Source organism: Vipera ursinii (assembly GCF_947247035.1).
Source record: "Vipera ursinii genome assembly, chromosome: 5".
Classification (NCBI taxonomy): Eukaryota; Metazoa; Chordata; class Lepidosauria; order Squamata; family Viperidae; genus Vipera; species Vipera ursinii.
This window is the reverse complement of record NC_139518.1, coordinates 8,008,192-8,152,370: the sequence shown is the minus strand read 5'-3', so window position 1 is coordinate 8,152,370 and position 144,179 is coordinate 8,008,192.

The window sequence follows — 144,179 nt, the reverse complement described above, 5'->3', positions numbered from 1 at the left end:
ACACCTAATACCAGGACGGGGTGGCGGTACAGGGTTGGCCTTTGCCACCGGCAAGCCGGGCCGCTCCTCCACCTTCACTCTTTCGGCCGGCCGCCGGGTCCCGGTCACCCCCTCAGACCTTCCTCGAGTATCCTGCAAGCCAATGTCCAGCTCAATAGCCACCCGGAACCAGTCCTGCAAACGGGCCGGCACCCCTCTTACCACGCAAGCTCGCCGCAAGGCACTATCCAGTCCAGCCTTGAAGTGGTGCACAAGAAGGCGTTCAGGCCATGACCGTAGCCTCCCGGCCACCTTCCGGAACTCCCCAACGTAACGCACTGCCGGTTTTCCTTGCTGTCGCAGATCCAACACTTCAGCCTCGGCCCGGAGCACCCGTGAGATATCTTCAAAACGGGCCCGTAACGCCTCCAGGAAAAGACCAAGGTCCCCGAGCTCACGGGCATGATCGCCGTACAGGTCGGCTGCCCAGGCCGCGGCCTCTCCTTGTAGACAAGCTGTTACAGCCACTACCATCGCCCACTGGGACGTATAGGCCGGGCCGTATTGGTCCATGTGATTAATCACCTGCCCCAAAAACATTGCCAGGCGGTCTGGATGACCATCATAGACCGCGGTCAGGGGCGGAGGACCCCATGCCAACCCTTGACCCCAAGGACCCAGCGGCACCCCCTGGGCTGGAACCCCCCCAGCTGGTCGTGACAGCTGCTGTCTTGGTCTTCCGGTAACACTGTCCCAAGGAGTCGTGCCGCTTAGCACCGCCGTAGCGGGAGCCGAAACCCCGGAACCTCTGTGAACCTCAGGCGGCCGGGCTGATCCCTGGTGCCTCGGGCTGTCCATACGGAAGCGGGGTGGGCTAGATCGCCGAGCAGGGCCACCTGGGAGGGACCACTGCCCCTGGTCAGACTCATCCGGAACAGACCAAGACCCAGGCTCCCGACCCCTCACTTCCCCGAACCGCTCTCTGAGAATCTCCATAGTACGGTTGCCCGGAACGGTGGAGTAGCTCCAATCTTCACCGCTGTCCTCCATGAAACACCGCTCCCTCCACTCAGAAGACGCACCTTTGGGCCGGTCCAGCAGGCCTTGGCCGAGCCCTCGATGATCCCCTTCAGAACGCGTCCACCGATCACTGCTGCGACTCCGCACTGCAGCCTCCTGAAGCCCTGGACCTGGGCCTTCGAGTGGGGGAGGTTTCTCCTTCCGCCGCACCGAGGGCAACGCCTCCTCCCCCACCTCTACCAACTCCAAGAGCCCAGCCGCAGCTCCAGCCTCCTCCTGCCCCTCAGCCAGTGGTGCAGATTCCTCCGTGCCTTCTGCCATAGCAAACTGCCAGGAAAAGAGCTCCCCACAAAGAATAAAGGAACGCTGACTTACTATCAGACCCCGTCCGACGAGTCACCGAAAGAATGAAACCGGAACGGGAGCTGGTTCTTCTAGCCGTGTTTATTTTCCGCATAAACAGTTGCTTAAAGACAAATGAAGTCAGCGTTGACTTCACAGCACAGTCAACGCTGTTAAATATCCGGCAGAGCCGACTCCCACCACCACACCCTCAATCACACCACCACGCCCCCACCCTACTTAACCACCGCCTCCCAAGACCCCCTCCTTTTGGCTCCCATCCCACCACCATTGCAGCCGGTAAGTTACCCCCCAGCTTAAACCTCCCTCCGTCCCCCTAGAACCCTGCCTAGGCTCCTTTGTCCCCTCGCCACCCCAGACCGCTGCAATCTGCGCTCTAAACCCCTCCCCGGCCCACCGGTCGTCTCCGTCACCCCCTGACCCACTCGGGCACCCATTCTTGTCCTGCAGCTCAGGCGCAGGGCAGCCATCGCCCAGCCCATCGCACAGCTCCTTCCCGGCCTGTAAGCAGCTTCTGGGAGCCGGCTGGCTGGCTCGCGGCCTCCCCAGCTGACAGGCGGCCCGCCGCTGCGCCATTCGCTCAAATGTCCCATTTCCCGGCCCGTCGGGGTGGTGGGGGCGTGGCCAGCCGTTTCTGGAGCCCGGCAGCATGGCAAGGAGACGAGGATGCCGGCGAACGTCCCTGCGGCCCGGTACGTTGCCTCGGGCGGTCACGGGGATGTTGGGAGGGGCCGTATGCCGAGCCAGTCCTCCGGGAGTCGATGAGCGCCGGCAGGAGGCTTCGGGCGGCTGGGGAGGGCCGTACGCTGTCCTGGCCCTCTGGAAGGCGATGGGCGCTGGCGAGAGGCTTCGGGGCCTGACGGGGCGCTCGGCAGGAGCCTGACGGTCGGGTGAGTCTCCCCGCGGCCCGTCTGAATGTCGGGCATGCCCGGCCCGACATGCCGCCCCCCCTACCAAGGGTCCTCCTGCAGACGTAGAAAACAAGGGTTTAGCATCATTCACTATGCGCACACCCCCATGTCCCCCACCCCCCGGCCTGCCAGGGTGGGCTTGGTGGAACGCCCGGATCAAACGTGGGGCATGGACATCTTCCCGTGACACCCACGTCGCCTCCTCCACCGGGTACCCTTTCCACCGAAGGAGATACTGTAGAGCACCCCTCCGCACCCTGGAGTCTAAGACCTCCTGCACCTCATACTGGTCAGCGTGAACCGGTCCGGGACCCCCCTCCCCTGCTGCCGCGGTAGCCGCTGGAGCAGGTTTCAGCAAGCTACTATGGAACACCGGGTGGACTTTACCCAAAAACTTAGGCAACCGCAGCCGTACCGTCACCGGGTTTATCACCTGCACCACCCGGAACGGCCCGAGGTATTTGGGTCCTAGCTTACGGCACGGAACCTGTAACCGTAAATACTTGGTGGACAAGTAAACCAGGTCCCCCACCCGCGGTGTAGCAAAGGGTTTTCGTTTCTTGTCCGCCTGTGCTTTGGATGCTACGGCAGACCGATCCAACGCTTCTTTCGCTGCCCCCCAAGCAGCCGTGATCTGATGCATCCAGTCAGGCGGTGAGCTCGGAGATCCGTCGTCCTGGGGACACTCACTGAAGGGAACGAACTCGTGACCGGTGACCACCCGAAATGGAGAGAAGCCAGTACTACTGTGAACTGCGTTATTGTATGCAACCTCAGCAAGCGCTAACAGGTCTACCCAGTCTGTCTGCCGAAAAGAAACATAGCTTCGTAAATAGCGTTCAACAGCAGCGTTGGCTCGTTCTGCGGCCCCGTTGGTGCTGGGGTGATAAGCGGTACTCAATCCCTGGGACGAGCCAATATGTCGCAAGAACTCTCTCCAAAACCGGGCCGTGAACTGCACCCCTCTATCCGAAATCACACGCCGCGGTACTCCATGCAGTCGGTAAACTTGCGTGAGGAACAACCAAGCTAGGCGACGGGCTGATGGCAACCCCTTACACGGGACAAAATGTGCCTGTTTAGAAAACAGGTCAACTACTGTCCAGATAACGGTGTGACCCTTACTCTCTGGGAGGTCCACAACGAAGTCCATGGCAATGTCCTGCCAAGGCCGAGTTGGGTCAGCTACCTGTTGCAATAACCCCAAAGGCTTCCCAACCTGGGGTTTTGTAGTGGCACAAATATGGCAACGCCGTACGTACTGCTCGATGTCATTCTTCATGCGGGGCCACCAGAATTGACGACGTGCCAGATGTAAAGTCTTCACAAACCCGAAATGTCCCGCCTGTTTAGCATCGTGGCACCCATGTAAAACACGTGGCCGCACGGTTTCAGGCACATATAGCCGTGTTCCATGCCACGCTAAACCGTCCCGCATAGTTAACAGTCCCGGATTACTCAGCAACCAGGCATCCTCCTGCAATGTTCTTTTGATGGCCTGGGTCAAATTCTCCTCCGACACCTGTCTTGCACTTTCTGAACCAATCCCCTCGTTTGCCAGTGTCGGGATGAGAGCCTGCACCACCTCCTCCCTCTTGCTGTCAAACTGAGGCATGCGTGACAAGGCATCCGCCAGAAAGTTCCGTCCCCCCGGTACATACTTCAGCACAAAACGGAAGCGACGAAAGTATAAGGCCCATCGGACATGTTTAGGCGACAGACGACGAGGGGTTTGCAGGGCTTCCAGGTTTTTATGGTCTGTCCACAGTTCGAACGGACGGGAAGCCCCTTCCAAAAGATGTCGCCAGGTTTCCAAAGCCCAACGGACCGCAAAAGCCTCCTTCTCCCACACCGCCCAGGCCCGTTCGGTGGGAGTCAGTTTCTTAGAGGCAAAAGCACACGGCTGCAAGACCCCAGCACTGTTCCGTTGAAGGAGGACGGCCCCAAGAGCAACATCGCTCGCATCTGCCTGCACGACATAAGCCAGTTCGGGGTCGGGATGTTTCAAAACGGGCTCTTTAGCAAAGAGAGACTTCAGTTCCTCGAATGCCCGCTGACACGCGGTGGACCACTCCAATTTCAGCCCCGGACGCGGGCGTGTCTTCAACTGTCGTGTGCGCAGAAGATCAGTTAACGGCAGGGCGATAGCCGCGAAACGTGGGATGAATTGTCTGTAAAAGTTGGCAAAGCCAAGGAAACTTTGCAACTGTCGCCGAGTCTGCGGAGCCTGCCACTGTTGAATAGCTCGTACCTTTCTAGGGTCCATCTCCACCCCCGCCGCCGATATACGATACCCGAGGTAGTCCAGCTGGGCCTTGTGGAACTCACACTTGGACAGTTTAACAAAGAGCTGTGCATCCAGCAGTCTTGACAACACCTGCCGCACAAGCAGCACATGCTCCTCCAATGTGTTCGAGTAAATCAGGATGTCGTCCAAGTATACCAAAACACCCCGATACAGGAACTCATGCAGGACCTGATTGATCAATTGCATGAACACAGCGGGAGCTCCCTGTAGGCCAAATGGCATCACTCGGAACTGGAAACTGCCAAGGGGACAGTTAAACGCGGTCTTCCATTCGTCCCCGGCTTTAACCCTCACCCGGTAATAGGCTTCCCTGAGGTCCAACTTGGTGAATACTCGGCCTGTCGCCAAATGGGCCAGCATGTCCTTCATCAAAGGAAGGGGATAGAGGTGCTCCACGCACACCGCATTGACCCCCCGGTAGTCTACACACAAGCGCAAGCCCCCATCCTTCTTTTCCCGGAAAAGAACTGGCGCCGCCACCCGGGATCGTGCAGGTTGTATAAATCCTCTTTTCAGATTCTTATCTATGTACCGCCGTAACTCCTGCATCTCTCTTGGGGACATGGCGTACATACGGGGCTTAGGCAGTTTGGCTCCAGGTTCGAACTCAATAGCACAGTCCGTCGACCGGTGGGGTGGTAACGAATCGCACTCTCGCTCATCGAAGACGTCCATTAAATCAGAGTAAACCCGGGGTACATGCTCCTTCGAGTCATCTGTGACCCCGCAAACCTTCTCCCGCGTTCCCGTGTCCCCCGGCCCCAAGAAGGAATGGTGGAGAGGGGGCTCGGGCCCCAGACCCATCCGAAGATGACGACTACCCCCCTCCCACCAAATCGTGGGGCCCCATTTATCAAGCCACGTAAGGCCCAGAATAAGAGCTTCAGTCATAGAGGGCACCACAACAAAACGCAGAATTTCCCAGTGGGCCCCCAATTCCAGCCGAACTGGCTCGGTGACGTGGGTGATAGGAGCCCCCCCCAGGAGCGACCCATCCACTTGTTGGAAACGAAGAGGGGTCACCAGACGTTGCAACCGGATTCCCACCGCAGCTGCTGTTTTCCGGTTGATTAGACACCGGGTGCTCCCTGAATCGACCAAAGCCCTAACCGCCCGCCTCTGTCCAGACACGGGGCTCACCAACACCACCGGGAATGCAAAAGGACATACCGGAGCGCTTACCATCGGATCCTCCTCCAGCTCCAGGTCCTCAAGGTCTTCCGTCGGCACGGTCTGAGTAGTTACAGGCCCGGTTGCCAAAGGAGATGTCGTCACCCGTTGGCTGTCGTCAGCTGCCAGGTAAGCAGTTCGGGACCGCTCCGAGGTCTTCCTTGCAGGCAAAACCCGTGTTGTGGTTGCTGGGGGAACCATCCGGGCTGGCGGGAGCGGGCATTCGGCCGCCCGGTGACCCGGCTGGTCACATCGGAAACACCTAATACCAGGACGGGGTGGCGGTACAGGGTTGGCCTTTGCCACCGGCAAGCCGGGCCGCTCCTCCACCTTCACTCTTTCGGCCGGCCGCCGGGTCCCGGTCACCCCCTCAGACCTTCCTCGAGTATCCTGCAAGCCAATGTCCAGCTCAATAGCCACCCGGAACCAGTCCTGCAAACGGGCCGGCACCCCTCTTACCACGCAAGCTCGCCGCAAGGCACTATCCAGTCCAGCCTTGAAGTGGTGCACAAGAAGGCGTTCAGGCCATGACCGTAGCCTCCCGGCCACCTTCCGGAACTCCCCAACGTAACGCACTGCCGGTTTTCCTTGCTGTCGCAGATCCAACACTTCAGCCTCGGCCCGGAGCACCCGTGAGATATCTTCAAAACGGGCCCGTAACGCCTCCAGGAAAAGACCAAGGTCCCCGAGCTCACGGGCATGATCGCCGTACAGGTCGGCTGCCCAGGCCGCGGCCTCTCCTTGTAGACAAGCTGTTACAGCCACTACCATCGCCCACTGGGACGTATAGGCCGGGCCGTATTGGTCCATGTGATTAATCACCTGCCCCAAAAACATTGCCAGGCGGTCTGGATGACCATCATAGACCGCGGTCAGGGGCGGAGGACCCCATGCCAACCCTTGACCCCAAGGACCCAGCGGCACCCCCTGGGCTGGAACCCCCCCAGCTGGTCGTGACAGCTGCTGTCTTGGTCTTCCGGTAACACTGTCCCAAGGAGTCGTGCCGCTTAGCACCGCCGTAGCGGGAGCCGAAACCCCGGAACCTCTGTGAACCTCAGGCGGCCGGGCTGATCCCTGGTGCCTCGGGCTGTCCATACGGAAGCGGGGTGGGCTAGATCGCCGAGCAGGGCCACCTGGGAGGGACCACTGCCCCTGGTCAGACTCATCCGGAACAGACCAAGACCCAGGCTCCCGACCCCTCACTTCCCCGAACCGCTCTCTGAGAATCTCCATAGTACGGTTGCCCGGAACGGTGGAGTAGCTCCAATCTTCACCGCTGTCCTCCATGAAACACCGCTCCCTCCACTCAGAAGACGCACCTTTGGGCCGGTCCAGCAGGCCTTGGCCGAGCCCTCGATGATCCCCTTCAGAACGCGTCCACCGATCACTGCTGCGACTCCGCACTGCAGCCTCCTGAAGCCCTGGACCTGGGCCTTCGAGTGGGGGAGGTTTCTCCTTCCGCCGCACCGAGGGCAACGCCTCCTCCCCCACCTCTACCAACTCCAAGAGCCCAGCCGCAGCTCCAGCCTCCTCCTGCCCCTCAGCCAGTGGTGCAGATTCCTCCGTGCCTTCTGCCATAGCAAACTGCCAGGAAAAGAGCTCCCCACAAAGAATAAAGGAACGCTGACTTACTATCAGACCCCGTCCGACGAGTCACCGAAAGAATGAAACCGGAACGGGAGCTGGTTCTTCTAGCCGTGTTTATTTTCCGCATAAACAGTTGCTTAAAGACAAATGAAGTCAGCGTTGACTTCACAGCACAGTCAACGCTGTTAAATATCCGGCAGAGCCGACTCCCACCACCACACCCTCAATCACACCACCACGCCCCCACCCTACTTAACCACCGCCTCCCAAGACCCCCTCCTTTTGGCTCCCATCCCACCACCATTGCAGCCGGTAAGTTACCCCCCAGCTTAAACCTCCCTCCGTCCCCCTAGAACCCTGCCTAGGCTCCTTTGTCCCCTCGCCACCCCAGACCGCTGCAATCTGCGCTCTAAACCCCTCCCCGGCCCACCGGTCGTCTCCGTCACCCCCTGACCCACTCGGGCACCCATTCTTGTCCTGCAGCTCAGGCGCAGGGCAGCCATCGCCCAGCCCATCGCACAGCTCCTTCCCGGCCTGTAAGCAGCTTCTGGGAGCCGGCTGGCTGGCTCGCGGCCTCCCCAGCTGACAGGCGGCCCGCCGCTGCGCCGTTCGCTCAAATGTCCCATTTCCCGGCCCGTCGGGGTGGTGGGGGCGTGGCCAGCCGTTTCTGGAGCCCGGCAGCATGGCAAGGAGACGAGGATGCCGGCGAACGTCCCTGCGGCCCGGTACGTTGCCTCGGGCGGTCACGGGGATGTTGGGAGGGGCCGTATGCCGAGCCAGTCCTCCGGGAGTCGATGAGCGCCGGCAGGAGGCTTCGGGCGGCTGGGGAGGGCCGTATGCTGTCCTGGCCCTCTGGAAGGCGATGGGCGCTGGCGAGAGGCTTCGGGGCCTGACGGGGCGCTCGGCAGGAGCCTGACGGTCGGGTGAGTCTCCCCGCGGCCCGTCTGAATGTCGGGCATGCCCGGCCCGACAGTTACACCATGTGAGCTAATTGCACAACACATCGGCCTCGCAAGTCAATCATGCATAAAGTTATTTCCCATTCAAGAGCCTGACAGCCCATGGATAGAAGCTGTTCTTCAGCCTGTTGGTGCGGCTGGCTGGCTGTACTCCTGTATCTCCTACTGGATGGTAGGAGAGTAAAGAGGTACCGACCAGGGTGTGACAGGTACTGACAGGAAGAATAGGAAAGTGGTGGACTTGCTTCGCTTATTGGCTTCGGGCAACTAATTTTAGCATCTTTCACATGGTGGGGTTCAGGCATTTAAAAACTAAGCAGGAATACAGTAAGCCAGATTTAAACTAGCTTGCTTCTCTACCCAGAGATGGGTATCTCTGTGCACACACTATTGTGATATATCAATTTCAGGCAGCAAATGTTTTCCAGTGTGTGCTCAAGTTGACCTTTTTACAAGTAGTCCTCAACTTATGATGATGATGATGATGATGATGATGATGATGATGATGATGATGATGATGATGATGGTGGTGGTGGTGGTGGTGGTGGTGGAAAGTACCCTGGAGGTTATCTAGTCCAACCCGCTGCTCAGGCAGGAAACCCTATACCATTTCAGACAAATGGCTGTCCAGCCTCTTCTTAAAAGCTTCCAGTGTTGGAGCATTCACTGCTTCTTGAGGCAGGTTGTTCCACTGATTGATTGTTCTAACTGTCAGGAAATTTCTCCTTTGTTGTAGGTTGCTTCTCTCTTTGGTTAGTTTCCATCCGTTGCTTCTTGTCCTGCCTTCAGGCACTTTGGAGAATAGCTTGACTCCCTCTTCTTTGTGGCAGCCCCTGAGATATTGTAATGCTACTATCATGTCATCCCTCATCCTTCTCTTCATTAAACTAGGCATACCCAATTCCAGCAGCCGTTCCTTATATGTTTTAGCCTCCAGTCCCCTGATCATCTTTGTTGCTCTTCTCTGTACTCTTTCTAGAGTCTCAACATCTTTTTTACATCGTGGTGACCAAAACCAAATCTTCACAATCCCCGCTTCATTTTTGCAACCTAGCACAGGAATTCCCTTCTGCACACAGAGGGGAGGGCAACTTCTGCAATAGGCTGGAGAAATGAAGATCTGAGCTTAATTTTTCTGCAGCCCAATAAAGGATTTCCTCCTCCACCACCACCCCCATGATGGAGCCGAAGGAAAATCCTCCAGCAGGTGGCAGTAGCTTGCAACCTTTCCTGCTGGCTTCCCCACTGACTTTCTGGGAAAGCTGGTAGAAAAGATTGCAGGGCACTCGGCAACCGGTCATAAGTGCAAACAAGTTACCAAGCAGCCAGAACACAATCACATGACTGGAAGGAGAGGCAATGTTTTAAGCACCTTTTCTAAGCCATCGTAACTTTGAATGGTCATTAAATGACCAGCCATAAATTGAGGACTACCTATATTTGATATTTCAGCTCTACCATAGTTACACATTTTGGCTGTAGTTGCTCATCCTGCTTTATCCAGCAACTAAAAGATTTGGCTAATCCACATAGGTTAATTTCCTTGGTTTTCTTTGCTTGTGCTTGTGTGTGTGTGTTAGCAGCTTGTGCAAAGCCAATTTCTCTGTTTATGATTCAAGGTCTGGGTTAGAAGTGTCCATGGATGGGTCAAAAAAGTCAAGATGGCAGCTATAGCCATGCAATCAAAGCCCTTTTTATATACATCACAACTTTTCAAAACTTGTGAAAACAGAGAGGCTTTGATTGCAAGGATGTGCCCACAATCTAAACCCTCATCCAGACACCTGTAACTTATATCCATTTTTCACACTTCACAAGACTTTTGCAGCATCCCCATGGCCATGCGATCAAAATTTGGACACTTGGCAACTAACTCATATTTATGACAGCTGTATTGTCCTGTAGTCATGTGATTACCTTTTGCAAACTTCTGACAAACAAGCATTTAACTACCCATGTTACTAACCTATCCACTGCATTGATTCACTTAACAACTGTGGCAAGAAAGGTTGTAAAATGGTGCAAAATGCACTTAACAGCTTAGTCACAGAAATTTTGAGCTAAATTCTGCTTGTATGTTGAGCACCACCTGTACTAAATTAATGAAATTTATGGATTTCCATGGTTCTTCTTTTTAATTGTAAAATACTAACCTTGTAATCATTGCTTCCACGAGTTTCCCTTTTTGCGTTTGAAAATGTCTCTGCTATATAAGTGACGCTTCCCTTCCCTGAAGCCCTCCTTCTATTGTTCAAGTCTATAATTTTCCTAAATAGCAAATTATACAGGTATGAATCATACTGTGTTTAATATAAATACCTTTTCGCTTGGCACTGCGCTTATTACATAGATGATTCTGCAGCGCACTTAACCCAATCGAAATAGCAAGAGAAAGGAGATCAAGATTAAAGTTGTGATAGGAATGTCTAGTTTTGAGATATCTCGATTTATGTATGAAAGGGGAAAGGGACAGGCATGACCTGTAAGGAAATCTGAATCTTTTATATGCATTATCTCAACTTCTTGTTTCCATACTTAAATCATGAGGGGGGCTTTCCTCTTCTGGAAAATGTCTTATATTTATTTTTATTAACGGTTCTGTTTCTTCCTCTGAGCATCCTTAACCTTGAGTTAATTAAGTTTTTGGCTGGGCATATCCTTCATATTTTAATAAGACACATAAATTACATTAAGAGTATAAATTAGGTTCCTGAAGGTCTCTGGGCCCAGAGGGACTCAGTAAATGTTGGACTGGAATACAGAGAAAACCTTTCACAAAAGATTAGGCCTCTCCTTCAGTTCCAACTAATTTCCTAATCGTCTTCCAAGACATAATTATAATAAGGGATGCTTATCTCCAGGACTGGCCTGCTTTGTAAGTGGGGGGGATTGGGGACACCGGAGAAGGATTTGGGCCTATTATTTCAAATGAATATAGAGTGTACAGAAAGAGTGGCTGTGTCTTACAAAAGTCTTCTCTTCCACCGTGACAGAAATTAGAACAGATACTCCTCGAGTCTCTTTAAAGTTACAAACAGGACTGGGGGAAAAATGACTTAGGGCCGTTTTTCATACTTTGCAGCATCTGCCTGGTCACATGATCAGAATTCAGATGCTTGGCAACTGACTGGTATTTATGACGGCTGGAGTGTCCCCGGAGTCTTGCAATCCCCTTTTGTGACCTTCTGACAAGCAAAAGAGCCTTGGTGGAGCAGTGGGCTAATGCCTCCTTAAGTAACACCAGCTGCCTGCAATTAGTGCAGGTTCGCATCCCACCAGGCTCAGGGTTGACTCAGCCTTCCATCCTTCCGAGGTAGGTAAAATGAGGACCCAGATTGTTGGGGGCAATAAGCTGACTTTGTAATAATGCCGGTTGGTGTGTGTGTGAAAGCCCTAATAAGTAGGCATATACATAGAATGAAGGCTACTGCTAAACTTGTAAGCTGCCCTGAGTCTTCGGAGAAGGGCGGAATATAAATGGAATTAAAATAAAAATAAAAAATAAAAAATCAATGGGGAAGCCAGGTTCACTTAACAGCCCTGTTACTAATTTAACAACCACAGCGATTCACTTCGCTGTGGAAAGAAAGGTTGTAAAATGGGGCAAAATTCACTTAAACAACCGCCTCGCTTAGCAACAGAAATATTTGGCTCAGTTGTGGTAAGTTAAGGACTAGCTGTATATGCTTTTCAGAAATTTCTTGATACCTAAGGGAGAAATGGTGTTGTTCACAGCTGTATCATGGGTTACCCAGCATTTTTGATGATCAAAAGCATCCTGATGACGATCCAGGTTACCCAGGGTTAAGACCTGCTGCCATCATTTGCACAAAGTCCTCAATACCATCCTCTCTCACTGTCTGAAATGAAACGTCTGACACTGAGGTTACTTAGGGAAATATATGGCATCAAAGGTTCAAAGAAGGAGAAATGTGTATAGAAGGCATATAGGAGAATAACTCACAGAAAGAACTCTGTCAGAACAGGAAAGTCAAAAGGTTTTCTAAGAGGCTTCTTAGAGGTGAGACTAGCATTGATTCTGCAGCCATTTTTTTTTTGAAAGCCACTTCAGAACTTTTCTGTTTATCCAGGCATCTTAAATTAATCGATCCATCTTACTGTATGTGAAATGCCTTTTTATTGCTTCTTTTATGGTGGCATTTTATTATTTGTATTGTATTTTTTTTTACTGCACGGATCTTTTTTCTTCTTCTTATAATTTATGATTTGATTTCTTTTCACGGAGGCTGTTTTATAAATATCGTAAAACAGATAACTCAATGAGATGAACTTTTGGCGAGAGTGCTACCTGGCTATCGCTTGGAGAATTCGTTAACAGAAAGAAAGCCTCTATTCTGTGGCTCACTTTGGGCATGAATTGGATCAAAGTACGGGTTTTGGGATGGCATGCCTGGTACTAGCCCTTGTTGCTGAACAGAACGGAACATTCTAGAAGGTCCCAGTGTCACCCTGCATTGGTGACCATGGTCGTCATCTTTGTATTTCTCCTAAAAACTGGGAGAATAGAATTGTAGATGAGTAAGTTTAGCTATGTATGAGGTTGTTTAGTCTGAAAACAGATGAGGACCCACTGAGATATCGCCTTCCTTCAAAACTCCTCAGTGAAACCGCTGGATCAGCGTCAAAGTCCTGTTGATGCCTTCATTAGCTCTTCAAAGCAAATGGAGAGGAAGAAGAAAAAATTGTTTAGATGTTTGTCATTCCAAGAGTTGCTACTTTACATTTTGCTTCGAAATTCAAAGCTCACTTACCAACTGTCTTGCTTAACAATAAATCTGGGGTTCACTTGAGGTTGTACTGTAAGTTGAGCACTACCTGTAGATAATTCAGGGCATATGGAGGGAATATGTTCTCCTGAGTCCATAGCACTTTCTTATCAGGGCAATTGGTCTGAACAGCATTTTGATGGCTCTGCTCCCTTGATAAAGGAGGACGCATCTGAATAGGGATGAAACCTAAATCTGGACAGCTCATTGGCATAGACTAAAATGAAGTGGGATAGTAATTGAAGTTCCGGATATTGTAATAATGGGGCTGTAGTCTTAAGCATGTGTGAACAAGGCCATCACATTCACCCATGATATTATTACACAATAGCTGAAACTTAGTGATTCAAACCTGGGAATTCAAGTTTGTGAATCTAGCCTTCTAAGGCATATTCTCTTCTTTGCTACAAAACACTGTTTGGAAGTAGTCTACAAAAGATGGAAATGCTTAGTAGAATAATGGAATAATAGAATTAGAAGGGATCATGGAGGTCTTCTAGTCCAAGCCAGGCCGGCTTGTTCGAACAGGTATGTTTTCAGATCGCGGCGAAAGGAGCGAAGATCCAGACGGCGCCCGATCTTCGCTCCTTTCGCCGCGATCTGAAAACATACCTGTTCGAACAAGCCGGCCTGGCCTGAGGGGGGATTGGTGGGGTTTTACTATCATTTTATTGGGGTTTTATTAATGTATTTATTGTTGGGCATGTATTTAATTACTTTTTAATTTTTGTAGCTTTGTGTTTTATTCTTGCCCTGTACACCGCCCTGAGTCCTTCGGGAGAAGGGCGGTATAGAAATATAAATAAATAAATAAATAAATAAACCCCCTGCTCAAGCAGAAGACCCTATGCCATTTCAGACAAATGGTTGTTCAATCTCTTCTTAAAAGCCTCCAGTGATGGAGCACCCACAACTTCTGGAGGTGAGACATTCCACTGATTAATTGTTCCCCTGTCAGGAAATTTTTCCTTAGTGGTAGGTTGGTTCTCTCCTTGATTAATTTCCATCCATGGCTTCTTGCTTTGGAGAATAGGTTGACCCCCTCTTGTCTATGGAGATTCTCAGTTGTCCAGGTCATGACTAATTATCATATGACTGCAAGGAATATAAATCCTTCCATTCTCCATCATTCAGTCAGAACTGAAGAAGCTTCTTGGAGGAGAAGCAAAATGTCTTCAAACAAAACATGAACATCCAATTGCCTTTTGAAAGAAAGCACCTTTGGTGTTGCCCCCACCCTATTCTTTGTGGCAGCTCCTTAGATATTAAAAGACTACTATCATGTACACCAATATCCCTTCTTCCAACTATCCGTCTGAAGCTCCGATTCTTTGATCTTCCCAAGCAAAGGTCTTAGGAAACCAGCATCTCTGAACTTAACTGGGGCAGCAAGATTGGTGAAGGAGATTTCCATTTTGCTTCCACCTGAAAAGTCTTTCAGATTTCCAAATTCCGTACAAGCTGTGGTTCCTTTAACTAGCATTTTTTATTTATATCGGATCCTATTAAGCCCAAAGATTCTGGGTGATACAGTATAATCCCTTTGCATTATTTATTTTCTCTCCTTTTTATGTATGTTTCTATAACACCTTTCAGCTTAATGTCATAGGGACATTTCATTAATGATCTGTTTATTTTCTCTTCTGGATAATTAATTGGAAGTATGAGATAAAGCCAGACTCAGCTCTGAGCTTTTAGGTTCCTAAGTGATGACTTACTTAATCACAATAAATTGTTGCCTTTGTTTTAAGATCTTCCACTAATTTTCAGTCTCTATGACGAGGCTGCCAGCCAAGCCAATTTGGATCAGTTTTGCCCTCCAAAGCTATCAGAAGACAGAGAAGACATACATACCTGGAACAATTTTCCAAGGAAATCTGCTACAGTCAGAAGGCATTTTTACACCACTGTATTAATCCATTAATTCTGTTTTCCTACCTGCGCTTGATTTGTGCTACCTGTCACCAGCTCCATAGTTTGTTTGTTTGTTTTTTTAAAAAAATGGGTTTGTGGGAGTTGATCAGCAGCATTTTTTTTTAAAAAAATGGGTTTGGTGGAGATGAGCGACAGCTATCTTCAAGGAGGAAGAAGGAGGATGAAAATCACCTGAATCAGAATAAATTAGACCTCCTTGCAACCAGTGCTGAAACTGGTCTGTTCATAGGCATGAAAGCAGACTGGGTGATTTTGAGCCAATCACCAGGAGGCTGTGAGTTCTAGTTCTGCCTTAGGGATGAAAGCAGGCTGGGTGACTGCTTTCTCTCTCTCAGAAAAAAAAATCACCTGACAGGATTGTTGTTGTGAGGAAAAAGAGGAGGAAGAAGGTGCATTATGTATACACTCCTCCTTGAGTTACTTATAAAGCAACAAAGACAAAATAAAAATTGAATAACTGCACACAGGCTGTCTGGCTCTATAGATATGGTGTGAGAAAATATAAAACTGGGGCCGAGCTGAAGTCAATGAAGAATGTTAAGAAGCCTAAAATGGCGTCTCCAGAAATGCTCAGAATAAAAACTAGAGGAAGGTATCCCAGCTGCTCAATAAAGACAGCAATAGGGCAACAGAATTTTTCAAGCAGCAAAAAGCCACAATCTTTAGCTCGGTCCTTGTTAAAAATGTAACAAAATGAATACTTAGCAATTTTGCAATAAAACAAAATAAGGTGGGAACAATCCTAACATGCTGGAAGGAGGACAGCAAATTCAACATGATTGGTTAACTTACAGAATAGCTGAAAATAGCAGAATTTTAACAAAGGGAACTAACTCTTTTTCACTCAGGTAATAGAAAGCACATACACAGGAATGAAATGTAGGATACTCAGCTTTATAATGTGTGGGGAAAAAATCTTGGAATTATAGCTGATCGCAAACTGAACAAGGATCAGCCATTCGATGCGACTACTAAAAAAGGCAAATGCATTTTTAGGCTGCACCCGTGGAAGTGTAATTTCTTTTTCCACTTCATTTTTTCTCTTTTATATAAATGCATGTTCTGTTCTTTAAACATGTTAAACCAATTATTAGTAAAAAAAAAGGAGCTTAATTTCTAAAACATGGGAAGTAATCATCTGACATTATTGTAAGAGGAATGTAGACTTGCTTGTTTACATGCTGGCTGGGGAACTCTGGGAGTTAAAGTCCACATATCGCAAAAATTGCTAAGATTTTTTTTTTAAAAAAAAAATCATTGTAGGTGAAAATCACTGATTGAGGGACAATGGAGACATAGAGGAGAGAAGAATCCAGAAAGATGATCAGGCACTAGGAGCCCAGTCTTAGGAAGAGAGATTTGAGGTGCTGTATATATTTAACCTTAAAAAAATAAGTCTAAGGCAGCATTTCTCTGCCTTGGCAACTTGAAGATATATATGGACTTCAATTCCCAGAATTCCCTGCTCAGCATGCTGACCGGGGAATTCTGGGAGTTGAAGTCCACACGTCTTCAAAGATAGGATAGCCTTCTTCAAATATCTGAAATGCTGTCATACTCTAGTTACATGGAGTAACTATCTGAAAATATTGATAAGGAAATTCATTTGGAGGGGGGAGGGGGGAGAAATGGATAACTAACCCTACGAGAAGTTTGAAAATGAGATTAAATACCCAGAGACGTGGTGGAATCCCTTTCACTGGAGATGTTCAGATAGAGTTTGAATACAGGTACAGGTGTCCTCATCTTATGACTGATCACTTAGTGAATGTTTGAAGTCAGAACAGATCCCCCTGGGGCTACTTACAACCCAGATTCAAAGATTCAACAGCTGCCCACTTCATTGTCACATGACTGCATTATCAGATGCTCTGCAATTGGCTTGCATTTACATCCGTTTGCAGCGTTCATTGATTTTACATGTTTTACCACTGTTTTGTCGAAAAAACAGCATTTACATCTGGTTTTTTGGGGCAAAACTGGCCCATTGGTTTTACTTAAAGACTGCGGTGTTCTCTTAACAACCGTGGTGCAATATCCTCTTAATGACTGCCACAAAAAAGCTTGTAAAATCAGAGCGGTCACATGGTGATCCAATCTATGACCAGTGTGATGGACAGGTTCCATTATAGTCATAGGTTGAGAAGCACGTGTGGGGTGTTGGCTTGCTGGCTCAAATGGTCTTCCCAACGTATGTGATTCCAAGAAAAAATCTGTGCCTTTGCAAGTGGTGGACACCGTGAGGGCTATTTCTAAAGGTCAAAGGTCAAGGAATAGAAATTTCCATCCTTCCCGCTACCCTCCTCCTTGGATATTCTCAACTACTCTCTTCTCTTTCAATTAATTTAATTTAATTTTGTGTGATTTCTGTATTGCTGCCCAGAAAACCGCACGGATGGGTGCAGATGGACCTCAGTTCAAGAACATCTTTACTGTTTGATATCAAAATACAGAAATGGTTCAAAAGGTGCCACCAGGCCAATTTATCCACCTGTCTTCTGCTAAATGGAGGTTTTGTGACCAGTGAGTCCCATCTCCTCAGCATCCATTAGTCAAGTCATAATTCCAGGCATATGTAGGTTGTTTTTCTGATATTCTCTCTCTCTCTCTCTCTCTCTCTCTCTCTTTTCTTTTTTTTTTGGTTTCTACTGAGGTGTTTTTTTTAATTTAAAGATGGTTCCGCTGATTTTGTCTTGTAATGTATTTAGGTTGTGTTTTTTTTTTGCAATTTGTAACAAAAATGCAAATAACGAAATATAAGTAAATAAAATTTGCAAGAAAATAAATTTAAGCAAAAATGGTTTCCATGCATACAATGCAGCATGGCGAATACAGATAGTCCTCAACTTACAACAGTTCATTTAGCGACCGTTCAAAGTTACAACAACACTGAAAAAAGGACTCATGACCAGTTCTCACACTTACAACTGTTGCAGCATTTTTTTTTTCTTTCAAAAAAATATTTCAGCAAATTTTGGAATAAATTGAATGGATTCTGGGGGCAGGGGGAGGAATTCAGAGAAACACACACACCCCTCCAATAGCATAATCCCATTTCATATCACAACACCTGTCTCTGGAGCCGATTTCTTACCCTTGTCTTTTGTGATCCTTCAGCCTCACTCATTTGTTTCACTAGCAAAGAAAAGCACAATGTTGTTGTTTTTTCCCCATGGAATTTTGATGAAGAAGCAGTTAATTATAAAACTAATTTACCTGGATAATGCATCTGGGCTTAGACAAATGTCTTTCGAAGCAGACGTGCAGGGGATGAGGCAGTTAATTATTCAGCTAAATTAGCCGCAGCCTCCCACGGCATCTGCATACATGCTAAAAAGAGTGATTATTTTTTGAGGCATTCTGGTGACTTTGTGATGTACCTATTGTATTCACATGCCATATTCACCAGTTGTGCACATGTCTAATCACCTGGCAGGTAGTCCAGGTGGGAAGCACACCCAGGTGAACTAAATTTACTTTACTGTAAGGTTAAACGCACAGAATATCAACAACCTAAGATATGGAGATGATACCACTCTAATGGCAGAAAGTGAAGAAGAACTAAAGAGGCTCTCGTTGCGGGTAAAGAAGGAGAGTGCAAATGTTGGGTTGAAACTTAACATTAAGAAAACCAAGATCATGGCATCCGGCCCTCTCAATTCCTGGCAAATAGATGGGGAAGAAATGGAGGTAGTGACAGATTTTATTTTCCTGGACTCCAAGATCACTGCAGATGGGGACTATAGCCAAAAAATTAAAAGACGCTTGCTCCTAGGGAGGAAAGCCATGGCAAATCTAGACAGCACAATAAAAAGTAGAGACGTCACTCTGCCAACAAAAGTGCGTATAGTCAAGGCTATGGTCTTCCCAGTTGCAATGTATGGCAGTGAAAGCTGGACCATAAGAAAGGCTGAGCGCCAAAGAATTGAAGCCTTTGAACTATGGTGCTGGAGAAGACTCCTGCGAGTCCCTTGGACTGCAAGGCGATCAAACCGGTCAGTCCTAGAGGAGATCAACCCTGACTGCACTTTAGAAGGCCAGATCCTGAAGTTGAAATTCAAATACTTTGGCCACCTAATGAGAAGGAAGGACTCCCTGGGGAAGAGCCTAATGCTGGGAAAGATTGAGGGCAAGAGAAGAAGGGGACGACAGAGAATGAGGTGGCTGGATGGAGTCACTGAAGCAGTAGGCGTGAGCCTAAATGGACTCCAGGTGATGGTAGAGGACAGGAAGGCCTAGAGGAACATTGTCCATGGGGTCACGATGGGTCAGACATGACTTAGCAGCTAACAACAACAACAACAAATGCACAGAATCTTGCTACTCTGAAACTACATTTTCTTCCCTCCCCCACCCTTTACAGCTAAGGAGGGTCCCTTCTGACATGTTTGCCATGTCCACATTCCTGCTGCAGACTAAGCTGCCTCTTGTCTAACCATTTTCCTGGCTGCCTTAGTAAGGCCACACTTAGAATACTGCATCCAGTTTTGCTCACCATATTATAAAAAAGATGTAGAGACTCTGGAAAGAGTGCAGAGAAGAGCAACAATGATTATTTATTTATTTTATTTATTTAATTTAATTTTTATACCGCCCTTCTCCCGAAGGACTCAGGGTGGTGTACAGGGCAATACAATAAAATACAATATATAAAAATTAAAAGAAATATTAAATACAACAGCCCAATTCAATAGATTAATACAAAGCGTTAAAATACCCCTAAACCCATCAGACCAGGCCGGCTTGTTCAAATAAGTTTTTACGGCTTGCTCCCGTAAGTTTTTAGGTCACGTCGGAAGGAGCGAAGGTCGGGAGCCGTCCGGAGCTCCACCAGTAAACGGTTCCAAAGGTCTGGCGCACCCACAGAGAACGCCCTTCCCCTGGGGGCTGCCAGTTGACACTCTTTGATCGACGGCACCCTAAGGAGGCCCTCTCTGTGGGAGCGCACTGGATGAAGGGAAGTTGATGCCGGCAGCAGGTGCTCCCGTAAGTAACCCGGACCCATGCCATTTAGGGCTTTATAGGTCGTAACCAGCACCTTGAATCTTACCCAGAGGACAACCGGAAGCCAATGCAGCTCGCGGAGTAGAGGTGTTACATGGGAGTATCGGGAAGCCCCCACCACCACTCGCGTGTCTGCATTCTGCACCAGCTGGAGCCTCCGAGTAGTCCTCAAGGGCAGCCCCATGTAGAGAGCATTGCAGTAGTCCAAACAGGAAGTCACGAGTGATTAGGGGGCTGGAGGCTGAAATATATGAAGAAAAGTTGCAGGAATTGGGTTTGTCTAATCTAGTGAAAAAGAAGAACTAGGGCCGATATGATAGAATTCTTCCAATATTTGAGGAGCTGACACAAAGAAGAGGTCAACCTATTCTCCAAAGCACCAGAAGGCAAGACAAGAAACAAAGGATGGAAACTAGTCAAGGAGAGAAGCAACCTGGAACTAAGGAGAAATTTTCTGACAGAAAAATTAACCAGTGGAACAGCTTGCCCCCAGTCGTTGTGGATGGTCCATCACTGGAGGCTTTTAAGAAGAGAGCCACTTGTCTGGAATGGTATAGGGTCTTCTGCTTGAGCATGGGGTTGGACTAGAAGACCTCCAAGGTCCCTACCAAATCTGTTATTCCTTTCTTTCCAGATCATTCCCAAAGATCATTGCTTTTAAGTACCCCTTCAAAGTTTAGATCCTCACTCCAGAGCTCAAAGGGTTAAACTTTGCCCCCATTTGCCTTAAAAATGGCAGGTTGTGCCATGCCAATGCCAATATTATTATTATTTATCCTGCCTTTTTAAATGTATAATTCAAGATGGCAAACATACATTATCTAACACAGCGTTTCCCAAGCTTAGGAACTTGAAGATGCGTGGACTTCAACTCCCAGAATTCCCCATGCTGGCTATGCTGGCTGGGGAATTCTGGGAGTTGAAGTCCACGCATCTTCAAGTTCCTAAGGTTGGGAAACGCTGATCTAACAGTCCTGCCTCCCCATTTCCCCCCACAACATGGGCCCTGGGCGGTGTGTTGGATAAGACTGGCCCCAAACTACCCAGCTGATTTTCATGCCTAAGGTAGAACTAGAACTCACAGTCTCCTGGTGATTGGCCCAAAGTCACTCAATTGGCTTTAATGCCTAAGGCCAGACTAGAATTTACAATCTCCTGGTTTCTAATCCAGCACCTTTGCCATAACACCAAACTGGCTCTTCCTATCCAGCAGTTCTGACTTACCATATTTTGAAATAAGTGCAGTAACACAACTAACTAGAATTGGACCATAATTGGAGTGGAAGTAGACACAACTAAGAGTCATGTGTATCTTAGGGAATCCAGCCCTTGTGTGAATATGTTGTGTGAATCAGACTATCCCATTAAGTCACCGTGAGATTTTTGTACTTGGGCACAGCTTCTTGTGTGAACATAGTGATTATTTTTTTTTAAATCCCAGTTCATCTGATTTTGTGAATCCAGCCATAAGCAAACTCAATTAGACTGTTACATCAAAAATATACATTTCTGTGCATGTTTTCCTTCATTTCCCTTAACCCATTCACGCTGTACAATCCCTGCAGATGCCAAAGCATATTTATTACTCCAGAATATGAAGAACAGTAAGAAAGGGAACAATTGATGGTTGAAGGTAGCATTTATGTTATTTACATAGAAATAACTCTTCCTCTTTCCCATTTCCTAGGCACTCTTTAGAGAAGCCTCAAAGAATTTTAAATAGAGAAACAGAGATGCACATTCTTTTCAAAAGGCCAAAAAGCAAACTCAGAATTGACAAACAAATAGAAGGCCACAAAGCCTGCCTATCCCAGATTCATTGTTTGCTTCAGACAACAAAAAATACTAGTTATGTTCTGTTGTGGTCCGGAATGCCAGATCAGGGATAAAGAAAGTCCATCTCTGAATTCTTTCTTTGCTATAAAAGTTCCTGATAGGGGTGTCTGGGAGAAATGTTCAAAAAAGTCAAGATGGTGGCCACAACGATGTAATCACATACATAAACAACAGCAGAGCTTCAATTGCAATTTCGCAAATACCATCTTGACTTTTTTTGACCCTTTCCCAGTAGACACTCCTGATCCCTGGAGGCCTGGCCTGGATCCAGCCCTCCCTGTTTTTGCTTTCACACCTAAAAAAGAATTCCTTCATCTTTTTTTTATAAATATGGTCTGCCTTAAAGACTTTCCCTGCAAATACATCCCTCCCTCAGCTTGCAAAACATAAAGAGTAGAAATAATAAACCATTAATTCTTTTTAAAGGAAGCATAAAGGGGCATTCAAAGCAAGATCCTTTCATGGCGCGACACTAAACCACAGTCTGGAGAAAACAGTTTGCTAACACTCAAGAAGAGACTGAGCAAAGAAGGATAGTTTACTGAATTATTCCGGCAAGTCTTGAAGTAGAGAAAAGCTTTCCACGGAGAGATTTAAGACATCTTGTTTGCTCTTGGCCTGGGCCATGGAGGCTTTGCAGGTGGTTGGAGATCAGTGACTTTGGTCCCTCTTCCTTGTCTCTTTCAAGGGAGCTGTACATGTAGTCCTATGACAGTAATGGAGCCTGCCCATTACGGTCGCAAGTGGTGACAATCGTAAAGTGGGCTGATTATTTTATGACCTTTTTTCTGCAGAGGTCGCTAAGAAACCTCTGCAGTCTTTAAGTGAACCCATGGTTTGCTATAGGCTGGATTTGGCAAACCCACCCCCCAAGAAAATGCCTGTTTTCAGAAAAAGTGTTGTAATACATGATCATGTATTACATGGCAAATCTTGACAGCACACTAAAAAGCAGAGACATCACCCTGCCAATAAAAGTGCGTATAGTCAAGGCTACGGTCTTCCCAGTTGCAATGTATGGCTGTGAAATTTGGACCATAAGAAAGGCTGAGCGCCAAAGAATTGAGGCCTTTGAACTCTGGTGCTGGAGAAGACTCCTGCGAGTCCCTTGGACTGCAAGGCGATCAAACAGGTCAGTCCTAGAGGAGATCAACCCTGACTGCTCTTTAGAAGGCCAGATCCTGAAGTTGAAACTCAAATACTTGGTCACCTTATGAGAAGGAAGGACTCACTGGAGAAGAGCCTAATGCTGGGAAAGATCGAGGGCAATAGAAGAAGGGGACGACAGAGAATGAGGTGGCTGGATGGAGTCACTGAAGCAGTAGGCGTGAGGGCACTTTAAATTATTTTTCACATTTTCTCATGATTGTCAGTCCATTTAGTCAGGCACGTGTTAAAGTGGAGTACATAATAAATTGACTAATTTTTATGGTGCCGCATGACCGCTGTTTTTGCTGAAGTAAGAGTCATTCAGCTCTTGTTCCCCGAGGAAACATTCTCTGGTTACGATCGACACAAGAGGCTGTCCCTTTTATATGTCTCGCCTTTAATTGTGTAATGTTTCCATATTGATCTGGGCTATTTTTAATGTCCTATATGGAATTGCAAGATGGGAGTCAGATGGTCGTATAAACGGATTCAATAAATAAATAAATAAAAACAGTTTAATGGCTTGGATTCTAACAATGCATTAAAGCTACAAACAAACCGAAGTCAATACTAACTGAGTTGAGTGTGTGCTATAGAAATGTATCTGCTGAGTCTTCCCTTGAACAAAGACTTTTCAAAATGTGTTTAACTATTAAATATCCTACCTTTTTTCTATCCTGAAACAGAGGGGAACATATATTAAGTTGAATGGACGCAACGCTTTGAAAGATCTTGAAACTGCATTCACATAATTCTCCACATACAACTCATTCGTTTAGTAATTGTTCAAAGTTACAAGGGCCGGGGAAAAAGTGACTTACAACTGGTCTCACACTTACACTGTGGCAGCATCCCTAAGGTCACACAATCAAAACTTGGCTGCTTGGCAATCAGCATGTATTTATTAAGGTTGCATTGTCCAGGGCTTATGTGACAGCCATTTGTGACCTTCTGAGCTGGCTTCCGACAAGCAAAGAAACACGCCAAGGTCACATGGTTACATGTGTTGCATCAACATAGCCTGTGAGAGATTTTGTTTGACATAACATAAAGTCACAGTGTTGATAAGGGGTGCCCAAGGCCGTGAGATCCATAATCTTGCTCATGGAAAGAGTCAAACTTCAAAGCATCTTTGCATCTAAAAGTCCTCATGGGCACAACCAAGATAATCCACCACCTGTCTCAGTTATGGCTCCTATTATCCTACAGACCAGGGGGGGTCTTCAAACTTGGTCCTTTTATGACTTGTGGACTTCAACTCCCAGAATTCCTCAGCCAGCATGCCTGGCTGAGGAATTCTGGGAGTTGAAGTCCACAAATCATAAAAGGGCCAAGCTTGAAGACCCCTGCTATAGACCTTAATGTTGAGAAGTTTTTTTCTAATACAGGTAGTCCTCGACTTATGACCACAATTGAGCTCAAAATTTCCACTGATAAATGAGATAGATGTTAGGTGAGCCTGGTCCCATTTTACGACTTTTCTTGCCACATTTGTTAAGTGAACCACTGCAGTTGTTAAATCAGCAATATGGCCGTAAAATAAATCTCGCTTTCCTGTTGGACTTTGCTTGTCAGAAGGTCACAAAAGGAGATCACATGACCCAGGGCCATCATAAATACAAGCCAGTTGCCAAGAGTCTGAATTTTGATCATGTGATCAGTCATAAGAGTGAAAAACAGTCAAAAGTGTAAATTGTAAATTCATTGTAAATTCAGTCACTGAACGAGGACTACCTGTATTCAACTAGAATCTCTTTTCCTCTGACTTAAATCCTTTATTCCTGCATTCTGGAATGAGAGAAAAGAGCTTTTGATCTTCTAGCTTTGAAGTATTTGAAGAGGGCTATTATATTCTGGCTCACTTTCTTTTTTTTCATGGTTGAACATTTGTAGCTTTTCCCATCTAACTTCATAGCTCCTTGTTCCTAATTCTCTGATGACTCTCACCAACCTTCTTTGATTGGTTTTTAGGAATCTCTAAAGCGTGGTGCCTCAAATTAGATACTCAAGGTGGGGTTTGACTAAAGGAGAATAGGATGTGCATGATAGCAATCTTCCAATATCTAAGGGGCTGCCACAAAGAAGAAGGGGTCAACCTATTCTCCAAAGCACCTGAAGTCAGAGTAAGAAGCAATGGATGGAAACTAATCAAGGGGAATTCAAATTCTCAAAAATATTGAGAAATTTCCTGACCGTGAGAACAATCAATCACTGGAACGCCTTGCCTCCAGAAGTTGTGGGTATTCCATCACTGGAGGGGGTTTTTTTGGTTTTTTTTTTATTAAAGAGTTTTACAAAAACAAAATTTTACAATATAACCCCAAATCCCTCCCACCCCAAACCCATCCACTTCCCCCCACTTCCCAGAGCTAAATACAGGATTATAGTTACAATAATCATATTCTAAATAAAAATTATGCATAATATACAATTAACTAAATTCATAATGTGCTTTAACTCCCCTTTAACATAACTACAAACAAAGTACCAATAACAATAGCCCACTAAAATCTACTCATAAGCTAAATGGAACTTTTTAGTCCCATATTTGTTCTGAATATAATTTATCCATCTCCTCCAAACTGAAATATATCTTTCCTGTGAATGATCTTTCAAATAAGCAGAAATCTTAGACATTTCTGCAAGATTCGAAACTTTAAACACCCATTCTTCTATAGTGGGCAAACTATCCTTCTTCCAATATTGTCCCACCAGTAACCGTGCTGCTGTTATCATGTTCAACATCAAGTTAGTTTCTTTAACATCACAATCTACCACAATACCCAATAAAAACAATTGCGGAGAAAACTTTATCTTTCTCTTAAAAATCTTTTGAATGTTCCACCAAATTTTAATCCAAAAAGCTTTCATATTTCTACAAGTCCACCACATGTGAGGTTTTTAAGAAGAGATTGGACAACCATTGGTCTGAAATGGTAGACTCTCCTGCTTGAACAGGTGGTTGGACTAGAAGACCATCAAAGTCCCTTCCAACTCTGCTATTTTGTTATTTTGAATGGAGTGGAAGGTTTCCTTTTTGTGATTTGGAAATTATACTTTTGTTGATGTCGCCTAAAACTACATTTTCCGTTTTTGCACCCATGTCATGTTATTGACCCAAATTCAATGTGCAATCAATTTCTCTTTGAAGGTATTGTCAAAATAGTATCAAGCTAGGCATCTTTCTTTCTCTTCCTATGCATTTGGGGGTTTTTTCCCCCACAGGGGGAGAAATTGTGTATCTACTAAATGCTTATTTTTAATCTGTTAGTTTTAGCCCATTTCTGCCATCTATCAAGATCATTTTGAATTTTATTTCTTTTCTTCGAGACTTCTAGCTCACTCACCAAAATTTGTACATTTGTACTTTTAGTCAGCATTATTTCTATCTCTTCATCAAACTCTTTCTTTTTTTTTTTTTGACATATCCAGGTTGGGTGCTGGTAACTACTGCATGTTGTATTTTTTTTTCCATATCAACAATGTCTTGATGATCTGCTTTAAAATATTTCCAGGTGTCAATATCAGAATGACTGGCCAGTATTTGCTGGATCTTGCTGGCTTCTTGGAGGCAGGACAAATTTGCTTTTCTGCAGAACTTTGGGACATCCTAGTTCATCAAGATTTCTCAAAGTTAATACATAAGAGTTTGGACAGAGCATCAATTAATTTTTTCAGCATCCTGGATGCAATTCACCTGTTTCTGGAAGTTTAAACTCATCATAGTAAATAGATTAGCATGAATATCAGCAAAAAAATGTAAATGGTTTGAGTTTTAAAAGTAGATTTGTCACATCCTTGATCGTGATTGACAAGACACTTTGTGAATCAGCTGATACACCATTATTTCATTTCCTCAGAGAAGACTTCAACTCTTCGTCTTCTAATGGAAGATGTTTGCATTCAGACCAGCTTCAAGTATGCAATTTCTATTCTGCTGGAATCAATTTGAGCCTTTAAGCAAGAACGATCCTTGACCTCATTGGTTGAGAAAGGTATAGTTTACTAAAGGTCAAGTGGATTAGATAAGATACATAAGATAACCTTTATTGTCATTTTTTACTGTGGGCACAGCGACGCACATCAAAAATGAAATTTAGTTGCCCGCTCTCAAGGTGAACACATACATGACACACACCTAAACATGCTATATACAACATATGCATACTATATACTATATGTACATACTGGAAGTGGATTACAGTAAAGCAAAGCCAGAAATGAAGTGCTGAAGTTCAAGCGCCAAACGCCTAGGTGTAACTTTTTCCCTCCCAGGCACTTCTCGTTTGCTGGTTCCCCCATCGTCCAATCAATTTCAAAGAAAATGTTTTTGAAACTATCACTCTGAATATAGGCTCTCTTGCAACTTCATTCTTCTCCCAGGGAAACAGCCTTGAGGCGTAGTCTCTGGGAGGCACACTTATTTCTATCACTTTCACTTTCCCCCAATTCACCCTCCTTTCCACCTTCCTGCCAGGGTCCATGGCCGACTGGCACTGAACGATAGATAGCAGAGTGCAGGTATGAAGTGGCAGTTCTGACAGAGTATATCTAATAGTTATGCAGACAGTTGATAAGATTCTGTTTATAGGCGAACAACCATAAAGAACTGCTCATAAGTAACGCCATATGCCGTTCTTGGTTCTTTGGGCCTGGCAGATCTGCAATTTTAGAATGATTTTGAAGGAGGGGCAGTGTTGGCACCCCCTGTTCTGTACCAGCCTGCTACCGGCCCTGCAGAAAAGGCAGGGACAACCCCTTTTACAAGAAGGCAAGAGGCTGGAATTACGCCTGCCAAATTCATTGCTACAAAAACAAATAGAACAAGACACGAACCAAGAAACAGGAGCTTTTCAAGCGGTTGCCTTCAGCAAACCAGCCCTCCCACGCATTCCCCCTTAAATACAGTTCAGGGCGTGGCTTCTCTCTGCCTCCTTCTGAGGAGCCCCATTGCCTTCCTCTGTTTACTCCTGATTGACTGCCTCCTGCGTCGGGCGTCCTTGAACAGGGCCAGCTGTGGGTCATCTTCATCCACGCTGTCAGGCTCACACAGCTGGGTCTGCGTCGTGACCAGATGAGAGGGGCCTGGCTGAGGGCTCTCATCAAGCTGTCCAATCCCCTCAGCAAGCTCTTCAACACCCCCCCTCCTCCTCCTCTGAGTCGTCCGACCCAACTGCCGAACCCACAGGCTGACCCTGAATCACAACACCCCCTAAGCTTTGGCACCCTAGGCCACCGCCTACTACTCAGTCTTAAGCCAGTCATTAAACAAGCAAAGGTTGGTCAGTCCTTTGCCCAGAATGTGGGAGGATTCTTGCTCCTTCTAACCCTGGAAGAACTGAGGGGTCAGGAGAACAGTTTGTGCTATTCTTTTACGAGTCCTTAGAAATAACAAAATGATAGTTAAAAATGCAGCCAGTTGAAACCCCTTGTCAGCAGAAGCTTGAAAAAAACTGTAATGCCCCCAGAACTAGTAAGCATACAGCTGACAGAAGACGTTCTCTTTTCTCAAAAGAATGCTAAACTCTCATTTTAACCACAGACCTTGCTTACAACCTGCAAAACTGTTGGGAAAACACTGGCCAGCATTTTAAAGGCACTTGTCACTATACAAGCCAAGGGTCTGCTCCTTCTTGTCACTGGGACTCAAACTCTGCAGGTCTTAAAATTGCCAAGGCTGGACACCTTGTTTTTAAAGGAAGATCTGTAAGGTCTGAAATCATTTGCAAAGCAAATTTCCAGGTCTGCCCTTGACTTCTTGGGTTTTTCTCGTGCCTTTTTCTTCACCTTCGCTTCGGTCCAGGGTTGCCCAAGTGAAAATCGTGATTCAGCCTAGCTTAAAGGGAGACTTGCAAGAGAAGAATCCATTGGGGACGGAGACTTGAAGCTGCCTCTGCCATGTTCTTCTGACACTTTGGTTACACTTTGGACACCAGTGGGGTCTGGTTTGCATCACCACTTTTAAAAAAATGGTCCTTGGAGATCTGGTGAGTTATGGAAGGGAAATAAACCATTGAGCAGACTTGAGTGAAATCCACACCAGTTCGTTTTCCTGTTGAATCAGAACTTCACCTCTACTCGAGGATTTTTGCTTCTTTCCAAGAAAAACACCCAGATTCTTTCTCACAGATGAGTTCTCTTTTATTTCTATAGCAAAGCTGTTGAGTAGGGGGTCTTAAATATCCCCCACCCCCAAAAATAAAGCCATGTAACATATTTCTGGCTCTACAGTTGACCCTAAATCAGTAAGAATCTTTAAGTTTACAAATCATAGGATTTTCAACCTGTCTGGAAGATAGAACAGCTACAAAGAAACACAATAGCAATTCATTGTTATGAGATCTCTCCCTCTTGCCTCCTGCTTTAAAAGGCAGGAATCTCCGTGTAAATTCACTTTCTCTCCCTGAAACTTGAGAAAGAGAAAGAAATTTTATTTAAATAAAATTATGGGAATGAAGTAAGAATGAGGCGAGGGTCTCTGAACAGAAAGCTTAATTGAGGTTTGACAGACCTGGATCGAAACTATTATGGATTTAATGGACATGTCCAGACACCATATTAAGAATTATTCTAAGAATCCTGGTTTAATTTTGAAGAATCACTGAATTGGTCTGTGCTTCAATGCCAGTAGAAGTAAAAATAAAAACTTCGTTACTATGGCATACAAATAATATTCTTTGACTTTTCTCTCCCAAATAGAATAGAATAGAATAGAATAGAATAGAATAGAATAGAATAGAATAGAATAGAATAGAATAGAATAGAATAGAATAGAATAGAATAGAATAGAATAACCCTTGGAGTCTTCTAGTTCAAACTTATACCATTTCAGACAAAATGGCTGTCCACTCTCTACTTAAAAGTCTCCACTGTTGCAATATTGGAAGAAGGACTGTCTGCCTACTATAGAGGAGTGGATGCTTAAAGTGTCAAATTTAGCAGAAATGGCTAAGATTTCTGCTTACTTGAAGGATCATTCACAAGAAAGATACATTTCGGTTTGGAGAAGATGGATAGATTATATGGGGATGGGATAACATTGTAACCTTTATAAAACTTTTCAATATATATATATATATATATATATATATATATATATATATATATATATATATATATATATATATATATATATATATATATATATATATATATATATATATATATATATATATATAAAGTCTCCAGTGTTGGAGCATCCAAAACGTCTGGAGGTAAGCTATTCCACTGGTTTATTTTTCTGCCAGGAAATTCCTCCTTAGTTCTAGGTAGGATCTCTCCTTGATTAGTTTCCATCCGTTGTTTCTTGTTCTGCCCTCAGGTGCTTTGGAGAATAGCATGACTCCCTCTTCTTCTTTAGGTCAGCCCATCACGTATTGGAACACTGCTATTATGTTGCCCCTGGTCCTTCTTTTCACTAGACTAGATATACTCATTTCTTGCAACTGCTCTTCACATGCTGCATATGATGAGAGGCCTGAACAAATCACAGCTTCTAATTCTGGATTATTAGGGAGAAGAATCAAAAAACATCACTTTGAAGATCAGAATAAATGTACAGTTTCATACGCATTTTCAGATGGAGGCAAGGCAGAAAGATTGCGACACAATTCTCCTGATGTGGTCCTTGTCCTCACTCTCTGTGTTTCTTTTCTACATCATAAGGATAGCAAGGATGACTTAAGCGTGATTGTAAAAATATAGTTGCTGCTTTATTACATGATCATCTGCTTTGTTCCTTGCCAGAACTGGAGAATACAAAGAAAAATCTTTTGCAACCTAGAATGTGCCTCCATATGGCAATAGTACAAGAAAGGGTTGTCCTTGCCTTCTTCTGCTGGTTCCTTGGCTGGTCTTGACCTGGGATTTCCTGCTGATCTCCCATCCAAGTTCTAACCAGGGCTGTAATATATTGGGCCTTTTACTTGAACTGTTTTCACGTGTCTTTGAATGCTGCTTGAGATTGCCTAATTAGGGTGTCTGTGTAATGGTTGCTGGCTGCCCAGATATGCAGTCTCCGGGACAATCATTGGTTGGCTCTGGGGCGGGAATAGGTTCCTTCAAACCTATTGGCCGCTGCCTAGTGACCAACCATATAAGTAGCTGAGGAGAAGCCTCTGTTCTCAGTTCTGTTCCTGTTCTATAATAAGCAATGTTCCTGTTTGAAACCTCTCGTCTTGCCTCCTACTTGCAAGAAACCCACTACACAACAAAAGCTATCCCGGATTAGCTTTTTGAGATCAGCCAATGCCAGCTAGATATGCTGCTGTGTAACTGGGCAATGCAATAGCAAACCAACATAAGAAAAAGAAGATCACAACTATGAGCTACTCAGCATTATTAATGTTTATTATCACATGAGCATAGGCACATTTTACAATATAAGCAACAGAAGGTAGGAAACATATTGAGAAGATACTTACATCTGTGGTGCAAGCTGGAGACCAAATTTAGGTCAGGAGCTCCCAGGTAAACTAAGTGCTCACGTAAAGAAAAGAAGTGTTGCAGTTACATTTTGAAAGTTGGTCACCATTTCAGGTTTCTTGCAATGGTTCCAGAGTAAATTTACATTAAGCCCTACAAGGGACTGTTTACAAATTCAGAAAGGTGAGGAGTTTAATATATTGACCCTATAATCTGACAGAAAAGAAACAATAGGCCTAAAATGAAGATCATGAAATGGCGGTGCATCTGAAGTCTTCTTCAGATGATGAGAGAAATAGGAAGGACTGACTTTGCTAAGGACTGAATATTCTAATGCTGTTTTGGGAAGGAAGGAAGGAAGGAAGGAAGGAAGGAAGGAAGGAAGGAAGGAAGGAAGGAAGGAAGGAAGGAAGGGAGGGAGGGAGGGAGGGAGGGAGGGAGGGAGGGAGGGAGGGATGAGCTGCTTGCAAACAATACTGGCTCTAGAACTGTACCACTAAAAATTGTATATTTAACCAGGCCTTTCATAAATGCAAGGAAGAAAGAGCACAAACCAAACAGGACTGCAATCTGGAGCTAAAGCAATCAACTAAGAGGATTTTGGCAGATGAAGGTAAAATTAAAATGAAAATGAAGCAAAACAGACCCAGGATTTCCTGACACCCAAAGGAACAGGATCCGGAAACTGGGCAGGCTAGCTTGAAGCGTGAGACCCTTAGGAGAACAAGCTGCCAGAAAAAAGGAATGGGAAAGGAAAGATGCACATTTTTGTTTAGGGATGTTTTTAGGAGGTGCATCACTTTTTAGGAGGGAGGGAGGGAGGAAAGGAGGGAGAGAGGAAGGAAGGAAGGAAGGAAGGAAGGAAGGAAGGAAGGAAGGAAGGAAGGAAAGAAGGAAGGAAGGAAGGAAGGAAGGAAGGAAGGAAGGAAGGAAGGAAGGAAGGAAAAATGGGAGGAAAGGAAGGATGGAGGGACGAAGGAAGGAAGAAAATGAGAGGAAAGAAAGGAGAGGGAAAGAGGGAAGGAGAAAGGGATCACGTGACTCATTGCATATGATCTGCAACCATCATAAATATATAATGTCCAAATTAGTGACCATGGGGATGCTGCAACGGTTGTAGGTGTGAAAAATGGTCACGTCACTTTTTTAGAGCCATTGTGACTTCGAACAGTCACTAAACAAATGGTTGTAAGTTGAGGACTACCTGTACAAATTCTCCAGAAACTAAGTCTCATATTCGGTAAAAGCAAAACCTCCATCGACTTCACCTGGCTAGATATCTTCTTGCAGAAAAGAAGGAAGTCACACATATGTGTAACATCTGACTGCAGCAAAACCCAGGAATCAAACTTTGTATATGTATGTCAACATCAGTTTAAATCCTAGACTTCTGGCCAGTCTTTGCCCCAGGACAATGTGTTTATTGAAATAAAGTATTTCCATGCAACAATAATTCCGTCTGGCCAGAAAATAGTTGGTTCTTACTAAAGTGGCTCCAGCCCTTAAAAAATGTATTTTAACACCTTAAAAAAAAAGATGTGAGAGCTGAAACCTGATATCACCAGGGGCCACATTCTGGAATTTTGAAAGCATAGAACGAGTTATTAGAAAATGGCTGGCGCTGGGAAAGCCTGTCCACCAAATGGTTGTTATGTCGGACTTCACTATCATTATTAATGATTAATGGAGGCAACCTTTATCTCTAGCCTAGCTGGATCCTTGGCTTTCCAGCTTCCCAATGCAAACTTCCATTTTTATTTTTCATGACTTTCAAGCAAGTTTACGCTGTGTCATGGAGGCCATTCTTGGAGATGAAGATTTGCTTGAGGTTGGTACTTTTCAGGGTGCCAACTTCCCCAGAAAGCGTAGCCTTATTTAATTAAAGTAATAAATAAATAAAACCAATGTGAAGGAGGTGATGTGAGATGGAGGAGCAAGGAGAATGCTGATCCACAGAACTGGACATGACTGAATGGCTGATGATGATTATTGTAGTGGGTAGTGGGTAGTAGTAGTAGTGGGTCCGACGCAAGGTAGTAGTAGTGGGTCCGACGCAAGAAAGAGACGCCAGCCGGTGTGTGAGTTCAGCACTTTATTGAAGGGGGTAGTGAACTGGGGAATGAGGGCTACCTGGCCTCCTTGTATACCTGGCTAGGTAAGCTAACAGCCAATGGGGTTGGCCCTAGGTTTCCCGCCGAAACTGGGTTTCCCGCCAAAACTGTCCAGGCCAACGCCCCCTGGTGGCTGTTGCTATGCAGGTGCCTGCATACATAACAATGATGAATTAAAATAATAAGCATGAAGGTATGTTCTTCGAGCCTGTGGGTTGGTTTCTGAACATTTCATTACCAGTCTAGGTGACATCTTCAGTGGAGTTTAGGGGATGTCAGTGTCGGTGCTCTTCTGTCTATAAGGGCTTCAGGTGTGGGTGTATCAACCAGCCTACAAACCCCTCAGAATCCAAATCAACCACACAGACAACCAGAGACAGCACCAACCCTCAACCAACCCACACAAGCCCCCTCACCCCGCACCAGCAGTTCACCTCCCAATGACCCTGACCTGAGGTAACCTCCCTACCACAAGACCCATCCACCAGCCTCTCACTCCTGAGCCATCATAAGACCCATCACAAGACCCTCACTCAACAAACCCACATCTGAGGCCCTTACAGACAGAAGAGCACTGACACAGACATCCCCATTAAAGTCGGCTGAAGATGTTACCTAGCCTGGTAATGAAAGTTCGGAAACTAACCCACAAGCTCGTAGAATGAGCCCTCACCCTCATCCTACACCCGAGCTACAGACTGTTGAGAATTAAAATATTCTTTTAAAAGGAAATAAAATCCCTTGATATAGCTTCAGGGAGATTCAAGTTCCATTTTTGGGGTCAATTCTACAGATGTACAAAAAGGATGCCCAAATTCTCGATACATCAAAGCATGCCTGATTGCTGTGTGACTGAATTTTAGCAATGGTGGGTATACAGGTGGTCCTCGGCTTACAACACTTCATTTAGTGACTGCTCAAAGTTATAACAGCACTGGAAAAAGTGACTTCTGATCAGTTTTCACGCTTATGACCCTCGTAGCGGGCCCACGATCATCTGATCAAAATTCAGATGCTTGACAACTGGTTCATACTTATGACCGCCGTTGTGTCCCAAGGTGATGAGATCACTTTTTACAACTTTTTGCCAAGGGAAATCAATGGGGAATCCAGATTCAATTAACAGCCGTGTTACTAACTTATCAACTGCAGTGATTCACTTAACAACTGGGGGAAGAAAGGTCATCAAATGAAGTGAAACTTAACTAATGTCAAATTTAACAACAGAAATATTGGGCCCAGTTCTGGTCGTACGTTGAGGGCTTAGCTTTGCTTTCAAGAACCATTGGTTCGGTTCCCAGTCAGCAGCTAGACTCCAAGATTTCATCAAAAAAAGGGAAGGTGCAAATCCGCAAGGAATTGGTTGCCGTTTTTTTTTAAAAGCAATTTCAGAGGTGCCGGGCCATGTGACTGAGTAAATTGACTTCAAATCTTTTGCGCTCTCCACCAGACTTTGTGCATTAATCCAAGATGAATGACCTGATCTCGCTTACGTTTACGATCGCCTTTGCTTTTTCTTCTTTTTCTCACAGAGACGCCAATCTCCAAAGAAAAGAAACCAAGGCAAAGGATTACCTGGCCCCTTTTGCTCCACACAAGGGAAATGATATAATTGGGAATGTTTGGATTTAGAAATTAGAATAATTTGGGGTTTGCTCAGCAAAGTTCACACAACGTCAGCTTCCATCAGGCCGATGAGAAACAGCGGTGCCTTGGGAGTGGGGCGCTTTGACAGTTTCTCCCAAATAACACTTTCTTTGCTATGCAATCTGCTTCTATTTTCTCTTCTTTTTTTTCCAACCCTGTTTATTGTTTAATATGAGGTGGTTTCCTGATGAGCTAAACAAATCTGTTTGCACTTTCTCAGTCAGGGAAGATGGAGGCTTTGGAACAAAAAAAAACACAAAACAAAACCCTGGATGATAGTACTTCTCATTGCAAGCTGGATTTCAGAAGAGGCCTAAAGTCCTGTTCCTGCTTCTGCCAGATGTGGCACAGCCGCTGGACAACCTGGATCTTTGCCCTAAAGGGGGAGTGATCAGTGTGTTTGTGTGCTTTCGAGCCCGTTGTTCATTCCTGGTGACTGCCTCGACTATAGTCTTGTAGTTTTCTTTGCAAGTTGTTGGATGTGGTTTGCCATTGCCTCCTTCCTAGGGGTGAGAGGGAGTGACTGGCCCAAGGTCATCTGGGTAGTTTTGTGTCTAGAGATGGACTAGAACTCACAGTCTCCTGATGATTGGCCCAAAGTCACCCAGTCGGCTTTCATGCCTAAGGTGGGACTAGAACTCACAGTCTCCTAGTGCAGGGGTCACCGACCTCTGGGCTGCAGCCCACTAGTGGGCCATGAGGTTTTTGCAACTGGGTTGCGGAAACGGTGGGTGAGTACGCGCGCGTGCATCCCTAATTGCGTGAGTAGTGAGCAAGAGTATGCATGTGTGCTCCATTTGCATGAGTGGTGGTGCGTACATGCCACTCGCGCTGAACCATCTCCTCTCCCCCCCCCCGCCCACCATTCTACAAAGTCAGAAAGGTTGGGGAACTCTGTCCTAGTGATAAGGTCAAAGTCACCCAGCCAACTTTCATGCCTAAGGCAGGTCTAGAACTCCCAATCTCCTGTTTTTTATCCTTTCCCACGATGCCAAACTGGCTCTCTTGAAATCACATTAGCAGGACTTAATAGCATCAGTGGCATTTTAACAAATTCCACAATAGATTCTGCTGAGAGGTGAACGTGAACGTTCTGCTTCGATCAGACATTTTGCACTGAGATAAATGCTACCATCAAACAGTGTTAGCAAGTGTTCATCATTTCTTGCAAAAGAAAAAAAAAGGGTTCCATTTTGAAAGCTGCATGCAAAGAGCAGTCATCTCAGTTAAAAGACAGCTTACATGAAGGGAATTTGCATTTTAAAAGCTGCCTTCAGGGAAATGTATGTGTCCAAGAAGGGAAACTGGGAGATTTGCATTAAAATTATGCTCAGGAATTTATATTAATGGTTATATAAATTAAGGGACAAAACATAGAAAGTCTCCATATGTTATAAATTGTTGCAAATGTAAATCTTTCAAAAAATTTCCAACAGCTTTTTAATCAATGGAGGGAGAAAAGCCAAACTAGAATATTTTCTACTATCGTAGACAAGAAAGCAAACAAGATTTTGAAAAATTTGCATATCCCTCACTGGAAGGCGGGACTTGTGAATCAATTAATTTTGATTGGCAGATCGGAACATCTGACTGTTTTGAGTTTTGCTATGTTTCTAATCCTTTCATCATTACATTTCTTTTATTCTATTCCTTCTTTGGTTTTTATTTTAAAAGTCCTCAGGCTTGTATTTTTGTGTGATTGTTTTCTATTATACCCATTTTTACAAGCAGTTTTATTTAACTATCATGTTAATGTTTGGGGCTGCATGCATTTAGATTACCATAGATTTCAGCTTTAGCTTATTGACTTGATATACAAATTCTGATCTTCCTTTGGACTCTGTTTCTGTTTGCATGTGACTAATAGACAATGTGCATTTCTAACCTAGTTACAAGCCTGATTGCTTAACTAGTTAATTATGATTTTGATATAACTGAATTATGATCAGTTATTTTATGCAGCAATGGACAATAGAGGGCCTGTGATCACTGTTGTTCCACCTGCCATTAATAAAAAGAAATGACATGGGAAGCTGGCATGCTGCAAAAGTATTTCATATGTTTTCTTAGAGATAAAAACGGCCAAAGGCTACAGCTTTATTTGAAAGTGTGAAAGTGAAAAAAGATAAGCGTTAGAAAAAGATAAGGAGAAAAGAAATTGGTGGACCAGGCTAGGAAACCAAAGCCTTGCATGCTAATACAGTTGGTCCTTGACTTATGACTATAACTGAGTCCAAAATTTCTGTTTCTAAGTGAGACCATTGTTGTGAATTTTGCCCCATTTAACAATCTTTATTGCTGCGGTTATTAAGTGAATTGCAGCAGTTGTTAAGTTAGCACCACAGCTGTTAATTGAATCTGGCTTCCCTATTGACTTTGCTTTCAGAAGGTCACAAAGAGTGATCACATGACCCTATAACTGTCAAAAATATGAGTCAATTGCCAAGCATCTGAATTTTGACCACATGACTATGGGGATGTTTTGATGGCTGCGTGAAAAACAGTCACAAATCACTTTTTTTTAGTGCTGTGGTAACTTCAAATGGTCACTAAATGAACTATTATAAGTCGAGGACTACCTGTACTACTTTTATTATAAGGTTATGGTAACATAATCTTGTAAGTCTGAACGTGCCTCCCTCCCCCTCTGAATCTGGGAGAACTAGAAATGCTTTCTCTGATTACAGTTCAGTACAGACTTAGATCCTGGCAAATAGATGGGGAAGAAATGGAGGTAGTGACAGATTTTATTTTCCTGGGCTCCAAGATCACTGCAGATGGGGACTGCAGCCAAGAAATTAAAAGACGCTTGCTCCTCAGGAGGAAAGCAATGGCAAATCTAGACAGCACACTAAAAAGCAGAAACATCACCCTGCCAACAAAAGTGCGTATAGTCAAGGCTATGCTCTTCCCAGTTGCAATGTATGGCTGTGAATGTTGGACCATAAGAAAGGCTGAGCGCCAAAGAATTGAGGCCTTTGAACTATGGTGCTGGAGAAGACTCCTGCGAGTCCCTTGGACTGCAAGGCGATCAAACCGGTCATTCCTAGAGGAGATCAACCCTGACTGCTCTTTAGAAGGCCAGATCCTGAAGCTAAAACTCAAATACTTTGATGAGAAGGAAGGACTCACTGGAGAAGAGCCTAATGCTGGAAAAGATTGAGGGCAAGAGAGGAAGGGGACGACAGAGAATGAGGTGGCTGGATGGAGTCACTGAAGCAGTAGGCGTGAGCTTAAATGGACTCCAGAAGATGGTAGAGGACAAGAAGGCCTGGAGGAACGTTGTCCATGGGGTCGCGATGGGTTGGACACGACTTCACAGCTAACAACAAACAACCACAGACTCAGATCTCTTTTATCTGCCTATGACTTGGTAGCTGTTTTTCCTCCTATTCCTCAGAATTATCCTTCGATAATTGGAAAAAGTGCAGAGGAGAGCAACTAAGATAATTAAGGGCCTGGAGACAAAAACATATGAAGAATGATTGCAGGAATTGGGTATGGCTAGTCTAAAGAAAAGAAGGAGAAGGGGTGGCATGATAGCAGTCTTCCAGTCTTCCAGCAGCCACAAAGAAGAGGGGGTCAACCTATTTTCCAAAACACCAGAAGGCAAGACAAGAAACAGTGGATGGAAACTAATCAAGGAGAGAACAAACCTGGAACAAAGGAGAAACTTCCTAACACTGAGAACAATTAACCACTTGCCTTCAGAAGGTCTGGGTGCTTCATCACTGGAGGTTTTTAAGAAGAGACTGGACAGCCATCTGTCTGAAATGGTGTAGGGTCTCCTGCTTGAGCAAGGGGTGGACTAGATTCACTAGAAGACCTCCAAGATCCCTTCCAGCTCTATTCTGACTCACTGAAACATGGGCATATTGCCAAGTGCCCAAATGTGATCATATAACTGCGGGAAGCAGGGGGCTGTCTGTCGTAACTTTGAATCTGGGTCATAAGTAATCCTGTGCAGGTCTGTTGTAACTTCAAATGGTTGCTAAGCCATTTGTCATAAGTCGAGGAGCACCTGTACTCGAATTTAAAATACAAGTAATTGTTGACTTGCCTTACACCATTCATTTAGTGACCATTCAACGTAACAACAGCCCTGAAAAAAGTGACTTATATGAGCATTTTTCATACTTAAAACTGTTGCAGCATTCACATGATCAAAATTTGGATGCTTGGCAATTGAGTCATATTTTTGATGGTTACAGTGTCCCGGAGTCATGCGATCTCCTTTTGCGATCTTCTGAATAGCAATGTCAATGGGAAAGCCAGATTCACCCAACAAACCGTGTTACTAACTTAACAGCTGTAGAGACTCATTTAAGAACTGCGGCAAGAAAGGTCATAAAATGGGACAAAACTGGCATAACAAATGTCTTGCTTAGCAACAGAAATTTTGGGCTCAATTGTGTCGAGTGCTTACCTGTACTTCTGAAGTTTGAACTTTCTATGGAAATTGGAAGACAAAAATGAGGCAATTCTTTGTCAAAGCCTATAGTAAAAGGAAATATTCTGTTATTCTCCTGAAACTTCCTCTATAAATTGTACCAGTGATAGGGTCTCAGCCGTGTTTCTCTAGAAAGGAGCCAAAGGCTTATACCATTTATCAACCTAGTTGTTTAAATTGAACCTGATAACAGTCCAAAAGAAGCCACCACCACCATCCCACCACCCTCGTTTCCTTATGAATATTTTGCTATTTTTGCCTCTGTCCTGAATTCAGCTGGAGCAACAACATTGCCACCAAGCCAATTAACTTTACTTGTACGATGTTGATACAAATTCTTTTTCTGAAATTGGGCAATCATTAATCTACTTGTTCCCTTCTTCTGGAAAGAGTCTGCTACGTTTTGCACAAAAATGCAATTATATGGGATTGAGGTGGGTTCACTGGAAAGGGTTTTTTTTCCCCCCACCTTATAATTCTACGGCTTGTCAAGACCATTCTGCTGTGAGAATTCTTTTCCACAATTTGTGGGCACTGTTTCTCTCCCTCCCACCCTGGAAAAGTCTGAATCTAATTTAAAGGCTATTAATTTTCAAAAAAACACTCTTAGGATTGTTTCCCTTTATGCTTTGGCTGGAAGAGTGGCAGGCTCGTGAGGAAGAAATGCATCACAAGGACAACCTTTGAACTTCAAGCCGTTTAACTCCGGATAGAGGCAAAAAGGAAAAAAAAAAGTTGGAGCGAAATAATCATATTTCTCTTTGACAATTTAGGGGTTCCTGCCCTCCTTGTTCTCTCCCTCTGGGAAATTCTCTGCTTTTGTTTTGTCTTCCTTGCCTGGCTTCGTTTCCTCATAAATTGGGGTATGACATCATGTGACGTGATCGTATCAAGCTCAGTCGAATTTGGATTTCAAAACACGTTTTGTTCAGCCGGTGAGTAGGACGGCTCTCCTATTTTCTCTGGACATTTTTCCTTAATTAAATTCTCATGACAATTCAACGTGTAGAATTTGCCAAATGAGAGAGGGAGGTGGCGGGGTGGGGTGAAAAGGCTTCATATCTCTAAATTATAAGCGATCAAGATTTCAACTTAGCTTTTGTTCTATCAGATCAACCTGGCTAGTCAATCTCCTGAACTCTGATTTTGGTCATTTTCTTATTCAAATGCATTGAAAATGTTGTTTCATTGGACCCCACCATCTCTGGGGAATATCATATCTTAGAACATTTCCTCACCCTTGAATTACAGGTAATCTTCGACCTACAACCCATTTATTTAGTGACTGTTTGAAGTTACAACGGAACTGGAAAAAGTGACTTATTACCATTCTTCACAGTTACCATCGTTGCCGTGTTCTCATGGACATTTGATCAAAATTCGGATGCTTTGCAACTGGTTCATATTTATAACAGTTGCAGTGTGGAGGGTTCCTGTGCAACCTTTTACAACCTCCTGACAAGCCAAGTCAATGGGGAAGCCAGATTTGCTTAACAACTGTGTTACTAACTTAACAACTGCACTGATTCACTTAACAACTGTCGCAAGAAAGGTCATAAAATGGGGCAAAACTCACTTGACAACTGTTTGGGTTAGCAACAGAAATTTTGGGCTTAAGTGTGGTTGTAAGTCGAGGACTACTTGTAAAGTGTGATCCGCTGATCCTTGTGTAGCAAGGAAATTTGCAGAGAAATTTCATATGTTTCGAGTCACTGCCAAATGGGTGTTGTCTGTATTATACTTATGCTGCATCTAATAGGTGAAACTTCTAGTTGAGTCTTCCAGCTTTGCTGTCCAACCTCACCATGATGTTATCAGCTGGTGGGAAAATCATACACCATTCACAGCACTTGAGCAGGGACAGGATAATCTGTTCAGACTAGATAATAGACTGAAGTTGTTATCTAGTTTGGTAAGGAAATATCTGAAAGAAAACCACCAAGCTCAGAGAGCACCAAGGACCCCACAGTTCAACCCTGAGCTACAAACAAACATTCTCTTCTGTCAATACAGGATAATCTGGAGAGAGGGAGAGAGGGAGAGAGGGAGAAAGGGAGAGGGAGAGAGGGGAAGGGAAATAGGGGAAGGGAGAGAGGGGAGAGGGAGAAGGAGAAGGAGAGGGGGAGAATGGATAGGCAGAGACATTATAAGCAAATTTGTTCAACCAACAGCCCAGCAGCAACCTTATCCCTCTTCCAAGTATATGTTCAGGAATATTTTGAAGTCTCTTTTAGGCTGAATTCAGCCACAGGTGATGACAAGCTCACTTAAATGGCATTTTCTTTGCAACAGCCTGGAAATGGGGCAGGGGTTAAAACAACCCTCTTTGGCTTCCTAGGCAGCAATTAGGAGTATGGTGACAGAAGAGGTTGACCAGAACCAGATGGAAGGAGGCATATCCACCCCAGGCTGAAATGCCCAACTGGTACCCTTTCCCATGGTTTACAGTTTTGAATTAGGGATAAATCAGGCCACTCTAAGAGAGCCAATTTGGTGTAGTGATTAAGGCATCAGACTAGAAACTAGGAGACCATGAGTTCTAGTCCTGCCTTAGGTACGAAACCAGCTGGGTGATCTTGGGCCAGTCACATACTCTCAGCCCAGCCCTAGGAAGGAGCCAAGAACAAACCACTTCCAAAACACCTTGCCAAGAAAAAGTGCAAGGAATAGTACAGGCAATCTGCAGGAGTCAAAACTGAAATGAAGGTGTGTTTGTGTGTGTGTCTGTGTGTGGGTTTGTGTGTGTGTGCACGTGCACTCACACACACATACTACTATGCTTCTTCATATTGGACTCTCTGAGCCCAAGCTGTTGTGGGGACAAAATGAAGGGAGATTGCACGTAAAGCAGGTAGCAGTAAATGAAGAAGAAATAACTAGACACTGAACCAATAAAATAAGCACATCTATGTTTTTCTTGCCACTGATTTTCAGGAATTGGGGTGGTAGTGGCAGTGCGACATCTAGGAACGAAAAATAAAGGATTTTTGGTATTGAATTTAATAGCTGGAATAGTAAAGTGTAAAATGGGCCAGAACACACAGTCGTGTGTTGATCGGTTGGAGAAGGCAGGCGCCTTCATGAGGCAATCTACATTGTGATTGGTTGCTGGGTATAAAGGGGGAGTTTCCCTTTTTTCCCACCTTTTTCTTCTGTGTGCTCTGTGTGCTATTCTGTGACTTACCTGACGATTTACCTCATGATGTAGTGATGTGCCTGACTATCTTATTTTCTGTAAATATAGATGTTAAATGTGTTTATTTATATAAAACTACAAGTTCGTATCAGCGTCTCTGACACCATTGGGACACCTGCTGCGCAACTCCTTGATAGTTTTTAAGGACAATGTGGCCTTACACCTGTCAGTTACCAACCCCTTAGTAACGCTGTCTAAGTCCAGCAGTGAGCCAATGATAAGCACATCTGTTACCCAAAGTTGATGAGGTCAACAGCTGGAGCTGAAAGCTGAAGATCAAACAGAAGGGAAAACAGAAGGGGAACTACCGCTCTGTTAATTATCTAATGTTACTCCCCACCACCACCACAATATTTATAAAAAGCATAATGAACTTAGAAGCTTCTTGGTTCCAGATGCTGTGCACAATTCTTATCTGCCTGATGAAAGACCCAAAGTCTTGGTGCGCAAGGCTGTTAGATTTAAGTCGCAGGATCTGTGACATAATAAAATAAATATATCACTACCAGGATATCCCATCTGTTTGCAGTTAAATCAATATATTGTCAATACACAGGTAATCTTCAATTTATAACTGTTCATTTAGTGACCGTTTGAAGTTACAACGGCACTGAAAAAAAGTGACCTATGACTGTTAAGCGAATTTCTCCCCATTTTATGACCTTTCTTGCCACAGTTGTTAAGTAAATCATTGTAGTTGTTAAATTAGCAACCCCAGTTGTTAAGCGAATCTGGCTTCCCCATTGACTTTGCTTGTCAGTTGCATGGGCCCCTGCAACTGTCATAAATATGAGCCAATTTCCAACCATCTTAATTTTGATCACATGACCACGGGGATGCTGCAATGGTCGTAAGTGTGAAAAACGGTCATAAGTCACTTTTTTCACTGCCGTTGTAATTTCAAACACTCACTAAATCAACTGTTTTAAGTCGAGGACTACCTTTTACCATCATGGATAATAAAAATCATCATGTGTAATAAAAATAGTAAACCAAGAAGGAAGAAGAAAGCTCAGCTCTTTCTCTGTCCATTCCTTTTATCATTCCGGTCTCGTCCTGCCTAGACCAGCCGACAATTTGTATACGTTTGTTTTGTCAAGCATTCCCTTACGTGTTTTATATCAGTAAGTGTATTTACAAGGCCTTCATTACTTCCTAATTGTCCGCTGCCTCTTCTCTCTAGTTATCTTCCTAAAGAGCAATTAAAAAAAAAAAGCAATCTCCTAACAGCCATTTCAGGACTGTTCATCCACTGCAAACCACGGCTTGTTCATTATATACTGTTTTTGTGGCCTTTCTTTGTCCCTTGGTAGCCATAAAAAGCCATTTACACACACCCACACACACACACACCCTTATTCGTACTAACTCAGGCTCTTTATTAATTGTCCAATATTTTTTTCCCTGTAGCCTTTAGTAAATTCTATATAGAACTGGTTTCTTTTATTCTTTGTCTTTTTTTCTTTTTCTTTCTTTCTTTCTTTCTTTCTTTCTTTCTTTCTTTCTTTCTTTCTTTCTTTCTTTCTTTCTTTCTTTCTTTTCTTTTTTCTTTTTCTTTCACCCTGTAGTCATAGCTTTCTGGAACAATCCCATCAAAAGTCACTTTGCTTCTACTGTAGCCGAAGCCCCAAGGGTGCTGATTTATCAGAAATGATACCCGTGTAATGCTAATAAAAATATGTATTTATTCTCTGAGCGTCCCATGCAAATGAATTCCACCATAGGAGTTATTCACAAGACTTGCTAATCTATTCATTACAGTCACGGCTTGTGATTTGTCACAGATGTTCCCGTGGTCTCGGTTCAAACCTTAGATTGGACGCTTCAGCAGTTTTATTCAAATCTGGATCACAATGAATGATGCATGATTTTTTTTTCCAGGCATCCTTTATTTCGTTGGTTGAAATCAGACTTCCAGGATTTGCAAATGACGCAAACAGCCCCCTCCCATTCTCACATTAGTAGTCATTAACCCTGATATGGACAAAATGTTGGAAGAATGTGTGGTTTAACTCTTTAACCTCATCAACCTTTCACTTTTGGCTAGGAAGTAACCTCCTCCTCCTCCTCCTTTTCTAACCTTTTTATAGGTCTAACTCAAGATAGTGAACTTATCTAATATTCCTGCTTCCTATTTCCCCCATAGCAACAGCCCTGCAAGGTGAGTTAGGTTGAGGAAGAGTGATTGGCCAAAGTCACCCAGCTGGCTTTCATGCCTAAGGTGGGATTAGAACTCAGAATTCATAGTCTCCTAGTGATTGGCCCAAAGTCACCCAACTGGCTTTCATGCCTAAAGTGGGACTAGAACTCACATTTCCCCTGTTTTTAGGCCAGGTACTTCATCATGAACCATCCTGGCTGTCATACTTATACCCAGTATTTCACAACTTTAGGATGTGTGAACTTCAACTTCCAGAATTCCCCAGCCGGTATTGGAGTTGAAGCCGATATTTCTTAAAGTTGCCAGGCTTGAGAAACACTGTTTATTCCATAGTTCACGGGTGTCAAACTTGCCACGTCACGTGACGTGTTGCGATGTATCGCAACTTTTTTTGCATTGCTGGAACTGGGGTGGGCGCGGCCTCCGCATGATGCAACACTGCTGCCTTAGTTCATTCTTCCTTTTATTTATCATAAAAGGTAATTTCCTCTGCATCAGCAGTAAAATCAAAGCTTTAGCTGCTTATTGCTCAAATAATAGATTGAATTTCACTCTTATAACTACCTTGCTCTTTCATCCAAGCCTATTCCAAGAGAGAAAGCCTATATAAAAGGAATATGCAAAATCTCAGGATACTTTTCTATACTCCTCCTATAACTTACAATTTCCTCCAATCCTTCACCAATGTCTTAGCTTTCTCTGTTTGCAATTATTGTTTGACCCATAGAAATGCACAACTGGAGATTTATGTTAGTGTTAGAATTCCACCAGGTTTCTTTTAAGGTATGGGGTGTTCTATGCTCTTAAATCCTGTTGTGTTGACAAACTGCTATAAATAAGAAATGCAGGATTTAGGATTATAGTAATCTTTTGTGCCTTCATTCAGAACTAAAAAGACAAGCAGTGCAGCATGACCCATATTCCACATTGTCTGCAAAAAATGTAGGTCTGGGATCCAAGCACAAATACTGTATGAAAGATAGGGCTTACCATCTAGGTTCATGATTAGTTTCTCCCTACCGTGTTTCCTCAAAAATAAAACCTACCCCCAAAATAAGCTGTAGCTTGATTTTTGGGGGTGGGCCTAATATAAACCCTATCCCCAAAATAAGCAATAATTAAGTGGCAGAAACCTAAAAATCAAGCTAGGGCAGGGGTGTGGGGCTGGAGCTGCCCCATGTGCCCCACACCCACTAACCTTGCAGCCAGGCCTCTCCTCACCAGCCCAGGCCCAGGCCCTTTCCTCTCTGGCGAGTTCTGCAGCCAGGCCTGCATTTCTGTAGCCAAGAACCGAGCAAATCCATAGCTCGGTTCTGCAAGGCTTTTGGACAGGCAACAACTGGAGCTGTCCCTCCCCACAAGGCTGGAGGCCATGGTAAGTGGCTTCATGAACAGGGAAGCCACTTGACCAGGGGTGAGAAACATTGGCCCTTTTTTGACTCGTGGACTTCAACTCCCAGAATTCCTGAACAGCCTGGGTCAGCTTGGAAACCTCTCCCTTTCCCCTCAGCATGGCTGGCTCAGGAATTCTGGGAGTTGAAGTCCACGAGTCATAAAAAAAGAGCCAAGATTGCCTACCCCTGCACTTGACCTATGGAGGTGGGGCTGGGGCATGGGTTGGTGGCTGTCTCGCCAATCATCATGACCACTTGCGTATGGAGAATGGGAAGGTTGTTCTCCACTTTTCATCTCTAGCTCCTCAAATCTTTCCACCAACTTCTCCGCTGTTTGCCTACGAACTGTGGACAGGTACTTCCACTCACCAGAGTCCTCAGCAGTAATCGATTTTGCAGCTCTCCACTGGTCTGGGGGATGTGGCTTGCGGGAAGCCCCTCTTTGCAGCTCGAACTCATCCGCCATCAAAGCACTTAATTGTGGCAAGGCTGTCTCAAGGTGTCTGGAGTCTCCACTGGGCAAGGTCCATCTGTGGCTTGGGCCTTGCCCCCATCTGGGAGACCTGAAAAGGATCCTTTTCCACCAGCACACTGGCCTGCACTCCCTTCCATGACGTAGCAGCCACTGCCAGTGTTGTGTATGTAAATAGTTAGCAATAAGCCATGGAAGAGATTGCAAACACAGTGCAGCTTTGCAAGGTTTAAAGCGGGAAAATAAGGTGCAATCATTGGACGCCACAACCAAGGAGCGGGAAAAGAGACTGCTTGTATTGGTTACAGTTCAAACGCTTTCTCTATAAAAGGGTTGCAACATTTGACAGTTGACAGTTGACTTTGTGTATTCAATAAACTCGTTCAGTGTTAACCACTCTGAGTCCTCGTCAATTCGAACCAAACAACTGGCGACGAAGGTGGGATTGACAGAAGACCAGAGATTAGGAAGAATTGTCGTGAAGGCGGCAAATTCAGAGCGAGTCACAGTCAACCGAGCGGCCGCGGCAGAATAGGAAAAAAATTCTCCGAATGGCGCAAATCGGGTCACTGAAGGAATTCGACCCTAACTTCCCCGAAGATTGGGAAGAATACATCGGTCAGGTCGAAGGATTCCTGTTAGTGAACGGAATCACTGACGACCGAAAAAAAGCGGCGGCACTTTTGACAATCTGCGGCACACCGGTCTACCGAGTTGCTGTCGGGCTGTGCCAGCCACAACCAGTCTCCAGCGTGCCCTATGCCGACCTCCTCGCAAAATTAAAGGTTCACTTTACTCCCCGAAGGTCCGAACTCTTTTGGCGGCGCATCTTCGAGAAGAGAAATCAGAGACCGGGGGAGTCCATACAGAAATTCGTCGCTGCCGTCAGGGAAGCCGCAGTACGTTGCAAATACGATAATTTAGAAATTAGAATTCGGGACAGAGTCGTGCTGGGCTTACGCGATGAACAATTACAAAATAGAATAATCGCCAAACCTACCGGCGATTTACAGGAAGTGCTCGACGAACTCCTAACGTATGAGTCAACCGGGTATCGCGACCCCCCCCCCGCAGTAGCATGGCGGCAGCACCCGAAATTAACCAAGAGGGCTATGTGGACTGCAGGGAGGTGGATCAGCAGTGGGAGGAAGAGATCGCCGAAGTCTCCAGGCGATTCGGAAAGATGGCACCAAGACAACTCAGAAGCGAGGGGCCTGAACCTGGCCGCCGGCAACAACCCGCAACACCGCAAAGACCACCGACCGGGGCACAACGACCGTGGCGGGACACCGCAACCAGACCGCGCGACAACGAAACCCAGAACCGATGTGGCAGCTGCGGCGGCAACCATCCCCGCGCTTCCTGCCGATTCCATACCGCCAAGTGCAGGGCTTGCGGCAAGACCGGCCACATCCAGGCCATCTGCAGAAACCGCGTTCGGGACACCCGTCTGAACGAATTTGATGTGTGGCCAGAGGGTAAGGTAACCCCCAATGCTAGTGGCAAGGAGACCCCTAGAACCCGGGTGAAATTTCCAAACCTAAGGGAGGTGGCCCGAGTCAATCGGAGACGGCGGGGAAGGGGGCACAATTTTCCGGACGGAAAATTAAAAATCACAGTCCTTCTGCAAGGGGTCCCTTGCAGAATGGAAATCGACTCAGGGGCTTCAGTGTCGATAATTTCCACTGAAACCCTTGAGAAAATTGAACAACTAAGCGGAAAAAGAATTCCACTTAGTCCAACAAATATTCAATTAATGGACTTCCAAAAAGTCCAATAATCGTAAAAGGAAAGACCAGCCTTAGAGTAAACTTTAAGGGGTTTAAGGGGGTCTTAGATTTGATAGTTACGGAGGGGAATAGGACCAGCTTAATAGGGCTTAATTGGTTTCCTGCCCTGGGAATTTGGATAGGGGGAATAAATTCAGTGATTAGAAATAAGACGCTCGAATCCGTCTGCAAAGAATTTGCAGACGTATTCGATGGATCTCTAGGCAAGTACAAAGGGCCCCCCATTAATTTTAACCTAGACCCCTCAGTAAATCCAATCAGGCTAAAGGCCCGGAGGGTACCTTTTGCCTTAAAAGAAAAAATCGAGGCCGAGCTCGACCGGCTTGTAGGCCTCGGAGTTTTAGAACCTGTTGAGGGCGGTTTGTGGGAGACGCCGATTGTCACACCCCTCAAACCCAATGGGGATGTGAGAATCTGCGCCGACTACAAAGCGACCCTCAACATTGGAATGAAAAAGCATGCTTACCCGGTCCCGACGGTGAAGCAGGTCCTCGCCACGATCCAGGACGCCGCCATCTTCGCCAAGCTCGACTTGGCGCATGCGTACTTACAGTTGACTGTTTCCAAAGAGGCTGCAGAGGCACAGACAATTGTTACCCACAAGGGGGCGTTCCGAGTCCACAGACTGCAATTTGGAATTGCAGCAGCTCCAGGCATCTTCCAAGAAGTGATGGAGAGGACCTTAAAGGGCATACCTGGAGTATGCCCTTACTTTGATGATGTCCTAATAGCTGGAAAAGATGAAGGAATGTTAGTAGAGCGGCTGGAACAGGTACTGGGTAGATTTAGAAAGGCTGGATTAAAATTAAAAAAGGAAAAATGTAGCATAGGGGTTAAATCCACTGATTTTTTGGGGTTCAGGATTGACAAAAGCGGAGTCCACCCTACCCCTGAAAAAATTAAAGCAATAAAAGGGGCTCCTGAACCAAGGAACAAGGCTGAGCTACAGGCCTTCCTAGGCTTGGTAAATTTTTATCACACTTTTGTGCCACATAAGGCTGCCATTGCAGAACCACTGCACAGGCTTTTAGATAAGAAGACCCCTTGGCATTGGCAAGACAAGCACAAAGCGAGTTTCCAGACCTTAAAAGACATCCTTTCCAGTAGTTCAACTGTAACCCACTTTATAGAAAACAGACCAATCTACCTGGCGTGCGATGCTTCGCCTTACGGCGTTGGGGCAGTAATCAGCCATTTAGACACCCAGGGAATGCAAAGACCCATTGCTTACTACTCCCGCACACTAACCAAGGCAGAGCGGAACTATGCTCAAATAGACCGGGAAGCTTTAGCCATAGTGGCAGGAGTTAAAAAGTTCCACGACTACCTGTATGGCAGGAACTTTACAATACTGACAGACCACAAACCCCTGCTGGGACTGTTTACCACAGATAAACAGACTCCCCAAATTATGTCTCCCAGGATGCTGAGATGGTCCATTTTCCTCTCAGCATATTCATTTTCCCTCCAATACCGACCAGGTAAGGACATGGGTCACGCAGACGCTCTTAGCAGATTGCCCCTTAGCACAACAGAGGAGGACCCTGCCCCAGTGGGACAAGTAATGTCCCTACAAGATATTCCTGATTTGCCCCTAACTGCTAAAGACATAGCTGAGGCAACCAATAAGGACCTCATCTTAAGGAGAGTAATGGCCTGGGTCATGAGCGGTTGGCCCAACGCCAACCCGGACGTAAAATACAGTCCATTTTTCAGAAGGAAAGATGAACTATCAGTTCATATGGGTTGCTTACTCTGGGGAACTCGTGTAGTAATTCCAGAAATCCACAAATCAGCTATTCTATTTGAATTGCATGAGGGACACCCTGGAATAGTAAGGATGAAGGCCCTGGCTAGGAGTCACTTGTGGTGGCCAGGATTGGACCACGACATTGAGGAATGCGTTGCCAATTGCCATCTGTGCCAACGTTCCAGGCCTGAACAACAACACATCCGCACACATAAATGGGAGCTAGCTAGGAATCCTTGGTCCAGGATTCATATTGACTTCGCTGGACCTTTCCAGGGGTTAACGTTCCTTGTAGTGGTCGACAGCTACTCTAGATGGCTAGAAGTAGTACCGGTCAGTTCAGCAACGGCAGGCAGAACAATACAGGCATTAAGGGGCCTCTTTGCCACTCATGGGTTGCCGGATTTAATAGTGTCTGATAACGGGCCACAATTCACATCTATTGAATTTCAGGATTTCCTCAAGGCCAACTCGATTAAGCATAAGACTTCTGCACCCTTCCACCCCTCCACCAACGGATTGGCTGAAAGGAATGTGAGGACCACGAAGGACGCGCTTAAAAGAATCATTCGAGGTGACTGGCATCAGAGACTAGCTGAGTTCTTGTTGGCTCAGCACACAACCCCTTGTTCGGCTACAGGGAAAAGTCCAGCTGAAATGAGGTGGGGCAGGAAAATATTGACCAAGTTGGACAGATTACACCCTGACAGACTCCAACCAAACATTGAATTAGACATTCCTAACAGAACATTTGAAGTGGGGGACTTGATTTGGGCCAGGAACTACGCCCAAGGGGACAAATGGATTCCAGGGGTGGTAACTGAAATCTTAGGTCCCTTATCATACATCATTGAGGGGGAAGGGAATAGGATCTGTAAAAGACACATAGACCAGCTGAGGAAAAGATCTAGTGGGTGTGTGCCTGCTGAGGGGGACCAAAGCTCAGTAAGGGGAAACAGTACAGACAACATTAGGCCAGAAAGCGGTGTAGAGGTTGGGCAAGATGACACATTCCCTGATGCCCAACAACAACAATTCAGTCCAATTGATTGGGAAATACCCCTGCGAAGTAGGCCAGTGACCACTGAATCCCAAACACAACCTAATACACAAGACAGTACATCTGAAGCCAGTAACCCAGAGCCCAGGTCTAGTAGTAACCAGCAGCCAAGCAGTCAACCAGGAAGAAGGGTCCCTAATAGCCAAAGTAACAGATACCCGTCCAGAATACATAGGCCACCAAAATACCTAATGGATTTTGTAAAGAAATGACACCAACTGGGGGGTAAGGGGTGTTGTGTATGTAAATAGTTAGCAATAAGCCATGGAAGAGATTGCAAACACAGTGCAGCTTTGCAAGGTTTAAAGCGGGAAAATAAGGTGCAATCATTGGACGCCACAACCAAGGAGCGGGAAAAGAGACTGCTTGTATTGGTTACAGTTCAAACGCTTTCTCTATAAAAGGGTTGCAACATTTGACAGTTGACAGTTGACTTTGTGTATTCAATAAACTCGTTCAGTGTTAACCACTCTGAGTCCTCGTCAATTCGAACCAAACAGCCAGGGTGCTGGTTTCAAGTGTCTCTTCCTTTTCCATGTTGAGATCTTCCCCAAATCTTTGTCGGTCTATCCCTCAACTCTATGGACAGTGACTAAGGCTTGGGCCCCCAAGATAGATAGGTAAAATAGTTAGTTTCTGGTTTAATGTCTTGGTTCCGACAGATGAAACTCTTCAAAAGAACTTCGAGGCATTGTTTACCTTAAAGAATCTTTTATTTGAGAAACAAAGTATCAGCACTAGATAGTTGAAACCAAAAACTAAATTCCCCTCCCCTGGATACAAAGTAACAAAGTGCAATTCCCTCCTCCAATAAACAGACATAAATCACATTCCCCAATTAGCTTGAAGCAAGGACTTTCTCCCCAGCTCTCCAGCCAGCCAAAACTCTGTCAAATCTGGGCCCAATGACCTTGGGTTCCCACGACTGAGTTATTATTGTTATGTCTAGCTGGACTCTCATTCACATTCCCCCTCCCAGCATCAACTAACTCTAAAAGCAATAGAGGAAAATGGGTGCATTTCCATCTGTTGTCAAAGCAAGAGCATCCTATGTCAGCAGGGTTGATATTCTGACTGTCGGGAAATTTCTTCTTAGTCCCAGGTTGCTTCTCTCCTTAATTAGTTTTCATCCATTGCTTCTTGTCCTGCCTTCAGGTGCTTTGGAGAATAGCTTGACTCCCTTTTTTTTGTGGCAACCCTTGAGATACAATATATGGTCCTTTTTTTCATTAAACTTCATTATGTTTATGATGGACACCCAAAATGTACTTGCAGTCCATTTCTGAAGTTCTAATGATGACATGACTGCCTGTTGGACACTTGGCAACCAGCCTACATTTATGGTGGTTTGCAGCATCACAGTCACATGGCCATGTTTTACAATGGTGTTTTGTTTGTTTTTTTGCTAAAAACCGGAATTTCCTTCCAGTTTTCGGCAAGTCACTCCATAGCAAACAACAGCTACCGCATTTGTTTTACAGCTGCCCAAAAAAGGTTGCAAAATCATGTTGCTCACATGGGTGACTGGTTTTACTACCCTCAATCTCCACGACCATCATAAGTTTAGAATTGTTAATTTATAATCTTTCTATTCCTCATGGTGACACTCTCCCTCCTTACTTGTCTAACCCTAAACAGGTGAATTTTTTTTTGTTCACATGGGCTTTTTCAACCTCCTCTCTCTCTCTCTCTCTTTTTTTTACAAATAAGAGAAACTAGTTTTAATCTACTGCTGCTGCTATGTTTTATGTTAGGAGGACTTCTCTATTTAAACCATGTTTCAAAGTTGTTTCAATTGCTTTTATTGCTGCAAGCTTTCCTAGGAGTGCAATCTTAGCAGGAGGAGATACTAGACTGTAAATAAACACGAAATAAAAAAGAAGGCTGCTACTGACAGGCTTTGCTATCCCAACCTGAGGAAGATCCTATTTTCTCACACATTTGGGGATTAAGTGGAAAGCAGCTGCTGCGCTGGGAGTATTGACTCCACAGGTCTCATTTCTGGGCTTAACTCAATGGAGTAAATCAAGGGGTCTTTTTCACAGCCACGTTAACGGGTGTTCCAAATAGATGGGTCTCGTTTGTGTATTTCCCAAAGGCCAAGTTCTAATCTGCATTAATAATGAGTATTGCAGGTGCTTCTGTCCAAACGGTTTGCCCGCAGGACAAATTAAGGGCAAGGAGGATAGATCCCTACCACCACCAGCTGTCTCTCCTCTTCCATCTCGGGTTAGTTGCTTTGGGAAACAAAAACAGCACCAAGGACTGACTGATTCACTCTCCCTCTCCCTTTCCTGTCTTTATTGTTTTTTTATAAATAACTCAAGCCAGTGGACATATCTAATATTCCTTCCTACTCCTGTTTTCCCCACAATAACAACCCTATGAAATGAGTTGGGCTGAGAGAGAGAGAAAAAAAGTGGTCCAAAGCTATCAAACCAGCTCTCATGCCTAAAGTGGGACTAGAATCATAATTTCCTGATGATTTGCCCAAAGTTAACTAGATGCTCACATGGGTGACTGGTCACTGCAGATGGGGATTGTAGCCAAGAAATTAAAAGACGCTTGCTCCTGGGGAGGAAAGTCATGGCAAATCTAGACAGCACACTAAAAAGCAGAGACATCACCCTGTCAACAAAAGTGCATATAGTCAAGGCTAGGGTCTTCCCAGTTGCAATGTATGGCAGTGAAAGTTGGACCATAAGAAAGGCTGAGCGCCAAAGAATTGAGGCCTTTGAACTATGGTGCTGGAGAAGACTCCTGCGAGTCCCTTGGACTGTAAGGTGATCAAACTGGTCAGTCCTAGAGGAGATCAACCCTGACTGCTCTTTAGAAGGCCAGATCCTGAAGTTGAAACTCAAATACTTTGGCCACCTAATGAGAAGGAAGGACTCACTGGAGAAGAGCCTAATGCTGGGAAAGGTTGAGGGCAAGAGAAGAAGGGGACAGAGAATGAGGTGGCTGGATGGAGTCACTGAAGCAGTAGGCGTGAGCTTAAATGGACTCCAGAAGATGGTAGAGGACAGGAAAGCCTGGAGGAACATTGTCCATAGGGTCACGATGGGTCGGACACGACTTCACAGCTAACAACAACAACAACTAGATGACTTTCATTCCTAAGGTTGGACTAGAATTCACAGTGTTCTGGTGATTGGCCCACAGTCATCCAGCTGGCTTTCATACCTAAGGTAGGACTAAACTCATAGTTGCCTGGTTTCTAACTTTGTGGCTTAACCACTAGTCCAAATTGTTGCCCTTCAGAACCTAACAAGTGCCCTGTTGGGTGGAACCCTTAACCCTTGACCTTAATCCAGCAGTATTTTCTCACAGTGGCCAACCAAATGCACCAGGAAGACCGTGGTCTCCCACCAGATGGCCTTCAGAGGCAGACCCACCACCATCAAAGTGAATAGCCATGGATCCCCTGCACTTCCATGAATGGATCCAACCCTTTCTTTAAATGAAATGAAAAACTATATTGTGATCATTAAGTAGCACAAGGAAATAAATATGCATATATCCCAAAGTTGGGAATATATAGATAGGGAAAACAATATTAAAAAACAGAGAAGGCAAAGATGTTTGCTGAGACCACACATGTGTGGCAAAAGTGATTAAAATTAGCAATTGGGATAGCGTAAACATTAAAAAGGTAGCATAACGTACCAAGAAATATTGATAAATAAAGTAATTATCCAAAGGGATTTCAGGATAATGAACTTCTCTTATAAAGTCCCATCAAACTTGAGAAAGCCACAGGTAGTCCTCGACTTATAAACATTTATTCAACAACAGTTCATAGTTACAGTGGCACTGAAAAAAGTAATTAGCCACTGGTCCTCGCACTTAACAATCTCTGCAGTTTCTCCATGGTCAGGTGGTCATACTTCAGGCGCTTGGCAACTGGCATATATTTACGAGGGTTGCAGTGGCCCCGGGATCAAGGGATTGCCATTTTCCATCTTCCCAGCCTTCTTCCAACCAATGAAGTCAACGGGGTGGGGGTGGGGAAACTGGATTTGCTTAACAACCATGTGATTCATTTAACAACTAAAGTGGTTCACTTAACTAAAGTGATTCACTGAATAACTACAGGGATTCACTTAACAATTACAGGGATTCAACAACCATGGCCAAAAAGATCATAAAATCAGACCTGACTCATTTAATAACTGCCTTGCTTAGCAACAGAAATTCTGATCCCAATTCTAATCCAATGGTTTCTCTTCAGTGTAGGGCAGATACCAGAAACCCGCCCCCCCCCCGCCTTTTCTCTCCTAATTTCTCTACATTCCCATAGTGATGTGCCAGCAATGCTACATGAAAACAATTCTTTGTATCTCTTTAACCATGTTTGATTGTCCAGTCATCGTGGGTTGGCACAGCTTTGGTACTGGATGATTTGGTTATCACTAATGCTTCTCCTTTGTTTACCCAAGTCCTTGCAAGGTCCAATTCATTTTCCAACCTGTCCTTACACTATTGTTCAGAAAGATTCATTAGGCCTTTGCCTGGAAATTATAGTGACAGATAGAGCTGGGTAATTTATAGCTTTTCTCGAAGGCTGCACAATTATTCAATAAACCCCTTCCTTCCTTCCCTTCCTGTTCTTCCAACCCTCCCTTTTCCTCAGCCACTTGATGGAGATAAATATTGAACTTAGTTATAGAAAAACTACTTATTGAAGAAGTCAAATATCTAATATAAACCCTAGAGTGAGTCCTTTAGGACTCTTTTCTCAAGGTTTGTGACTGCCGAGAGGCCCCTCTTTCGAAGTTTTGTTAAATGGTCCAACCTCTTGAGGCAGAGCCATGGCCTCCTCAGAAGATCCTGAAAGGTCTCATGTTAAACATTAATTCAGCCCAATGTAGGGATAAGGGCAAGGCAACAACCTTATTCCAAATTAAGGATGGGCTTGCGAATATTACCGGCTGACCCTTTGTCATAACAAGTACAGAGTGACCGAGAACTATTCATTTAATGAAAAAAGTGACTTATGACCGTTTTTCACACTTACAACCATTGCAGCATCCCCATGGTCATGTGATCAAAATTCAGGCACTTGGCAGCTGACTCATATTTAAGACATTTGCAGGGTCCCAGAGTCATGTGACCTTCTGACAAATAAAGTCAACGGGGAAGCCAGATTCATAGAACAACCGTGTTATTAACTGAACAACTTCAGTAATTCATTTAATAACTGTGGCAAGAAAGGTCATAAGACTCAGCTGTCTCACTTAGCAACAGAAATGTTCTTCCAGGTCACTGAATTCATACAACATGGACACAGATTCACTCCTTTTCTGGTCGGAATGAAAAAGTAAACCAAATGGGATTGGTTTGACATGAAACCACACAACACAATACACACACACAGAGAGAGAGAGAGAATGTAACCATGGTTAAAACCAACTACGCTCTACATGTTCTACAAATGCAGCAACCAGGTTATGGCAGACTGCCTGCATAGGTTGTGTGAACCCACTTGTTGCATACAACACAAAACTGTGGAACATCACCCCCCCTCCCCTGATCCAGTGGGCCACAACCCTCCTGGCCTTTGAAAAGGTGGTTAAAAGCTGGCTTTTCCCAAATCTATTGTTAATGGAGTCAGGAATTGTTGAATTTATGACTGAAGATGATGTAGGGAGTGACCCAACGCTTATATTTTTTTGTATTTGGCATTCCTTATATTTGTTTCTACTTATACCTACATCATTTTTATTGATTTGCATTGTGAACTATCCAGAATTATTGACTTAACATGGGTAGCCACAGAAATAAAATGAATACATGTTCCTCTCCCATTGCCTTCAGCTCATTCCCAGCCCAAAAATAAGGTTTTATTTATTTATCTATTTGATGATGATGATGATGATGATGATGATGATGATGATGATGTTATCCATTCAGTCATGTCTGACTCTTGGCAATTCTTTGGGACAGGTCTCTCCACATCTTTCAGTCTCCTGCTACTTCTTTGAGTTTTTCTGTGCTCTGGCTGGTGTCAGGTGTGATGGCTTGTTTATATGTTTGTTACATTTATATAGCTGCCAATCTTTCAACTAGCTCTGGGCAGCTCCCAATTTAACTCATAATAGCTGAAATGCCATTATAATAAGTATTCCTTGATTTATTTCAACATGGAATAACAAGAGCCAAGGTGAGTAAAATCTGTCAGGCTTTGTTACTCACTTAGCGGAAAACAGAGTAGCAGAGTAGGAAGGACCGTTGAAGGTCTTCTAGTCCAACCCCCACCCCCTGCTCACACAGGAGACCCTAAACCATTTCAGACAAATTTCAGTTGTCCAGTCTCTTTTTAAAACCCTCCAGTGATGGAGCACCCACCATTTCTGAAGGTAAGCTATTCCACTGCTTTATTGTTCTCACTATCTCCTTCGTTCTAGGTTGCTTCTCTCCTTGATTCGTTTCCATCCGTTGCTTCTTGTCTTGCCTTCTGGTGCTTTGGAAAATAGGTTGTTTAATTCAGTGCAACCTAGATAAGCCTGTTGCGTGAGTGCAGCTATTAACACTCCCCAACAATTTCCTCTTACATGATCTTATGTGAGTGACTATGGGGATGCTGCAAAGACCATAAGTGTGAAAAACTATTATAAGTTAGGGGGGTTTTTTTGTGCCATTGTAACGTGCTGGCTCAGTGGGTTAGGACGCTGAGCTTGTCGATCAGATGGTCGGCAGTTTAGCGGGTCGAATCCCGAGTGCCGCGTAGCAAAGTGAGCGCCTGTTACTCGTCCCAGCTTCTGCCAACCTAGCAGTTCGAAAGCACGTAAAAATGCAAGTAGAAAAATAGGGATCACTACGGTGGGAAGGTAACAGCGTTCCGTGCGCCTTTGGCGTCTAGTCATGCCGGCCACATGACCACGGAGATGTCCTTGGACAAGCGCTGGCTCTTCAGCTTTGAAACAGAGATGAGCACCAGCCCCTAGAGTCAGAAACAACTAGCACGCATGTGCGGGGAAACCTTTACCTTTTTAACTTCAAACAGACACTAAATGAGTGATCGTGAATCGAGGATTACCTGTAGTGAGAAAAAGCTGGATCAAATAATTCCTTGGGTTGTTTTTCAGAAACTTTCCCAGTTCTCATTTACGGTTCTGCTCTCCATAAATGGGTCAGACAGATGGTTCATTAGTTTGAAGAAAGCCTGGATTCCTCATGTCATATAAATGTGAGATGAGAAAGACATAAAATAAAATCAGATTCTGAGCACCAATATGGAGATGGTTTCCTATTATTTTTTAAAACAAGGTTATGTACTCAAAATTGTGTGGCATGTGCCAACCTATGTTTATTTAAGACTTCTTCCTACAGCCAGAGAAACTTACATGCCTATTACGTGTCATAGTTTGATCACTTGAAAGCAATTTGTGGCTAACACACCCAGTTTGATGAAATGATAATGATTTTCCCCTCTTTCCACATATCTGCTGCAGGAGTGCCCTAAAATATCCTCTTCAAGTAAGCATCTTTTGGAAATCCTTTTGAAAAAGCATCTTCAGGTCGACAGGGGGTTTTGTGTTGTTTTGTTTAAATCTGCACTCTGAACAGTTCTTGTTTCCACTGCGGAAATGTTACGGGGAGGCCTGTGACTCAGTGCAAGCAAATTTTCTCCCCTGTCCAGTTCTGACATGCCCAGGAAATCAACTACGGATGTGCCTAATCAGTAGATTAATCAGATATGTCAATGCGCTTCCTGAATTATCTGTCTAATGGTTCCCAAAGAAAAGAGCGCAGCTTTAATAGGATCCTCTGCCTTTTTCTTCTCGAAGTTGTAAGCTTATATCTTGCACTTTCCCTGCCTGGCTATACTCCAGCGTGTCAGCATAGAGGACAGGAATTAGTAGCAGGCAGGAAAAAAAAATCTGAAATATTTTGCCCTGCTAGTTTTCTCTCAATCTGCAGAATGAGAATTTGCTTTCCAAATGAGGCCAGGGTGATGTTCCTGCCCTCACTTAGTGATGAAAGGGGCAAGTAGTATGGAGGGCCGACCTGTCTTTTAGCTGTAAAAACCTGTCTCAAATCTTCCCTGCCTTTCCACACTTCTGCTGGGCTCTGTTCCATGAGACAGCTCCATTATTTTTAACATCCCTTTGTCTGCTATTTCTTTGTTTTCGCTCTGTTTTTTTTTATAGTTTTTAATAGTTAATAATGATAGTGGTTGTAGGTATTTATTTAGCTTTCTTTTACACCACCCAATTAATCCGTGGAATGACCTAGCTGCAGAAGTTGTGGGTGCTCCAACTCTGGGTTTTTCTAAAGAAAAGACTGGACAACTATTTGTCTGAAATGTTATAACGCAGTGTTTCTCAACCTTGGCAACTTTAAGATGGGTGGAATTCAACTCCCAAAATTCCCTAGCCAGCAAGGCTGGCTGGAAAATTCTGGGAGTTGACGTCTACTCATCTTAAAGTTGCCAAGGTTGAGAAACCCTGGTATGGCGTTTCCTGATAGAGTTTGGAGTTGGACTAGAAGACCTCCAAGGTCTCTTCCAACTCTGTTATTCTATTATTTCTGCTGTATTTCTGTCATATTTCTGTTACTTGCTTTGTGAGATAGGTGACTATATAAATTAGACAAATAAAGTGAATAAATAGTTAGAAGATATAATGATCTTAGACTTCTTCAGTAGAAGCAGGGAACAAGTGACAATATGTGTATCATAGTACAAATTAGAGGGGTTGTGCAATATGTATCATTTGTACAATATTGCTGTGTTTCACATGACGACATTTTGATTTCTAGTGGACAATTAGATTCTTCCTTGAAGCTATCTCAGTATAATGTTGCCTCTGCAAGGGTGTCGTACCAGGGAAAAATGGTTAGAGAAGAACTTCTCCCAGAGAATTTCAGTAAAATTATCCATCTGATTTCTGTGCTGGAAACACAGGGGCAAGACAACATAATAACAGAATAATAAAATAGAATAATAGTTGGAAGGAACCTTGGAGGTCTTGTAGACCACCTGCTTAAACAGAAGACCCTATACCATTTCAGACAAGTGGTTGTCCAGTCTCTTCTTAAAAACTTCAAGTGTTGGAGGATTCACAACTTCTGGAGGCAAGTCACTCTACTGGTTAATTGTTCTCACTGTCAGGAAATTTCTCCTTAGTTGTAGGTTGCTTCTCTCCTTGATTAGTTTCCATCTGTTGCTTCTTGTCCTGCCTTCAGGTGCTTTGGAGAATAGCTTGACTCCCTCTTCTTTGTGGCAACCCCTCAAGTTTTCGAACACTGCTATTATGTCACCCCTGGTCCTTCTTTTCATTAAACTAGACAGACCCAGTTCCTGGAACTGCTCTTCACATATTTTAGCCTCCAGTCCCCTAAATATTTTTGTTGCTCTTTTCTGCAGTCTTTCAGGAGTCTCAACATCTTTTTTTGTATTGTGGCAACTAAAACTGGATGCAATATTCCAAGTGTGGTTTTACCAAGGCATTATGAAGAGGTATTAAAACTTCATGTGATCTTGATATGGGCCAGTCTCAGTCCAAGAGCTACAACCCGTGGTGGGATTCAGACAGTTTATTGTGTAGTGGGTCCGACGCAAGGAAGAGACACCAGCCGGTGTGTGAGTTCACCTCTTTATTGGAGGGGGGTAGCGAACTGGGGAATGAGGGTTACCTGGCCTCCTTAAATACCTAGCCAGGTAAGCGAACAGCCACTGGGGTTTGCACGTGTGGGTTCGAATCCCATCCTTGTCGCCACTATTGTGTAGTGGGTCCGACGCAAGGAAGAGACGCCAGCCGGTGTGTGAGTTCAGCTCTTTATTGGAGGGGGGTAGCGAACTGGGGAATGAGGGTTACCTGGCCTCCTTAAATACCTAGCCAGGTAAGCGAATAGCCAATGGGGTTGGCCCTAGATTTCCCGCCAAAACTGGGTTTCCCGCCAAAACTGTTCAGGCCAACGCCCCCTGGTGGCTGTTGCTATGCAGGTGCCTGCATACATAACAGTTTGCACCACTTTGGCAGAACCGGTAGCTAATATTTTGTTGCCCAGGCCCAGAATGGGCTTCTGGAAGTAGCATCCACACAGAGAGAGGGTTGTTCACATATTTGATTCCCACCACTGGCTACAACTGTATAGAGGGGGAGATGTTAGACTAGAAGTAAAGAAGACATGCACAACTCCTGGAGTTATCAGAGAAAAATGAGCTGTGTAATGATAAAAATGTAATCATGATGTTATGTGGAATACAGAATGTATTTTTAATTATTTAAACATTTTTAACTGCTTCCCAATGAAAACAAAGAATCTCAAAGTAGTTTACAAGAAAAGGTCCAGACAGCAAAACATACCTGCAGTAGATCCAAAACAGAACTAAAATCAGGCATTATTAAAACATGGAAAAATTGTTATGGTTCACTTCTACATGGAGGTTAAAGAATATTAAAAACATTCATACATAAAGATACAATCACTCCTGACTATGTGATCAAGACCTGCGGGGTCAATCACAACTTGACACACAACTTCATAAATGATAAAAGAGGGTGCATCTTTTATATATGAAATGTAGATACATGATGATGAATGATAAATGAAGCAGAAAATAACAGATAAAAATTCTATTGAGGATTCTCAGGAGAGATTTTTCTAGCGCTAAAGTATTTCTTTTCTTTCTTTTTTTGGGGGGGGGGAATGGGTGGGTTCCTATTACGTTTAACATGTGGTTTTGAAGGTGTGTGGTTTTTTTAAAATGCCAACTGGAGGCATCTGACAGTTATCAAAATCAAAGAAAGGCGAATGAGAATTTTAACCCTCTTAGCGCCTGTTACAATGTTGAACAGACACTGTTTGTGGCTTGCATAGGAAGATAAAACCTAGAATTGTGAAATATGAGGGACTCGTGAAGATCATCATTGGAGATCATCCAATCAAGCCTTGTCCAGGGCAGAAATTTAGGACTTCAGCATCACCAGAAGTTGGTGATTTTGGCCTCTGTTTAAAGACCTCTGAAAGAAAAGAAGAGGACAAGCAGCAGCAAGATGGAGGAACTCAACTACAGACAAAATGGGGCATCACTGGAAGATCAGAAGGACCAAGCAGGGATACAGTCACCTGGAGGAATCTATCTATGTCATGGGTATCCAACATTGATAATTTGAAGACTTGTGGACTTCAACTCCCAAAATTCATGGGAGCATGGCATGGCTGGGGAATTCTGGGAAATGAAATCAACAGATCTTAAAGTTGCCATGATTGGACATCCCTGATCTATTTGGTCACTAAGAGACGCACCGAATTGATGATCCATAATCAGAAGATGGAACTGCTTTCTGAAGTTCTTCTTCATATCAATATGGTTTCTCCATGACTACATAATTTCCCCCTCTGATAAAGTCCCAACTTTCCCCCATCTGATAAAGTCCAAACCTTCATGGCTTCTTCTCTTCTTCAGAACCGAAGAAGCTTCTTGGATGAGAAGCAAAACATTTTGAAAGAAAACACACACACACACACACACACACACACACACACACAAGAAAGTCCAGTTGCCTTTTGGAAAAAGCACCTTTGGGACAATCATGACCTGGACGATTGAGAATCTCCACAGACCTTCTTATTTTGGGATTTACTTGCATGTAAGAAGTCAAGGACAGGCTTCTGCAGAGATGACCGGATGGTAAAACACAGGACATTGACACACACAATGTGTACACATACCTAGTAGCAGTACACGTAAGAAGATCTTTTCACCAAAATTCTCTTCTATGGTTGAATGCCAAAGAGTTGGGAAAACATACAAGAGAATTTTTGTACTCAACACTGTGCACTGCGGTATGTAGCTATTCTTTTCAGGAAACAGGATGTGGGTCTTCAAAGGCCATCGGTTTGCTTGATGGCACGAACTGCTGACCAGCACTCTGAGACTGGAATTTGTTGTGCATCTTTAGGTCATGGTGAACTTTCCTTCCAATAAAACTGTTCACTCTCTCTCTCTCTCTCTCTCTCTCTCTCTCTCTCTCTCTCTCTCTCTCTCTCTCTCTCTCTCTCTCTCTCTCTCTCTCTCTTAATTGCACATGACTGTAAGAAGAGGATCCTATAGAAGGAAAATCAGGAAGTCCCAGCTGGAATGAGAACAATCTTGGCCAACTTTGAAAACAAAGTCCCCTTGGTAAGTCTGCTCAGTTGCCAGGAAATCAGGCTCACTGAAGTTTGTCTGTCTGTCTGTCTGTCTGTTTTTGCAGAATTCTGGTAACAGAGGCTCATCCCCCACTTCAGTCAGGACAGAGAGAGGGTGAGGAACATGAGCTAGCTTCTTTATGAGTCAAGTGAGAATGTGATGGTACGCTCTTTTGCAACTCACTTCCATGAATATCGGCCAGGCCTGTTTACATATCTTCCTCCCCACCCCTCCCCACCCCATTCTTTTTAATGAAGTCCCCCTTCCCTTCCACCCCTCCTGCTTTCTCCACCTCCCTTTCTTTGGCTCTTCATGAGCTCCTCTGAAGGGCTCAATTGTTTACTCTGGATCAGCTTGTGGTATTTCATCTGCCTTTCCCCTGATCCAAAGCTGTAAGAGAGAATTCCCCAAAGTCAACTCCAACGGGCCCTTTGGTCCGGATTTCAAGGCCCAGGGCCTGGCACTCTTCATGTGTCAAGTTTGCTTAAGGCACAACACTGCCCGTCAACCTCTTCTCCACATACCACATGGCGAGGTGACAAGTTGTTGAATGTTCTCCCAGCTGAATTTTACAACTGGAGTTCCCTTGCCTTGAGAATGGGGAGCGGGTAGAGGTGGGGGGGGTGAATGGGAACCCAACCAATGTTTTGAAATTCTTCAGTTTTGCCTAGCCAAGCAAGGCACCCCCCCACACACACATTCACTGCAAATGTTTCTTTTGGTGAAATTTCAGTGGGGAATACATGATTAAAATGAAGTGCTTACTGCAGCACCATTTCATGGAGAATTTAGTGTTCCTTTCAGAATGCCGGTATTTTAAAAAGTTTTTCTTTTTGAGGGGGGAGGGGAAAGAATAAATTTTCAAAGGAGTGGATGGAGAACTATTTTTTTAGCATTTGTGACTCTACTTTGTTCCAGGGTTGTCTAGGGAGAAGGGTGAAATTCCATTTCTGCAGATTTTAATGCAGCCTTCTTTTGAATTTGCCCCTGGTAGATTATCTGTGCTCATCTGGATGTTGCAATCCAATGCACAGCTCTAAAACTACATCCCAAATATGTGTCCTTTTCCCAATGTGTTCATTAGTGGAAATTATTGCACGCAGAAATATTTAGTAAGAAAAACTAGATACTATCGGATAACTAGATTCAGACTAGGGCTTGGGGTTCCAACATTTCTATTCAGCGGTCTGCATTCTTTTCCGTTAGATTTTTATTTTACTCCCTCCTTGTAGGAAGTGGTCCATCCCTCACGGTGCCTTTAAAGGCAGGACCATTTTTTGCAATGCAGGACACGTGGCAACCTTATGTGAAAGCCACATAATCACAGGGCTATTTTCCATCCTAGACCGGCCAGAAACTGTACTAGGTTAAATCGGCTACCTCCGTTTCTCATCCTTACCCTGCCTATTCATGACTGCTGGCCAATGACACCGTATTTATTTTCTATGTGTTGGATAGAGTAGAGTAGAGTAGAGTAGAGTAGAGTAGAGTAGAGTAGAGTAGAGTAGAATAGAATAGAATAGAATAGAATAGAATAGAATAGAATAGAATAGAATAGAATAGAATAGAATAGAATAGAATAGAATAGAATAGAATAGAATAGAATAGAATAGAATAGAGCTGGAAGGTGATTGTCCAGTCTCTTCTCGAAAATTTCCAGTGACGGAGCACCCATGATTTCTGGGGATAAGCTGTTCCACTGGTTGATTGTCGTCGCTGTCAGGAACAAGGAGAGGGATTGGGAGATTCCCCTGGTTCTGTTTCCTTGCATCCCATCAAACATTATCAGCTGGTCAGAAAATATCCCCCAATCAATTTCTATAACGTGCCATGGCAATTGTGCAGGGGAAAAGATGAGTTTTGACAATCGGTTAGACCTGATGTTTAACAGTCTGTGAAAACTAATCCCTGATTTTGCAAGTGTTTTGCTTGGGTGTCCAGAACTCCTTTTGAGAATGGATTTGGCATTTTTTTTACTGCTCTGGAAGAGCAGTAAAGCTGTGTTCGAAAAGAGCTGGTTTAGTACTATCCCCGACGAGCGCCAAACTCATGTTTTAAAGGAGCTGCGAAGCCTGGGATAAGTTGTATCATGAAGCCGTAGAGGGAGAGAGAGGTGGCTTATGGTGCAGCTAACATGGTTCATTTCCTAGTGCTCTGCGGTTATTCAGACTGATGCAGCAGGGTTTCTAAGCTGGAGGTTAATTTGGAATCATTCTGAACGTCATGTTCTAAGGTTCTTCCTCGTAACTCCAAAATATCTTTGGCACCCCACTAAGGCCCAGTAACCTAAAAGGGGTTCAAAATTCCCTCATTGCATGGTAACCCCCATCTCCATCTCCATCTCCTTTCCCATTTCCATCTCCGCTCTTCTCTTAACTTTAATCTATTCAATGAGTGTCAGTGGAACACTTTGCAAGTGGGACACTGGTATTTGATTCCAGTTACAGTACATGGGCTTATATTGTGAGAAATGGTTTCTACATCAGGTGAGCTGGAGTGATGGACTATAATGAAATGGCAGTTTCTCAGGAAGGAGGGTGCACATTCCAGAAAGAGGAGGAAGACTGTCTAGGGATCGATAGGAAAAGAGTAAAGATAGCCACTCCCTAGAATCTGCCAAAGTATATCTGCAAGGCTGTGAGTAGTAAGGATTTAGTCTGGCAACATACTGTCTATTATATGTAAGCAAACAAAAACCTGAAATCTAGCTGAATTGTTTCACATCGTTCTTGGACTTAGCTTGACACACACACACACACACACACACACACACACACACACACACACACAGAGAGAGAGAGAGAGAGAGAGAGAGAGAGAGAGAGAGAGAGAGAAAGGTAAAGGTGTCCCTTGTCTAGCCGTATCCAACTCTAGGGGGCAGTACTCATCTCTGTTTCTTAGCCAAGGGAGCCACCGTTGTCTGAAGACACTTCTGTGGTCATGTGGTAGCCAAGGTGCATAGAACACTGTTACTTTTCCACCAAAAGTGGTGCCTATTTATCTACTCGCATTTGCATGGTTTTGAACTGCTTGGGCAGGAGCTGAGCAGGAGGCAAGGAAAGTAATGGGCGCTCACCCCATTGTGTGGTGCTTGGGTCTCAAACCTGGGCTGTCAAACTCAGTGTCCTTAACTGCCAGTGCTTGTCCGAGGACGTCTCCGTGGTCATGTGGCCGGCATGACTAGATGCCAAAGGCGCACGGAACGCTGTTATCTTCCCACAGTAGTGGTCCCTATTTTTCTACTTGCATTTTTACGTGCTTTCGAACTGCTAGGTTGGCAGAAGCTGGGACGAGTAACAGGCTCTCACTCTGCTACGCGGCACTCGGGATTTGACCCACTAAACTGCCAACCTTCTGATCAACAAGCTCAGCATCCTAACCCACTGAGCCACCGTGTCCCTTCATGCCCCTACTACACATACACAAATACCTACACACACACACACACACACACACACACACGTACCTACACATAGACATTAACTTTACATATAATCAGAATTATTCTTGCAATGTTGGAGGGTTTATACTAAAAAAAGATCTGTCTTTCACTTGTGGTAGGCAGATGCAAAACCCATATGCCTTTGGAATTAAATTTTGGGGAGATAAGTACCATTACTAAAGAGAGAAGTGAATGCTCCCCAGGGTTAGGCTTACTGCATTTGCGTACAAGACTGAATCTCAAGCTTAAAAATGTGGAACTTATTATCTGTTTAATTTTAGCAGCTAAAGTAATAATTGTCCAGCATTGAAAAATTCTAGATAACGCAACAATTGAGATGTGGATTAATAAGGTCTTTTCAACTGTCACGTTGGAGACAAAATTAGAAAGTTAAAATAATGAAACACCAGAGGCAGGAGTCACAATTATATCAAATTTGGATGGATTTTGTAGTTATCTCTGTAGCAATAGACTATAAATGGTTAGTATTTCACATAGATGGTGTATTTGTACTTGTACGGTACCTGTTTTTAGCATTTTTATTAGTATTTTTCTGTATTTCGAAACATAGAAAAATGATGGCAAAAAAAGACCCAATGGTCCAGTAAATCTGCTCTTTCGGTTTTTTTATTTTTGTTTTTTTTTTGTTTTTTTTACGATTGGTCACACAGCCACCCAGATATTCAGACTGGATTTGCCATTTTTGTCTCCCTATGACTTCTTTCCCAAGGACCAGGGATAGGCAGATGTGGATATTCGATAGCATTAGAGATATTGTCACAGGATATAAGCTGTTCTGAGTAAAGTCACATTTTGCAATTGACTGAGGGTGAATTTGTCCAGGGCTTTTCAACCAGTGCGTTCCCACAGAGAGGGCCTCCTCAGGGTGCCACTGGTCAGAGAATGTCGGCTGGTGGCCCCCAGGGGGAGGGCCTTCTCTGTGGGCGCCCCGGCTTTATGGAATCAGCTGCCGGTTGAGCTCCGGATGGCACCTGACCTTTGCTCCTTCCGACGCGGTCTGAAGACCTATCTATTTCAACAAGCTGGCCTGGCCTGATGGGGGATGTGTTGGGGTTTTTATTGTGGATTTTTATATTACTATCTATTGTTTTAGATCAGGCTCCTATTTAATTCTTTTTTAATTTTTGTACTCTGTATTTTTACATGTGCCCTGTTCACCGCCCTGAGTCCTTCGGGAGAAGGGCGGTATACAAATATAATAAAATAAATAAAAATAAAATAAAACCAGTGGTATGGGTACCACCTGTGGTACATTGGCACCTGGCAGGTGGTACGCAACCATCCTAGAAAAGTGGTAGCGGGAGAAGGGAATGAGCTGAACCAGTGGCAGCACTGCACAAGCCTGAGCGAGAGACGGCTGGAACTGCAGGGCTGTCAGGGCTCAGCGGAAGCGCCACGATCAGCACTTCTTCGGGGCTCTCAAGGCTCAGAGGAAACGCCAGGATCAGCGCCAAGCTCCAGCTGAAGTTTGGTGCTGATCCCGGTGCTTCTGCTGAGCCCAGAAGAAGCGCCAATCAGCTGGAACGTTGCAGCATCTCCAAGGTCTTGTGATTTACAATCAGATGCTTGGCAACTGATTCATATTGATGACGGTCACAGTGTTCCAGGGTCATGTGAAGTGACCAAAACCTGCTGCAACCACCCAGCAGACGGGGGGAATAAAAACCAAACACCCCCCACCCCACCCATGCTGCCAATCCTCAACAGAAATGCTCACAACAATGAAAACCTCAGACAGGAGGAAGAGCGCTGCAGGGCGGGCAGGCAGGTGTCTTGTTCAGCTGTGGCTTGGGGGGGGCACTTTTTTCAGTGCCATTGTAACTTCGAACAGTCCCTAAGCGAACTGTTGTAAGTCAAGGACTACCTGTACTTCATCACTTTTTTCCTTTTTTTTTTTTTTTGGTCATCAAGTTTTTGACACCTTGCTAGGAGACTGGTGGTACTCGGATGTTGCCATTTCCTAAAAGTGGTACAATGGGTGAAAAGGTTGAAAAGCCCTGAATTTGTCAGTGCCAACGGTGTTCAGGTGGTGCTCCAGTAGTTCTGAATTTGCACCCAAGGCCACTATTACTATTGGTGCTATCTTTGACTTCTTTTGCCTTAGTTGTCCTATTTCTGCTTGCAAAAGAAAGTAAAGTAAAACCAATAATTATTATTTTTTTAAATTTTGACAGATGTGTTTATTCCAAGTATGTTGAAACTCAGTTACTGAGGATGGACTCCATTGGAAGTGGGTTCCGAGCATCCACTACTCTTTCTGTGAAGTCATACTTTCTACCATTACTTTTGAACTTCCCTCCGGTCAGTTATGCCCCCATGTTCTTGATGTTTGCTTAATATCTTCTATATCATTTTTCCTCTCTGCTTCTTGGTTTTATGCTGTTTAGTTACTTAGGTAGGAAACCTGAGGCATTAATGAACGTTGCACATTTGAATGCCACTAGAGCAAGCTGTCAAGCGGTGTTTTTCAAACTTGGCAACTTCAAGGGATGTGGATTTCAACTCCCAGAATTCCCCAACTAGCATGCTTGCTAGGGAATTCTGGGAATTGAAGTCCATGCCCCTTGAAGTGGTCAAGTCTGAGCAACACTGGCCTTAAAGTAGAGCAAAGGGAAGAATTTTCACAGTAGGGATATAAAGAAGAGAAAGGTTTGAAGACCCTTTCCCCCCCCCCTCCATACAATGTTTTTCATACAATGCTCTGGAAGCATTCAATCATGCATTCTTCTCCGTCTTCCATGCCTGATAGAATCCAAATAAAAACTTAATCGCTTGGTTTTGCTGAGTGGAGAAATTAGATCCATTTCTACCCATGTAACCAAAGAGACGAGGGGGAAAAATACATAAACTCCTTTCCCTCTTAATTGTTCCAGTTTTTGTCTCCTGTGGGAGAGATTATCTTGAGGAACTGAGGAGTGGGGTGAAAACAGATGAATATTTTTGGAAAATGTTTATCTCCTCTGAAAAGATGCTGCATTTGGCAGGGAGACATTGGCTAACTTCGTGAGCTTAATTTTCAGGCACAAGATTGGACTTGTCCTTCATGCAGATATGCAAATTGCTAACAAACTTATCTGTTTTGCTATTTTGTTAGTAATGCATTATTTCATTCTGGCATTATTTCAATATATATATATATATATATATATATATATATATATATATATATATATATATATATATATATATATATGCATCTTTGGTTATTCGGGTTTTTCCCCACGTAGAACTAAAGGTGTAGGGGCGACGTTTCGACGGAATCCCATCCGTCATCATCAGGCTGATGATGACGGATGGGATTCCGTCGAAACGTCGCCCGTACACCTTTAGTTCTACGCGGGGAAAAACCCGAATAACCAAAGATGCACATACGAACACCCGCGAAAACCTCAGAATATATATATATATATATATATATATATATATATATATATATATATATGTGTGTGTGTGTGTGTGTGTGTGTGTGTGTGTGTGTGTGTGTGTGTGTATGTATGTGTGTGTATATATATATATATATATATATATATATATATATATATATATATATATATATACACATACACACACACACACAGAGAGATACATATCCATAAACAATAAAATAAACACACAAATTGCATCATCTCTCTCTGTGTGTCCGCATTTGTGTTTATTTCATAACTGTCGTTTGTTTACAGTGTCTCAGAACCCTTGAAGTTTTCCTCATTGGTGCAACAGATACTATTGTTTCTCTCAAAAACTTTTTAAAAAAAAATAAAATAAAATAAATGCAGATTACAGCTGCATGTTTTGGGTTTGGATGTATGCATTATTCAAGCATTTTTAAAAGCAGATTAATAAATGCCTGAACTAAAGGGGTTCCATGCCCCCAATTGCCTCAAAGATTAGAGTACTGTAACTTGTTCTACATGGGACTTCCTTTGAAGACAATCTGGAAACGGTTAGGACAAAATGTGGTCGGCAGGCTAATAGCAGGTGAGAGGTGCTAATATAATTTATCGTACATTTTTGAAAATTCAGTTCAAAGCGCTGTTTTTAACCTACAAAGTCCTTCACAGCTTGCTTCCAGGTTATCTGAGGGACTGTCTTTTTCAACAAGATGGCGGTCTCATGTGGGAGATCCAGGGAGGGGATTGGAGGGTCCCAATCCTGCAAGAGGACCTAGACTTATTTGTTTATTTATTCCTTTATTTATTTATTTGTTTGTTTGTTTACTCATTTATCATGCATTTACTTATTTATTTTAATAAATTTTTTAAATAAATTATTATTAATTTTTTATGTCCCATAACTCCCTTATCAGGTGACCCTGGGCAACTGATGGAACACTTTGTTACTGGAGGTTCACCTGAATCTTCTCTTTAGGACATCAGTGTCGCATCAAGGTGATGTTGTTTAAGGTTATAAACTGAAATTCTGAGGTTTGATTGCATGATGATGTTGAGCAGCTGTTTTACTGTGCTGACTTCTGTTCAGGCCCCAAAGCGAAGAATGACATGTGATTTTTTTCAAGTCAAGTTCTTTATTGTTTTACACCTATAAACAAAAGCTTGTCAGACTGAAGACTTTGCTATCTACATTTACTGTACAACATACTCTCTGATTTGTTTATTTGATTTGATTTGGCCATTATTTTATAAGAGCTATGGTGGCGCAGTTGGTTAGAATGCAGTATTGCAGGCTAATTCTGCCGACTGACAGTAGTTCGATCCTGGCCGGCTCCAGGTTGACTCAGCCTTCCATTTTTCCAAGGTTGGTAAAATGAAGACCCAGACTGTTATGGGAGGCAAACATGCTGACTCTGTAAATTGCTTAGGGAGGGCTGTAAAGCACTGTGAAGCGGCATATAAGTCTAAGTGCTATTGCTATAAGTAACTCGAAGCAGCAAACATACACAACAATCCTTTTTCTCCTGTTTTCCCCACAACAACCTGGGCTGAGAAAGAATAACTGGCCCCAAAGTCATCCAGTTGTTTTTCATGCCTAAGCAGGACTAAAACTCACATTCTCCTGGTGATTGGTTCAAAGTCACCCCGCCGGCTTTCATGCCTAAGGTGGAACTAGAACTCACAGTCTCACAGTTTCTAGGCCAGGACCTTAATCACTACACCAGACTGGCTCTCTCTATTAGGGAGGAGCTATCTTCACTTTCTTTCTCTTACACAGGATATCTGGGCTGAGTTGCCTCTCAGAAGTCCCCAACCTTTTGGGCACAGGGGAGAAGTTCCGTGGAGAGAGGTTTTTCTGTGGACCGGAGGGTGCGTGGTTTTGTGTGCTGCCTGCATCTCGCGGATGGGGCTTTGCTTGTTTGTGTGGATCGGTTGCTGGTATACCGTGGCCCGGTACTGGTCCATGGACCAGGGGTTGGGGACCCCTGCTCTAACTCCTTTGCAGTGCGCCCACTCCCTCTTGCATTGGATCCACCTCCTCACTATATTCCATCACATTTTTTGATGTTTATGACTACGATAGTTTGGTATGCCTATTGGATGGGGTGATTTTATATGAGGCTGGTTTGATATTTAGTTTTGTAAACTGCCTGCAATCTCGGGAGCTGGGTTCATATATTACTATAATAAATACCTTAGTTTTCCAAGACCACATTTTCTGCTAAAATGTAACTGACCAATGTTTGGCCAGATCTCCAAGTAACATACTTGTTTTTCTCTCGGGGCCCCTTTTGTGAGATTTTCATCGGTGACAGATGAATTTTCTTTTAAAGTCCAGTGGAAGGGGCACACCCATAATTTGCTTTTTGTAGTATTTGTAATAGAACTTCCTGCATTGAGCTTGCTTATTGCTCTAAGAAATCTCTTTTGAGTCTGGCTGAAATTAATTTATCATACATAGAAATGATTACTGACTACTTTGGCAAATGCAAACTGTATTCCCTGTCATTTTGTCTAAAGCTAAATAGTAATGACCATCAGTCAATTAGTAACCAAGTAGTAAGTCAATCTAATTCTTGCAGTATTGGTTACCTACTGTTTATTTTTAATTCTGCGCAAGGTCAGCTGCAGCCTAGCACTGCGTTGGCTTCTTTGGCAGCTGCAGCACACTGCTGGCTCATATTGAAGTGATTGTCCACTAGGACTCCGAGATCCCACTCACAGTTACTACTATTGAGCAAGGTACCACCTATACTATACCTGTGCATTTGATTTTTCCTGCCTAAATGTAGAACCTTACTTTTTTCACCATTGAATTTCATTTTATTAGATAGTGCCCAGTGTTGGAGTCTGTCCAAATCCTCCTGTATCTTAAACCTATTTTCTGGAGTGTTGGCTATTCCTGGCAGCTTGGTGTCATTTGCAAATTTGATGAGTTCCCCATCTATCCCCTCATCCAAATTGTTGATGAAGATGCTGAAGAGCACTGGGCCCAGAACAGAGCCCTGGGGCACCCCACTACACACTTCCTTCCATGTAGATGCGGTTCCATTGAGGACCACATGCTGAGTACGTCCGGTCAGCCAGCTACGAATCCATCTGGTGGTGATGCTGTCTAACCCAGATTTTTCTATCTTATCAAGTAGTAGGTTGTGATCTACTTTATCAAATGCTTTACTGAATCCGCACCCACCCCATTGCCATGGCAATGGAAAAAAAGTCACGATATATGGTGACACGTCACATGAAGAGCAACAAAGGTGATTAGGGGACTGGAGGCTAAAACATATAAGGAATGGCTGCAGGAAGAGAAGGATGAGGGAGGACATGATAGCAGTCTTCCAATATCTCAGGGGCTGCCACAAAGAAGAGGGAGTCAAGCTATTCTCCAAAGCACCTGAAGGCAGGACAAGAAGCAACAGATGGAAACTCATCAAGGAGAGAAGCAGCCTAGAACTAAGGAGAAATTTCCTGACTGTTAGAACAATTAATCAGTGGAACAACCTGCCTCCAGAAGTTGTGAATGCTCCAACACTGGAAGTTTTTAAGAAGAGATTGGACAACCATTTGTCTGAAATGGTACAGTGATAGCAATAGCACTTAGACTTATATACCGCTTCACGGAGCTTTACAGCCCTCTCTAAGCGGTTTACAGAGTCAGCATATTTGCCCCCAACAATCTGGGTCATGATTTTACTGACCTCAGAAGGATAAGGTTTCCTTCCTGAACAGGGGTTGGACTAGAAGACCTCCACGGTCCCTTTCAACTATTTTACTCTGTTATTCTGTTCGGTTTAGAATTTACATCCCATTTGGGTAACCGCAAGCTGTGCGCAAATGCAGGGATCCAAGAACCAAAAGCAACTTCCATTATAGTTGGCCTCTTGCAGCAATTTGAGAGTCATGGAGAAAGAAGGAAGGAGCAGAACATAGCCTCCTTCATTTTCCCCAAGCTCTGCTTTTAATGAATATCAAAAACAGAAGGAATACTTTCATAGATGAGAGGCTGGGGGCGAAGACATGACACGTTAAGAACATGTGACAACTTGTGAAATGAAGAAATGAAAGGTTGTGTTTTCCTCCCTGTTCCTCCCTCGAAGATGGAGAGAATGAGAAGGGGGCCCCCTCCAAAAAAAAGGAGGGGGGCAGTCGGTCTCTTGGGGATAGTCTTTCAGGACAGGTCCCAGATTTTAGGGGGAAGGGGCTGGGGAGAGAGGAAAGTTGAAGAAATGGGGAGAGTAATGAGAAGAAAAACATGCGAGCTTCTTTCTGCTCTGGTCTTGGACAAGCCTTTTTGTTGGCTTTTGGAAACAGAAACTTTCATTCTTCACCTTAGACTTTTGGGTGTGAAGGAGGGGAAAACTTGTTTATTATTTCTTGACAGGCAAGGAAAATTTTACTTCAACAGCACTAGGCAAGCTTTGCATCTCAAATTGCAAGTACCAGAAAATGTAGAGGTGTTTCTTGGTGCAAAATAAGGGCACCGAATGAAAAAACAAACAAAAAAACCCAAAAAACTAATGAGTAGGATTTTAGGGGGGGGGGAAGGTGGTGATGTGGTGACAATAACAAGGTTGGAAGGGACACTGGAGGTCTTCTAGTCCAACCCCCTGCTCAGGCGGGAAACCCTATACCATTTCAGACAAATGGCTGTCCAATCTCTTCTTAAAAACCGGTGTTGGAGGACCCACAACTTCTGGAGGCAAATTGTTCCACTGATTAATTGTTCTGTCAGGAAATTTCTCCTTATTTCTAGGTTGGCTCTCTCCTTGATTATTTTCCATCCATTGCCTTCAAAATAGGTTGGAAGATAGGTTGAACCCCCTCTTCTTTGTGGCAGCCCCTTAGATCCTGGAACACTGCTATCATGGTACCCCACCTAGCCCTTCTTTTCATTAAACTAGACATACCTAGTTCTTCATATCTTTTATCCTCCAGTCCCCTAATCATCTTTGTTGCTCTTCTCTGCACTTTTCTAGAGTCTCAACATCTTTTTATATCGTGGAGACAAGAAGCAACGGATGGAAAATAATCAAGGAGAGAACCAACCTACAACGGGGGAAATTTCCTGACAGAACATAATCAGTGGGACCCCTTGCCTCCAGAAGTTGTGGGCACTCTAACATTGAAGGGCTTCGAGAAGAGATTGGACAACTATTTGTCTGGAATTGTATAGGGACTCCTGCTTGAGCAGTGGGTTGGACTAGAAGACCTCCAAGGTCCCTTCCTTCCGTTACTCTATTGTTTTCCAGCTGAATGATCCTCTTTGTTGTAACTGTAAGGTTGGGTGGTTCTCAGATTCATGAGAAAAGATTCTGCTTTCAGAAGCTGTGGGCGCTCCATCACTGTGGGTTTAAAAGAAGACAGTGGACAACCATTTCTCTAAAATGGTATAGGGTTTCCTGCTTGACCAGGGGAACGGACTAGAAGACCTCCAAGCTCCCTTCCAACTCTGTTATTCTGTTATATCTAAAAACTGCAGCAAGAGATTTTCAGCGCACTGCAATTTTAACCCACCCACCCACCCCTCTCCTCTTTCACACAAACACTCACATATACCCACCATATTTTAGCCTGCCTCTCACACTTACGTATGAAACCATACCATGTCCTGCTTTTTCCCCAGGACAAAGTAGGGGAGAGTGCTTCAAAGGAAGATCTGCTCTCCACATTGGCCTAAACTTCTCAGGACCAGCTGAGTCAAACATCCCTCAGAAGACATCATTTTAAGAATATTTCCGAGGATGTGCTTCTACTTATCTCCTTTGAAAAGAAATGGGGGGGGGGAGACCCACCTTTGAAGCATATTGTTCAATGGAGTGGGAGTTGTCATTTTTATTCCCTAACCCCCTGAACTGTGAAAGTCAGGCCAATCAGGAGCATAAAGATTAACTGATTGCTAAGAGAATCACTGGTAGGTAGCAGCCTATAAACAATAAACAATCTGGGTGTGTGTGAATACATACAGGTAGTTGTCCCAAAGATACTTTTTCAAGAGGCAACTGGATTTCCTTGTTTTTTCTTGGAAGACGTTTCTCTTGTTACCCAAGAAGCTTCTTCGGAGCTGAAGAAGCTTCTTGGGTGAGAAGAGAAACGTCTTCCAAGAAAAACAAGAAAGTCCCGTTGCCTCTTGAAAAAAAGCACCTTTGGGACAACCGTGACCTGGATGGTGGAGAATCTCCATAGACATATAGATAGTCCTTGACTTACGGACACAATTGGGAGCAGAATTTTTGTTGCTAAGCAAGGCGTGAGTCAGGGGTGATTTTACAACTTTTTTTTTTTGCCACAGTTGTTAAGTGAATCACAGCAATTGTTATGTGAATTATGCAGTCATTAAGTGAATCTGGCTTTGCTTGTTGGAAGCCAGATGGGAAGGTCACAAATGGCGATCGTGTGACTCAGGACCATGCAACTCTCATGAATACATGTCAGCTACCATGTGCCCACATTTTGATCACACGATCGTAGGGATGCTGCAACGGTCACAAGTGCGAGGACCAATCTTAAATCACTTTTTCAGTGCTCTTCTAATTTTGAACATCCACTAAAACAATGGCTCTAAGTTGACAACTATCTGCCTCTGTGGGGCTATGTCTTTGTCAAAAATATAGTATTACCATAGCTAACTTCTGCAAACTTTGAGTATTTCTCCTCTCCCTAGATACAGCTAGTCCTCATCTTCTGACCACAATTGATCCCCAAATTTTTGGTGCTAAGTGAGGAAGTTAATTTGAGTCAAGCCTTAATTTATGACTTTTTGCCACAGTTGCTAAACGAATCACTGACATTGTTAAGTGAACCGTGCCATTGTTAAGCGAATCCGGCTTCCTTGTTGACTTTGCTTGTCAGAAGGTCGCATAAGGGGGTCACATGACCCCCACGACACTGCAGCCATCATAAATATGAACCAGTTGCCAAGTGTCCGAATTTTGATCACCTGACCACGGGGATCCTGCAACGGTCATAAGTGTGAAAAACGGTCATAAATCACTCTTTTCAGTGGCATTGCAACTTTGAATAGTTACTGAATTAATGGTTGTAAGTCAAGGACTACCTGTATATGAGAATGAGATTGTTGGTAGTGGAGGTGGTGATAGTTCAGGCTTAAGGCTTAAGGCCTCCTTTGGTGGAGTTCACACAACATGCCAAACCTACATCCAAATAAACCAAACCTCACTTGTCTGTCCATTTGGCATGATATATAGCTTAACGAATAAACCAGAACAGGACTTAATGGAGACTACATAACTAGACAGCAGTTTAACATTACACAGTACTCTGAATTCACCAATCCCATTTTAGCCTAGCTTGGTATGTTTTGTGAATTAGACTGTTTTATGCCTTAAAACTCTTGCACCCCAAAACCTGCCAAAAATGAAAACAGATTTTGGAAATTCAACAGAATGCTAATAGAAAAAACTGGTATAGGTAGTCCTTCAACCCAAAATTGATGTTGCTAAGCAAGATGCTTATTAAGCCAGTTTTACCCCATCCTATGAGCTTGCTTGCCACTTTAAGTGAATCACTGTAGCTGTTACATTAGTAACATGGTTGTTAAGTGAATCTGGCTTTCCCACAGACTTTATGGTCAGTAGATCACAAAAGGTGATGATATGACTCCGGGACACTGCAACCGTCATAAACATGAGTCAGTTCCCAACTGGCCAAATTTTGATCACATGACCATAGGGATGCTGCAACAGTCGTAAGTGTGAAAAATGTTCATAGCTCACTGTTTTCAGTGATGTTGTAACTTTCAACAGTCACCGAATGAAGTGTTGTTCATTTGAGGAGTACCTGTAAATTCCGTGAGGCTCAAGACATCCATTTTAACCATACAACTTTTCGATTAAAAAAAAGTTTGAAAATACAGAAGCTATTCCCTCCCCCCCTTTTCTGGCTGTCTTCTGGTGGTCCAGGAGAACATTCTTGTCTTAGAAAAGGTAAAGGTTCCCCCGCACATCCCTGCTAGTTGTTTCCGACTCTAGGGGCCGATGCTCATCTCCGTTTCAAAGCCAAAGAGCCAGCGCTTGTCCGAGGACGTCTCCGTGGTCATGTGGCCGGCATGACTGGATGCCAAAGGCGCACGGAACGCTGTTACCTTCCCACCGTAGTGGTCCCTATTTTTCTACTTGCATTTTTACGTGCTTTCGAACTGCTAGGTTGGCAGAAGCTGGGACCAGTAACAGGCGCTCACTCTGTTACGTGGCACTTGGGATTCAACCCGCCAAACTGCCGACCTTCTGATCGACAAGCTCAGGGCCCTAACCCACTGAGCCACCACGTAAATTTACAGTAAATTCCTCATTTCTAAACTAAAGGATCAACTGACTCTTATCTGAGACTTTGAATTCTCTGCTAAGCAGAGAAGATTGAATCGAGGTACACAGCCCAATAACTTGATTCAGGACAAGGAAATTTTACACATTCTCCGACATGTGCCTTGGATGAAGCTCCAGTGTTTATTCTTCCAAGGAGTTGTGAAGTGGGGGAGTGGATTCCTTTGGCCGGGCCTGTAAGCAGTGGCGTTTTTCCATCACCATTAACTTTCTGATATACGGTTCTATTCACTTGTTGGCGTGACACCTTTAGAAGTGCTGCCAATGCAAATATATTTAGGGTCAACATTTTTCCAAGCCTGAAGAGGTAGAAAGAGCCATTTAAGGGGCCGAGCAACAGATTACACTAAGCCCCAGGAATTTGGGAAAAATTCAGCTTTGGGGTTTCAGAAAATGTAAAGGGCAGAGACGTAATGCAGCCGTTCCCAGCTGGGCGTCTTCCAGTTACTTTGAGAGGACCACTCCAAAAAATTCCCCATCAGTGTAGCTGGCTGGGGATTCTGAGATTTGTCTTCCCCCCTATGCAGTTGGAGTTTGGGAAGAGGGCTTTAGCCATCATTTCGATGCAAAAACTACCAAAGTGTCTTTTGAGATATGAAACTAAGCAGCTCTCCTTGCAATATGTCATTCAGAGTCGCTTTGGATGGCGAGATGGGTGGTACATAATTTTTAATAAATAAGTACATAAATAAATGACTACATAAATACATAATAAATACATAAATATGTGAATATATAATACATAAATAGGTAAGGTAAAGGTAAAGGTTCCCCCGCACAGGCGTGCTAGTCGTTTCCGACTCTAGGGGCCGGTGCTCATCTCCGTTTCAAAGCCGACGAGCCAGTGCTTGTCCGAGGACGTCTCCGTGGTCACGTGGCCGGCATGACTAGACACCAGAGGCGCACGGAACGCTGTTCCCTTCCCACCGTAGTGGTCCCTATTTTTCTACTTGCATTTTTACGTGCTTTCGAACTGCTAGGTTGGCAGAAGCTGGGACGAGTAACAGGCGCTCACTCTGTTACATGGCACTCGGGATTCGACCCGCCAAACTGCCGACCTTCTGATCGACAAGCTCAGCGTCCTAACTCACTGAGCCACCGCGTCCCTTAATACATAAATACAAATCGATAAATAAATTGATGCACTGATGATGTTATTTGGGTAATGAAACGTCTGCAAGAAAACAACCAAGCTCAGAGAGGACGAAGGACCCCTTAAACAAACAAACAGACAGACAAACAAACAAATAAAAATAATGTATGTGTGTGTGTGTCTTTGAGTCAACCTTGAGCCCTAGCAACTACTGTAGATGAATAGGTCCCTGCAGTTTTCTTGGCAAGATTTTTTGGAAGTGGTTTGTTCCTGCCTTCTTCCTGGCCAAAAGTGGTTGGTTGACATCAATCCAGTAGGTCAGGCCTAAGGCAGGACTGGAATTCTGCCTTTGCTGCTCTTAATTCAGTGGCTTCATCCACTGGAGAAAACAGGCTCTCCCCTTAACAGAATAACACAGTTGGAAGGGACCTTGCTGAGGCAGGTAACTCTATACCAGGTGTCCCCAACTCATGGACTGGCACCGGGCCACAGCTTGCCAGAAACTGGGCCATGGAAACAAGGAAAGCCCCATCTGTGGGATGCAGGCAGCACACAAAACCATGCCCCCCCTCCCCCTGGTCCACAGGAAAAACTCTCTCCATAGAACCCATCCCTGATGTCCATAAGGTTGGGGGCTGCCGCCCTATACCCAGTTGTTGTTGTTAGTTGCAAAGTCACGTCTGACCCATCACGACCCCATGGACAACGTTCCTCCAGGCCTTCCTGTCCTCTACCATCTTCTGGAGTCGATTTAGGCTCACGCCTACTGCTTCAGTGACTCCATCCAGCCACCTCATTCTCCGACATCCCCTTCTTCTCTTGCCCTCAACCTTTCCCAGCATTAGGCTCTTCTCCAGTGAGTCCTTCCTTCTCATTGGGTGGCCAAAGTATTTCAGTTTCAACTTCAGGATCTGGCCTTCTAAAGAGCAGGCAGAGTTGATCTCCTCTAGGACTGACCGGTTTGATCGCCTTGCAGTCCAAGGGACTTGCAGGAGTCTTCTCCAGCACCGTAGTTCAAAGGCCTCAATTCTTGGGCGCTCAGCCTTTCTTATGGTCCAACTTTCACTGCCATACATTGCAACTGGGAAGACCGTAGCCTTGACTATACGCACTTTTGTTGGCAGGGTGATGTCTCTGCTTTTTAGTGTGCTGTCTAGATTTTCCATGGCTTTCCTCCCCAAGAGCAGCGTCTTAATTTATTGGCTGCAGTCCCCGGCTGCAGTGATTTTGGAGCCCAGGAAAATAAAATCTGTCACTACCTCCATTTCTTCCCCATCTATTTGCCAGGAATTGAGAGGGCTGGATGCTATGATCTTGGTCCTATACCCAGTGGTGGGATTCAAATACGTGAACCACCGGTTCTCTGTGTGGATGCCGCTTACAGAAGTCCATTCTGGGCCTGGGCAACAAAAAAATTAGCTACCGGTTCTGCTGAAGTGGTGCAAACCGGCTGAATCCCACCACATTTCAAACAAATGGTTGTCCAATCTTGTCTAAAAAATCTCTTTGTGTTGGAGCATTCAACTACTTCTTGTCTTGCCCTCAGGTGCTTTGGAGAATAGGCTGACCTTGCAAGCTTAGCTTTACCAGAAGATAGCCCATCATGGCAGTTAGGGGGTCAGAGTTAAATGAAACTTCCATGTTCAGAAGCAGTATACCCCTGAAGCAGTGGTGGAATTCAGCCAGTTCACACCACTTTGGCAGAACCAGGCTCAGAATGGACTTGTTGTGATTCAGGGTCAGCCTGTGGGTTCGGCAGTTGGGTCGGATGACTCAGATGAGGGGGAGGAGGGGGGTGTTGAAGAACTTGCTGATGATGGCTTTGAGGCTCCGCAGAGCCCCCAGCCAGGCCCCTCCCACCTGGTGGAGACCCAGCTGTGTGAGCCTGACAGCGTGGATGAAGATGACCCACAGCTGGCCCTGTTCAAGGACGCCCGACGCAGGAGGCAGTCAAGTAGGAGTAAACAGAGGAAGGCAATGGGGCTTCTCGGAAGGAGGGAGAGAGAAGCCACGCCCTGAACTCTTTATAAAGGACTTGTGTGGGGAGGGCTGGTTTGCTGAAAGCAACCACTCAGATAGTGTTTCAAAGCTCCGGTATCTTGGTTCGTGTCTTGTTTGTTTTTGTAATAAATTTGGCAGACGTATTCCAGCCTCTTGCCGTCTGTAAAGGGGTTGCCTTTTCTGCAAGGCCGGTAGCAGGCTGGTACAGAACAGGACTTCTGGAAGTGGCATTCACACAGAGAACTGGCTGTTCACATATCTGAATCCCACCACTGTCCTGAAGTACTATCTAGAGGTGTGGCTAATGGGTATCAATAGAGGAAATTTACTAGCTGACAATGTTACCTAGTTTGGGTAATAAACTGTCTGCTAGTAAACAACCAAGCTGAAAAAGCACCAAAGACCCCTCAATAAAGGAGGTCTACTGAAATCTGAAGTGACTAGACGTTTCACCCTCTCTGAACCATGTAATTGATTCCAAATTTGGCTTTCCTTGGCATAGAATTGAAAACAAATTTGAGCAATCGCTATAAAGGAAGTCCTTTGATCTCTCAGCATCAATAGATTCTGTTGCAGGATGGAGTGAATGGCTACTGAGGTATGCATGGTTTTAAAAAAAAGTAGGAAGTTTCTTGTCTGATATTATCTCAATGTATTTCTAAGGATTGCATCTTAGAATGTTGTGTTGACGGCTTGCATGCAATTATAGATGATGCTATCTTTATATTTAAACCAGTGAGGCCATCAAGTCCAACTTCCTGCTGCATGCCAGAATTCAATGGTAAGCATTCTAGGAGCCAGATTGGTCTAGTGCAGAGGTCTTCAAACTTGGCAACTTTAAGACTCGTGAACTTCAACTCCCAGAATTCCTCAGCCAGCCCTTCATAGACTGTTCTTTCCCTCATCTGTGTGTCTCCTTTCTTTGTGGATCTTCACTAAACCGTTTAGGTTTCTTCTGCTGTTCCCTTGCATTTAAGTGCTTGAACGAAAAATTAAATGATTGAAAGGCTGAATCTTTGCAAATGCACTCTCATGCTGTGTTTTGCAAAATGGCTTTAAGGCTTCATCCTTGGCCTTAACTGCTGTGTGAGTTCATTGTTCCTTAGTCCTAGAAGCTGTTCAGTTTGATGCTCAGTTATTAATGGATCACATTAGTTATTTTGCTAGGTAAATGGACTTTCTGGACAAATCCTGCAAGAGAGTGCTCCATATTAACTGTACACTTAAGGATGTTTTAAACATCTGGGAGACATTCATTAATGCATCACGTCCATTAATATGAGGCTTTCGGGGGAAAATATTTCTTTTGTACAGTTGACTTCCCGTGCCATTAAAAATAATATGCAGAATCATGGCAATTTCCACTGCAAATTCCCTCAGCTGGGTGTCTCAATATTTTCTCAGGCCATGGGCTAGAGTGGGTGGCGAGCCCTTGTGGGTTGGCCAGTTCATGTGATGGTTGTTGTTCTCGTTTTTTTCTCTCTTGTATTATGTGGATTGTTTTCTTTTAAACCTTGTTATTGTAGGCAGCCCAGAGTCGTAATGGGACTTGAGTGGCTTGTAAATTTAAGAAAAAAGCAACAAAAAAAAATGAAAGCAAAGCAAAATATGTTGGATTTCAACTTGCATAAACTCAGGCTAACTAAAGATAATGAGAGGTGAATGTGTTGGAGTTCAGAATTAGAGGTTCTTTGGATAGAGATGCCCGTTATGTCAAAAAAACCCAACAGAATGGCAAAGGCCCACAAAGCCCTTTATCACGATCTTTCTTGCCACATTTGTTATTTTTTATTTATTTATTTTATTTTAATTCCATTTATATCCCGCCCTTCTCCGAAGACTCAGGGCGGCTTACAAGCTTAGCAGTAGCCTTCATTCTATGTATATGCCTGCTTATTAGGGCTTTCACACACACCCCAAGCGGCATTATTACAAAGTCAGCTTAATTGCCCCCAACAATCTGGGTCCTCATTTTACCTACCTTGGAAGGATGGAAGGCTGAGTCAACCTTGAGCCTGGTGGGACTCGAACCTGCACTAATTGCAGGCAGCTGGTGTTACTTAAGGAGGCATTAGCCCACTGCTCCACCAAGGCTCCAAGGTATGTGAATACCAATAGCAGTAACACTTAGACTTATATACTGCTTCATAGTGCTTTACAGCCTTCTTTAAGCGGTTTACAGAGTCAGCCTATTCCCCCCCCCCCAATAATCTGGGTCCTCATTTTACTGACCTCGGAAGGATGGAAGGCTGAGTCAACTTTCAGCTGGTCAGGATCGAACTGCCGAATTGCTGGCAGTCGGTAGTCAGCAGAAGATGCCTGCAGTATGGCATTCTAACCACTGCACCGCCACAGCTCATATGCTGTTGTTCAGTTAGGTCAAATTAGTGAACCGTTGTTAAGTTAGCAACACGGTTGTTCAGTGAATCTGGCTTCCCCATTGACTTTGCCGGTCAGAAGGTCACAAAAAGAGGTCACATGACCCCTGCGACACTGCAGCCGTCATAAATATGAACCAGTTGCCAAGCGTCTGAATTTTGATCACATGACCGTGGGGATGCTGCCATGGTCGTAAGTGCAAAAAAAACCCCAAACCCAGTCATAAGTCCCTTTTTTTCCAGCGTCCTTGTAACTTTGAACAGTCACTAAAAAAATGGTCGTAAGTCGAGGACTACCTGTACAAAGGAATCTTCACCCTTTTGTTGACAGAAAGCCATCAGCTGCTAAAGTGGTCCCTTTTTACTGGCCAGTCCAGGTCCTTCTCTAGTCAGGTGCTGTTGTGGGTCAGAGAACCTGAAGCCAAGTATGAACCTCTTGCCTCCCCAAGCTGTGCTGAGTTGATTATCCAGGAATGTCTGCTGAGGTCTTACCGGTGAGCCTGACGTGGAATCCAACACACCAGGGGGCACCAAGTGGAGGATGCCATGCCAGAAAACTGGATCGCTGGGGATAAAACTAAGGTTGCTTTGCCAAGGCAGGAAATTGGTCTGGTGGAGCAGAGTCATTATGGTGAAATTCTGACACCTTGCAGGCATAGCTTGATGGCTCCACCGATGACCTGGCAGCAGCAGAGCAGAACTGTGGCTTTCTGAATCTTTGCCCGGAGCCTAATTCAAGCCTGCTTGTTCGCTTATTTGCTAACACCTTCCTGCTATGGTACATGCCAAGCCAATGCCCGTGGCAATGGAGTGGAAGCCTCTTGCCTCTGATCCCCCTTGGCAAGCTGCTGCCCTTGAAACGAGTCTGCACAAATGTTGCCGGTGGAGCTGGGGCCACTCATCCCCGCTAACCGTGCCTTTTGAAGAGATCTGTTCAGAGTTTACCCCAGGCAGAGCCCAGCCAAGGCCAGAGAAAGAAGGCAAGGATTTCGTTGGAGATCTGGAAAAAATCCAAGCAGATGAAGGGGGGGGTGGGTGGGAGGTGTTTTGGAAAGTTTCGAGAACTCGAACAGGAAAAAGACGGGGGCAAAGCGAGGCCTGAAAATGTGGATAAACGTATTGGGTTGTTCTTAACGTAAGCTTTTTTTTTTTCCCCATAATCCCCTTGATTGTAGTTTGGATTGCGTTTCAAAACAGCCCGTGTTTTGCTTTTCAAAGAGCTCGCTCACCCAAGCATAGGCTTGCCGTTTGCCTCTTATGATCAAACTGAAGGCAAGTTTTGCAAATCTGAGACTCAGAGAGCCTGAAGCTGTTTGTACAGTTCTTTTTTTTTTTTTTCCTTTCCCCTGCTGTTTGGCCTCTTGGGTTCTTCACAGCGACGTGTGGGTTTCCCCCTCTGTTGGAATTGCGAGGCATTTGTCGGGGCCCAAATATCCAGTTAGGCCTGGACTCTAGTCAAAGTTGAAACAAGGAAGAATGAAAGAGCTGGACGTAGTTCTCACTTCTATATTGCCTCTCCAAAGATTTAAAATTTAGGTGCCCATCAGGCTTTCTGACATCCCCGATTTTATTTTATTTGGAAATAGTAATATATTAGTCAGGAGCTAATCCTTTCATCCTTGAGGAGTCTTAAACAGTACCGCCGACACAAATGGAACCCCCTCCTAGAAGACATTGGACTCATCAACCAGACTTTTGGCAGTTTGAGACCCAACTACCCCATGACGAGTGAGCCCCTGTTAATAATAACAATAAAATGATCATGTTGGAAGGCACCTTGGAGGTCATCTAGTCCAACCCCCTGCTCAGGCAGGAAACCCTATACCATTTCAGACAAATGGCTGCCCAGTCTCTTCTTAAAAAATTTCCAGTGTTGGAGCATTCACAGCTTCTGGAGGCAGGTTGTTCCACTGGTTAATTGTTCTAACTGTCAGGAAATTTCTCCTTAGTTCTAGATTGCTTCTGTTCTAGGTTTCCATTCATTGCTTCTTGTCCTGCCCACAGGTGCTTTGGAAAATAGCTTGACTCCCTCTTCTTTGTGGCAGCCCCTGAGATACTGGAAGACTGCTATCATGTCCCCCCTCGTCCTTCTCTTCATTAAACTAGACATACCCAATTCCAGCAACCGTTCCTGATATGTTTTAGCCTCCAGTCCCCTAATTGTATTTATTGCTCTTCTCTGCACTCTTTCAAGTCTCAATATCTTTTTTACATCATGGTGACCAAAATTGGATGCAGTATTCCAAGTGTGGCCTTACCAAGGCATTGTAAAGTGCTATTAACACTTCACATGATCTTGATTCTATCCCTCTGTTGATGCAGCCTAGCACTGTGTTGGCTTTTTTTGGCAGCTGCAGCACACAGCTGGCTCCTATTTAAATGATTACTTGCCCCAGCTCCTGCAACCTAGCAGTTCTAAAGCTTGCGAATGCAAGTAGATAAATAGGTGTCTCTTCAGTGGTAAGGTAACATTGTTCTGTGTGCCTCAGCGTACATCATGTTGGTCACATGACTATGGAGGTGTCTTTGGACAAGGCTGTCTACCTTAGCTAAGAAATGGAGATGAGCACTGCCCCCTAGAGCTGGACATGGCTGAACAGGGGAAACCTTTACCTTTTTAGAAGATGACCACCTTGAGATGTTGGGAAGGGCTTAATGGCTTCCAGGACCATGAGAGAGACATGGGAATAGGGTCGCTTTTGCTGGTAAGGGGGATAGGGGAAGCTAGGACACAATGGGGGAGAAGGCAAGTGGGTTTTCCATGTGTGCCTGAAGGCAGCCCACTTCAGAGATGGGATTTCAGATCAAGAAGGCAATGGAAAATCATTTCTATAAGGTTAAAAAAGACTGGACTGCCATGGCTGTAATTTGTAGATGAGTTTGGGGACCAGGTGATGAGACCCAAATTGAAATGATTCCTTTAGTTACTGGGGAAGAGCATTAAACTTTCATGAGTAGAGGTAGAGGTGATGACATGGTCATTTTAAAGCTGCAAGGACATCTGGTCACTAATGAGGTCAGTGTTGAAAGACAGGTTCCTCATTTTATAAGGATACACATGGTTGGAACACAAACTGTAAAAAAAAAAAGCAGGAAGCAGGGAAAATTTGACATTGTCGAAGTGGAAATGAAGCATACAAAGCTAAATGTTTTAAGCAGAAGGCAAAGGGGCTAAGCTAACTTTTGCCAGCTGCAGGTAGTCCTCGACTTACAATCAATCATTCAGTGACTCCTGAAAGTTACAGTGGCACTGAAAAAGGTGACATGACCGTTTTTCCACGCTCATGACCCTTGCAGCATCCCCACGGTCATATGATCAGAATTCAGATGCTTGGCAACTACCATGCACTTATGACACTTGCAGTGTCCTGGGGTCATGTGATTCCCTTTTGTGCCCCTTCTTGCTATATTTGAAAAGTGAATCACTGCAGTTATTAAGTAGGAACATGGTTGCTGAGTGAGCCTGCATTTGCCATCGACTTTGCTTATCAGAAGGTTGCAAAAGAATGATCCCATGATCACAGGACATGGCAACTGCCATAAATATGAGTCAATTGCCAAGCGTCTGAATTTTGTTCATGTGACCATGAAGATGCTGCAAAGGTCTTAAAGTTTGAAAAACAGCCATGAGCCACTTTTTCAGTGACTTATAAAGCTCAGATGTTTTGGACTTTTAATACAAGGGTAAAAATGAGCGGTGGAGTATCCTAGTGGTGAAGATGCTTGCCTCCCACTCAGAAGGTTGAGAGTTCAATCCTAGATAGCAGCAGAAGGTTTTTCTCTCTCTGAGCACAAAGAAAAAGTATCTGCTGTGAACTCTGTGTAGGCATCAGGAAGGGCATCCGGCCAGTAAATGCTCAGCTCCATCCATTAAGGGATTACAGGGTTGTAAAAAGGGAGGTTTTTTAATGCAAGGGTAAAAATCATTGCACAATGCCCTGATGGTTGGAGAAATCAAAGGCAATACAAAACAGGCTATTTGAAGACAATGTGGTTAGATACCATCCCTGACAGCTCAAGCAGGAGCTTATGAGAACTCAAAGAAGCAATTAGGTAAAGGTAAAGGTTCCCCCGCACATGCGTGCTAGTCATTTCCGACTCTAGGGGCCGGTGCTCATCTCCGTTTCAAAGCCAAAGAGCCAGCGCTTGTCCGAGGACGTCTCCGTGGTCATGTGGCCGGCATGACTAGACGCCAAAGGCACACGGAATGCTGTTACCTTCCCACCGTAGTGGTCCCTATTTTTCTACTTGCATTTTTACGTGCTTTCAAACTGCTAGGTTGGCAGAAGCTGGGACGAGTAACAGACGCTCACTCTGTTATGCGGCACTCGGGATTCGACCCGCCAAACTGCCACCTTCTGATCGACAAGCTCAGCGTCCTAACCCAATTAGTGACAGACAATTCTAAGAAAATAATATCCATCTGGCCATGAAGAGTAGGGAGCGTCTGGACAACATTCCAGGCTAAAGTTAGAAAGTAAGAGAGAGTAGGTATGCCATGAAGATTTGATCTGCAGAAATCAAAGCTTAAGGCTAATGCAAGGAACAGATTGAGCGTGTCTAACATGCTGAGGAGAACTTGTGATGCTATGGGAAGAGATGTGATTTGTGGTCTAAAAAAATCAAGATGGCAGCTATGATGGTGCAATTGAAGCTCTGCCTGGGCTTTTTATGTATCAATTTATTCATTTATATCCCACCTTTATTATTTTTTTTATAAACAACACAAGGCAGTGAACGTACCTAATCCTCCTTCTTCCTCCTATTTTCCCCACAGTAACAACCCAGTGAGGTAAGCTGGGCTGAGAGAGAGTGACTGACCCAAAAATCATTCAGCTGGCTTTCATGCCTAAAGCAGAACTAGAATTCACTGTCTCCTGGTGATTGGCCCAAGGTCATCCAACCAGCTTTCATGCCTAAGGTGGGACTAGAACTCACAATCTCCTGGTGATTGGCCCAAGGTCATCCAGCTGGTTTTCATGCCTAAGGCAGGACTATAACTCCCAGTCTCCCAGTTTCTAACCTGGTGCCTTCACCACTAGACCAAACTGGTTCTCCCAATTCTCACATAATTTTTATCTGCAGGCAGAGCTTTAATTTCATAACTGTATCTACCATCATGTCTTTTTGGAGCCATACTTTTGAGAACATCCCTGGATGTTGTAAAAATCTGAAGTGGATAGTAAACATTTCCAACATTTCAAAGAGGGAAAGATCCAACTGGCTTTTAGAACATGTTGTCATTTCAGTAAAAAAAAAAGACAGAGGAAGAATGAGAAAAACATGCAACAACTGAAAATAAACTTTCAGCGTCAAATAAAAAAAGAACAGGGGAAGAAATCTCCATCCAGAATGTTGACAAATTGAAGAAAACAGCAAAGAGATGGAACAGGAGTGTTATTTATTTATTTTTTTTATAAAAAAATTATACCAGAGAAAATTATGAGGAAAAGATGCAGTTTAAATAGGAATACTCAGGAGTAATCATGAAAGAATTCTGATAGTTGCAAATTAGATTAAAAGAAGATTGAAAAGCCGGGGTGAAATCCTTTATAAACTGATTACAGAATGACAGAAGCCTCTGCAGAGAGAGAATATATACAAGAACCAACTGTATCACAAAGAACAGCTGTCAAATAGGAAAACATCAGGAGCAGACAATATCGCCTCTGAATCAGCAATGGTAGGCAACCAATTTGGTCTGCTCAGTGTGGTATATACCTGTTCTGAACCAGCCTGCTACCGGCCTTGCAATAAGGCAAACCCCTGTTCAAACAGTAGAGACTGGAGAGCGTCTGAGGCTGCAAAGCGTCTGCCAAGATTTATTACTCAAATAACAGAACAAGAAACAAAAACACTGGAACTTGAATCCTCAAACGGAAGGGTTGCTTTCAGCAACCAGCCCTTCCCCAAACACTCCTTTTATTTAGAGATCAGGGCGTGGCCTCCCTGTGCCTCCTCCCGAGGAGTCCCACAGCCTTTCTCTGTTTGGTCCTGCTCGACTGCCTCCTGAGTCGGGCGTCCTTGAACAGGGCCAGCTGTGGGTCATCATCCTCCGCACTATCGGGCTCACGCAGCTGAGAAGAGGGCCCCGGCTGGGGGCTCTGCGAAGCCTCCAAACCATCATCAGCCGGTTCGTCTCCCACACACTCCTCCTCCCCCTCATCTGAGTCATCCGAGACATCTGAGCCGGCTGCCGGACCCAGAGGCTGGCCCTGAGTCACAACAATACCATATATGCAATGGGAAGATGGATCACAAGCATGGAAAGACCTGGGAAAAAATCGGGAGAATGGGACAGGAGGAAATTCAGCAGCCGTAACAAGAAGATGGCAGGAAGATGAGAAGCAACCTCTGCAGCAGATGTTGTCTAGCCTAGAGAGCAGCCTTGCAGTGTTCAAAGGTGCAGGACAAGAGTCAGTTAAAATCTGATAGCTGTATGTCAAAAAAAATAATAATAAAAGGAAGAAAAGCACGTGGCCTTCAGATTTGAACTTTTTATGTGCATCTCATTGCCAAAGAAGACATATGCAAGAGACTCTGAATACTGCTGAACCGTAGCAGTCCTTCCTCCTGCATGCAAAGTCTCACTTAAGATGCAAAAGCTTGTTTAAGGTCTTAAAAAGAAAAACAGCGCCATAAGTGGAGAGAGGAATGTCAGATAAACAGGAAAGTTTCGGAAAAGATAGACAGCTGACATAAAATGGACAGATGTAGTCCTTGGCATACAACCGTAATGGAGCCTTCCCATTACTAATGTATGTTGTAACGGTCATGAAACAGATCGGTTATGTGAATGATCCGATCTTACGATCATTTGTTTGGGGTTGTCAAACGAATGTGGTGGTCATAAAGAAAACATTAGAGTTGTTAAGTGAATTCCACAGTCGTGGCTCCCTATGGGCACAATTTTTCCAAAAGTACTGGTTTTTTAGCAAAAATGCCATATCTGTGATCATGTGACGGCAGGATCAAACAGCTAAAAACGAGGCTGTGTTTCTTTAGCACTCGAAGTTCAACCACAATCCCAAATTTGGGTTGTAACTTCAAAAAGTCACTAAGCAACCGGTCATAAGTTGAAGACAACCTCTAATGGAGAAAGCAAGGGATTCTATGGAGGTTTGTTCCAACTGATTAACTTTAGCAAGATCTTTATTCATATGGATTATGCCAGAATGGAACGTATTTAATTATTGAATGTAGTAAAATATAATATAGAGAAAAGCAAAGTTTTACACTTAGGTAGGAAAAACCAAAATTAGAGGTACAGATTAGATGAAACCGGGGATCAAAAACAGTAATTGTGAGAGGGATCGTGGAGTTCTAGTGGATGATCAATCAAATAAGAGCCAGGAGTGTGTAGATGGCAGTCAAAAAAGCTAATGCAATCCTTGGTTGCATAAACAGAGGCATAGAATCAAAGTCATGTGAAGCATTACTCCCATTTTATACAACCTTAGAAAAACCACACCTGGAATACTGCATCCAGTTTTGGTCACCCCTTTACCAAGAAGATATTGAGACTATGGAAAGAGTGCAGAGAAAAGCAATTAAGATGATTAAGGACCTGGTGACTAAAACGTATGAAGAACAGTTGCAGGAATTGGGTTTGGCTAGTCTAGAGAAAAAAAGGACTAGGGGTGATATGATAGCAGTCTTCCAGTATTTAAGGGGCTGCCACAAAGAAGAAGGGGTTCAACCTATTCTCCAAAGCACCCGAGGGTGGGACAAGAAGCAATGGATGGAAATTATTCAAGGAGAGAACCAACCTAGAACCAACAAAATTTTTCCTAACAGCGAGAACAATAAACCAGTGGAAAGGCTTGCCTTCAGAAGTTGTGGGAGCTCCATCTCTGGAGGTTCTTAAAAAGTGATTTTTACAGACACTTCTCTGGAATGCCTCAGGATCTCCTGCTTGAGCAGGGGGTTGGATGGAAAACCTCCAAGGTCCCTTTCAGCTCTACTCTATAACTAACTAACGGTTACACCCGCCACACTCATGAATTCATTGATGCCCGGCACTCCACAAGCAATTCCATCCACAGACACATTGACCTACAATCAGCCTATGGAACCCTCAGAATCCAAATCAATTGCATAGCCAACCGGAGATAGCATCAACCTTCAACCAACCCATGCAAGCCTGAAGTAACCTCCCCATCACAAGACCCATCACCAGCCTCTCACTGATGACTCACACCTGACCCATCACAAGACCCTCACTGGACACACCCACACCTGAAGCCCTTATAGACAGAAGACCACTGACACAGGCGTCCCCCTACCTAAACCCCACTGAAGATGTTACCTAGCTTGGTAACAAAAGGTTTGGAAACCAACCCACAAGCTCAGAGAACGAACTTTCCACCTTCAACTAACTAACTGTATTAAGCCTGATGGGTGTGGCAGAACACCTGATTATTCTTTTTTTGGGGGGAAAGCTTTACAATCTAAAAAAACAACAACAACAGCGATAACTCCTGAGCGTAAGGAACAGACTGCTTCAGGAAAGGAAATGAGAGAAGGATGCATATTGTTACCATATCTGTTAAACCTGTGTTGAGAATATATTACAAGAATGGCAGCATTGGAAGAGATGACAGCTGGAATCAAAACTGGTGCTCAAAACACTAATGAGATTTGCAGATATAGCAAAAAAAAAAAAGACTTAGAAGCGCTCACTATGAAAGCAAAGTGAAAAGTGAAAAATCTGGGTTAATGTTAATATTAAGAAGACAAAAGCGGTGTCAAACAGCAGGCTTAACAAACCTCTAACTGATGACAGGCTAGTTCAACTCTTGGGCTCACAAATGGATAAAGATGGAGAGTGCTCTGGAGAAGGAAGAAAAAATATTACTTTTAAGAAGGAAGACAGCGGTGAGCCTAGACACAATATAAAGGTCACAGATGTTTCTGTGACAATCGGAATACTAGAACAGTATTTTTAGGGCTGGGAAAGTGGGGCTGTAAAAGATGGGTATCAAGAAAGAGCAAGAGAAAGAAGATTGACACCTTCTAATGATGGCTTTGGAGGCAGATACCAAGAGGACTGAAAGGAAAATCAATCCATCTATTTGGGATCAAGCAAAGAGCCCCCAGGAGGCGGTGATCAGCAAGCAGAAACTTATATACGTTGGACTTATGGACGATGGACCAAAAAAAGAAGAAGTATTTCTTTGCAAGACTGAGGGAAGTACAGACAGTAGAAAACAGGGAATAAGATGAAAGAATGGGATGTCCTTAAAAGAGCTACTGATTGTTGTCAAGGTAGAGCCTTTGTGGAACAGTGGGCTAATGCCTCCTTAAGTAACACCAGCTGCCTGCAATTAGTGCAGGTTCGAGTCCCACCAGGCTCAAGGTTGACTCAGCCTTCCATCCTTCCCAGGTAGGTAAAATGAGGACCCAGATTGTTGGGGGCAATTAAGCTGACTTTGTAATAATGCCGCTTGGGGGGGGGGCGAAAGCCGTAATAAGCAGGCATATACATAGAATGAAGGCTGTTGCTAAGCACATTGATTTGTGCTTCTTAGATTGTAAGCTGCCCTGAGTCTTCGGAGAAGGGCGGGATATAAATGGGATTAAAAAAAAAAGGAGAAGCCAGGATGGCAGACGCATGTCCAGGTAGTCAGGAGAGGCTGGTCCATACTTGATAGTGTCTTACTTTCTTCAATACAGGTAGACCTTGACTTACGTCCACAATCGAGCCCCAAATTTCTGTTGCTAACCAAGACAGTTATTAACTGTGTGTTGACCCATTTTACGACCTTTCTTGCCACAGCTGTTAAGTGAATCATTGCAGTTGTTAACTTAGTAATGTGGTTATTAAGTGAACCTGGCTTCCCATTTACACTTTTTACATTTTACATTTAGTGTTGTGATTCAGGGTCAGCCTGTGGGTTCGGCAGTTGGGTCGGACGACTCAGAGGAGGATGAGGGGGGTGTTGACGAGCTTGCTGATGATGGCCTTGAGGCTCCGCAGAGCCCTCAGCCGGGCCCCTCCCCTCTGGTTATGACACAGACCCAGCTGTGTGAGCCTGACAGCGTGGATGAAAATGACCCACAGCTGGCCCTGTTCAAGGATGCCCGACACAGGAGGCAGTCAATCAGGAGTAAACAGAGGAAGGCAATGGGGCACCTCGGAAGGAGGCAGAGAGAAGCCACGCCCTGAACTGTATTTAAGGGGAATGTGTGGGAGGGCTGGTTTGCTGAAGGCAACCGCTTGGATAGTTCCTGTTTCATAGCTCCTGTTTCATGGTTGGTGTCTTGTCTTGCTCTGTTTTATGTTAATAAATTTGGCAGGCTTTATTCCAGCCTCTTGCCGTTTGTAAAGGGGTTGTCCCTGCTTTTGCTGCAGGGCCGGTAGCAGGCTGGTACAGAACATTTAGGCAGGAAAAAATCAAAGGTACAAGTACAGATTAGGTGAGACCTGGCTCAAAAACAGTGACTGTGAGAGAGACCTTGGAGTCCTAGTGGACGATCACTTGATTAGGAGCCAGCAGTGTGCAGCAGCAGCCAAAAAAGCTAATACAATCCTGGGTTGTATAAACAGAGGCATAGAATCAAGGTCATGCGAGGTATTAGTACCGCTTTATAAAACCCTAGTAAGACCACACCTGGGATACTGCAGCCAATGTTGGTCACCATACTACAAAAAAGACGTTGAGACCTTGGAAAAAGTTCAGAGAAGAGCAGCTAAGATGATCAAAAGGCCTGGAGGCTAAAACATACAAAGAACAGCTGCAGGAATTGGGTATGGCCAGTTTAGAGAAAAGAAGAAATGGGGGAGACATGATAGTAGTGTTCCAGTATCTGAGGGGCTGCCACCAAGAAGAGGGGGGTTGTCACGTTATTCACCAAAGCACCAGAAGGCAGGACAAGAAACAATAGTTGGAAACTGATCAAGGAGAGAAGCAACCTGGAATCAAGGAGAAACTTTCTGACAGTGAGGACAATTAACCAGTGGAACAGCCTGCTTCCAGAAATCGTGGGCCCTCCATCACTGGAGATTTTTAAGAAGAGGCTAGACAGTCATTTGTCTGAGATGGTATAGGTTCTCCTGCTTGAGCAGAGGGCTGGACTAGAAGACCTCCAAGTTCCCTTCCAGCTCTATTCTATTCTAAATTCTCTTTTGACTTTGCTTGTCAGAAGGTCGCAAAAGGGGATCAAATGACCCTGGGACACAGCAATGGTCATAAAAATGAGCCCGTTGCCAAGCATCTGAATTGTGATCTCATTGCAACCATCATATCTGTGTCGGTTGCCAAACAGTTGTATCTTGATCATGTGACCATGGGGATGCTGCAACGATTATAAATGCAAAAAGCAGTCATTCAGTGCCATTGTAACTTTGAGTGATTATTAAACAAACTGTTGTAAGTCGAGGACTACCTGTAGCGGTTCCATGTTATAGATCAGGGGTATCAAACTGCCGGCTCGCAGGCCAAATGCATCATAGCAAAACTGCACCCACCCCATTGCCAGCAATGGGAAAATGTCACAATACATCGTGACACGTCACGTGACGTTGTGAGTCTGACACCCCTGTTATAGTCCGATTTTCTCTTCTTTTGATTTACTCAAGATGTTTCGGAAGGCTTTCATTGGTTTGTTAGGGTAATGCCCTGTGGTTGTAATAGTCTGTTGGCTGTTTCTGAGATATTTTGTATGTATAATGGTGTTATCTCTTTCTTAGCTTGTGTCAATTGTGCTGGGGTGGGTTGACTTGATCAGGCACTTTTTGATAAAGTTGTATGGGTATCCGTTTTGTTAGGAGATATTGAATTGGCGGTCTGTTTTCCTTCTGTGGATGTTGCTGCGCTACAAGAATAAACCTTTTTCCTGTTTCAACCTCTCCAAGACATGCAGCTCAGATCAGGATTAGCACAAAGTAAAGCCCACTGTTTTTAAAAACCTCTTTTTACAATTCTGACCTCATCAGGTATGAATCTGAAATCGATATCACTAATCAGGCAGCGTTCAACTTGTATCGTTCTGGCATTTTCCTTTGGTCCAAAAAAGTTTATTGTTTTATCGCAGGCGCAGGTTTAAGGGTTTGACTCACAGTAAAGTGAAAATGCAAAGGCAGATCCCTTTCAATCCAAAGCAGATGTTGGTTGGAAATGGGAGAAGAGATGATGCAATGAGATGCAGATCGTACGAAACGGAAGAGGTGGACAAGTACAAAGAGGTCCTACCTTAGCTGCTGGATTCTGGGGACCACAGCTTGATAATCAATTCTAGATGAGATGGGTGGCATATAAGTCTACTAAATAAATAAATAACTATAATGAATGATCTAGGGCCACTTAATGCAAGCGGATAACCTGGGATCTTCCTGGGAATAAAAGAATAACAGAATTGGAAGGGACCTTGTGGGTCATCTAGTTCAACCCCCACCCCAAACCAAGCAGGTGACCCTACACCATTTCTGACTGATGGCCATCCAGTCTCTTCTTGAAAGCTTCCAGTGATGGAGCACCCACAAAGCAAACTGTTCCATTGGTTGATTGTTCTCACTGTCAGGAAATTTCTCCTTATTTCTAGGTTCATGGCTGGCTGGGGAATTCTGGGAACTGAAGTCCACAGGTTTTAAAGCTGCCAAGGTTGGACACCCCTGAGTTAAGCATTTGTTTCTTTTGACTTGTATTTCCTCAAAGGAAGAGAGATTGCCAGGAAATACATTCGTTAAAAATTATATAAAAATCATATTAAAACACCCAGAATCATCAGCAGAAAACACAACGCAGGCAGGAACGCAACTTGCACGGCCAAAATCTGAAGCAGTGGTGGTAGAATTACGGGCTATCGTTTCATCAACCTTTCAGAAGGAAGGAGCGGAAGGGGGACAGCCAATATCACCATCAAAAAGAATCCAAGACAAAGCTGGGCATGGCAGATGCCAGACCTGAAGAGAGCGGTGGCTCAGTGGGTTAGGACGCTGTGCTTGTCGATCAAAAGATCGGCAGTTTGGCGAGTCGAATCCCGAGTGCCGCGTAACAGAGTGAGTGCCTGTTACTCGTCCCAGCTTCTGCCAACCTAGCAGTTCGAAAGCACGTAAAAATGCAAGTAGAAAAATAGGGACCACTACGGTGGGAAGGTAACAGCGTTCCGTGCGCCTTTGGCGTCTAGTCATGCCGGCCACATGACCACGGAGACGTCCTCGGACAAGCGCTGGCTCTTCGGCTGTGAAACGGAGATGAGCACCGGCCCCTAGAGTCGGAAAGGATTAGCACACATGTGCGGGGGAACCTTTACCTTTTACCTTTAATTTTTGCTGCATATCAGTAACAAAAGGGGGGGCTGCCACAGACAAGAGATGGTCAAGCTATTCTCCAAAGTACCTGAAGGCAGGACAAGAAGCAACCAATGGAAACTAATTAAGGAGAGAACCAGCCTAGAACTTAGAAGAAATTTCCTGACAGTTAGATCAATTAATTGGTAGAATGATTTGCCTCCATAGTTTTTTGGTTGCTGGAGGTTTTTAAGAAGAGATTGGAGAATCTCCTGCTTTGAGCAGGGGGTTGGACTAGAAGACCTCCAAGGTCCCTCCCAACTCTGTTATTCTGCTATCCTGTTATTCTATTTTCTCAGCAGTGGTCTCTGAGCATAGCATGGGTTAAGTGGAGGAGAGTGGCCGGTCTCTCTTCCTCCACCCCTGGCTCCACATCTGGAATCTACAGAACAGGCAGAAAGCTTGCCAATTCATGATCCGGATTTACTGCAAGATAAGCACAACATATTAAGACAGCATGTTTGTCTGGGGAGTTTTGTCCTTTATGCTTACTGCTTAGGTATGATATCAGATGGAGCTGGTTGAATGGCTAGACTCAGATCATTTGAGAGTTGTAATGAAATGTCAGAGTGCCAGCCTCCCAGTGCACATGATGAATGGCCTCTGGATTGTCGGGTTGAGTCTTAAAAGATGGTGGGGTTTTTATTTTTATTTTTTTTAAAAAAAAATTACCCTTAAGAAAAGTGGCACCTGCACAGAACTAGCCTTAATACTTTGTCCCTGTGGATAAAATGAAGGACTGAACAGAGCGGCAAGGAAGACATTGGATCAGGAATGGGAATACAGATAGTCCCCAACTTACGACCACAACTGAGCCTGAAATTTCTGTTGCTAAATGAGACATTTGCTAAGTGAATTTTGCCACACATTTTAGGACTTTTCTTGCCACAGTTGTTAAAGTGAAACATTGCAGTCGATAAGGCTAGTTAACCCAGTGGTTAAGCCAATCTGGCTTCCCCAGTTCACTTTGCTTGTCAGAAGGTCGCCAAGGGAGATAATGTAACCTTGGGACACAGGTCATAAAAAGGAACCAGTTGCCAAGCATCTGAATTGGCTGGCTGGGGAATTCTGGGAGTTGAAGTCCACAAGTCTTAAAGTGGCCAAATTTGAGGACCCCTGGTGTATACTTTCCTTAAACAGTCAAGATGCTCTTTAACGCTCTAACATTTAGCAGACAAGATTAAGGTAGTGCTTTTTAGCAGTCTATTTTGAAAGCATGTTTTATTTCTCCAATTTTCTTCTTTTTTAATGCTACAATAATGTATTTGGTTTATGGTACAATATCCACAGTTTGAAAGGTGTGCAGTGGTTTGAGCTCTCATGAATATCCATCACAGTATCACTTTTTTAGGGACGCGGTGGCTCAGTGGGTTAGGACGCTGAGCTTGATCAGAAGATCGGCAGTTTGGCGGGTCGAATCCCGAGTGCCGCGTAACAGAGTGAACGCCTGTTACTCGTCCCATCTTCTGCCAACCTAGCAGTTCGAAAGCACGTAAAAATGCGAGTAGAAAAATAGGGACCACTACGGTGGGAAGGTAACAGCGTTCCGTGCGCCTTTGGCATCTAGTCATGCTGGCCACATGACCACCGAGATGTCCTCGGACAAGCGCTGGCTCTTCGGCTTTGAAACAGAGATGAGCATTGGCCCCTAGAGTCGGAAACGACTAGCACGCATGTGCAGGGGAACCTTTACCTTTACCTTTATCACTTTTTTAGAATAGAATAGAATAGAATAGAATAGAATAGAATAGAATAGAATAGAATAGAATAGAATAGAATAGGATAGTTTAGTTTAGTTTTAGTTTAGTTTTATTTGATTTGTATACCGCCCTTCTCCCTAGGGACTCAGGGGGGTTCACAGGGCATATATAAATAACAATACAAAAGTTAAGAGGAAATTAAACCAGTGCCCAGTTAAAACAACAATAATAAATACTAAAAATCAATTTTAAAACCCATATTCCCCATCAGGCCAGACCAGCTAATTCAAATAAGTGGGTCTTCAACCCGCGACGGAAGGATCGGAGGTCTGATGCCATCCGGAGCTCAACCGGCAGTTGGTTCCATAATGCCGGAGCGCCCACAGAGAAGGCCCTCCCCCTGGGGGCCACCAGTCGGCATTCCCTGACCAGAGGCACCCTGAGGAGGCCCTCTCTGTGGGCACGCACAGGGCGGAGGGAAGTTGACGCCGGCAGCAGGTGGTCCCCGAGGTAACCCGGACCCATGCCATGTAAGGACTTAAAGATCGTAACTAGGACCTTGAACCTCACCCGGAAGACAACTGGTAGCCAATGCAGCTCGCGGAGCAAAGGTGTAACATGGGAGTACCAGGAAACTCCCAGGACAACTCTCGCGGCCGCATTCTGTACCAGTTGGAGCCTCCGAGTGGTCTTCAAGGGAAGCCCCATGTAGAGAGCATTACAGTAGTCAAGGCGAGAGGTCACGAGCGCATGAGTGACCGTACACAGATAGGATAGGATAGGATAGGATAGGATAGGATAGGATAGGATAGGATAGGATAGGATAGAATAGAATAGAATAGAATAGAATAGAATAGAATAGAATAGAATAGAATAGAATAGAATAGAATAGAATAGAATAGAATAGAATAGAATAGAATAGAATAGAATAGAATAGAATAGGAGCTGGAAGGGACCTTGGAGGTCTCTTCTAGTCTCTTCTTTAAAAACCTCCAGTGATGAAGCAACTTCTGGTGGCAAGCTGTTCCACTGGCTGATTGTCCTCACTGTCAGGAAGTTTCTCCTTAATTCCAGGTTGTTTTTATCCTTGATCAGTTTCCATCCATTGTTTCTTGTCCTTCCCTCTGATGCTCTGGTGAACAACCTGGCCCCCTCTGCCTTGTGTCAGCCCCTCGGATACTGGAACACTGCTATCATGACTCCCCTATTTCTTCTTTTTGTTCATCTCTCCTTTCCAGTTATTCCATGTCCAACTGGAAAGCCTATCAAAGGGTTAGCAGAGTTGCCTCTAGATGAGATGGGTGGCACACAGATCTAACACAAGTTAGTCCTTGTTTTACAAACCATTCATTGAAGTAACCATTCAAAGTTACAATGGCCCTGGAAAAAGTGACTTATGACCAGTTTTCACACTTATGACCATTGCTACATCCTAATGGTCATGTGATCAAAATTCGGCTGCTTGGCAACTGGCTCATATTTACGATGGTAGCCGTGTTCCAGGATCCTGTGATCCCCTTTTGCGACCTTCTGACAAGCAAAGTCCATGGGGAAGCCAGATTCACTTAACGACTCTGGTACTAACTTAACAACTGCAGTAGTCCATTTAGCAACTGTGGCAGGAATGGTCACAAAATGGGTCAAACCTCCTTTAACAACTGTCTTGCTTAGCAACGGAAATTTTCGGCTCATAAGTCATAAGTCAAGGACCAAATAAACACAATTCCTTATTCCATCTACCCATGGTCCACAGGTAGACACTTGGCTCTGAAATCACCCTAACGTTGATCCCAGCCCACAAGCAAGGGAAGCTTAAAGACAACCTAATTTAAAGTCCTAGTGGACTATACCTTAAATATGAGCCAGCCGTGTGCGGCAGCAGCCAAAAAAGCCAACACAATCCTAGGCTGCATTAACAGAGGGATAGAATCAAGATCACATGAAGTGTTAATACGGGAAGTGGGAAGACCTTCAGGCTGGGGAACACCTTCAGGAAGTGGGAAGACCTTCAGGCTGGGGAGGCATCACCAAAGGGACCACGCATTTCATGCTGATATACTTTTCAGCTGATGGGAGAAGACCACTGCAGTTTAGGGCAGGTAGTCCATAACTTACAATCATTCATTTATTGACCGCTCAAAGTTAGAGCAGCACTGAAAAAAGTGACTTACAACTGGTCCTCACATGACCGTGGCGGCATCCCCACAATTGTGTGGTCAGAATTCAGGCGCTTAGCACCCGGCGTGGATTTACAATGGTTGCAGTGTCCCGGAGTCATGTCATCACCATTAGCAACCGTGGTGGGGAATGCCGGATTCGCTGAACGTGCGCATGATTTACTTAACAAATGCAGTAATTCGCTTAACAACCAAGGGGGGGAGGGAGGAAATGCCATAAAATCAGGCGTGACTCACTTAACTGCCTTGCTTAGCGATGCAAATGCTATTCCCATTTGTGGTCGTAAGTCAAAGACTTCCTGCAAGGAGAAAGGTTACGAAATTCTGCCGCTAAAGAAGCCTAGCCTACGTAACATAAGGTCTGTTATTACTATTCAAAAAGTTGGTTGCTGAAGCTTTAAATTCTATCCAGAAATGCTTCTGTTAAGGTAAGTCTTCAGGGCAAAACACTCACAGCGTGAGCATCCCCAGACCTCACATGCAGTAGGCCTGGCTTAAGCGTATTCTGTAGGAAAAAAAATACCCACACACATCATCTTCTAAAGAGGACCATTAAGTTTGGAGTCTAAAATTACCTAATTGCACCATTGCTCGCCAGAACGTCACAGATGAAAATCACATTTTATGTGGAACTCTGCAGTACTTTGACTAAGGAGGAACTTCCTGAGCTCTCCCAACCCCACCATTTGCCTGCCTCAAAGGCTGTAATTCTTCCTGCTTTTTATGCTACATTCGTATATTCTGCAATAATTACCCCCAAGATTCCCAAACAAGAAGTGGCTATTTCTTTTTCATTTCCCCCGCCCCTCTTGCTTTGCTTTGGAGTTCGAAACACACTAGAAGAGCTTAATTGTCCTGAAGTTAGATGATCAATACTGCAAAATATACCCACAATACTTTCAGCAGGTGAAGGAGAAGTTGTACACGTAGTCCTCAACGTATGACCCCAATTGAGCCCAAAATGTTTGTTGCTAAGCGAGACATTTATTAAAATAGAATTTTGCCCCATTCTATGACCTTTCTTAAAAGGGACGCAGTGGCTCAGTGGGTTAGGATGCTGAGCTTGTCGATCAGAAGGTCGGCAGTTTGGCGGGTCGAATCCCGAGTGCCGCGTAACAGAGTGAGTGCCTGTTAGTCGTCCCAGCTTCTGCCAACCTAGCAGTTCGAAAGCATGTAAAAATGCAAGTAGAAAAATAGGGACCACTACGGTGGGAAGATCACAGCGTTCCGTACGCCTTTGGCATCCAGTCATGCCGGCCACATGACCACGGAGACGTCCTCGGACAAGCGCTGGCTTCTTCGGCTTTGAAACGGAGATGAGCACCGGCCTCTAGAATCGGAAACGACTAGCACGCATGTGCAGGGGAACCTTTACCTTTACTATGACCTTTCTTGGCACTGTTGTTAAGTGAATCGCTGCAGTTGTTAAGTTAGTAACACAGTTGCTGCATGAATCTGGTCTCCCCCTTCAGTCTGCTTGTCAGAGGCTCACAAAAAGGGATCACATGATCCCCGGGACACTGCAACCGTCACAAATATGAACCAGTTGCCAAGCATCCAAATCTTGATCATTTGTCCTTCAGGATGCTGCAATAGTCAAAAGGGTGAAAACTGGTCATAACTCACTTTTTTCAATGCCATTGTAATTTCGAACGGTCACTAAACAAATGGTTTGTTTGAATTTGAAGACTACCGGTAGTGCCTTTGGGGTTTTGTGGATTTTGTTAATGTGTGTTGACCAATGAGGGAAATAGTGTTCCTTCATTCTCAGAAAAGGTGTTTGTTCATAAATCGTACTTAACTTAGATACTCAATTAGTCCACATTCTAACAGAGGGATAGAATCAAGATCAAGTGAAGTACTAATACCACTTTACAATGCTTTGGTAAGGCCACACCTGGAATACTGCATCCAGTTTTGGTCACCATGATGTAAAAAAGATGTCGAGACTCTAGAAAGGGTACAGAGAAGAGCAACCAAGATGATTAGGGGGCTGGAGGCTAAAACATATAGGGAACGGTTGCTGGAATTGGGTATGTGTAGTTTAATGAAGAGAAGGGTGAGGGGTGACATGATAGCAGTGTTCCAATATCTCAGGGGCTACAACAAAGAAGAGGGAGTCAAGCTATTCTCCATGCACCTGAAAGCAGGGCAAGAAGCAACGGATGGAAACTAATCAAGGAGAGAAGCAACCTAGAACTAAGGAGAAACTTCCTGACAGTGAGAACAATTAATCAGTGGAACGACTTGCCTCCAGAGGTGGTGAATGCTCCAACACTGGAGGTTTTTAAGAAGAGACTGGACAGCCATTTGTCTGAAATGGTATAAGGTTTCCTGCCTGAGCAGGGGGTTGGACTAGATGACCTCCAAGGTCCCTTCCAACTTTATATATTATTATTATTATTATTATTATTATTATTATTATTATTATTATTATTATTATTATTATTATTATTATTATTACATTCTGAGCTCAGACGTCAACTTCATACGTAACAGAATTCTGAGCGACAGTGTGCAGAGGGATGCTGCAGTGGTGGTAAGCATAAAAAATAGCCGTGTCACTTTTTTCAGTGCTGCTGTAACTTTGAACGGTCACTAAACAAATAGTCGTAAGTAGAGGACTACCTGTTTATGAATTGGAGCACAATCACCCCACTGTTATCCCACTCCTGTGCATTTAGGACACAGTTTTCATTCAGTAAACGGCATTCAAAAAATGTGTGTCTCAGAAAAGACAGTCAACCAAAAGACATCCCAAAAGCTGGAGACGCCTCCGACAATAAATGTTTATCTTCATGGAACATTCAGGCAAAAAAAGGCTTAAGAGGTTTTGTGCAGAGACAGGGCGGAATGTACTTCTCCGTGATAAATTGCTGACAGTACAGAGAACAGAAATGATGCATTTGCTCTTTTTCAGTCAACAAGGCCAAGCACTTCGGGAAAGCTGCAGGGACTTTCCTATGAGATGACATGGGCTGATTCCTCCTCATCCACAGTCCTCCCGAACTTAGGAAACATTCAGGTGGGAAGTCTCTAGGACACTCTTTCTCAATGCCAGCCTCTTTAAGGTGGCTGGGGAATTCTGGGAACTGAAGTCCACACAGGTTTCCTACCTGAGCAGCGGGTTGGACTAGAAGACCTCCAAAGTCCCTTCCAACTCTGTTCTTCTCCTCTCCTCTCCTCTCCTCTCCTCTCCTCTCCTCTCCTCTCCTCTCCTCTCCTCTCCTCTCCTCTCCTCTCCTCTCCTCTTCCATTTCTATTCTATTCTATTCTATTCTATTCTATTCTATTCTATTCTATTCTATTCTATTCTATTCTATTCTATTCTATTCTATTCTATTCTATTCTATCCTGTCCTATTATTATTTGTAAGTCTATTCTATTCTGTTCTGTTCTATTCTATTCTATTCCATCCCATCCCGTCCCGTCCCGTCCCGTCCCGTCCCGTCCCGTCCCGTCCCGTCCCATCCCGTTCTATTCTATTCTATTCTATTCTATTCTATTCTATTCTATTCTATTCTATTCTATTCTATTCTATTCTATTCTATTCTATCCTGTCCTATTATTATTTGTAATTCTATTCTATTCTATTCTATTCTATTCTATTCTATTCTATTCTATTCTATTCTATTCTATTCTATTCTATTCTATTCTATTCTATTCTATTCCGTCCCGTCCCGTCCCGTCCCGTCCCGTCCCGTTCCGTTCTATTCTATTCTATTCTATTCTATTCTATTCTATTCTATTCTATTCTATTCTATTCTATTCTATTCTATTCTATTCTATCCTTAAAGTGGCTGAGGTTGATGCACACCACTTTAGAAATTCAGTCTTGTAAATCTCAGGACTTACTTTCATGACAAATTAAGGGATTACAGGGTCATAAAAAAGGGGAGAAAATTGATATATATTTAAAAATATTAAAAAGGGAATCATTTGGGAAGTTTGTGGGATGAAATGGACTTTTGATTCTCATCCCATCTCATCCACGTTGGAGGCACTGTTTATGATGCTTCTGGATTGAGATGATTAGCTGATGGCATCACCATTGCCTGGGAGGGGGGTGCCTGTGGGGTCTCCTTTCATGTCTCCATCAAGGAGCTGGAGTGAATGGCGGGAGGTCACCCCACCACGCAGTAGCACTCGAGTCTCAAACCTTCCTAATCTCCAAGCCAGCATCCTAACCACGTGAGCGACCACACTTCTAGGGATCTTTGATTGAAGACCTGTGGAACTGAATAAAAGAGAAATGAGAAAGGCAAATTCCTCTCTCTTTGCATTCAGGGCAACGAATAAGAGACCTGGAAGGGACCTTGGAGGTCATCTAGTCCAACCCCCTGCTCATGCAGGAAACCCTATACCATTTCAGACAAGTGGGTTGTCCAATCTCTTCTTTAAAAACTCCAGTGTTGGGGTATCCACAACTTCTGAAGGCGCAATCTGTTCTAATCAATCTGAGAGCAACCCAACTTTAAAATTACTGCTTGATACTACAGATGAGGTGGGGGGGTGGAATTGAAACGGACAGTGTGAACTTCACATCCTGCACCTCCTGGGGTGGGGAACCCAGTGGGATAGAATGGGGTGGACATTTTCTTTTGCATTTTGTCTCTGGACTGAGAAGTGCAGACAGAATGCATGAAGGGAGAGAGGAGATTATGAATCCAGTAAGGGAGCTAACTAGGTGCTGACAGATGTCGTTATTTTTTTTTTGCTTCCTGGAGGCTGTTTCTCTTTTTTCCTTCCTCTCCAGAGACAGAGGCCATCTTGCCACCAAAGGCAGAGAATAAATGTGAGCAAGAAGAAGATGCGGTTCAAAATACTCAACAAAGCTCGCTTAATGACCCTTCAAAGTTACAACCAACCCAAAAAAAGATCCGGGTTCCAGGTTCTGACAATCAGACCCTCTCCATGGCCAGGTGACAGAACGTCAGATGCTCAACAGCGCAGTTGCATTCGTGTCCATTTGCAGCATCCTCTACTCCTATGTGGTCAGGACGGCCATCCTGCTACGCAAGCCGCACTTTGCCTCATGCCATCCTGCCATAGAGTATGGGGGAGGGGGGAGCTGCAGGAAGGAGAGGGTTGCTGGGAAAGGGGGAAACGGAACCCCTCCTGGTGACGTCCTGTGAGAGCCGGTAAGCTGCTCCAAGGCCAAGCACCTGGCAATGGAATGCACCACCTTCCAGCCCGCCAAGACAGGGACTGTTACCAAGGCAATTTGTTTCAATGCAATTGGAGATAACTGGGGTGGGGGGTGGGGAGGAGGTTTAACCACTTGGCTTTAGTAAAGTGTACTTTTGATGATGATGATGATAACAACAACAACAATAATAATAACAATAACAACAACAACAAAGTTGGAAGGGACCGTGGAAGTCATCTAGTCCAACCCCCTGCTCAGGCAGGAAACCCTATACCATTTCAGACAAAGCTGGCTGTCCAGTCTCTTCTTAAAAACTTCCAGTGTTGGAGCATTCACCACCTCTGGAGGCAGGTTGCTCCACTGATTAATTGTTCTAACTGTCAGGAAGTTTCTCCTTAGTTCTAGGTTGTTTCTCTCCTTGATTAATTTCCATCCATTGCTTCTTGTCTTGCCCTCAGGTGCTTTGGAGAATAGCTTGACTCCCTCTTCTTTGGGGCAGCCCCTGAGATATTGGAACAGTGCTATCATGTCACCCCTAGTTCTTCTTTTCATTAAACTAGACCAGGGGTAGGCAACCTTGGCTCCTTTATGACTTGTGGACTTCCTGGCTCAGGAATTCTTTGAGTTTATTTATTTATTTTATTTATTTAATTAGTTTTCTATACCGCCCTATTCCCGAAGGACTCAGGGTGGTTTACAGGGCAGCATATAAAAGACAATATAAAAAGATAATATAAAATTAAAATGAATTAAATTAATTAAAGCCCAACAATTAAAACAATATTAAAAAGCTAAAACCCCTTCAGTCCAGCCCTGATAGATCGAAAAGCCAGGTTTTCAGGTCCCGGCGAAATGAACGCAGATCGGGGGTGGTCCGGAGTTCCACAGGTAAATCATTCCAAAGGGCAGGCGCGCCCACAGAAAATGCCCTCCCTCTGGGGATCACCCGCCGGCACTCCCTAACCGGCGGCACCCTAAGGAGGGCCTCTCTATGGGAGCGCACAGGACGATGGGAAGTTGATGCTGGCAGTTGATGTCCACAAGTCATAAAAGAGCCAAGGCTGCCTACCCCTGAATTAGACATATCCAATTCTAGCAACCGTTCCTTATAGGTTTTAGCCTCCAGTCCTCTAATCCAGGGCTTTTCAACCAGTGGTACGCATACCACCTGTGGTACATTAGCACATGGCAGGTGGTATGTTGCCCTGCCCAGCCAAGTGTAGTGGGGGAGGGAAGAAGCCAGCGTAGTGCAGGACTTACTGTGAGAGAGTCCTCTGGAGCTGCAGAGTGTCTGGGGCAAGGCAAAGGCCCCAGGCTCTCTTCTGGCTCACCCAGATGAGAAAGGAGGAGGAGGGGGCTGGAGACAGAAGAGGGTATAAAAGGATGCAGTTTGGGTGGGAGAGGGAGAGATAAAAAAAGAGGCAGCCTTGGGAGGAGGTGGAGTCAGCTCTAGCTGCACCGAAGGGAAAGAAAGAGGAAGGTGGTGGGGGAGAGGAGAGGAGATCAAGCAGGCCGGCCATAAGCTGATCTACAACTTCTGTGGCAGCCATCTGTGCTGGCAGCAACAAACAGGCAAGAAACGCAGTGGGGGAGGGGTTGCCCTCCATGAGGAATGAAGAAAGGCAGCAATGAAGAAAGGCAGCATCTGCTGGAGGTGAGGCAGGGAGGGAGGGAGGGAGATGGAGAGTGGTAGGATTCTTATGTGCTTTTGTGATTTTGAAGTTCTGGGATTTGTGCAATGTGGTCTTTGTGTTCTTAAGGAGTGTTTGGCAATTTCTGTTTGGCTGATGGCCGATGTCTCATGTTAGCTTCTATTGCTCTGTTATTGTTAACTGTAAATTTTGAAGTTGTAAAATTTGCTGCAAGGGATTTTGAAGTATTTTTCTCCTGAATGGATTTTGTCTGTAGCATTCCTTTACTTATAAATGGAGCCATTTGGGGAGGCTGCCTTAGCCAACATCCAGTACTTACTACATTATTTTTTCTTCCTTAAGTGCCAGCTGCCAGCTCCTTAACTTTCCTTTCTAGCCAGTAGCTAATTCTTAAAGGGAAATGCACCTTTTTAAGCTAGTTCACTCAGCAGCTTGTCTTTTCTGTCTCAGGAGGCTTTTCCTTGTTTGATAAATATATGGTAGAGAGAAAATATTGGGGGGGTCACATTCTTCCTTCAGAAGGAGATGGGGATGAGAAAAAGGGAGGCAGGGAAGGAGGGAGGGAGGAAAGTCCCGCCTTAGCACTTGGCCACCAGCAGCCCTGCCATTGACTTTGCATGTCAAAAGATTGAAAAAAGGGGATCACATGACCTTCGGACACTGACCATCATAAACAGTGCTTTTTTTGTAAAAGTAAAAGGTGCCGGAACTCACACATGTCATACAACCCGCCTTGCCTACCCTACAAGGTTCCATCCAAAAAAGGTGCCGGAACTCCGTTCTGAGCGTTCTATGAGAAAAAAAGCCCTGATCATAAATATGAATCAGTTGCCAAGCATCCAAATATAAATCACATGACCCTGGGCATGCTGTAATGGTCATAAGCGTGGTGGTCATAAGTCATTTCAGTGCAATTGCAACTTTGAACGGTTGTGGTTTTTTTTGGTCATCAAGTTTTTGATATGGAAAATCTGACTAGATTAAGCATCACATTTCAAATGTGATTGTATCTCTCCCTTGTTATCATCACTTGGAAATTGGCATTCTAGTTAAGGAAGAATGATGTACTTTCCTGTTTAAAATGCATCCTCCTCCTCCTCATCATCATAGAGTTGGAAGGGACCTTGGAAGTCTTCTAGTCCAACCCCTATACCATTTCAGACATATGGCTGTCCAGTCTCTTCTTAAAAACTTCCAGTGTTGGAGCATTCACAGCTTCTGGAAGCAGGTTGTTCCACTGGTTAATTGTTCTCACTGTCAGGAAGTCTCTCCTTAATTCTAGGTTGCTTCTCTCCTTGACTAGTTTCCATCCGTTGCTTCTTGTCCTGCTTTCAGGTGCTTTGGAGAATAGCTTGGCTCCCTCTGCTTTGTGGCAGCCTCTAGTCCTTTTCATTAAACTAGTAAAGGTAAAGGTAAAGGTTCCCCCGCACATGCGTGCTAGTCATTTCCGACTCTAGGGGCCGGTGCTCATCTCTATTTCAAAGCCGAAGAGCCAGCACTTGTCCGAGGACAACTCCGTGGTCATGTGGCCAGCATGACAAGATGCCAAAGGCGCACGGAACACTGTTACCTTCCCACCGTAGTGGTCCCTATTTTTCTACTTGCATTTTTTACGTGCTTTTGAACTGCTAGGTTGGCAGAAGCTGGGACGAGTAACAGGCGCTCACTCTGCTACGCGGCACTCGGGATTCGACCCGCCAAACTGCTGACCTTCTGATCGACAAGCTCAGCGTCCTAACCCACTGAGCCACCGCGTCCCTTTTCATTAAACTAGACATACCCAATTCCAGCAACCATTCCTTATATGTTTTAGCCTTCAGTCCACCTGATCATCTTTGTTGCTCTTCTCCGTACTCTTTCTAGAGTCTCAACAACATCTTTTTTACATCATGGTGACCAAAACTGGATGCAGTATTCCAAGTGTGGCCTTACCAAGGCATTGTAAGGTGGTATTAACACTTCACATGATCTTGATTCTATCCTTCTGTTAATGCAGCCTAGCACTGTGTTGGCTTTTCTGGCAGCTGCAGCACACTGCTGGCTCATATTGAAGTGATTGTCCACTAGGACTCTGAGATCTCTCTCACAGTTACTATTATTGAGCAAGTTACCACCTATACTGTACCTGTGCATTTGGTTTTTCTTGCCTAAATGTAGAACCTTACTTTTGTCACCACTGAATTTCATTTTGTTAGATAGTGCCCAGTGTTCGAGTCTGTCCAGATCCTCCTGTATCTTAAGCCTGTCTTCCGGAGTGTTGGCTATTCCTGCCAGCTTGTTGTCGTCTGCAAATTTGATGAGTTCCCCATCTATCATGGCATTGAGAGTCTTTCTTTTCTAATTGACTAAGTTAGGAGGGCTGGCACATGTTGTACTACAGTTTTGTGGGAAAACCAGCGCCAGTTTTCGGCAAAACCGCCCACTTTGGTTTACTTAACAATTGAGGCATTCACTTAACTATCAGTGATTCACGTAAAAACCGCCACAAAAAAAAGCTCTTAAATTTGGGTCAAATTGACCCGTTTTACAACCATTACAAAATACGACTGTAATGGGCAGGTCCATTACAGTCGTATTTTGAGGACCACCTATACTTCCTGTTGGTACAGAAAAGCTGGTCTGGATCAAGGGTAGGTTTGCACCATCTCTATATATTTGTCTTCCTTTCTTTGGGCAAATGTTCCCAAGGGGTTTTCTCCCATCCCTCTACTCAAACCACCAAAGGCATCCTCTCAAATCTGCAGGTAGTCCTTGACTTACAACTGTTCATTTAGTGACGGTTCAAAGTTACGACGGCACTGGAAAAAGTGACTTATGGCCATTTTTCACAGTTGCGACCTTCGCAGCATCCCCATGATCGTCTGATTAAAATTCAGATGCTTGGCAACTGGTTCATATTTATGACCGTTGCTGTGTCCCAAGGTCCTTTTGTGACCTTCTGACAGGCAAAGTCAATGGGGTAAACCAGATTCCCTTAATGCCCAGGCTACCAAGTTATCCACTGCAGGGATTCACTTAACAATTGTGGCAAAGAAGGTCATAAAATGGGACAAAACTCACTTCACAAACGTCTCACTTAACAACAGAAAATTTTGGGTTCAGTTGTGGTCGTAAGTTGAGGACTACCTGTACTAGCGATGAGAGCCAAAAAAAAAAAAAGAAGAGTTGGTTCCAGTTTTGGCATAAGGAAGCAACTGAAGCTCTCACAATCTTGCAGGCAAATCAGCAGTGGCTCCAGGACAACGGGATGAGTGACGGCATCTTTCTTTTTTTCACTCTGGCTTTGAACATCCCTGCTTGTGGCTTGGGACTATTGGAAAAGGCAGCCCAATTGGATGGTCAACGTTTGATGTGGTTGCAAGCTGCGTGGATGTGTATGTGGGGAGCAGAAGGTGAGTTATGACTGGGGAGAGACCCTGAGCCAGGAGTTCAAAAGAATAAGGGAGAATTATGGATCATGTTTCCTCATAAAGCTTAGGGAGGGGAAAAAAAAAACAATTTCAAGGATTCCTTGAAAATGCTGTCTGTTGGAGATATGAGCTCAGAACACACCTGTCTTTTTTTTAAAAAAAAGAAGGAAAAAAAACCCTCTCTCTTTTTAAAACCTTCCTTGTCTTTTCAGATCAATTTTTATGAGTAATGATTAGGATTATTAATTATAAGGAGCAGCTTCCAATGAAAATAAAAACAAGGTCAACAACAAAAAAAGGAAGAAATGAAAACAGTCCTCCAAAACATAGGACAACCACACAAAGAATACAAAATGTTTGCAACACTTAAACATACAATGCAATTCCTGGGACAGCACAGTAATTCAACAACTGTGCAGCCATTTTAGGCTCTCCAAACCACTGTCTTGATGCCCAAGCCACAGGCAAAGCCATATTTTCAGCCCCTTCCTGAAAACCACCAAGGACAGACCCTTTGAGACAACATTCACCAACGGGTAGAACCAGCAACAAAGCCTCTTCTGTCAGATCTTGTAGACAAGCCAGCCCTTGTAGCACTGAGGTGTAATGTGTGGAGATCTAGATGTGTACATAATTTCCTCTACCGCTGAATTTTGCACCAATTGAAGTATCTGTGAATACTCTTCAAGGGCAGCCTCATGTAGAGGGCTTTACGGTAATCTAAACGCGAGGTGGCCGGGGCATGAGTGACTGAACATGGAGCCTCCTAATCCAGGGTGAAACTCACGCCTAACTCAAAGCTGCCCACAAGTTAGGAAGCCACAACTGCCACCTGCTCTTTGAATCCAAAGTCTTCTGTAAATCCAGAAAAAAAACAAACAACTCAGATTGTGCACCAGGTCTGTCTGGGTGGATAATGCAGCCCCATCCAGCTGTTTACTAGAGCTTCAGCTGATCTGGCTTAGCACCTTGTCCATACTACGCTGTCGGTCCATCTAGCTAAAGATTGTTTAAAGATGGTTAATAATTGAATCTTTTCAGGCCAAATGATCCCTTAGTAGTTTTCTACAGGTAGTCCTCGACTTGCAACAGTTGGTTTATTGACCGTTCGAAGTTACAACAGCATTGAAAAGAGCGACTCATGATTGTTTTTCATACTTGCAACCGCTGCAGCATCCCCAGGGTCACGTGATCAATATTTGGACGCTTGGCAACTGGTTCATATTTATGACGGTTGCAGCGTCCCGGGGTCATGTGATCAGCTTTTGCACCCTTCTGACAAGCAAAGTCAGTGGGAAAGCTGGATTCATTTAACAATGATATTAGTAACTTAACAATTGCAGTGATTCATTTACCAACTACAGCAAAAAAAAAAAAAAAGTTTGTATAACGGGGCAAAGTAACTGTGTCACTTAGCAACAGAAATTTTGGACTCAATTGTGGTCGTAAACCGAGGACTACCTGTACAGTCCTTTAGCAGGCTTTCTAAAGAAGACCTTCTCCTGAATGGATCCCAAACTGTGGAATCCATTCCCTTTGAGATCCATTCCCCACCCTTCTATCTACAGAAGGCGCTGTCTAATTTGCTTTTAGCAGCAGTTTTCATTTCTGAGGATTTGGCTTGAAAATGGATTCTGCATTTAAACAATTGTTGAAATATTATCCTGAAGTATTTGATCGAGCAGAAAGGCATGGGATCAATCAAATGACTTCCCTCCGCCCAGTACGCTCCCACAGAGAGGGCCTCCTCAGGGTGCCTCCGGTCAAAGAATGCCGACTGGTGGCCCCCAGGGGGAGGGCCTTCTCTGTGGGTGCACCGGATTTATGGAACCATCTTCCGGTCGAGCTCCGGATGGCGCCCGATCTCCGCTCCTTCCGGCGCGATCTTAAAACCCATCTCTTTAAACAAGCTGGCCTGGCCTGATGGGACGGGGTGGGATTTTTATAAATGAACCTCAATTTTAATTTGTATTAATTTATGGGCATTGTTTAATCACGTTTTAATAATTTTTAATTTTTGTATCTAGTTTTTATGTATTGCCCTGTTCACCGCCCTGAGTCCTCCGGGAGAAGGGCGGTATATAAAATAAATAAATAAATAAATAAATAAATAAATAAATAAATAAATAAATAAATAAATAAATAAATAAATAATAAATAAAACCGAACTGCAGCAAAGGAGAAATCTTGGTAACCAAATAATCCAGCCCCCTTGCAAATATTACCCTTCACGTAGTGTCCAAGGCATAATTGACTGAAGAATTCCGAACCAAGAATTCTGTTACTAGAGACGGTCCCTCAGGACACGCTAATCTGTTAGAGGAGCCATTGTTATTACAGGAAAGTGACGTTCCCTGAGCAAGTTAGTTTACTCAATGAGATTAGAGATGCTGCCTGAAGACTTATTATTAACTTCTTTGTGGCAGGCATTAACCTTGGTAGCTTTTGCCCTTTAGATACGGTGTCTTCTCTTTCTTTTGCTTCCTTGGAAAAAAAATCACCCAAGTGGAGAGATAAGTGTTCCTCAAAGAATCAGGATAAGCAGATTAAAAAAAAAATTCCTTAGCTTTGATGCAAGAGAATTCTTGTAGCTCAGAGCTGAACTGTGGGGTCCTTGGTGCTCTCTGAGCTTGTTGTTTTCTTACAGACATCACATTACTAAACTAGATAACATCATCAGTGCATCATCAGAACTGATGATGTAACCTAGTTTGATAATGAAATGCCTGCAAGAAAATAACCAAACTCAGGGTGATATGTATTAACTGTTATTGTTATGAGTGTTCAATTATTATTAACCTATGAAATAGTTGTATTACAGCAAGTTGGAAATTGGTTCGTGAGGTAAACTCCCGTTTGACAGTTCAGCACGCGGCAATTTGACAGCTGTCAAATTGCCGGCAGCCAACACGCAGGCGCAGCTTTTGACAGCTCCACACGCGGTCCCTCGCTGTCAAGAACCAACGCAGACGATTGGCCCTGCCGTCAAGCGGGAAGCTGCGGGTCCAGTGATTGGCGGAACCAGCATTCTGTGGACTATATAAGGGAGTTGTAACCCCACTGTTCTTGCCTTGGTGTTCCCCAATAAACCGAACAGCTGAACCTGCTGTCTCCGCGTGATCCTTGGTCAGACAAACCACTGGCGACGAAGGTGGGATCGGCTTGCTAGCTGAAGTCACTGAGCTTAGGAAGGGTTCCTTCTGGAGGCTCTGAGCTAAGTCACTGGAAGTTGTAACTTCCACCACAAGCAAGCCGAAGGAGAACCGAGACAGTATGGCAGCGTTCGGTCAAATTCGTGAGTTCGATACTCGTTTTCCCGAGCGCTGGGAATCGCACCTTGGCCAAATTGAAGGTTACCTGCTAGTCAGCAAGATAACAGACGACCGAGCTAAAGCGGCGGCACTTTTGTACCTCAGCGGAACCGGAACCATCCGGGGATCGTAAAAATGAAAGCCTTAGCTAGAAGCTATGTGTGGTGGCCGGACCTAGATTCCAACATCGAACAGCACGTCGCGGGTTGCTACCCTTGCCAGCTAACAAGAGCAGCCCCACCGCAAAACACACCACATAGGTGGGAGGTAACTAAGAACCCGTGGTCTAGGGTCCACCTGGATTTTGTGGGACCCTTCCAAGGTCAAACATTTCTCATAGCAGTCGATAGTTATTCAAAATGGCTAGAAATTGCCCCAATTCATAGCACCACCTCCCACAATACTATCCTAGCTCTAAGAGGGTTTTTTGCAACACATGGTCTCCCTGACACACTTGTCACTGACAATGGACCACAATTTACATCCCGCGAATTCCAGATATTCACGAGGGGCAACTCTATTAAACACGTAACATCATCGCCTTTCCACCCCTCCTCTAACGGGATGGCTGAAGTCATGGTAAGAACCACTAAAGACGCCCTCAGAAAAATAGTTCAAGGCGACTGGCACCGCAGACTCTCCCAGTACCTTCTCGCCCAACACTCCACACCATGTACCACCACCGGAAAATCGCCGGCGGAGCTACGTTGGGGAAGAAGACTAACCACTCGTCTTGACAGGATGCACCCGGACAGGAGCAACTTCGAAACGGAACATCCCCTCCCATCAAGAACATTTGCAATTGGACAAACAGTTTGGGCCCGTAATTATTCAGCAGGTCCTAAATGGTTGCAAGGTACCATAATCGATCAAACAGGGCCACTTTCTTATACCGTACAAACCCGCCACAACGAACACATCCGCAGACATTTAGATCAATTACGGACACGTCAGCCCCAAAACAATCCTCCACCCACCCCGCCCCACACCAATCCACAAATGCAATCCGGAACCCGTCAAATCCCCACATTCTTCAATCCAGCACTGCAGCAGAAATTTTGGCTCAGTTGTGGTCATAAGTTGAGGAATACCTATGCTAACAACCACTGTAGTTAAGCATTTTTTTAGATTGTGCGGAATGTAAGGAAAGCAATTCAGCCTGGAGTACTTTACGCTTTGATATCCTGTCCCACATTTCTGACTCACGTTTATTTTGGCTTCTTCTTCAAGACTTTAATTTATCCGTCGGCCAACTGGTGGGGTCTGACTTGAACCAAGATGTATTTTAGTCTTGGTCCTGCTAAGCCTGTTGTGGTTGTTGGTGCTTTTCTAATCGCAACGAATTTGGAAGTGGAGAGGCCAAGCAGAACGACGGGTGCGGATAGAAGGGAGAGATATTTTAATGGTTTTATAAAACAATACTATTTAGGAAGCAAAAGGGATTTGTACCACTGACTGGAAAAAAACCTTCCTTCGTGGCAGTGCCAATGCTTGGAAGATGCTTACAGCTTGGAAAATTGCAACCAAGTGGCTATTAGTCCAGATCAGCAGGGAACTATGGCCTAAAGGAAAGAGAATGAATGACTGCAACCCTGCTAAGTGGTCTGGATTTTGAAAAAAAAATCGCAGCTGGTTAAACGGGATCCGCTTCGAGGGAGCCACAAGGATACGCAATATGGATACTGCAGGGAACCGATTCTGCTGTAACCGCTCACAATGTCTGCCTAGAGGCTTGCCAGCTCTTTCCCGCTCAATTGATCTCTAAGTAAATAGCCGTTGTCAAATGACCATAGAGTTCCAGTGTTTTTCCTCTTAAGGAGAAAGGGCTATTAGCCAAAGGCAGCGCAAAACAAGATTTTGGTTCTTCTCAAAACAAATCAGTTTCCCAGCGTCTACGTGGCAGAGAAGGACAAACCTGGCCGTTTTCCTTTCTCCCATAGCCTTTGTTTCTCATTTATATATTTCTACGTATAAAGAAATGTGTTTTTTTTTTTAAAAAAGAAATATTCCTAGGAACAAATAAAAGAAACGGAATTCTCACCCACCCACCCACTCACCAAGACTTAGCTTGTTCTTCTGCTTATGAAGACTTTTTCCAAATTTAGGGAAGCAAGCATGCTGGCTGAGGAATTCTGGGAGCTGAAGTCCGCAAGTCATAAAAGGGCCAAGTTTGAAGAACCCTAGTCAAAGAGGAAGCGAGGGCAAAGGAGGGTCAGACCCTTAGTCTGTTCCCTCAGGTTGGTTCATATTTCCCTGCCTCTTTCCACTCCAACCTCTGTCGTTTCAAAGGCAAGAGAACTTCTCAACATCATGTCTTACATGAAGAGGGGTGATTCATTATGCAATTCTAAATCTAAGCCTACATAGTCATTTTGAGATATTGACTTTGGAAACTGGTTCTGTAAGGAAGAATTTCCTCATTTTGATGGAAGTCTAATGGCATATATTTTTCGGCCTCTTTAAATTTGCCGAAGAAGCATCGATGGGAATCCTCCAGTACAGGGTCATCGTAACCCTTTCTTCATATGTTTATTTCATTTAATTATTACATTTGCACCCCACCTTTACTACTTTATAAGTGACTCAAGGCACAAACACTCCTTCCTCCTCCTCCTTTTCCCACTACAACAACCTTGTGAGGTGGGTTGAACTGAGAGAGAGGGATTGGCCTCAACTCACCCAGCAGCCTTTTACGCCTAAGGTGGGACTAGAACTCACTGCCTCCTGGTGATTGGTTCAAAGACACCCATCTGGCTTTCATGCTTAAGGCAGGACTAGAACTCACTGCCTCCTGCCGATTGATTCAAAGTCACCCAGTGATCTTTCATGCCTAAGTTGGGGCTAGAAGTCACAGTCACAAAAATCGAATGAATGAATGAATGAATGAATGAATGAATGAATGAATGAATGAATGAACAATAAAAAAGACACTCAACTGGCTTTCATGCCTAAGGCCGGACTAGAACCAAGTCTCCTGTTTTCTAGCCCAACATCTGAAATATTTTCAGAATTCCCTTTTTCTTAAAAAGGAAAAGGACATCTGTTCTCATTTATCAAGCTGAATAAGATTTGGGAGAAAAGATTGCAGCAAATTTCGCTCCTCGGCTTTAACGTGGGAGAGCCCATTCTTTAACATAGAAGGATCCCCGCGTAGAGATGGAATGCGCTGTTAATATATAAACCAAGGCATACCAAGTCCTATTTCTCCCCTTATAAATCAGCTTTTTTAAATTATTATTATTTTTGCAACATGTACTCTTCCATTCCACGTTTGATGTAAATATTAAGGCTTCTTGTTGCCCTGGAAACAATTTCCAGGTGGCTACTGGCCCCACCAGCATCCCATTTAAAAAGGGGAGGAAGAGGGAAACGCTGGGGGTAGGAATAACATTGCTAGATTCTCCTTTGTCAGCAGTGAGCAAACTTTCTCAGCACTTATGCCAAGGAACAGGAGGGGGTCATAAATGGTTTCAGCAAGAGAGCTGTAAATAAAAGAAGACTTCTGCAGGGGAAAAATAAAAATAAAAACCGCTACCCTGGTGGTATAATTTGATGCTAACTTGCTGGATGCATTGCAGGAGAGTTTCTCAACTTTGGCGACTTTAAGCTATGTGGACTTCAACTCCCAGAATTCCCCAGTCAGCATTGCTGGGGAAATTAGAACAGAATAGAATAGAATAGAATAGAATAGAATAGAATAGAATAGAATAGAATAGAATAGAATAGAATAGAATAGAATAGAATGGAATGGAATGGAATGGAATGGAATGGAATGGAATGGAATGGAATGGAATGGAATGGAAGGGAAGGGAAGGGAAGGGAAGGGAAGGGAAGGGAAGGGAAGGGAAGGGAACGGGAAGGGAACGGGAACAGAACAGAACAGAACAGAACAGAACAGAACAGAACAGAACAGAACAGAACAGAATAGAATAGAATAGAATAGAATAGAATAGAATAGAATAGAATAGACCTTGGAGGTCTTCTATCTAGTCCAACCCCCTGCTCAGGCAGAAAACTCTGTACCAGTGGTGGCGAACCTATGGCACGCATGCCAGAGGTGGCACTCAGAGCCCTCTCTGTGGGCACACTCACCATGCCCTGGAGCTGGCAACCATCCCTCTTCAAGCAGCTGCTCGCTAACTTGCCAAGGTCCCATGTGGCCGGATGCATCCTGGCATGGCTGGTTTCCCTCCACCCCATCCCTCCTGGCCTCACATGCTCTCCTTTTCCTGGGCAAAACCCACTGCATTGCCTCCTCAGCTGTCAGCCGGCCATCCAGCTCAGAGGTGGCTTGTCTGAACTGCTGATGGCAGGCTGCAGAGCCCCAGAGTGTGCTGGTTGAGGGGCCGGCAGGCTGTGGCTGCTGACGGACACCATCAGCCCCCCGTGTGCTCACTGGCCTCTGTGTCTATGGGCTGATGGTGTCAGGCAGCAGCTGCCCCAGCTCTTGCCTTGCCCCATGGCTATGGCACCCACGCCTTGCCTTGCCTCACCCTACAGGACGAGCCTCCTGTCTACCGCCCCGCCTGCCAGAGACCCCCTGGATCTCCTCCATCCATGCCCACCCCCCACAGGTGTCCCTCCCATGAGCAGCATTGAAGTGACCATGCTCACCTTGGCCACCCCCACCCAATCTGCCCTGACCACCACAGCCACGCCCACCCAGTGGGCCATGCCCAGCTGGCACCCAGCGATAAATAAGTGGGTTTTGGGTTGCAGTTTGGGCACTTGGTCTCTAAAAGGTTGGCCATCCCTGCCCTATACCATTTCAGACAAATGGTTCCAATCCCTTTTTTAAAACATCCAATGTTGGAGCCTTCACAACGTCTGGAGGCAACTCAAGTACTGGAAGATGGCTATCATATGCCCCTCAATCCTTCTCTTTGTTAGGCTAGAGACACACCTCCCTCCCTCCCTCAACAGTTTGTCATACTGTTCATACAGTTTGTCCTGTTCACCGCCCTGAGTCCTTCGGGAGAAGGGCGGTATACAAATATAAATAAATAAATAAATAAATAAATAAATAAATAAATAAATAAATAAATAAATAAATAAATAAATAAATAAACTTTAGCCTGTAGAGTAGACTCTTTTGACTTCTTTGTTGCTCTTCTCTGCATGCTTCCTGCTCAAGACGAGATTTTGCTAGAAGTGACCAGCTTCTTCTCTCCCTCCCAATGTTTGATTCACTCCATTCTAAGCAAAAATGGGGCGTAGGTCAGAAAATGAAATTTTCTGAAGAGATTCTGCTCTATTTTTCAGTATACCACTGTCAGTAAAAACAACAACAACAACAACTGTCTTGTGATAAAAACAGCTTGGCAGTGCAGACTGTCTCAAGGAGCTCAACTGATAGATTCACCCTTGGAGCTGTTTAAGCTGAAGTTATATTTCAGGAACGCTTTAATGACTGCAGATACGTGAAGCTTTGGCTTGGCAATCTGATTAGAGAGTGATTCCACAGGAATCTATCTACAAATTGAATCAGAAAGACTTCAGATCAGTTTGAGCAATGCAGAAAACTTTCTTCCAAATTGATTCAGACGTGAATTGAATGGGCCCAATTTAAAAATTCAGTACAGGTCAGTTTTCTAAACTGCATCAATGATTAAAATTGGATTAAGGATGATTTTGTACTTCTATAAGTAGTTACAGATCAAAATGAATATTTGGCGTTAGGAAAAGAGCTATTTGTCACTTATTGAACTGACCAGGCTGATCCTGATTTTGCTGGCTACCTTTCTCTAAACCTGTTCCTAAAGTTTGGTACTCAAAATTGAACGCATAATCCAGTTAGGATCTGATGAAGCAAAATAAAGGTAGAACTTTTTTTTTCTTTGATTTGACGACTATATTTCTTTCAATGCAGCCTAAAATTGCACATGTCTCTTTTTGCAGCTGCATTATACAGCTTGCTTATATTCAGTTTGCAATTGACTAAAATCCTAAAGTCTTTTTAGACAAGCACTGTTACCAAGCCATGTATTTTCCCCACGCCGACCTTAATCTTTATGCATGTGATTTTCCTTTCCTAATTATTGCACTGGTCTCTCTGTTAAATGTTATTCTGTTAACTACAGTCAATTTCCATAATCTATGAAAATCATTTTATGGTATGCATTTACGTCTTCTAGAATATTAAATATTCCACTGAATTTTGTCTAGGCTGCAAATCCGAGAGCCGTTCCATCTACCATTTCATGAAAATCATTGGACACATTGGAAAATAAAAGCTCCAAGATTGATCCTTAGGGCAGAGTCTCCAACCTTGGCAACTTTATGACTTGTGGACTTCAACTCTCAGAATTCCTCAGCCAGCATGGACTTCATGCCAACTTCAGCTTGTCAGCCAGTTCACTCTCTGGACCTTTGATGCTTTATGTTCCTATTACAGCCTCTGCTTACTCAGTCTAGGCCAGGGATGTTCAAACCTGGCCCTTTTATGACTTGTGCACTTCAACTCTCAGAATTCCTCAGCCAGGCATGCTGGCTGAGGAATTCTGGGAGTTGAAGTCCACAAGTCATTAAAGGTCCAGGTTTGAAGACCCCTGAGCTAGACCATCAGCAATCCTCAGGACCAGTCTAGCACAACTCACCACAGGCAACTCACCATGGCCAATTCATCACAGCCCACTTGCCCAGTGGTGGGATTTAAATATGTGAACCACCAGTTCTCTGTGTGGATGCCACTTCCGTAAGTCCATTCTGGGCCCGGGCAACAAAAAAATTAGCTACCCGTTCTGCCAAAGTGATGTGAACCAGCTGAACTCCACCGCGGGACAACTAGCCATGGCCAACTAATATCGAAGAAATAGAGGAATAGAATCATTAAAGAAAGCCTGCCAAAGGAGGGGCAAAATGAAAGGTAAATGATAGCAACTAAAATATGTTTTAATTATTTTAAATCCTTAAGTTGAATTGTCCTGCAGTGAGTTCTCCCGTGGCAAGTCAGCCATGGGGACTTGCTCTGTGGCAAATTGGCCACGATAACTTGTCCCCATTCGGCTCGGGACATTTAGCATTTTAGCAGTAGGGATGTACAGATTACCCTTAACAACTCTTCAGAACATGCAGTGCCTCTGATCCCTCGCCTCCCTTCCTCTTGTTGAACTTCCCTGCTTCCAAATGACTTCCCAGTCCTTCTCTGATCTTGTTCTGAAGGAAGTTGCAAAGATAGTTGAGTTTTCTTTTTATATAGCCTTTGTTTGCCATGGATTTCTTTGGAGAGTGTTGTGTCCTGGGTTCTTGCTGGAAAGCAGGAGACGAGGTGAGAGAGTTCAGGCAGGAACATGCTTTTATTGAAAGGCTGGAACTGAACTGAGAACCAGGGCTGCAACACAGCTATTTATACTCTGGCCACTAGGCAGCAGCCAATAGGTTTAAAGCAAGCTATTGCTGCCCTAGAGCCAACCAATGGCGGTCCTGGAGACTGTGTGAGGAGCTGGCGACTGTTACCCAGCTCCCAGCTTAAGCAATCTCACAGCAACCACTTAGTCAAACTAGGCCCAATACATTACAGAGAGAAAACCCTCAAATCTATCCCTAGGGCCTTTCCCCACTTGGGACAGGCTTAGGCTACAACTCATAAAAAGTACAGTCTTCCCTTCCTTCCATGCCATTCAGGAGCGTCCTCATGAGACGCATAATCTTTTAGGCTTAGAAGGACATGAGGGACCTTGCAGTGACTTGAAACAGAGGCGATGAAGCCCTGATAGGCAGCAGAGAGGACAAATTTTATGCTGGTAAAGATGAGCTTTCTGCCAGGATAGTGGGGAGAGCTCCACTAACTGGGTCTAAGGATACAAGCCCTAGAGCAGTGACAGCGAACCTTTTAGAGACCGAGTGCCCAAATTGCAACCCAAAACCCACTTACGTATCATCAGGTACCGGGTGGGCGTGGCCCATCGGGTGGGCGTGGCTGCAGTGGTAACGGCAAACTGGGTGGGACTAAAACATTCAATCAATCAATTCCAATTTTCCGAGATCCTTTTTTCCCCCGCAAGAAGTTGAAATTGATTGATTGATTGAACCTTTTTTTTTTTGCACATGGTGGCGAAGGCCTAGGACTGGGGCGAGGGTGTGCGTGGCCACAGAGAGGGCTCTGCGTGACGCCTGCGGCACCCGTGCCATAGGTTTGCCACCACGGCCCTAGAGAAATACATGACAGATTTCTTTTATATCCTTATGTCTGAGCCTGGGATCGCTACCCCGTGAACTATCACGAGCTGCAATTTGTTTGGGCCTTGTTTCCGGGGCTCTTCGGAGATGAAATGCTTTCCCCAACTGGGGTTTTGCCGTTCGTGAGGGGCAGCTGCCTCCCTATGCCCTCGGTTCGCCCATACTCTCTAATTCAGCTTGCTTCTAAACCGGGAAAACAGCTGGTGTCATGGTGACTCTTAACAGCATTATTTTTACAGTCACGCCTTCAATCCCTGCTGAAAATCGCATTACTCGACTCTCGTACCCAGCCACTGTGGAGGGAGCAGGTAAACCTCGGAGGACCGCTGGAGCAAAATGTGGCCTGCAAGGTTCTCCCAGGTTTAGAGTTAAACTCATTAATCCCCAAAGGGGCCCCGATGCCGGAGGAGGGCTTCTGTTGGAAGACAATATTCCGTAAACTGCAAGTTGACCTGGATCAAGAGGCTTTGCCTAGAAGAGCTTCCTTGCCTTTGCAAAATAATAATAATAATAATAATAATAATAATAATAATAATAATAATAATAATAATAATAATAATAATAATAATAATTCCCACCATTTCTGGACGGGCAGGGTGGATTGGAATGACACGGCCTCTCCCAGCCCCCGTGAGTGTCTGCCGTCAAGTGTTCAGGAGGCCCCCGTCAAAACTGGCTGCGGTCCAAGTGCCATCTCTGGAGAGCATGAGAGAAAACTCTGGGCGGAAGAAACCCTGAGACACGGAGTCAGACTGAAGAGGCTAAACCTGGCGTGGTGGGTTTTTCCCATCTGGAGAGGGCCGAGGGAGGGACTTTGTGTGAGAAAGACTTGCTCCTACCGCCCTGTGAGGCCCGCCCTGACTGGTCTTTTCGGGTGTGAGAGAATTTGATGCACTTCCTAGGACAATGACAACAACTGCTGGCTTTCATTCCCTGGAGTTGTCCTGGACCCAGTGAGTCAACGATTGTCTTGGTTTTCTCTTTCTTTCTTTCTTTCTTTCTTTCTTTCTTTCTTTCTTTCTTTCTTTCTTTCTTTCTTTCTTTCTTTCTTTCTTTCTCTCTCTCTCTCTCTCTCTCTCTCTCTCTCTCTCTCTCTCTCTTTCTTTCTTTCTTTCTTTCTTTCTTTCTTTCTTTCCTCTTCCTCCTCTTCTTTCTTTCTTTCTTTCTTTCTTTCTTTCTTTCTTTCTTTCTTTCTTTCTTTCTTTCTTTCTTTCTTTCTTCCTTCCTTCCTTCCTTCCTTCCTTCCTTCCTTCCTTCCTTCCTTCCTTCCTCCTCTTTCTCCTTCTCTTACTTGTCTTCCTCTTCATCTCTCATTTGGACTACAGATAATCCTCAATCTACACCATTCATTTAGTGACTATTCAAAGTTACAATGGCACTGAAAAAGTGACATGATTTTCACAACAATGACTGTTGTAGCTGCTTCTCCTCCTCCTCCTCCTCCTCCTCCTCTTCTACTACTACTACTACTACCTTCCTTCCTTCCTTCCTTCCTTCCTTCCTTCCTTCCTTCCTTCCTTCCTTCCTTCCTTCCTTCCTTCCTTCCTTCCTTCCTTCCTTCCTTTCTGCACCTGGAGGCTTCAGCTGGTGCAAAATGCAGCTGCGCGGGTGCTTATCGGAGTATCTCGATACTCCCATGTTACACCACTCCTCCACAAGCTGCATTGGCTTCCAGTTACTCTCCGGGTGCGATTCAAGGTGCTGGTAATAACCTTTAAAGCCCTACATGGCTTAGGCCCGGGGTACTTGTGAGACCACCTGCTGCCATTATCAACCTCCCAATGCCCGGTTCACTCCCACAGAGTCGGCCTCCTCAGGTGCCGTCAGCCAGGCAATGCCGGCCGGCGACCCCCAGGGGGACAGCCTTCTCTGTGGGCACACCAACCCTCTGGAATGAACTACCTCTGGAGCTGCAGACAGCCCCTGACCTTTGATCCTTCCGCCGTGACCTGAAGACTTGGTTATTCCAACAAGTGGGTCTGGACTGACTATGTTTTTTAAATTTGGCTTTTTTTGAGTTAAATTGTCATGTATCTATTACATTTATTGTTTAATTCTTTTTTAAACTTTGTATTCCATGTTTCTTAATTTTTTTGTTGTGAGTCGCCCTGAGTCCTTAGGGAGAAGGGTGGCATATAAATTCAATAAATCTAATCTAATCTAATCTAATCTATCTTCCTTCCTTCCTTCCTTCCTTCCTTCCTTCCTTCCTTCCTTCCTTCCTTCCTTCCTTTCTTTCTTTCTTTCTTTCTTTCTTTCTTTCTTTCTTTCTTTCTTTCTTTCTTTCTTTCTTTCCCCTGAAAAAAATCTGCAGGTTACTCCTAAAACAGCCAGAACTATCTTCTGTTTTCAGATCAAAATAAAAATGTCTTCCCCAACTCCTCCGTTCCCACTGTTAAATGCAATGGCTCCAAGGTGTTCCTCTTCCCCAACATAGCTTTCTCCAGATGTGTGGACTTCAACTCCCAGCATTCTCACTAATGTTCTTGCCAGCTGAGGAATGCATGGAATTTAAGCCCAGACTCTGAGGACCACAGATTAAGAAAGACTTCCACAGCAAGTCCCAGAAGGTCATTTACTTTCTCAGGATATGGAGATGGAAAGTGAGATGATGGTTTTGCCAAGGTTATTAAAGAAAGGCTAATTCCCAAGATGGGACCCAGATTCCAATCTCCGTTTCTAGGAACCAACAGTAAAAGAAAAGGGAGTGAAGGTCATCTTTAAACTGAAATACCCACAGACCGTGCTCAGTTCTTCTTGAATTATCCTAGGATTCATTGTACCGTAAGGTTAGGCTGTCCAAGAATGTTCTTTGTGCAAGATGTGCTATTAGCTCCAGTTCAGTTACCAAGTCTAGCTCCTTCATTAGGGCAGGGGTCCCCAACCCCAGGGCCACACCCCAATAATGGGCTGTAGCCCATTCCAAAGTCTGTGGGTGCGCCTGAATGCAAAACTCCATTTATGTAAGCAGCAGGTGTGCAAGCCCACTGCTTGTGCAAATGGAGTTACATGCACTTGTACACTTATCCACTGCACACGTGGAACCATCTCCTCCCCCCCAGTGGTGGGATTCAAATAGGTGAACAACCAGTTCTCTGTGTGGCTGCCACTTCCAGAAGTCCATTCTGAGCCTGGTTCTGCCAAAGTGGTGTGAACCGGCTGAATCTCACCACTGCTTCCCCCCTCCCCCCCCTCCCCCACAGGTGCCACTGCTGGTCCACATAGCTGGAAAGGTTGGGGACCACTGAACTAAGGGATCTCCATTATTCAGCTGCCTAATTTGTTCTTGTTTTTCTGGATTTCAGATTGCTCTATAGCTCATTTTTGAGATTTACAAAAGGATACTAGGATCATGAGACAATACTGGGAGAGAGAGCTTGTAAATCATTCCATCTTGGGCACCAATTTCAACTTTTGTGGAAAAGGAGGCAGCATTTACAATCACTCATGCCTTAATCACCTTTTGTTGTGATTCCTCGCCAGCCAGTGGATCTGGCAACTGAGTCTGAGGAATCAGATGAGGAGGAGGGGCCTGGAGTGACATTAGAGTCAGAGGAAGGCTCTTAGGAGCTCCAAGACTTAGAGTCGGTCGAGGAGCCTGGTCCCTCTACTCGTGCTCAGGCTGAGACACAGCTGTGCTGGGAGCCTGAGTTGAACAGTGATGAAGAACAGTTGGGACCAATCCAGGATGCATGAAAGCTCAGGCAAGAGAAGCAAGTAGGACAGAGGAATGCAATGGGGCGGCTCCAAAGGCAAAGGAGAAAGCATTAGGAAGGCCGAATTATTAAAGGGAAGGTGTGGGAGGTGCTGGTTGCCGAAAACAACCGTTCGTGTTGGGGATCGAGTTTCTGCGGAGTGTGTTTGTTTGCCTTGGACATTGACTCAGGACTGTGAGAATAAAAGGGGCTGTTTTTTTCTTGCGGTTCCTGCCTGTTTCTTAGGAGTTTCTCCTTGTGAGCATAACAAGGACTCACGTAGGCTGGGACAGAACACCTGCCAACTGGACTACCTGCCAGACACTACGGATGGGGTTGTGTAGGAAAAAGAGCGGCAGAACCTGGAGGTGGATTTAAAACAGGGATCATCCCTATGTAGCCGCAAGCAGATAAAGTCCAATCCTTCCCTTGAATTCTGTCGACTCTTATCTAACTCCAAGCGGGTCTAACTGCTAGTTGAGGTGATTCCTGTGCATAGACTGTTTAGCAATAGAAAAATTCTGTAAGGTTACTTGAATATGAGCCAGCAGTATGCTGCAGCTGCCCAAAAAAAGCCAATGCAATCCCAATCTGCATTAAGAGAGGGAGTGGGTCAAGATCACATGAAGTGTTAATACCATTTTTATGATGCCTTGGTAAGACCACACTTGGAATACTGGTTTCAGTTTTGGTCATTATGATGCAAAAAAGTTGTTGAAACTCTAGGAGGAGTGTACAGAGAAGAGCAACAAAGATGATTAGGGGACCGGAGGCTGTGAAGAACAGTTGCAGGAACTGAGCATGTCCAGTTTAATGAAAAGAAGGACTAGGGGTGACATGACAGCAGTGTTCGAATAGTTAAGCAGCTGCTATAAGGAAGAGGGGGTCAAATTATTTTCCAGAGCACCTGAAGGCAGGACAAGAAGGAATGGATGGAGACTAATCAAGGATAGAAGCAACCTGGAATTAAGGAGAAACTTCCTAACAGTGAGGACATTTTTTTAAAAAAAATCCCATTTATATCCCGCCCTTCTCCAAAGACTCAGGGTGGCTTACAATCTAAAGCACAAATCAATGTGCTTAGCAATTAATCAGTGGAATGAGTTGCTTCCAGAAGTTGTGGGTGCTCCTACACTGGAAATTTTTAAGAAGAGACTGGACAACCATTTGCCTGAAATGGTATAGGGGAGACATGTCAAATTTGTGACATCACGTGACATCGTGGCATGTATCGGGACTGTTTTGTCATTGCCAGCAATGGGGTGGCCACGGCTTCCAGGTGACCCGTCCAGCCCGCGGGCTGGCAGTTTGACACCCCTGATATAGGATGTCCTACTTGAGCAAAGGGTTGGACTAGAAGACCTCCAAGGTCCCTTCTGACTCTGTTGTTGTTGTTGTTATTTATTAATATTTATAGTTTTAATACTATTAATTATTATTATTATTAATATTTTTATTAGTAATAATTGGACCTTTGCGTGTGGTCCTGGTCTTCTGCATCTGACAGGCTGCCTTTGAAAAATGCTTATGGGTGATCATAGATAAAGCTATAGGAAAGCACCAATATGCAACCTATCTTGGTGGGTTTCATCCAATTCAAGCTGCAGAATCTTGAAGCCTGCACAAACTTATTTTTCATAGCTGGTTTGCCCCATGATTGGGTTGTACATATGTTTGTTTGGATAGGCTCAACAGCATTGTAAAATCTCTCCCACTGTTTCCAAAAATTTCCTCCCAACTATTCCAGCTACTTCCCAACAGTTCCCTGCTTGCGTTTCAATAAAGGGCTGAAGACCTGGAGGTGCTCCAGGAACGGTAGTCAGGAGCTTAGATGGCCTGTGATATATTTTGTTATTATTGACTGATTATTTGGTTTTGTTCTCAACAGCCCTTGTAGATTTTTATGCTTTCGTTGAGAGTGGATATTTTCAGAAATTGTTTTTAATTGTTGTTTAGCTGCCAAGAATCGCATCTTCACGATGGGTGGCTGTGTAAATTGATTCAATAAACAAACAAAGGAGGTAAGGACACAACATGCAACATGGAGTTACTTTCCTTATCTGAGTACAGGTAGTCCTCAATGTACGACCGCAACTGAACCCAAAATATCTATGTGAGACAGTTGTTAAGTGAATTTTGTCCCATTTCACGACCTTTCCTGCCACAGATGTTAAATTAGTAACGTGGTTGTTAAGTGAATCTGGCGTCCCCATTGACTTTGCTTGTCAGAAGGTGGCAAAAGGGGATCACATGACCCCAGGACACGGCCGCCGTCATAAATATGAGCCAGTTGCCAAACATCTGAATTTTGATCATGTGACCCTGGGGATGCTGCATCGGTCGTATGTGTGAAAAATGGTCTTAAGTCACTTTTTTCAGTGATGTAACTTCAAACTGTCACTAAACGAATGGTTGTAATTGAAGGACTACCTGTAATAGATAACAGCATCTCACAATTAAACTTCATACTACCGCGACTTTGAAGCACAACCACAGCAATGATTATCGATTATCTGTCATCATTAAATCAGTCAGCAGAGGAAAAGAACGACTTCTGGGGGAAAATCATGTCAGTTGGAACATAATCAGGTATGCCATAAAAGAAGCAATTATTACACTGATGGGTTATTGTAACATCTATATTGACCCCCCTCTAGTTTTGCGAATTGTATTAGTTTATCAAAATACAAAATATAAAGAAAAATGAAAATAATGGGAAAGGGAAGAAGTGTAGGGGAAAAGAAAAGAAAACTATTCTGACTCTTTGAATGCAGTAGAATCAGGTAATAACGCACAACTTCAACTTTTTACTTTTACATAGTAATATACAGTATACTAGCCATTTCTATAACAACAAACTTATCTAATTAGCAAAACTCAAAATCAAAGTTTCATTTTTTTCCCCCACCTCAAGCACAAAGTTGAGAAATGGTTTCCAGGTAAAAGCAAAGTTACCATAGTTATATTCTTTTCTTTAATTAAAGCAGTCAATTTAGCCATCTCTAATACCCTCAGCTTTTGCAGCCAGTCATTCATTGTGGGAATTTAAGTATCCTTCCATTTTTGCACATAAAGCATTCTTGCTGCTGTCAGCATATCTAACATCAAAGTTCCATTCCCCCCCCCCCGCAAGTTCTTTGTCCATTAGGCCTAAAAGAAAATTCCCTGGTGTTACCTTTATATCCACTTTAAGAAACTTCTGTATTAAGAACAAATCCTATTCCAATATTTCTTTGCTTTGTGCAGGTCCACTTATATATATTGATCCATTCTAGATGAAACTGGAGAATAGAAAAACAAAGTATCTGGATTTTGTTAAAGGCTGGTGAACCCAATTAATGACTCCACCAAACATCCTTTCATTTCACTGTTCTATTATTATTATTATTATTATTATTATTATTATTATTATTATTATTATTATTATTATTATATAGATAATACATTATATTATTTCAGTTCAGTGGTATTTGTCCAGTAATGACTAAATATTAATAGCACTCTAATGTTGTTGTTGTTGTTGTTGTTATTATTATTATTATTATTATTATTATTATTATTATTATTATTATTATTATTATTATTATTATTATTTAAATACATTATATTATTTCAGTTCAGTGGTATTTGTCCAGTATTGACTAAATATTAAAGGTAAAGGTAAAGGTTCCCCCCGCACATGCGTGTTAGTCGTTTCCGACTCTAGGGGCCAGTGCTCATCTCCGTTTCAAAGCCGAAGAGCCAGCGCTTGTCCGAGGACGTCTCCGTGGTCATGTGGCCAGCATGACTAGACGTCAAAGGCGCACGGAATGCTGTTACCTTCCCACCGTAGTGGTCCCTATTTTTCTACTTGCATTTTTACATGCTTTCGAACTGCTAGGTTGGCAGAAGCTGGGACAAGTAACAGGCGCTCATTCTGTTACGCGGCACTCGGGATTCGACCCGCCAAACTGCCAACCTTCTGATCGACAAGCTCAGCGTCCTAACCCACTGAGCCACCGCGTCCCTGACTAAATATTAATAGCACTCTAATGTTTAGATAATTTGGACCATTAAAGATAGAAAGCAAGGTATATCAGTATTAACTATGATTTAAAATGTCAGGGCAAATAGGCCTAAGATTATTTCGCTTTTTCATCCAAAGCCGAGTTAGAAAGCTACTGAAAATTGCATCAAAATGCAATATTTGTGCAATAAAATATTGGTTGTGCAATAAAATTTTCTCTCTTAAGCTGATTATTTGCTATTAAGGTTTCCATTGTGTTGTTACCTATTATTATGTGTGCATGTTTTAAAAAATGATCAGGGCAAATTAGGCAACAATGAGAGGAGAGGGGAGGGGAGAGGAAGGGAAGGGAAGGGAAGGGAAGGGAAGGGAAGGGAAGGGAAAAGCTGTTTGGTTTCTAATTTCCCCATTTTAATTTCCCAGGATTAGTGATTTCACTACATTAGAAATTCTCATTGCTTTTCTTGTATAAAAAGTCAAGCTCTGAACATACTTTGCTCCTGCAAATGTTTTTGGGGAAACTGATTCCTTCTGGCTTGGGGCTAGCTTATAGCTTTAGAAAGACCCATACTGTACAATTTTGTAGTCTGATGCATTTTTTTTTCTTTGATGGGCTTCAGCAGGGCTTCATGGGGTAAAAGGAACATGTATGACTGTGCAGGGAATGTCTGCTTGCAATGCCTTTCACAGGATCCAGCCTGTCTGTGACAGCATCACGATCCTGGAAGAAGTCTGATTTGCTTTTAAGGCATATTTATCAACCTTGACAACTTTAAGATAAAAGGTAAAGGTAAAGGTTCCCCCGCACATGCGTGCTAGTCGTTTCCGACTCTAGGGGCCGGTGCTCATCTCCGTTTCAAAGCCGAAGAGCCAGCGCTTGTCCGAGGACGTCTCCGTGGTCATGTGGCCGGCATGACTAGACACCAAAGGCACACGGAGCGCTGTTACCTTCCCACCATAGTGGTCCCTATTTTTCTACTTGCATTTTTTACGTGCTTTCGAACTGCTAGGTTGGCAGAAGCTGGGATGAGTAACAGGCGCTCACTCTGTTACGCGGCACTCGGGATTCGACCTGCCAAACTGCCGACCTTCTGATCGACAAGCTCAGCATCCTAACCCACTGAGCCACCACGTCCCTAACTTTAAGATGGGGGGGGGAAATGAATTGCCCATCCAGCACACATGAATTCTGGGAGTTGAAGTCCACCCCGCCTAAAGTTTCCAAAGTTTGAGGAATCGCCAACAGACATTATGTGTGCACACATGTACTTTCTGAATGTTTTTGCATCTTCCCTGTACTTTCCCCCCTTTGCTTCTGAAGCAATGTGTAGAAGCTATTATTCACCGAGATGGATTACTGCAACACAGTTTACATGGGGCTGCCCTTGAAGAGTCTTTGGAAATTTTTAGCGGAATGTGGCTGTGCAGGTAATAAATGGTGCTGGATACGCGGCACATGTAACACCACAATTACGTGAGCTCACTGGCTACCAGTGTGTTTCTGGTGCAATTCAAGTTGTTGGTTGTTACCATGCTCATAAGTTGAGAAGTACATGTACCCAAACCTCCTGTCTTTCCCGCTCCTTCTTGTGATCTACAGCACTTTCTCCAAAAATCTCTGTTGCAACGGCCCAACTAGCAGGCTGGCATTATATTGAATTTTCACAGCTTTGTTGATGCCACTGGTCACTCCTCCATCATTTCATGGAAGTGGGGGCAGGAGCAACTTACCCCAGGCAGTTTCAAGGAACCAAATGCACAGAGGAAGATGGGCATCCATTTCACACTGGGAAAGCAAAGATAAATTAAAGAAACAACCCAATGGGAGGCATCCATTTTGTTTCCTGCCTGCTGAAGGACAGCCTTAGATTGTCCTGCCCTCAGGGGAAAACTCACCAGAGAATGTAACATGGATATAACAAGCATTTAGAAGTGATAAGCAGGTGGACAAACAAATCATGAGAAGACATGATGAGATAAGCAAAGGACAGGATCCAGCTCAGAATTTTGCTTATTTGTTTAATTATTTAGGCTGTCATGATCTGGCTGCTTCATAATACAAGCCCAGATGTGAAGGAAACCAAGGCAGAGTTCACAAAAGACAATGTTTTAGCTTCACCTGAGTTTTAAATTAACTTATTTTCTTGGTTCAGTATATGTATTAAAACTGCACACTGGATTCCCTAAAGATCTTACTTACAAGTAGTCGTCAATTCACAATCTCAGCTGAACTCCAAATTTCCGTTGCTAAGTGAGACAGTTGTTAGGTGAATTTTGCCCCATTTTACAAGCAGTTGTTCAGTGAATCACTGCAGCTGTTAAGTGACTAACACGGTTGTTAAGTGGATCTGGCTTCCCCCTTGACTTTGCTCGTCAGAGGGTCGCAAAAGGGGATCACATGACCCCCAGGACACTGCAATCATTATAAATGTGAGTCAGTTGCCAAGGGAATTTTGATCACTTGGCCAAGGGAACACTACAACGGTTGTAAGTTTGTAAAATGGCCACAAGTCACTTTTTTCAGTGCTGTTGTAACCTCAAATGGTTACTAAAGGAACTGTTATAAGTCGAAGATTAGCTGTACGTTGAACTGCAAAGTAGCCACGCAAACTGGATTCCCCAAAGACCTCAATTAATCACATTTAGCGTATTGTACATTAGGCCTTTACCTGATTGGGTAAGGGTTTCGCCTTTCTCAGCCACATATAGTAAAAAAAATTCACCGAACTTTATACCCAGACAACAATTTGCAACTTGCTCTCTTCGCTCTACTCCATTATTTTTAATTGGTAGAGAAAGCACCTGGGATTGAGCTGAAAAACAAACTTTTGTTAAGTGTAACCTGCTGTTGTGGCCTTTTCTGTTCCTGTGAATGCTTTCAAGACCATGTTGTACCCCGAGGCTCATCCCCTTAGTAACTGTTTTAGAAGACTGAGGAAATATAACAGGAAGAGGTATCTCAAATGGCTTTCTCTGCTTCATGAGCACAGCTAGCAATTGTACAGACACAGCATAATCACACTCAATGGCTTCCACAGCGGTTAACTTTTGTGGCTTTGTGGCAGTTCATTTGGTTCGTTTATGGTCCAAACCTGCCTAGAGTCAAATTTGGCAAGATGGCCAGCATATACTCTACTAGGGGTGATACGATAGCCGTGTTCCAATATCTCAGGGGCTGCCACAAAGAAGAGGCAGTCAAGCTGTTCTCCAAAGCGCCAGAAGGTAGGACAAGAAGCATCGGATGGAAACTAATCAAGGAGAGAAGCAACCTAGAACTAAGGAGAAACTTCCTGACAGTTAGAACAATTAACCAGTGGAACAACCGGCCTCCAGAAGCTGTGAATGCTCCAGCACTGGAGGTTTTTAAGAAGAGACTGGACAGCCATATGTCTGAAATGGTATAGCAGGGGTTGGACTAGAAGACTTCCAAGGTCCCTTCCAACTTTACTATTATGATCATTATACGTTCGGTAAATAAATAAAAAAAGCAAATGTCTGCGGAAATTCTCAGTCATCCAGGTCACGGCGGTCCCGAAGGTGCTTTTTCAAAAGGCAACTGGACTTTGTTTTTCCTTGAAGATGTTTCACTTTTCACCCAAGAAGCTTCTTCAGTTCTGACTGAAGAACAGAACCGAGGAAGCTTCTTGGATGAGAAGTGAAACAACTTCAAAGAAAAAAACAAACAAAGAGCACCATCGGGATAAAATAGTAAAGGTTTTGCACAAACCCTGGTTCTTAATCTCTCCTTTTATTTCTTAGGATTAATCAGTTAAGTATTGAGGCAGTTCTATTTCGGCAGCTCAGTGTGAAATTCGGCCTCGGAATGGATAGAATGATTTAGTCCAGATATAAACAATCTCACATGTCCTGGACCACAAAAACTCCAGCTGACAAAGCAGAATGGTCAGCAGCAATTATAGCTACTAATAGTAGCAACTACGTTCCAAAAGGTTTGGTGGCTGGCTGTCTCTGATCTTCTCCATGTCTTCTGAGTAGCGTAAGCAGAAGAAAAAGAAATGAGAGAGAGAGCAGAATCGGAGTTGTTTTTTCTAATTCTATGTTCGTGTTGTTGTGACTCAGACCTCAATATTTCCTGCCAAAAAAACAACCATTAAAGAAAATGAGGTTTTACAATTTAACAAAAAGATAATTAAGGGTCATTAGGGATTAAATATCTCATGCCAAGCTGTGGTTATGTGTTGTCTAGCAACTTAAAATGGGAACATTGGTGTTGATGAGTATTTTTCCTGCTCTTACCACTTGCAATTCTTTAACTTCTATTTTTACAAATGTTATTTTTGTTAGAAGGCACTTAGAATCCTGGCTTGAGATGGCACAAAAACTATGGTCTAAATTTATTTATTTATTTAATTATTTATTTAATTAAATTTCTATACCGCCCTTCTCCCGAAGGACTCAGGGCGGTGAACAGGGCATATCTTAAAACTACAAAAATACAAAAGTTAAAAAAAAAGAATTAAATTATTGCCCACAATAAAAACAATAAAAAATATATATAAGTATTAAAACCCTAAGTAATTCCCCATCAGGCCAGGCCAGCTTGTTCAAATAAATGGGTCTTTAACCCGCGCCGGAAGGAGCGGAGATCCAGTGCCATCCGGAGCTCAACCGGCAGCTGATTCCACAAAGCCGGAGCGCCCACAGAGAAGGCCCTCCCCCTGGGGGCCACCAGCCGACATTCTCTGACTGGAGGCACCCTGAGGAGGCCCTCTCTGTGGGAACGCACGGGGCGGAGGGGAGCATTTTATCAGACTGAGCCTCGACTACGCAGTTGCCGCTGTTGCTAGACCTCAGCTTTATTATTTTATTTATTTCGTTTCATTTATTTATATCCCACCCTTACTACTGTTACAAATAATTCAAGGCAGAGAACATATCTAACAGACCTTCCTCCTCCTATTTTCCCACAACAACAGCCCTATGAGGTAGATTGGGAGGAGAAAGAGTGATTGGCCCAAAGTCGCCCAGCCGCCTTTCATGCCTAAGGTGGGAGTACAACTCACAGTCTCCTGGTGATTGGCCCAAAGTCGCCCAGCCGCCTTTCATGCCTAAGGCGGGACTACAACTCACAGTCTCCTGGTGATTGACCCAAAGTCGCCCAGCTGCCTTTCATGCCTAAGGCGGGACTACAACTCACAGTCTCCTGGTGATTGGCCCAAAGTCGCCCAGCCGGCTTTCATGCCTAAGGCAAGAATTGAACCCACAGTTTCCATCTTTCTAGCCTTGTACTTTAAGCACTAGACCAAAGTGGCTGTATTGCAACAAGCTGTACAATATTACTCATCCAAGGTTTAATTATACCAGGTCCCAGTTTCCTCCTATAGCACTCATATGTTTTCTTGCCAACACAAAACCAAGTAAGCAAAGTTGTTACAGATGCAGCTCTATGAGAACTCTTGTGTGGATGGTCTGTGCACCCACTGTTTGGACTGCCCAACTCATTGTAACCTGATTTGGTGACTGTGTCAGGAACAGGGAAGGGGGAAATTACTTTCTAGAACACCTTGGCAACTTTATGAGGCATGGACTTCAACTCCCAGAATTCCCCAGTCAGCATGACTGGCTGAGGAATTCTGGAAGTTGAAGTCCACAGGTCTTCAATTGGCTAAAGCTGGGAAACCGTGTTCTGGAACAGGGGTCTTCACAATCCCTGTTGTGGAGTTCAACTCCCAGAATGGCTGGCATGGGAATTCTGGGAGTTGAAGTCCACAAGTCTTAAAGTTGCCAAGGTTGGAGACCCCTGTTCAAGAAGATGGAGTTTGCTAGCTTCCCAGCACAAGGAGCGGAGATGCCAGAAATGAAAGGCCTCCTGCTGTATTTTTACTAAGGAGAAAGGATTTAAGAGGAGGAATTAAACTGTGATGGCATTCATTAACCGTCAACAACAATGAGCATGGATTGATTGAGACACCTTAGTTCTTATGTATTGGCCAGGAAGGACAAGTTATGAATGGCTATCAGTTCTGTATCGAAGAATGACAAATTTGGGAAGAATACCTACTCCAACCCCTTCCCCAGTGGAAGAATCATCACATCACCCCTGACAAATGACTGCCCCATCTTTTCTTGAAAATCACCAGTGATGGAGCACCCATGGCTTCAGGAGACAGGCTGTTCCACTGCTTAACAGCTGTCACAGAGAGGAAATTCCTTATTTTGAGTTTGGATTTCTCTCTGTAAAGCTTCCACTCATTGATTCTTGTCCTATCCTCAGGCACTCTGGAGAATAAATCCCCATCCTCTTCCTAGTGACAGCCTTTCAAGTATTGAAAGACTGCTATCACAACTTCCTTCAGCCTTGTCTTCTTCAGGCTAAACATAGCAAGTTCCTGTAATCACTTTTCATAGATTTAACCTCCAAGCTTCTTATCACCTTTGTTGGTTTTGCACTTTTTCCAGTTCCTTGTAATGTCTGTGTGTGTGTGTGTGTGTGTGTGTGTGTGTGTGTGTATTTTGGCAACCATGACCTGGAAGTTGCAAGAAAACACATCTACCTGATTATTCAAATCCTCAGATTGTTTCCGAGTATTAAATCAGAGGACGGGAAATGCAAAGGCTGATGGTCTCCTGCTTTGAGACGATAGAGAGGAAGGACCATTGCAGAGATTGTGAGATTATGAATAGCATGGTGAAGCATAGTTAATCTCTCAATCTTTCAAACACTGCAAGACAAGGATTGCCCACTGCAATGGCTTGGCAGAAATGTGTTTTAGAACCAAACAAATACCTCCCCATCTTAAGTCAAATTCACCTGGGAATTAGCTGATGCAGAATATAGGTAAGAGAAACTCAGAATCCTAAAAATGTAAGGGATGAATGAAAGGGATAATTTTGGCTCCTTCTTGATCAGTGCAGGAATGGCTCTTGAGTTTCTACTTAATGCAACTCAGAGATCCCACTTGACTCGGTCATCAGGAACAAAGTTTTATTCTTCCAAGCTTTCGAGCTTGTGATGGAACCCATCATGAGGGAATTTGTCTCTCCCCAGAATATGTACACTGGGCTGTTGTATGCATTGTATCTGGTTATGTGTAGCTTTTGGTGGTTAATTAGGGTATTGATGGCTGGCTATTAAGTCGTTAATTGCTATATCCTAAGATACTTATACTAAGTACCTGGTAAGCTGGTGATAAACTGACAAGGGGCCTGTTTCCTAGGCTTCTATCATTTCTCTGGCTATTTTTGACCTTGCTCAACCAACAATGATAGTAGCTGGGAAATTGAGTGCACGTCCTTGTTCATTGCAGTGTGAGGCTACCAATGACTTTGAGAGGCAAGTTCACTTTCTCATAGTACTGTAGAAAATAGATCTTGACATTCTTCAGTATTGCACCCTTTCAAGCACTGAAGAATGATGTCCTACCTCCTCTTGGCCACTTCATATCCAAATGCTTGCAGAAGAACTATGAGAATTGTCACCAAAAATCTCTTCTTTGAAGAGAAATTTGAAGTAAACTCTCATTTAATTGAATGAAAAGCATTTGCAAAGAAAGCAGAATTTTTCTACTCACCCCCGAGAAAAACTTTGAAGGAACGGTTGAATGCATGTATGAAAATGAATTGAGCATACCTTTTTCAACAGAGAGCTAATGAAGATCCAGTTTGGGAATTGTCTATTTCTGACATTCAGGTACTGCAGTAAACAGTTACAAAAGCTGTTTTGCAAAACAAAATGTTGGTTATCTCAGCAGAGTTGCTGTCATGTTCAAAACAGTCTTGTCCAATTTATTTGAACTGCAAACCTTTTGTCTCTTCAGGACTTTCTCAATGAGTTGGAAATAACAACCTACAACATCCCATGATTTTAGCACTGAAGTTGTCCCCAATTTTAGCTTTAGCTCTAACCCGCTTAGCCAATTTTCTTCCTTTTTTCTCTTCCTCTTTCTCTCTCTTCCTCTGATTAAAGAAAAGAAGGAAATTGTGCTCATTCGTGTCCTCTGACTGTTATCAATAGCAAAGTCTTCTGCAAAGCAATGAAATTCTTAAGACTCAGCTAAAGTCAAATTAACTTCTTTTATCGGTATCAAAAAAAATTGTTCTGCAATAAGTGACTATTACTTGATAATAGTTAAAAGGTTAAAACAAATAAGATTAATAAGATTAACAAAACAGAGGAACTGTTTAACTTATATTTGATGTATTTGAAAGCTATCAGCATGGCAGAGGAGGAACGGAATTGAAGGAGCAGGAGGAGTGAGGGGGAAAGACGGTGTTAGCAGCTCATTGGATAACTACAGCTTAATTCTCTTTCCTCCATCTTGACCCCCACTAGATACTTGAACTTCAATTTTCATAATTGTAAATGAGGTAGGGGATTATGGTTTTGAAGTTCAAAGCATTTTGAACAGTGCCACTTGCACTGGAAAGTCAGTCTTATGCGGTTAGATCAGAATCTATCCAGCAATGTTTGAATCCTAAGTCCTTGAGTTACCTTGACAACTCTTCTGTGTTTTTATCCTGACCCCCCCCCCCAAAAAAAATAATCAGTTTGGTGGCTAGGTGTGGGCTAAATATAATATGCAAATTTAATTTAATTTTAATTTAATTTATTAATATTTCTATACCGCCCTTCTCCCGAGGGACTCAAGGCGGTGTACAGGGCAAGAATAAAACATGAAGTTACAAAAATTAAAAAGTTATTAAATACATGCCCATAAATAAAAGCAATGAATACGTTAATAAAACCCCCGATAAAATAGTAATAAAAACCCCAGCAATCCCACCCTCAGGCCAGGCCGGCTTGTTCGAACAGGTATGTTTTCAGATCGCGGCGAAAGGAGCGAAGATCCGGCGCCCTCCGGAGCTCAACCGGTAACTGGTTCCATAGCTCCGGGGCGCCCACAGAGAAAGATCTCCCCCTGGGGGCCACCAATCTACATTCTCTGACCGGTGGCACCCTGAGGAGTCCCTCTCTGTGGGAACGGACAGGGCGAAGGGAAGTTGACGCCGGCAGCAGGTGTTCCCTAAGGTACTCCGGCCCCCTGCCATGTAGGGCTTTAAATACCATGACTAGTACCTTGAATCTCACCCGGAAGACAACTGGCAACCAATGCAGCTCACGGAGCAGAGGTGTGACATGGGAGTATCGGGAAACTCCCAACACAACTCTCGCGGCTGCATTCTGTGCCAGTTGGAGCTTCCGGGTGGTCCTCAAGGGCAGCCCCATGTAGAGAGCGTTGCAGTAGTCTAGTCGTGAGGTCACGAGCGCGTGAGTGACCGTGCATAGATCATCCCGGCTTAGATATCAAGACAAGCATGTGTCTTGTACTGGAAGACTACGTAGTTACTTTGGGTGTCACAACTTGTGTCAGAAATTGTGGGTGCTCCACCACTGGAGGATTTTAAGAATAGATTGGACACTTGTCTGAAATGGCATAGGGTCTCTCCTGCTTGAGCAGGGTGTCGGAGTAGAAGACCTCCAAGGTCCCTTCCAATTCTGTTATTCTTTCCTTGAGTTGCAAACTATAATCTTAATTATTCTGGATCTTCCAAAGATAGGAAGTATAAATGCTCAAGCTGGGTTCCCATAATACACTTAATCAGGGTACTGAATTAATCCATTCTCTGGATTTCTATAATATTTTGTACCATAGACTAATAGGTGGAAGTTAAAGCCACACAAGTAGGACTTGCTGTATTTCCATTGTGATTCCTGGTCTGCTCCAGAGTTATCTCACAGGGAAGGCACTACTATTGAGGGAACAAGCCTATAATTTGGAAATAATTCTATAATCCAACTAGATAGACACTGTGAGCAGGGTCGTCTTTGCCTAATGCACAGTCATGGCCTGTCTAGAATGCAAAGATCTGGTATCAGTTTAGACTACTGCAATGGGCTCTATATGGGGCTACCTTTGAAGACCGCTAAAACCTACATCTGGTGCAAAATGCATCCACCCACTAAGGTCACCTAATAGTGTTGTGGACCCTGATTGCCAAAAGTTTCTGGAAGCAATTTAAGGGGTGCTTTGGGGCTAAAAGTCTTACATGGCTTGGCACCCACAAAGGAACTGAACGTGTACAGCTTGGAGGACAGAAGGGAGAGGGATGACATGATTTAAATCTATTAAGGGTGCGAATGACGTTCTAGAATAAGGTTCTAGTATTTTCAATATTAAGCCCAAATCAAGAATACAGGGGAATAACCACCAACTGATAGGAGGAAATTTTCAAAAGTAATGCTAAAAAGTATAACTTCACAGAAAGAGTTGTGGAAGCCTGGAACCAACTTTCAGTGACTTTCAGTAAGCAAGTTTAAACATGCTTGGGATAAACACATGTCCATCCTCTGACAAAAAATAAATAAATAAAAGTTTAAACACATCAATTGCACTTGTGTCAGAAGCACGGAGGCGCTTCCAGGTTGAAAGGATTAGCTGGTGACATCACCATTGCCTGGTGGACACCCAGCTGGGGGGCTCCTTTCATATCCCAGTCAAGGAGCTGGAGCAAAGGATGGGAGCTCACCCCCCCCCCACACACACACACGCAGTGGCACTCAAGTCTCAAACGTGGACTTGCTAACCTCCAGCCCAGAGTCCTAACCACAGGAGCCACTGTGCTCCTAACACATATATTTAAAAAAAAGTAATAGGGCAGACTTGATGGACCACTAGGATTTTGTTTCTGCTATCAGTTTTCTATGATTCTATCTGTAACTGCCTTCTCCTACCAGAAGCAACCGATTCTGCAAAAGAGGGATGGATGGATGGATGGATGGATGGATGGATGTTTCCACTTGTGAGCCAGGTACCGGGCCCATGTCTCGGGGTGGCGGGTGTCGAATTTGCGGGGTTGTCCGGCCCTTGCCATCGCAGTGTTGGTTATGGGTCTTGGGTCGTGGATGCGGTGACCGGCGTGGTCCGGTGGCTGGCGGTCGCGTTGGGAGGAAGGAAGATTCCTCCTTCCTTCAGCGTGCGGTGCGCTCCCCAAGTGACTTCAGCTCCTTGTCTGCAGCAAATCCCATCCTCGGCGCCACTGTAATGTAGTGGGTCCGATGCAAGGAAGAGACGCCAACCGGAGTACGTGTTCAGCTCTTTATTGGGGGGGGGGGTAGCGTACTGGAGAATGAGGATTACCTGGCCTCCTTAAATACCTAGCCAGGTAGGCGGACAGCCAATGGGGTTGGCCCTAGGTTTCCCGCCGAAACTAGGTTTCCCACCAAAACCGTTCAGGCCAACGCCCCCTGGTGGCTGTTGCTATGCAGGTGCCTGCATACATAACAGTTGTGTTGTGTAGTGAGTTCTTTGGAGGCAGGAAACAAGACGAGAGGTTTCAAACAGGAACATTGCTTTATTGAGGCAAACAGGAACAGAACTGAATCAGAGGCTTCTGCGCAGCCATTATATTTAGCCCACACCTAGCCACCAAACTGATTATTTTGGGGGGTTAGGATAAAAGCTGGGGGGCTCCTTTCATATCCCAGTCAAGGAGCTGGAGCAAAGGATGGGAGCTCACCCCCCCCACACACACACATGCAGTGGCACTCAAGTCTCAAACGTGGACTTGCTAACCTCCAGCCCAGAGTCCTAACCACAGGAGCCACTGTGCTCCTAACACATATATTAAAAAAAAAGTAATAGGGCAGACTTCATGGACCACTAGGATTTTGTTTCTGCTATCAGTTTTCTATGATTCTATCTTTAACTGCCTTCTCCTACCAGAAGCGACCGATTCTGCAAAAGAGGGATGGGTGGATGGATGGATGGATGGATGGATGGATGTTTCCACTTATAAGATGGTGGGTGGGGAAACCTGGCACCGTTTTTCTGTTACTGCTACAGTCGTTTGGAACTGCCTTTCTATAGAAATTAGCTTAGTTTCTCCCTTAATATCACTCCTAAGATGATCAAAACAGAACTCTTCCATACGATCTTCAGAATTCACTTTTATCACTGATTATTATCCCTGCTATTAAGGTGCTCTCTCTTTTTTTGGATTGGATAATAATGGCTCCGTTGACTTCCTAGGATTGTGTTCACCTTTTTCGGTTGTGGTTAGTTTATTGTGAATGCCCTGTTTTGATGGTTAATTGTAAATCCTGGGTAAAGCTATCAAGGTTTACAACAATCAAGTTTCTGCTCAGGAATCTCCTGGCTATAACTAACCTTGACCAGTGTGTTGTGTAAACCAGCAACTGAGCTTTCCCTGCAGTATGAATGCTATCACAGTGACATCCACTGAGATTGAGGGTCTCAAAAATTCAAGATGGTTGCTGTGACTGGCCGAGTGCAGGCTGCCTCTCCCCCCCCCCCCATTTTTACATGACTTGTAATTTGTGCATGTATAGAAAATGGACTCTGATTCTGGGGTCACAGCCCCCATCATGATTGATTTCCCCTCTGCAAATGTAATGTAATGTAACGTGTGCAAACAACCACTTTAAACAATGTAAACAGCTTTAAACTCGCTTGTAAGAAATTTGATTTTTGTAGCAGAGTTGTCAAAGTCTGGAATATCTTTCCTGACTCAATTGTCTCAGCTACTAATTTTCACATTTTTAATTCTAACTTAACTTCTGTGAACCTCATCTCATATTTAAGAGGTTCCTAAGGGGGCGTTCGTAAGTGCACTAACGTGTCTTACTGTCCCTGTCACATTTCATTTTTTTTATTATTTTGTAACTTTTGTCTGATAGATAGATAGATAGATAGATAGATAGATAGATAGATAGATAGATAGACAGACAGACAGACAGACAGACAGACAGACAGACAGACAGACAGACAGACAGACAGACGATAAATAGATCCTGTGGCTAGTAGGTTACCACCTGCTTGTGGCCTTGTTTAAATTCCATTTTTTCTTGATTTCTTTGAAGTGAATGCAAACCTCTTGTTGATGTCAAGTTTCTGACGTACGAGCTTTTCAAGTGACTCGGAGGGCATTGTTTTACCTTAAAAGGGGCAGCATTGCATCATTACAGCTGAATCATCACTTGCCTCTTTGACCCAAATTTCATGGCCTCCAGTCCTGAGACCTGCTCCAAACATCACTGCTGAATTCAAATTTTTATTGGACTAGGAGGGGAAAAAACATGGTAGGCGAATTTATTTAATATCCTTTAATTTTCTAATTATAATTTTATATGGGTCTGTGACCCCAAATAAAGAAAGGACGATATTTTTTTTTTAATCCCATTTATATCCCGCCGTTCTCCGAAGACTCAGGGCAGCTTACAATCTAAAGCACAAATCAATGTGCTTAGCAATAGCTTTCATTCTATGTATATGCCTACTTATTAGGGCTTTCGCCCCCCCCCAGCGGCATTATTACAAAGTCAGCTTATTGCCCCCAACAATCTGGGTCCTCATTT